The 127592-nt window shown below is 39.3% G+C and overlaps 1 long non-coding RNA gene across 1 annotated transcript; it reads right to left on the reverse strand.

Moving 5' to 3' along the window:
* Window positions 1–20555: 20555 nt before the first annotated feature.
* LOC309856816 lies at window positions 20556–96698 on the reverse strand. The gene is made up of 4 exons (XR_014307364.1): window positions 96672–96698; window positions 25064–25150; window positions 22899–22956; window positions 20556–20913 (listed from the first exon to the last, which is right to left on the reverse strand). It is a non-coding gene; the product is annotated as an uncharacterized lncRNA (long non-coding RNA).
* Between the last annotated feature and the right edge of the window lie 30894 nt (window positions 96699–127592).

Consider the following 127592-nt stretch of genomic DNA (forward strand, 5'->3'; position numbering starts at 1 on the left):
CAATAGGATTGCTGATGGATTGGTTACCTTAGTTAACCTTGCTAACAACCCTTGGTAAAATAAGGGTAAAACAATTTAGCAGATATTAAGAAACTGACCCTCAAGGAGACCTTACCTTGGTCCCTGAGCTAATGAGTGACAAATCAAAATTTGAAGACCCTCCCATTCCCAACCTGTTAGTTACAAGGGGATCTTCACTTCATTCCATGGAAGAAGAAACCAAAGAAGTTAAGAGACATTCTCTAGGTTCTACAATTTGCTTGGGGTGAAACTGAGACCAAAGACACAGTCCACTAACACCTGAGTGGGTTACTCTCTGCTGTGTCATGCTGCCCTTTCATGTAATAAATGGGAATAAACAGCCAAGGGTGGCAAATAATTGTCAATTAAAGCTACGTTCATAATCAGATAGCTCTATTACAAGAGCCACTGCATACAGATAATCTCTGAGAAGACATCACAAGACAGGAGTGATATTTATCACCCTGTACCCCGAACACTGCCTGTATCTTTCATAATTAACAAAATGATGCAATGACTACGGGAAGCCTTTTTAAAAAAACAAAGGAAAAAAAAAGGAAATGAACAAAATCCATGGAATCAGCCAGTCCTAGTTGCCAAAGAAATGTGCCAGGGCTGGCAAAATGATTGATGTCCATGTGTTTTCATAGGATCCTTCGGGGACTTTTCCTAGTGTAAGGAGCGGCATCCTTCGGTCTGTCTTACTTGGTTGTTTTCCCCTAGAAAAGATATTCTTGGGGGAGAAAAGGCAATCCCTGGCCACATATTGGGGACTTTTGCATTTGTAAACTACTTTTTTCCCAGGATTTGGTGGTGCAATCTGTTATGTGTCTGATTCTTGGTTTCGGCTCAGGTCGTGATCTCAGGATCATGAGATTGAGCCTCATGTCAGGCTCCATACTCAATGTGGAGTCTGCTTAAGACTCTCTCTTCCTTTCCCACTGCCCCTCCCACCCCACTCTCTCTCTCTCTAAAATAAATAAATAAATCTTTTTAAAAATGCTTTTTTTTCATCCAGTAGTGACTATTAGTCCTTCAAATTCTCCTCGGTCTGCTATTTATTAAGCCCTTACTACATGCCAGAAATTGGGATAAGGGATTTATACTTTTTAAAATTTCAATCTTCAAAACAACTTTAAAAGAGAAGCATTATTATTTCCATTTTGCAGAAGTGATGAAGGATACTAAGTTGTATGCCTTCTTTTGTCTAACAGAGAACCCAAAGTTTACCTCTACACCTTCACTTCCACAGGTCAGTCAAGGATTACAGTGCAATGTGATGCCTCTGGTCCATCAGGCATTGAATGCCTTGAGGGCAGAAACCCTTCTTTCTCTCTTCTTCAGTACTTCAACATACCCTGAGAAGCAACAGAGACCCTTTCCTTCATTATTTAACTTAATTCCATTTATTTGTCCTAATTGCCCAATGAGATACTGTTTTAATAGCTTCCTACCCACCGGTTGGTGAGGGAAGGATTCCCACACTGGGGTAATAGGGATGGTTAAGCACATGACACCTAACACTGGACAGGGGAGATTAACAACAATATACTAATCACATCTACTCACACTCCAGAGGAAGAAGGCACCATGCCACACGGGGCCACATGGGGATTGCATTTGAGAACACAGTGAGCCATGAGATGTTGTAGGAGGCAGGTTCTGTGGTCTCAAGAGGATTGGATACCACCTGGTTCCCACCGAAGAATGTGATTGGTTTGTTTGTATAATATCATGGGCTGGCAGGGAATATTTTGAAATCTAGTCCTCAGGGATAAGTAATAACTGTGCCTGGTCCCTACTATATGCTCACCTAAGGGACCTTAACCATCAGAGCAGAGTTGGAGGGAATTTGTAGCTAGGCGATCCAAAGCTTTCCCAACTTTACCAAATATCAAGGCAGCACAAAATATTAAGCCTTAATGGTAGGCCTTATACCATATATATATACATCACTATCTCCATTTTATAAATTTATAATTTAAAGGAAATTTATAAATGGGGAAATGGAGTTCAGGATGCCTATAGCATGGACAAAGTCCCACAGCCACCAAGAGGCTGAGGTTAAACTCTGATCCCTCTGATCTCAAAGTCATATTTTACTTCACATGGTTAATAGAACATTTTCAGTTTCTAAACAACATCTCAATGTGACTTCTGGGAAGGATGAGAGTGGAAAGGAAAGAATATACCAGTTTCTGGCTTAGATCAATGTACAACAGAACATTTCTCCCCCACATGCCTGAATCACCAGTATTTGTTTGAAAGGAATCACAAATGCTTTGCATCAGGAGGTGGAGAAATCTCATGCCAAGGCACCTGTCTGCTTGCTTATTGAGCCCATTTAGCTGTGATTTGGCCCAGGCTAGCTCCATCTCAGAAAAAATATAGGAACAGCTTAGATAAATTAACAGGAAGATCTTAATATGCATATTGGTGTTCTTGAATGTTTGGACTATCACTTATCCATAATAATTTGTTCTTTTTTGCTTTGAATATTTTAATAGTTGTCATTCTTCTTATATTTTTATTTTCCTACATGTCAAGTTCTCCCAGCCTGTTTTAAACTTGAACATGTTTCACTGTCAGTAATGAGTCTAATTTCTAAAATATACAGTAGAGAGGCACCTGGGTGCTGCCGTTGGTTAAGAATTTGACTTCTGGTTTCAGCTCAGGTCGTGATCTTAGGGACATGAGATTAAGCTCCATATTGGGCTCCATGCTCAGTGCAAAGTCTGTTTGAGATTTTCTTTCTCCCTCTCCCTCTGCAACCCCCCCACACATGTACACTCTCAAATAAATAAATAAAACTTTTTAAAAATTAAAAAATAAAATATACAGTAGAATACCTTCTTTTTCTCCTAAATTTGCTAAATCAACCAGTCTCAATCAGGAAATCTGAGGCAGAAAAACTGTTGTTCTTGCAAAATTATTTTAATTATGATAACATTAGAATGAGTGTGGCCATGTATAGGGGTCCCACAGGGCCATCATTTGTGGATTTTGAAGTATTAAACACCAATTTTTAGGCATAAAATATTAAGAAAATTTCTAACCAGGTGGATAGCATATATAATTTAACAAGGCTGACAAACTGCATCGTGAGTCAGCTGGCTTTTTGACTGTGTATAGTCTTTAGAATCTGGTAACCATGAAGAACAAAGACCTCAAGACTTTGAAACTAGTCATCTATCCCAGTGAAAGAAGTCGTAGGGGGCAGAGAGAAAGGTGCTGACAAGCAAAACGGAAAGTTACCAATTGACATCATGCCCCATAAAACTGCATGAAAGTTGAGACAAAGGCAAAATATATCATCAAAACACCAGTCTCCTGATGATAAAGCAAAATTAAAAATGCAATATCGACCCAGCAATACCACCTCTGAGAACCTCTACCAAAAATATACTGACAAAAATATGTTATTGGTAATAGCCAAGGACCAGAAACAACACAAATATTCATCACCAGAAGAAAGACTGAATAAAATATGGTACCTCCACCCAATGGACTCCTATGCAGAAATAAAAAGCAATAGGAATTTTTCTTTACACCGCCAGGTGGATGCATGTGTGCATGTAGCGTGTGCTAAGAAATAGAGAAGCATGTGCTAAGAAATAGAGATTTCAGAAACATAGTCCAAATACAATGTGTGACCCTTGTTTGAATTCTGATTTTTTATAACATAAAAGACACTTTTTGAGATTACTAGGGGAAATTAAATATCAGATAATTAAGAATTATTATTAACTTTATGGGTGTGATGATAAGATTTTGGTCATGTTTTCTTAAAAGAGGAGATAAATACTGACATATATTTTTTGAAACAAACTATCTGAAGTTTGATTTTTGCATCAAAAACACTCCAAGAAAGAAAAGAGTAGGGGGTAGAGAAGAGTTGAAACTAATACAACAGAGTGCTGAGAAATGTTGAAGTTGGATGGAAGATACTACATTTTCTACTTTTGGGTATGCTTGAAAAACTCCTTAATAAGGGGTTGAAATGAATATACCATACGCATATATACTTAAATATGCCATATAGAGATATGTAGAAATAGGCAGAGATGGAAGAAAGATGGATGACAGACAGATGGATGATAGGCCTGAGTCTCACCCAAGATAGCCTGACTCAGTGAGTGTGGGACAGAAGTTGGGTATCTGCATTTTATTAAAGGTCCAAAGTTCTTTGGTCCTCTCATTAATCAAGCAATAGGATATGGCATTTAGGGGTTAAAAATTGTCAAAGATTTTTGACTATTACAAATCCAGGCTGACTATTAAAGCCACAATGAATACAACACAAATTTTCTCGTCTAATTCTAAAAATCCTTCTGGGTTCTAAAGTGACTTAAGGCTACATGAACACCATGATTTTTATCTCACCCTACTTCAATGTTCAGATCAGCCAATTAATAGAGTCCTGGTTGACAGAATGCCAGATACAGGCCTAATAAGCTTACGTCAACTGAGGATAGGGCAGGCATCATCTTTGTCTCTTATAAATGTTTATAGTCTCTTATTATAAAGATGATAACAGGCCAATCAGTGTAAGTGCTTCAGAGTCCTCAAAGGAAGATCCTGGATGAAATCCAAGGTGTTACTGATGGTACTAAGGAATAACACTCACCCAGTGGGCTCTCTTTTGCCATCCACCAAGGAAGAAGATCCCAGATTGGTGAGTGGCATAGTCAGTCCCTACCCAGCATCAGGGAGAGTGAAAGTTGCCAAGGAAGACCAGGGAAGGAAGGAGAGACTTGTGAGGCCAAAAGAGCTCAGTTACCTCCTTCACATTTGAAAGCAGAAGGACCTAGAGGCCAGCAATATCCCACCCTGAAGCTTGCTTTCATAGACTAAAGACAGGGCTTGACCCCAGGAGTTTAATCCTACCAATAAACATAAAGATATAATTCATGCTAACCCCTGAAGAAAAGAAAAAGTGCATACATGTATTTTCATTTTTATTTTGTTATGACTTTTCAAATTCACTTAAAATTCGTTTTTGAGTGATGTCAAGCCCGCAGCAAAGTTTCTCTAGAGAATGTTATAAGATTGCTTATTTTCAAGACAAACCTAGGGAAGGTAGACTTTTCAGTTTAGGAGATCTTTTCTTGAGGAAAGCTATCTTGAGTAAAATTGAGAATGCTGTTGGTGCTCACAAGGCACTTTCGTGATCTCTTCGCAGCCCAGCATGTTTCTCAGCAAACCCAGACTTCCTAGGTCCTTCTAGATGATTCTATGCAGGATGCTGCCTCCAACTGACAAAGCTCATTAGGGACTGATGTGTAAATTCAGAGTGCAAATTTAATTTGCAATGAGAAATGAAATTTCCAGGTGGATTGATGACTCATACTGATAAAACTAATATTGGTTCAACAAATCTTAAGTGCCGTAGTCACCTGAATAAGGGCACCAACCCCTGCAACCTGTAAATGTTACCTTATTTGGTAAACGGGTCTTTACAGATGTAGTTAAAGAACTTGAGATGGGGACACCACCCAGGTGGGCGGTAAATGCAATCACCAGTCCCCACATGAGAGAGTCTGAGGAAGATTTGAATATATACACACAGAAGGCCATGGGAGGATGGAGCAGAGGGCGATTTAAAGATGATGGATTCTCCCCAGAAGGAATGCAGTCCTGATTTCATACATACCTTGACTTTGGCCTCAGATACCAACTGCAGACTTCTGGCCTCCAGGACTCTGAATAAATCACTTTCTGTTCTTCTAAGACACCAAGGTTGTAAAAATTTGTTATAGCAGTTATAGGAATCTAATACAAGCCACAAAGTGTATACCAGCTGTGCCCATGTGAGGAATATAGTGGCAGCCAAAACTACACAGTTTCTATCTTCATGAAGCATCAGAGCAGCTGGTGGGAAGGTATATGGTTGGATGGCATCAGGCCTCAAGATCCTTCTGTATCCTTGCCACAGTGGAAGTGTAGAACCTCTGGGCAGACTGATGTCCTTGTCAGCTGGAAGGACATTTGGGCATTTTTTCCCCTTCCTCTTTGATCTTCACTATCTCACACACACACACACACACACACACACACACATATACACACACACACACACACATATAAAAAATACATATTTTATATGTATATGTGTATATTATACATACACACTGTATATACATACATTGTATACGTATATATGTGTGTGTATGTAATATGTGTATTATATATATACCACACATATATAATATATAACATATATGTTAATATAATGTAAGAGATACTATATTTTAAAAAATTTAGCTACGTCTTTCACATGGTATTTAAGATTATAATGTTGGGGAAAAATAGATTATAATGTTGGCAAGGAACAAAATCACAGATGCTGAGCATTGGAAGAGGAATACTTTTGACAGTTTCTGACACTACATGCTGAGACCTTCCATTTGGCAAAGAGACTGTGACCTGGACAAATGGCCTGGACATTCTGCAAGTAATTGCCTACGACATCCCTTTGCCCATACCACAAACTATTAGGTATGGCATGCTCCCTTGTGAATTACCATGAACTTCTGTACTCTGATTTTCAAGGTGCCTTGTGAGTTATCATATCTAAGATGAACTGACTATATTACAGTTAGACAAGTAGAATGTTTTGTTTGTGATATAGATCAATTGATAAAGTCTGGGTGCTCAGGTCTAAGAAATGCCACCCTCCTTTGCCTCCGACTGGCTTCAAGAATATGGTTCAGATCAGACCATCTCCCCCAACGTGGGCCCAAGGTAATTTGTCATTCAGCCTCACAAACAGAAAATATCACCCAATGTTTGTCCTCCACTGTCACTCTCCAGCTTTGGAGCTTCAAAGACAGAAGAGAACAAGCAGGTGTTCCAACAGTGTTTCTTCCAAGTCCAATGAGAGCCCAAATCACTGTGAAACTGGGAAAGGAACAAATACCATATTCCTCTCAACTGGCTTCCTGCCTCCAGCAGTTCCTGTCTTCCACCATGGGTCCACGATTGCTACTCAGAAATGAAGTTAATTCATTCACTTTTTAAACTCCCTGTAGGACTTGTGAGGTTTTCCATGGGCTTCAAATCCTTCTGTTGGAGTTAGTAGGCCTGGAGAGAGAAAATTGGCTTGAATGCCAAGGCAATAAGAAAGGAATTTGCCTGTTGGCTTTTCTGATTTTATAGGTTTTGAAGAAACATGGACTGAAGATGGCAGAATCCTCTCTGGATCACGAATTTATAAAACTTTTAAGTACGGGGCACCTGGGTGGCTCATTCAATTAAGCAAGCATCTGCCTTTGGCTCAGGTCATGATCCCTGGTTCCTGGGATGGAGCCTCCCAATGGCTTCCTGCTCAGTAAGGAGTCTGCTTCTCTCTCTCCCTCCCTCTGCACCTCCCTAACTCTTTCTCTCTCTCTCTCTCTCTTTCTGTCTCTCAAATAAATAAAAATCTAAAAAAAATTTTAAATGCATTTTCTGATTACAAAACAATAACTAATTCATGGCATACAACTTAGAATCTAAATTAAAGAAAGTATAATGAAGAAAAGAAGATCACCTGAAAAACCTATCACTCCAAAATAACTTGTGTTGCCATTGAATATGGATAGGTTTCTTAATGAGATTATGATCATTCTCTGCACACAGTTGAGCATCCTGCTTTTTTATCACTTTACATGAAATCACATTTTTCCATGTCATTATATATTCATCATAAACATGACTTTTCAGGGCTGCAAATATCCTTCCATAATATATTTGACCATTTTACTATCATTTGACATTTCCATAATTTCCAATTTCTCACTGTTAAAAGTAACACTTTGAAGGAAAAGCCTTGCATATAAATTCTTTGCGAACAGCTATAATTATTTCAGCAGGATAAAACACTAGTTGTGAAATGGCGAGGTGAAAGCGTATGCAGACTTTAGTTTTATTAAAGTATAACCAGCGTCCAGAAAAGTTCACAAATCCTATGTGGGTTGCTTGATGAATTTTTATCAAGTGACACACCAATAGAACAAAGAGATCAAAAAAATATTACCAGTACCCTAGAAGCCAACCATTCAGTTTCTAAACACCCTAAAGGTGACCACTATCCTGACTTTTAACACAATGAATAAGTGTTGCCAGGTTTTTTTAATATCATGTAAATAGAACCATTCATATGATATGTATTCTTTTTTATCTGGCCCCTGTCCCTCAACAGGATGTTGTTGGTACAATTCATCTGTGTCGTTGGGCATAGTCCTCATTTCTTCATTCTCATTGCTGGTATTGCACTGTGGGACTACGCCACCGCTCACCACCCAAGCTACTGGGAATGGGCATTTGAGTGCTTTTCGATTTAGGGATATTAAAAACAGCGCTGTTATGAACATTCTAGTACATGTCTTTTGGTGAACATATGTACACATTTCCGTTGGATATGTACCTAGGAATGGAATTGCTAGATCATAAAAGATGGCATATGTTCAGTTTCAGTAGATACTGTCAAACAGTTTTTCCAAAGAAGTTGTAGAATATGCACATTTTAAGTCTCTTGATGAAAACTGCCATTCACAAAGTTTCTCTGCCCTTACGGTCTCCCAGTGGCATATGAGACTCTCTGTGGACCCTTTCCCAACAGTAGGGGGTATTACACAGTTTTAAAAAAACCTTTACCACTTAGGTCAGAAAGTGGTTTCTGGCTACTGTTTTAATTTGTATGTCTCTGTTTACTCTAGATAGTTGACAGACATACTACAAAAGAAGAAAAAAGAATAATCAGTAAACACATGAAAAAAAATATTCAAATCTTTCCCAAATTATCCATTGGAGTGTTTGTCTGTTTCTTGTTGTTTTGAAAGTCTTTGCTTTATAGTGACAAAATCACAGGAGATTTTTAAATGGTAACTTCGCATACACACACGTACTCAAATGAATGCAAGAGTACATTTTATGTCTCTCACACCTTCTATTTTTTAATTTTTTCATTCACTAGGCAAATTTATTCTGTATACATTATGCTCAAGGATATACGCAGCACACCTTGGTGGGCACAAAATTGTTCAAGATGTACAGACTCTGCCCTCAGGTGGCTTATAGTCCGTAGGACCCCCGAGTAGGTATTGACATTATAGAGCAGCAAGCTATGCAAATCAGATGAATAACAAGAAAGTAATGGGCTTATGACCTTCTTGGCTAGTTGAAGCTGAAGGAGAAGCACAGGCTGATCTGGGAGGTCTAGGGGCACATATCAGACCACAAGTGTCTATAAAACAAGAGGAGAAACCAAGAAGCCTCATTTGATTCTTATCTGGAGAATGGTGAGCTCAGAAGAAGATAGGATGGCTGCTTGAAGAAATCCCTCCATTGGGCTCTGAATGCCAGAGGAGGCTGGGGGGACAGGGACTAGTATTGTGAGCCATGGTAAAACACACGTAAACCTCCTACACACAAAGCTAGGAAACCATTGCTGTTGAGAGAGGTAAACAAACAAACTGGAAAGGCACATTTATAATGCTGGAGGCAGAGTGAGTCAGTCTCAAATGTTCTCGTACTTGAAAGGTGAAGAAAAATAAAACAAGGGCAAAACAAATGGAATTGTGGCTCTGGTTAGAGATTCCAAGGAAAGTTTATTTTGAGTTGCTTTTGGTAACTGAGAGGAAAAAAAAATGGGAATGAGTGTGGGAAGCAGAGAGACAGCCCCTGAGGATGGCCATGGGAAGTTGCCTTATTCTCTGTTTCAGCTACCTTTTAAGGCAGTTCCCATCTCCAACCCCAATGGTATTGCACAGTCCCACAATTAAACAAGAAACTCAAAATAAACAATGAGAATCAAATGACTGTAAAGATTTTTTTTAATTAGTAAGTAATCTCTACACCCAGCGTGGGTCTCAAACCCACAACTGTGAGATCAAGAGTCACATGGTCCACAGACTGAGCCGGCCAGGTGCCCCAAGAACCACAGGATTATAACGACAAAAAAAAAAAAAAAGGAAAGAAAATCGAGTTACTTTATTTCTGTCATTCCATGGATGAAATATCTGAATCTGGTGGTAGTCATTCTTTAGAAGTATTTCTTCACTGTGTTTTCCTTTTTTTGTTGTTTTTTGTTTGTTGTTTTTGAAACATGATAGTAACGTCATTTAAAAGTATTAATCTGGTACCTTTGGCTTTTTTTTTTTTTTGTACTGTAAATTTATTTCTCTATGTATTTTTTTGGTTGGTATAAAATAGCCAATATGTAATCAAAGGAAATGTTCTCTGTCTACATTTCTTTTCTAGCTAGTGTTATTATTCATTTTATTTCGTTGTTATTCCTGAAGATAGTTTTGTCAAAAAATAGTCTGCTCAAGGCCCCTGGGTGGCTCAGTCGGTTAAGGGTCTGCCTTCAGCTTGGGTCGTGATCCCAGGATCCTGGGATCGAGTCATACACTGGGCTCCCTGTTCTGCAGGGAGCCTCCTTCTTCTTCTGCCTCTGCCTCCCTCTCTCTTTCTGTCCCTCATGAATAAATAAAGAAAATCTTAAAAAAAAAAAAGAAAGAAAGAAATGGTCTGCTCTGGTTTCAGTACCCCAAGGCATAGTGTTGATGGAGACCAATGGTTTCCCACCAGGAGTCCCACTGGAGCTGGGGGTCTAAAAATCCAAGAAGAATTTGAGCCATGACAGGTCTCAATAACCCATCTGGGAAGACACATCTCAGAGAAGGGAGCAGAGTCTGGAGCTTCAATAGACACACTGAAGCTATGGTCCCAGGTCCTTAAACCACAAAAAGTTAAGGAGGGCAACTTCCAGACTAGAAATTAGTCCAAAAGAAGATGAGTTCAGCAGGAAAGATAGAAGCTTTCAGGATTTTTCAATAGCAACTAGTAATAAAATAAGTAAAATCTACATATCACATGTAACTAGAATACACATGCAAATATCGAAACACACATATTATTTAAATAATGCTTAATTTTTGCTATGGGTGATGAAGTCTGCCTAGTCTATTCTACTTCACTTTTTTTTTAAATTTTTTATTTTTTATAAACATATATTTTTATCCCCAGGGGTACAGGTCTGTGAATCACCAGGTTTACACACTTCACAGCACTCACCAAAGCACATACCCTCCCCAATGTCCATAATCCCACCCCCTTCTCTACTTCACTTTTTAAAAACTGTTAGTTGTGACCCAGAAAATAGATTTCATGACCCACTATTGAGTAATAACCTGCACTTTGAACAAAGTACAGCATCGGGAATATAGTCAATAATATTGTAATAACTTTGTATGGTGACAGATGGTAACTAGGTTTATCATGAGCATTACTTTATCATGTACAAAAATATCAAATCACTATGATGTACACCTGAAACTAATAAGATGTTGTATGTCAATTATGCTTCAACAAAAACATTACTGATGTAAAGGAAGGGAAACTTGACCTCTCAGCCTTTGAGTAACAATCTAAGTTTTGTTGGTCTTCTTCTTTAGAGCAAGTTTGAAGAACCAGATGTTCCTTCTTATTCTGTTTCCTGGAGCAACCTGAGCTCAGCCTTCATTAAGAATCAGAGACAAGGATGAGTCAGGGCCTGAACAAAATTAAAACGGGCCCCAAAAACATGTTAAGGTAAGAAAAAGAGAGCTGGGGATTTTCTGACATTTTTAACTGGCAAAGTAAACACTCTTCAACTAAGAATATCTCCATAAGTTGAGGGCCTAATCTGTTAGGGCAATATAAAAGCAATTAGAAGTTTCAAGAAATAGCTTTAGAGAAAGGAGATGTCATGGTATTCTTCTTTGCCAACAGTGAATAATATGTAGGTAGCAACAATAACATAAACGTTTCTGATTTTCCAATTGTAGAACCAACCCATAGAAAAAACAAGCCTTTATTTATTTGAATTGTGTATTTACAGTTGTTGTCAACCTTCAAAGGCGAGAGTAAATGTAAATTATTATATGATGCCAAAAGTCAGGAGGTGGGCACTGGAGAAGGAGTTGCAGAGGGTGGCATCACTAAGATCCTCATCTTAAAAAGTGAAGAGTCAAGGATATTTTCTTCTTCTCTACTTGATAAAAGAGAAATTAAAATCCATAACTTGAAACCACAGAGGTAACTAGTAGTGGAACCAAAAGAGAGAGATAAATTTATTGGTTGGCTGAGGAGAGAAGAAACAATCAAGTGAGTACAATTCTCATTTCCCATATCAGGGAGTCAATATATAAGGAATACAATTGATAAATCAAGAAATAGTACAATATACATTGTCTTTAGTGATGTAGAGGTAACCACAATAAAAGGGGGGCAAGGTCATTTAAAAGTAGATGCAGTTGGGAAGGGGTGATATCATTACTGATTGCTTTTTATAACACACACTTTATGGCACAAACTGAGTTCCTCAATTATTTTCATGGATTACTCTGATTTAAAATAATAATAATAATAATAAAATTAGCAATAACAATGAATAGAGGTCCCTGGGTTGCTCAGTCAGTTAAGCATCAGAATTTTGATTTTGGGTCAGGTCAGATCTCATGGGTCAAGGGATTGAGCCCCTCATCAGGTTCCAGGCTTAGCAGGGAGTCTGCTTGAGATTCTCGCCCCTCTACCCCTCCCCCCACTTGTGCTTGTGCTCTCTCACTCTCAAAAAAAAAAAAAATCTTTAAAACAAAACAAAACAAAAAAAAAAACAGTTATAATTAGTATAACCTGGAAATCCATAGGTTTTACTCTCTTGAACTTCTAGAGTTGTGACTCCAAGGCAGAGATAAAAATGGTTGTGGTGCATTCTCTTCCTCCTGGCCCAGTCTGCCAGATTCTAAAAATGACTCATGTATCATTCATTCACAAATAACGCTTAAATATAAGTCAAATAGAAACATTCCCCCAAAATTAATCAACTTCCATGGGGCAGAGAAGATTCTATAGTATTTTAATCATATTTTACATCTCCTATTTGGTCCATAGTATTCTTAATGCTATATTGCTTAATATGTATGCTTAATGTCAGGTGAGATGTAGCTGGGATCCCTATCAGTTTGGTCTGGGGTAAGATGAAGAGGCAGAGATCAAATTAACCTCAGAGAAGGTCTATCTCCTTGATCCTCAAAGTGGGGTCCCAGGACTGGCTCTGGAACACCATCCAGAGCTTATTGGGCCCATACACTCAGAGCTGCTGAATCAGCATCTGCATTTTAACAGGAGTCCCAGCTGATTCTGTTGATTTGTGTGCACATTAAATTTTGAGGAGCCCTCATCATTCGAATCCAGTCTCCTACTGGTGGGCAAACCCTTCCCCCCAAGCATTTCTGGCAGGTGGCCTCCCAGACTCAACCATGGTGAGGATAGTGGAAGTTATTTTGTAAAAGGGATTTATTTTCCTGGGTTTGAGGGAGGCTAATTTCATGATGTGTTGGAAATTGTCTGGTAGACTGAGGCAGGATGAAGTAAGTGGTATTGGGACTGGTGGAAATAAGGGTGAAGACTGAGGAGCCAGCCTGATACCATAGTCCAAATGGGGGGAAAGCCTGGGTCTGAGATAGGTGAGAAAATACCAGGGCAGAGCTGCTGTGAGCAGCCTAGAAAAGTGGCCGATAGAAGCTCAGAGAAGAACGGAAGATGGTCTGTGTACGGTAGATCACCCTTTGTAAATATTGCACTGGGCTGGCAAGATTAGTGATATATTTTTCCCTTGAGGAGCTTCCAGTTAGTCTTCATGGGCCTTTTTTTCTTAACAGTTTTATTGAGATATAACCTATACACGTGTCACTCATCAAAAGCATACAATCCAATGGCTTTTAGTGAATTTGCATAGTTCTGAGTCCATTACCATAGTTCTAGAACATTTTTTTCACTCCCAAAACCAACCATGCACCCCTGAGCCATCACTCCCATTTCCCCACACACACATCATCTTCTAATTCTTTTTTTTTTTAAGATTTTTATTTATTTATTTGACAGGGAGAAAGAGAGATCACAAGTTGGCAGAGAGGCAGGCAGAGAGAGAGGGGGAAGCAGGCTCCCCGCTGAGCAGAGAGCCTGATGTGAGGCTTGATCCCAGGACCTTGAGATCATGACCTGAGCAGAAGGCAGAGGCTTAACCCACTGAGCCACCCAGGTGCCCCCATCTTCTAATTCTTTTCCACATATTTTATTTTAGCAAGAATATATTCCATCTCTATGTATACTTTCTTGTTCTCAGACATTCCCCTCTTCATAGTATCCTATACTTGTTTCATCAATACGATATTTACTTTATGCCTTCTAGATTTTAAACCTTCTTTTCTTCCTCCAATCATCTCTTGTCTCTGAAATTGCTTTTTTTTTCTATTTGTTTATCTAAATCTCTTTTTCATATTGGAGTTTTTCCTTAAATGCTCGCCAGAGGTGGGAGGAGGGGATAAAGGATGGGAGTCCTGCATATTTGGATATGGTTGACCTGTAACCTCTGCCATTATACTGTGTGGCTCTTAAGTGCCAGAATGGAGAAAATGTTCATCTGGGGAACTTCAATTTATTTTGAGGAGTCTACTATTTTTTGCTGAAGTGATAGACATGGTACACTATGATCGAGATGGATGGGTACGTTTTTGGATTTGTATTTAGACTGCCAATGAACTCTCAATGTCTCCCCCTGATCACCCTCCATTATGTCTGTAGTTCTGCAGCACAGGCTGTGGCCTCCTTATTTGTAGTCCCTCCACACATGCTATGGGCTAGATGACACCTTTCACCTGGTTCATTAATGTGAAACTTGGATATATTTTCTGCCTTCCAGGAATGTTTTAAACTATCTCACCTGCTCCCAGCCCTTGCTATCATTATCTCCATTGCCATGAGTTTACATGTTTTTATTTCATTTCTATCATTTTGGTTTTGGGGGGAAGAAGAAGTACAGACATGCGGCCAAGTCATCAAATTTAACGGAGAATTTGACTCTTATTTATTAAAGTTTTTTTTAAGATTTTATTTATTTATTTGACATAGAGAGAGAGCACACACAGGGGGAGCAACAGGGGGAGAGGGAGAAGCAGGCTCCTACTGAGTAGAGCCTGATATGGGGCTCAATCCCAGGACCTGGGATCATGTGCTGACCTGAAGGCAGACGTTTAACCCACTGAGCCACCCAGGTGCCCCTGACCCTAGTTTTTTATATATGTATTTGAGTATTAAATATTAGCTGAAGGTAGTGAGAGTGATAGCGACTGAAAACACAAATCCTGTAAAGCAAGATAAAGATACCTACATTTGTAAAATGCCATTTCATGTACTCTCTTTAAAAGCCCTGGATGGTTCTTTCACTGATCATCAGATCAAAGCCAGACAGAGCCCTTAAGGTCCCTTCTTAATAGGTCCCACCTTATCTTTAGTCCCTTCTCTTTCCTTGGTCACCATCTCAGAACATGTCCTCCTACAAACCTTTCTCCTTTTCTACCCTGAAAGTCCAGACTCTCTACATTTACCCCTACAGCTTTTTCCACCTAGGCTACTGTTCGGTACCCTGCTAAATACTTAACTTCCTCCTATGCCCATCTCAAAACCCATGAAGCCTGCCTAAATCCACCTCAACTATATGTCCTTTTCCTCCCCTGCAGCCCTTATATGCTCACATTCACCTATCACTGCAGCGCCTCTACTTTTTCAGCAGCATGTTCTCATTTCCTGTCACACGTGCTCAACCCGTCTGCCCAGAACCCCTCAGGTATTTTCTGATACTGGTTTTGAAGCTGTTACTAACATAGTAGGTGCCCACCGCATTATTGCAGTAGACTTCTCCTACATCTGTCCTCCTGCCCTTTAGTATTTTTAGAAGCAGTTCTTGCCGTTCTATTCTTTCCTCCATTCCATTTAGGAGCCCTTCATCTTCTCAAATAAGCCAGAGGTTTGATGGGCATTTCCCAATGCCATCTGCCAAAGACATCAGAATGCATGTGCAGTGTTCTAAACTGACAAAAACACCAACCAGAAAGGCTCATGCAGCATCCACTTAGCCATTGGGCTTTTGGCATCTCTCTGCTTGCATACAGCTAGAGACAATACTCCAGCAAAGTCCTATATTCATGCCCGTCCCTACCTCCAACTCTATTAGCCAGCTGTCACTCCTCTGTGGAGAGGAAACATTAACAATGTACACACACACCCTCACACCCACTCATGCGCTTAACACAGATGTTCACCAAGAGTGCACAGGAACAAAGAACACTTTGCTCACCGATCTCTGTGCCTATTTTGCTTTACAAGGTCCTCTGGCCTTTTCTATGTAATAGGCACATGACAACGATAGTATTTTCTCATGTTGCATTCCTAGCCACTTCTGGGTTCAGCCTATGTTCTGGAGGCTTAATGTCATAGTCTGCATTTCTAGAAAGCAGACTTTGAGATGGAGATTAGCATGCCAAGACACTTATTAGGAGTGGAGGAGCCGGGTTCCTCCCTGTGGAAGGGAGAAGAAAGAAGTTAGAGTAAGCAGAAGTTGAGCTTTGTTGTGGGTCCACCAGAGGTTCCGTCAACCTCCCCTCCAAGGGATCAATGGCAACAGGATGGCCTTCAGTATTGTCTCAAATTAGGACAAGAGGCTTGCGCCTTCCTCTCTGTGCATTAGTTCATCAGTCATTGGGGATAGCCCACCCTGGAAGGAGGCAAGATCTTGGGCCAGGCAGTTTCCTTCAGGGGAGTCGATCTCCCAAAACCTACCAGCTGCTGGGAGAGCAAGGGTTTGTTCCTGAAGGCATTCACTGCCGTTGACTTTTCCAAAAACCTGCGCTCTGGAGAATGGCCTGTTCCTGAAGGAGGTGTGGGCACACCAGAATAAATTCAAATGCTTCCTGCGCTGAAGTGGTATCTTCACTTTCAGCTACCACGCCCCGTTCGCCAGGCCTTAGAGGAATGATACTGGCGAGGAGGCACCCACCACTCTCCACTCAGCATAAGTTCTAAGAACTTCTTTGCGACAGAAATAACAAGGGGATTAGGAGGAACATCACAAGCTGTCAAGTTACTAGTATATCCTTTCAGATCAATGAAGGAAAAGAACAAACACAAGACAAAGGAAGAGAGAAGAGAATGTGCATTCTCACCCCTTCCTTTGTAATGCCATCTGTCCCTTTTTCTTCTTGGCCTTGAGCTGCTGTCCTATGCCCCAGGCCCAAGGTAATCTTTTGTGCACAGTAGGTGCTCAATGAACACTTATTTAAAGAGTGAACAAAGCAGCCTCCTAAAAACCACTCTCCTACTCAATCACGGTGAGGACAAAAGTAGTGCTGGAGAGTTCGTGTGGAAAGTATATTTCATTATACTCTTGTTTCTCAAGGCTTATTATCTTAAATGTTCTCGGTAGGTGACTTTTTTTTTCTTTTTGCTTGACCACTAAGATGTATGTGGTTCAACTCACTAAGCAGTAATCACACCTACTCATATCTTTTATGGCGTCCGTTTTAGTCTGTGTTCCAGAAAGGATAAATTAAAATCCTACCTTGGATTGAGCCGCTGTGCACTGTACTGTTTGCTTTCCCCGTGGGTTGCCAGGAACCAGTGGTGAAGGTCAAGGCATATGTCTCTGACATCGATGATATTTTCAAAGCTTGTTATTTCAACAATGAAAACAAATAAGGGAAGGCCAGAACTAAAATGTCCATTGAATGCACAGTACGTAAATGCTGGCAGTGTTATGGGCTAGACAGCAGACGAGGCCTGTGCGCGAGAAACTTCTCAACTGAAAGGCTCCCCGTGGAGAGCTCACAGCAGTTTTCTTCGTCTCTGTCCAAAATGTTGAATCGGCCTGCCCCTGATATCCAGCTGACTGCTCTAAGGCAATGGAGACCCCTGGTCCTCAGCAAGGTTTCCAAAGCCTCATGATTCAGTCCCAATCTCCTCTCCTAGTTTCAGCTTCACCCACTCTTACCCACAGTCACGGCAACTACTTCTTGCTTCCCAGACCCTGTCCATTACCAGCCTTGTCCACGCCTTAATTATTTCAGGGATCTCTCCTACACATACACGTGTGCACACACACACACACACACACACACAGTGCCTCTGAAGGCCAAGCAGGGGATGTAAGCATGCGAGTCAGAGGCAGTGTAGGACAATAGCAGCAGTCTTTGCCAGATGGGGCTGAGCTGACTGGATGAGATTCGAGAGGCAAGAAGAGTAGCCTGGGGGTTGGGGTCGGAGATAGGATGGAGCAGAGATGAAGGAGGCAGAATAATGAGGTGTTACGACCACTGTTGGTTCCCCGTCCATATTCCTGTGACCCACCCGCGAAGTCACCTGCTGCTTCAGTGGACAGTTTCCTGGGTGTCACTGCACACCCCCAGGACTTTTTCTACAGCAAGCATCTGTGACTCTGCCTGTGGGCTTTCTCTGGTTACAAGACAACACTCAGCCCAACTGCAGCACAGGCCGGAAGTGTCAAAGAATTAACTCCCCTGGGAGCAGCCATTGACCAAAGAGAGATGGAAGTCTGTGGATAAAGACCCCTATTTCTTGCTGCTTGATTCTGAGGTGACTTCCACTGTCTCTTAGAAGCTCCTCAGTGGGAATTTGTTCCAGTTGCCCACAGAGGTAATCTGCTCATTTACACCTCATTTATGTGCTTCCCCACCAAGTCTTTGTCTCACTTCCTCGCTCTCCCTCACAGTATTTCCTGGAGTTTCCTTCCAAAGAAGCTGCCCCCAAATTCCCATCTCAAGGTCAGCTTGGGGGAATGTAGAAGATGATCCAAACCAAGACAGTAGGCTAGACACACATGAGTATCTGGCAAGAAGGAGGCAAAGTCTGAAACAGGAAATATCGCATAATATAAAGACATTGCAGGGTCCACACAGCCTCACTTACCAGAGTCTGAGGACCAGGGGAGAGAGCCTACCCACATTCCCCAGGGTATGTTCAGCCCAGCTGACCCCAAAACCTCGCAAGAGGACATACAGAGATGATCCGACCGAAATTTTCCCCTGCCCAACCTTCATTTCATTTATACTTCTGCATTAGCAAATTTCAATGCCATTGAGATTTAGCTCAGAAATTTATATTAAACATACTCAAAACCTAGCTTGATAAAGCTGAGCCATAAAAATATTGTTCTTGCAAATAAACAGCAACTTTTCCTTTCCCATCGGAAGTCAGATGGAAAGAAAATAAATTAGGAGGTGGTGAGGGCCCTGCGTCCCAACCATTGTTTATGGCTCTCTTTACTTAGCCATTCTAAATCATGCATTTCCTCTAAGGGTCATAAAGATATCACTTTATCCACTCAGCAAGAGAAATGAGAGGTGAGGAAGAAGAATGTTATTTCGCAGGAAGGGAAACAGAGCTCTGGAGATTTATCTGGGCCTGTGTCAGAGCAGCTGGCTGACCAAGGGATTTGCACCCGGAGCATCAGAACTTGAGACCTTTGCTTCTTCTACAAGGCCCAGAAATGGGTGAGATGCCTGGCCTTCTGCAAATGCAGCCAGATCGCTTGTATCTTCTGATTAACTGATATTACCCAGCTCTCCCCTACCGAGGGATTTTTAGATATGTAATTGCTAACAATTTCCAACCAATGGTTTTCTGAGATACTGGTACTAATAAGAATTCAGATAAGGGCATAGACATGTTGAAACAGCATGTACTACATGTGGGCGTTGTGATAGCAAAGAGTGTGGGACATCCATAGAGGGCCATGTAGTTAATGAAAGCAACAAGCTTCGGGGTTGGGGCAGGGCAGAGAGGGGTTTTCTTACCTCTACTGCTCACTCAGGGCACTGAGATCTTAGCAGAAATTGCCATTCTGGAGCTTTCTGTCTGAATTAGCTATATATAGTGCAACTGAGAGGAATTTGTTAACAGAGGACTGACTATATGAAGAAAATCCAAAGGCTCATTGAAAATAACTGAATCCAACTTTAATACCAATTAAAATATATGTTCCTTTATATACACATATATATGTGTGTGTGCATATATATGCACACACACATATATATCCTTACATATGTGTGTATATGTTTGTGTGTGTGTGTGTATACATATATATTCATGTGGTGATGTCATTAAAATCCTAGTAAGGCACATGCTGTTGACAGAGCCAAGGGTGTTCTACTCATGAACTCATTTAATACTAATGAAACCCTATGCAGTGGCTATTAGTATCTTCATTTTGAAAATAAGGACAAGAAGGATCAGAGACATAAATCAGCTTACCCCATAACACACAGCTAAGAAGTGGTGGAGATGGGAGGGAACCCAGGACCAGAGATTCTAAAGTCAAGGATCTTAACTGCTACATACGAAAAGGAAAAGTTTTCTAAGCTTTCCTCACTCTATTTAACTGGATGCACAGACTTAGGATTAGAGATTTACTTAATCTTTGAGATGAAATTTTGAGGGCCTCAAGGGAAGAGATCTATTCTTTCTTTTCTAATTAATTAATTTTAATTAATTAATTGATTGATTGATTAACAGACATTATCCAATTTTTGTTACATATGCAGAAGGCCATACCATTTACATGTACACCTGTCCTTACACCTATGTTTTTAACTGGAGGAACTCGTGTAACTCACATAAAGTAGGCATGAAATGGTCAAGTAACAAAACCCAGGTTCTCAGGGCCAAGGAGAATGTTTAATGCTTTCTCAGAACAACATTAACGGGACAATTTCTGGGTAGTATGGAAGTGCTTTGATGTTGTATCATAGAGAAAAAAGAGAGCATATGTTTTAAATCTTGTGGTTTGGGAATCAGACAGACTTTGTTTCAAGTCATGGCCTCAACAGTGTGATCCTTACTAACAGTATAATCATAGGCAAGTGATTTAGCACCTCTCTATTCATTTCCTAGGGCTGCCGTAAGAAATTCCCAGAGATTGGGTGACTTAAAATGGCAGAAGTGTCTTATCTCACGGTTCAGAAGACCAGAAGTCCTCAAGCGAGGCATCTGCGAGGTGGGTTTCTTCTGGAGGCTCTGAGGAAGAAATCAGTCCATGTCTGTTTCCTGGCTTCTGGTGGTGGTTGCTGAATGGCTCTAATCCTTGTCACTGTTTTCGTATGAGTTCTTTCTATATCACCACGTGCCCTTTCCTCTTCTTACAGTGACAGCCATCATTGGATTAGGGGCCCACCCTACTCTTCTAAGAACCTCATCTTAACGAATTACATCTACAAAGACCTCATTCCCAAATGAAGTCCCATACTGAAGTCCTGAGTAGATGTGGATTTTGGGGTGCAGAGATACTATTCAACCCACTATACCCTCTAAGCATCAGTTTCCATATCTATAAAATGTGGATAACAGGGGTGCCTGGGTGGCTTAGTCAGTTAAGTGTCAGCCTCCAGCTCAGGTCATGATCTCAGGGTCCTGGGACCAAGCCCTGTGTCGGGTTCCCTGCTCAACAGGGAGTCTGCTTCTTCCTCTCCCTCTGCCCCTCTCCCCACCCACTCATGCTCTCTCACTCACTCTCTCTCTATCTCAAAGAAATACATTTTTAGAAATCTTTTTTAAATGTGGATAATAGTATTTCCCTTCTGAAATTACTATAAAAAGTAAATGAAAGAATACACAAGGGCAACTGGTTGGCTCAGTCAGTTGAGTGTCTGACTCTTGGTTTTAGCTCTGGTCACAATCTCAGGGTCCTGGGATCGAGCCCGTATCAAACTCCATGCTCCACAGGGAGTCTGCTTGAGATCCTCTGTTTCCTCTGGTCTTCCCCCTACATGTACTCACACACACATTCTCTCTTAAATAAATAAATAAATCTTAGAAAAGAAAGAATACACGTATAGTTCCAGTATATAGTAAGAAGTCGATAAATGTTAGCAGTAAATTATACCTGTAACCACAATCACCAGCCTGAGCTCTCTCCCTACCACAAGGCAGAACAAGCTCCATGGCCTCTCAGAGCAGAGCAGAAGCGTAAGACAGACAGACAGAAGAATTCGGGATGACAGGTACCTGGAGCATGCTCTGAGATGTACTTTACTTCAGCATGCTCTAAGAGTTTCTGCATCACATGAGCTGAGGGAAAAGATCAGCTATTTAAGAACAGGAATAACAGAGCAATGTGAGTAAGGCACTGGTTCACTGCAAACCAAATGTGGAGAATGAACTGCAAACAGACCAGCCAAAGTCTTACAATCAATACAAAAGCATTTCTACGCAAGAGGTCAGTTTGGTTTTTGAAAATGTCCGTTCTTCTGCCACTTTGTATCAGAACCATCACACTTCAAGAATCCTCACACTCACACTAATTTCTGAAGAAAACCACTTTGGCTTGAATATGGATTATCCTAAAGCTCCAGGTTCCTAACTGGCTACTGCATTGGTTTGTGCAATGCTGGAACTTCCCACTTATAAACTACAAGGCCACCAGCTTACTGACCCATCAAGCTTTTCTTTTTTGTTGTTTTAAGACTTCATTTATTTATTTGACAAAGATAGAGAGCACAAGCAGGAAGAGCTGCAGGTCGAGGGAGAAACAGACTCCCCGCTGAGCAGGGGACCCCCCTTCCCCCCCGCCATGCAGGACTCAATCCCAGGACCATGGGATCATGACCTGAGCTGAAGGCAGATGCCTAACCAACTGAGCCACCCAGGAGCCCCGCCCTCAGACTTTCTGAAGTTAGCCAAGCCACAGCAACATGTACCAACTTAAAAACAAGCTTCAAACAACTGTGACTATTCCAAGCAATCGCCCCCAATTTCTCTTCTTTTTCCTCCTTATATTCGTTTTCCCATTTTCCTAGTTTCTGCATTCCTGGCTCTATTCTTCTTATCTGGGTTTGCCTTAAGCTTAGTTTACCTCTCTCACCTCCACAGCCTTGGGCAAGAAAATCCCTGTTTCACCCCCAGTCTAGAGGGACTCCTGGTGATGTGTGGTAAATGGAGTCCCACTGCTGTCTTGCTTGCTGGAGTTCTCATTCATTATTTCTCTCTCTCTCTCATCCACTCACCTTCTGCGACCTATATTCATGCATGCTGCCGGAAGAGGTGGTGGTTCGCTGTGTCTCTCTGGTTTGGAGCAAGAAGAGAACAGCTTTCAGACTGCATAAATCCTGGACCCGTCCCCTGACTCACACACACACACACACACACACACACACACACACACACACACACGCATGCACACATGCACACACCTTTCCCGAAGGACAAACAGCACGTTCATTCACACTACAGAGAGAACAAGAGATCCAGGGGCACCTGGGTGGCTCAGTGGGTTAAAGCCTCTGCCTTCGGCCCAGGTCATGATCCCAGGGTCCTGGGATCGAGCCCCACATCTGGCTCTCTGATCAGCGGGGAGTCTGCTTCCCTTCCTCTCTCTCTCTGCCTGCCTCTCTGCCTACTTGTGACCTCTGTCTGTCAAATAAATAAAGAAAATCTTTAAAAAAAAAAAAAAGAGAGAGATCCAAACAGCCTCCTTCCTTCTTCCTCCTCCTCCCCCACCTTCTGCATCCAAGTGAGAACAGTCCAGAGCTTTGTGTTTTAGTCTTTTGAGTTTCAAGCCTGCTCTGTGGGGGCTACATTTGCACTGAATGTAAATATTCATTAATGTATTTAATTCCCATCGTGAATATCTTTCTGTTTCATTATTGTCTGTCTAGTGGGCTGAGACCGAGGCTGACTTTTTCTGTATATCTTCCTGGTCCAGCATCACATGTAAATGGGCACTTAATAAGTGATTTTGGTCATGATGGTATAATTAAATCTTTCTGTATTGGAAATTACACATGACTTGACTCGGGGGCTGGTCTAATCTAATTGTGTTTGTGTTCATTTTCTTGCTTTTTCCTTTATCCTGCCTAATCCTGTCTTAGCAAAGTGGGCTTTAAATTCCAAGGAGGCTCACATGGGATTTCAGTCCCAATTCCCTTATGTTGGTTGACCAAGGCCAAGGAATTAAAATATGTATATATATGATCCGCCTGGAGTGGGCATAGAGTGATCCGGCCTTTAATGTATTCAAACCACTAATGCTGTCATTCCTAGGCAGATGTCTTGTCTTCAAGGAAAGCTTTTATTCTTTGGAAAGACTCCAGCTTCTCACTCTTACTGAAAGAACGGATCCAGCTTTAGGAGGGCAATGACTGTAGTCTGATCAGAGGCTGAAGAAGATGACAAGGGAACTCTAAACACCAAATTTACATGTTCCCCAAAGGCACATGGAGTAACACTGCACCCACTCAAACTCACGGACAGACATGGCCACCCAGAAAACCAGCTGTTTAAAAGGGTGACTCCACGGTACCAGGCTTCTCTTTGATGTTAAAGATAAATATTGCTAATTATTGCATGTTATTGTTTTCCAGGGTTCGCTTCTGTACCGCATCTAACACAGTAGCCACTGGCCACATGTGGCTGTTGAAACGTAAATGAATTAAAATTAGATAAAATTTAAAGTCCATTTCCCCAATCAAACTAGCCACATTTCAAGTGCTCAACAACATGTGGCTAGTGCTATGTATTGGACAGCCCAGACATAGAACATTTCTACTGTCACAGAAAGTTTGATCTAATGGTGCTCGTCTACCTTCAAGCACGTTGAAATAAATCTGCTCGTTATAGACTGGAATTTGGTGGGGTTTCTACCTCACTGAGTACTTCAGAGGGTAAATTATGAGTTGGGTGGTTACCTGTCAAGGTGCCACAGGCACAGAGAAACTCTAGGAGAAGCCACTGTAGCCTGGAAAATTCTGGCAAGTGGCCAGCTCTGACTGAATCCCTTTGAGGTGGAACCTTCTGCTGCTGTTCAAGTCATACCACACACAATAGTAAAATCAGCAGCTTCTGAGGACGCCTTCAGCCAAGCGTGGGGGCTGTTTGGGGTGAGGGCGTTGGTAAACTCACATATCTCTGCCATTTGGTCTTGTAACCTGCTTTTGTCATTTCTTCACATTTTTCTATAATGATATTTTACACTTTGTATTCCACACATTCAGAGAATGTGATGAATAGTTCAACAGAAATTCGGAGAGGTAATGTTTTTTGAGCTCACAGCAAAAGCATCTGTGACAAGAATGGGGTAACGAAACTTAGCTTTGACATAATTGAGTTTACCATGCCCCATGATAAATTCTTTCTTTACGTTTAGACCCCCTTTTAAATACAAACATTCTACCTGTGCAGAAAAACACTGGTGTCCAATCCTGAATAACACATCAGCATAGCTTAATGCATGCATCAGTTCTCCGTAGAGGAGCAAGACCTGGGGAGAACAGGGTAGGGATCAAATAAAGCTTAATGACAAGGGAACAGAGAAAGGTCTGTGTTCTTTATGGGTAACTCTTCTAGAAGAAAACTTGTGGTTCTATCCTTTCTTTCCCCGTTGGTTCCCTTAACAGCTGCCGCGTGAAGGCACAAATTATTCCCCAAGACTCTGAATTAATAGTCTCCTTTCTATTTGCTTGTATCCTCCTCAACTGTCGTTTTTTGCAGCTTCCCCTCCGCTAGCTCTGTGCACTAGAGTTGGCGAAGAGGACAGGCAGCTCCTTTTGCTCAGTCTGGCCCCTTTCCAACGCCAGCCTTTGTGCCCAGCGTTAGCTGCTCCTCCTTAAGAATACTTAGCCATCTCGAATTTCCCTCAACAGGCTTTCAATTCCTGGCACCTTTCCTTCACTCCTCCCTGTACAGCAGGTGGAATCCTCATTAAAAAAAAAAAAAAAAAAGTGGGTTCTTTCAGTAACGATTTCAGAAATTCAATTATTTGCTGTGAATCTGGTAGACTCGGTTTGCCAGGGTTCCCCATTATGTAAAATCTGTCCCTTCAAGATATCTATTATTCTCCCTGCAGGCAAATAATAATAACTTCCTACTGTTACTCAGAAGAAGGGACTGTGGGTGTGGGCTCCGAAATGTGCATCTTTGCACCTGCCAGACATTTGGATAAGAGGGGAGGTGACTGCCGAGGAGAGCCCTCCAGTGGGGAGGACACGATCCCCGCCCCACCGTCTTTTTCCTTTAGGGCCCTCCCGGCCTGGTAGAGCCCTGGGATAAGGGCTCTCCTGCAGCCAGGAGAGAGGGAAATTAAACACCAACCCACGGTGGCCAAATTGACTGGCGGCCATGCCCCTGGAGCAAGATTTGGAATGCAATTTACCCCCAGATGCTATGAGCACCTCTCTCCCATTTCCCGAGGCAAGGAACCCCTCTGAGCCAAAGAGGGTGGCGGATGGTGAGGGAGAATAGGGATGGAAAGCGGGGGTTCACATCCCGCATCTCATCTCGGCTCTGCAGTGCCTTCTTGGCACACTAGGTAAATAGCAGCTTAACCAAAAGGCGGGGATTTGAGCCAGCGTGCCCCAGACAAAATGGCTTTCCTTTGCATTGCTTAAGTAAAATTTTCTGAGCCCTGGCTAAAGATAAACAGTGTAGATCACTCTATGCCGAACGGCTCAACAGAGACAATCACAGATGCTAATAAAATCAGTATTTGAAAGAAGGCTTAAGGGGTTTTACAGAATACATCCGTACTCACAGACTTGCAGCTGTTACATTGTAATAAATAACTTGGAGGCTGATGACTTGTCACTATTAACACAAGGAAGCCACTTTGTAACGGACACTAGCTGCCCAGAAAATGACTTTTTTTTCCTTAGCCCCAATCCTATTCCTTTTGATCCCTTTGCTTTTAGTATTAAAGGCTAACAAAGAACAAGACATATCAACTTATAAAATGTGTGCCTAAGGGTACCAAATCTACTGCAAAGGTCTTGACGATATGACTGCATTTCACCACTCCTTGCTGCCCAGCAGAGCCCTGTAGCCCCACACCCAGCCAGACCATCATGTGCACACTGGAAGCATTCCCAGCCTTCTCAACATGGAAGGCAGAGGCATCATGCTCTGCCATGGCTGAATCCATGGCTGGATTCATATTCATCCACCTTTTTCGTTAAACAGCGAAGCCTCTTCCCTGTACCATGAAGAGCAAAATAAGTGCTCCTTTACCAGTGTCTCCTCATCATGACGAGGACTCCGAATGTCACACCGAAAATTCATCAGAGGGATTGTAACTTGAAGCCAGTTGTACCTCTTGTGGTGCTCTTCACGCTTGTCAACATGTCCACCTTCCCCGACAGACTGGGTGTTTGTGTGGGTTTCCCAGAAGGCTTTGCGAGAAGGGCCAGAGTGCAAGTGGTTGCTTTAGGAGATGATCTCTGGAAACACCCAGAGAGGAGTGGGGAAGTGAGGCAGAGAAAAACGAGGCAGCCAATACAAGGGCCGTTATCAAGCAAGCTACAGTAAGCTTAATCCGAGGGCGGCGGCAGGGGGAACCTATAGGAGCTAAGGTAGAGAGGGATGGAGGTGGACTTTTTTTTTTCCATGTCTTTTTTTTTAAATTAATTTATTTATTTTCAGAAAAACAGTATTCATTATTTTTTCACCACACCCCGTGCTCCATGCAATCCATGCCCTCTATAATACCCACCACCTGGTACCCCAACCTCCCACCCCCCCGCCACTTCAAACCCCTCAGATTGTTTTACAGAGTCCATAGTCTTTTTTATAATTTTTTATTTTTTATTAACATATTATTAGCCCCAGGGTACAGGTCTGTGAATCGCCAGGTTTACACACTTCACAGCACTCACCATAGCACATACCCTCCCCAATGTGCATAACCCAGCCACCCTCTCCCTACTACCCCCCCACAACCCTCAGTTTGTTTTGTGAGATTAAGAGTCTCTTATGGTTTGTCTCCCTCCCGAGCCCATCTTCTTTCATTTATTCTTTTCCTATTCCCCAAATTCCCCACGTTGCCTCTGAACTTCCTCAAATCAGGGGAGGTGGACTCTGAACACACCTGCTCCTGTCAGTCATGACTGAGGGCCGCTCGTGAGGAGCATCCATTCCCCCAGGACATCTGGGATGCCTGGTACACAGGCTAGTAAGCTGTGACAGCCAGAGAAAGATCTCGGGCGACAAAACACATAGGCCAGCAATGGTCAGTGGGACCCGCGAACCCTGGAGTAGCGAAGTCAAGGTACAGGTGCTCAGCATGTAAACAGCAAGCTCCCTTGCTCTCTTGTGTATCCTCAGTACACTGTGAGCCACTGTCATCACTCAACAAATAGTTGTTGTCTAGCCCACTTGGCACCCTGCATCACCCCTCCTACCCTCCACCGTAACTAGTATTTCCCCCCGCCTCTGTGAAAAGAGAATGCATTTTACCAGTCAGTTCTCCATTCTCCATACCTGTGTACCAAAGAAGAAAGTAAGAAATCCCTACTGGGTTTGGGGTGGGGGTAAGAGGTGGGGGGTGGGAGGGGGGAGGGGAGCAAGGCCAGAACGCTTCATTTGACCACCACTATTTACGGCCACCGTTTTCTATTCATTACAGAGAAGGTCTCTGAGATTTTCTCTGTTCTACTTTACTGTAAATGTTTTCCAGGAGTAATTACCTCCTACACTACCGTCAGGACTGAAAGAGTGGTAGAAGCAATAACTGTGTATTTCCTTCCTCCTCCAGCCCTTTACTAACAAGCAGCTTGGCAAGAGAAATGTTTTTCAGTAGCCTGGAAAAATTTAAGTCCTGGGACACATTAATATGAAGGTGAAGGGAGGTGTATGTTCAGGCCAGCTCCACAGTGAATCCACAGCCCCAGTAGTGGGCACAGCAAAATACTATAGTTTCAGTACAAAGATGGCCCCTCCTCCATTATTCCCAAGCAGAGGCCCAATGGCCAGTGTTCACCCCACTGTCCCCAGAACACCGTTGCCATATGATGCCAGCTGCTGTGACTATCATCTCTGTCAGAACACTGACCTCCTTCCTCTGGGACATACGGAGTCCTTCAGGTAATCCCTCCCCTCAAGAGTGCCTGTTTCTGCTAATCCTCGGCATCTGTATAAAACAACCCAAGAAGGTCAAATCCCCTGTGGCTCTGGTTGACATTCCCTTCTGTTACAAGGAAGTATAGTATTAAAGTACACCAAACAGAGGAGACAGACGAAGCAAGACTGGGAGAGATGGTTTACAGGAAGAGAGAGAAAGAAAACAGTTCTCCGAACTCCTCCATGGTAGAAGGATGACATCGCTTGGTAGGCAATACATAGACCCCTTGAATTCTCTTTCCCTCCAAAGTCAAAGCACCGTGGGATTTCTTTCACCTGATGTTTCACTGACCGAAGTCAATTTTAAGGGAATTGTACATCTACCAATTGATATAGCAGACATATTCAAATAACGGTGCCCAGGTGGTGGAGTCTCGATGTGGCACCCAGATCCCCCTTCAGAGGGAAGGAAAAATTATTCCCCTAGCTATTGGTAGTGCCATCGGAAGGTAGCCCTCCACCGTCATCCTTCTCCAAGGACTGCTTGTGCTGAACAAATGACCTTGCCCATGGTCATGCTTCCTTTCAGGGGTAACCTGCATTAGCTATTTGGTAAATACCCAGATTCGAAGGCTGGATCCCCTCACTTAAGTTCAGGACAATGCTGAGAAGCCATCCAAGGCTCAGAGCTCCCCAGGAGATGAGCTGTTTCACTGGAGGCTGCATTATAGGTCAACACCCTCCCCTGTTCATTCCTGCTTCCTTCCCCTACTTGACCCCCCGCCCGTTTTAATCCCAAGACCTCTCCCACATCAACTTCCTGCATGTTAATTTCCATCTCATAATCTGCTTCCTGGGGAAGCCAGTCTATAACAGGTACTTAGACCCTCCTAATGCATCAAAGAGCAGAATATATACAATGAAAAAAAATTAATGGTTTGCATATTTTATTGTGCAGTGCTGCTTTGGAAATTGCTAATCAATATATGTCCATGATCTCTTAATCAGAATATTTGATTAATTAAAGGGCTTTAATTCTCAACCATGTCAGTATAACAAGCAGGCCTGAGGTCAGGGCTAGTGGGCAAACGGAACTATGTAATATATTAAACCATACTTCTTTTTTCCTCCACACCCTTTTCCCCATATTAACAGATAATCATAATAGCAATGGCAAACAAAATGTATTACAGGCTTACTATATGACAGACATTGTTCTTAACACTTTGTATTATTTCATATATTTTTTTTTTTTTTTTTTTTTTTTTCTTTTTTTATTTTTTTTTTTTTTTTTTATTTATTTTTTTTTTTATAATTTATTTTTTATTTTCAGCATAACAGTATTCATTATTTTTCACCACACCAAGTGCTCCATGCAATTCGTGCCCTTTATAATACCCACCACCTAGTACCCCAACCTCCCACCCCCCACCCCTTCAAAACCCTCAGATTGTTTTTCAGAGTCCATAGTCTCTCATGGTTCACCTCCCCTTCCAATTTCCCCCAACTCCCTTCTCCTCTCTAACTCCCCATGTCCTCCATGCTATTTGTTATGCTCCACAAATAAGTGAAACCATATGATAATTGACTCTCTCTGCTTGACTTATTTCACTCAGCATAATAATCTCTTCCAGTCCCGTCCATGTTGCTACAAAAGTTGGGTATTTGTCCTTTCTTTTTTTTTTTTTTTTTTTTTTATAAACATATATTTTTATCCCCAGGGGTACAGGTCTGTGAATCACCAGGTTTACACACTTCACAGCACTCACCAAAGCACATACCCTCCCCAATGTCCATAATCCCACCCCCTTCTCCCAAAACCCCTCCCCCCAGCAACCCTCAGTTTGTTTTGTGAGATTAAGAGTCACTTATGGTTTGTCTCCCTCCCAATCCCATCTTGTTTCATTTATTCTTCTCCTGCCCACTTAAGCCTCCATGTTGCATCACCACTTCCTCATATCAGGGAGATCATATGATAGTTGTCTTTCTCTGCTTGACTTATTTCGCTAAGCATGATACGCTCTAGTTCCATCCATGTTGTCGCAAATGGCAAGATTTCATTTCTTTTGATGGCTGCATAGTATTCCATTGTGTATATATACCACATCTTCTTGATCCATTCATCTGTGGATGGACATCTAGGTTCTTTCCATAGTTTGGCTATTGTGGACATTGCTGCTATAAACATTCGGGTGCATGTGCCCCTTTGGATCACTACATTTGTATCTTTAGGGTAAATACCCAATAGTGCAATTGCTGGGTCATAGGGCAGTTCTATTTTCAACATTCTGAGGAACCTCCATGCTGTTTTCCAGAGTGGCTGCACCAGCTTGCATTCCCACCAACAGTGTAGGAGGGTTCCCCTTTCTCCACATCCTCGCCAGCATCTGTCATTTCCTGACTTGTTGATTTTAGCCATTCTGACTGGTGTGAGGTGATATCTCATTGTGGTTTTGATTTGTATTTCCCTGATGCCGAGTGATATGGAGCACTTTTTCATGTGTCTGTTGGCCATCTGGATGTCTTCTTTGCAGAAATGTCTGTTCATGTCCTCTGCCCATTTCTTGATTGGATTATTTGTTCTTTGGTTGTTGAGTTTGCTAAGTTCTTTATAGATTCTGGACACTAGTCCTTTATCTGATATGTCGTTTGCAAATATCTTCTCCCATTCTGTCAGTTGTCTTTTGATTTTGTTAACTGTTTCCTTTGCTGTGCAAAAGCTTTTGATCTTGATGAAATCCCAATAGTTCATTTTTTCCCTTGCTTCCCTTGCCTTTTGCGTTGTTCCTAGGAAGATGTTGCTGCGGCAGAGGTCGAACAGGTTGCTGCCTGTGTTCTCCTCAAGGATTTTGATGGATTCCTTTCGCACATTGAGGTCCTTCATCCATTTTGAGTCTATTTTTGTGTGTGGTGTAAGGAAATGGTCCAATTTCATTTTTCTGCATGTGGCTGTCCAATTTTCCCAGCACCATTTATTGAAGAGGCTGTCTTTTTTCCATTGGACATTCTTTCCTGCTTTGTCGAAGATGAGTTGACCATAGATTTGAGGGTCTATTTCTGGGCTCTCTATTCTGTTCCATTGATCTATGTGTCTGTTTTTGTGCCAGTACCATGCTGTCTTGATGATGACAGCTTTGTAATAGAGCTTGAAGTCCGGAATTGTGATGCCACCAACGTTGGCTTTCTTTTTCAATATCCCTTTGGCTATTCGAGGTCTTTTCTGGTTCCATATAAATTTTAGCATTATTTGTTCCATTTCTTTGAAAAAGATGGATGGTACTTTGATAGGAATTGCATTAAATGTGTAGATTGCTTTAGGTAGCATAGACATTTTCACAATATTTATTCTTCCAATCCAGGAGCATGGAACATTTTTCCATTTCTTTGTGTCTTCCTCAATTTCTTTCATGAGTATAAATTTCACAGCAACTCTGTGAAGTCCACACAGTTATTGCCCTCCACTACAGAGATGAGGCAGCTAAGGCATAGAGAAAGCATACAACTCTCATAAGTGACGCAGCCCGGATATGTAATCTAGGCGGTTGTATTTGAGAACTCAAATTCTTACTGCTTACAATATATCTGCCTCCCTAATTGAAAAAAAAAGAAAAAAGAAAAACTCTATTGATTCCTAATCATGTCTGATATAGTCAAAGTCAATGATTATTGATAGGAAGCTTTACCTTACTCAAGAAATGCCGGGTAGGCTGAAGACTGTGACAGCCCTAACCACAATCAGCCTCTGGGGCTGTTGAGTCCTGCCAGGGAAATGAACTCAGCAGCATAGACTTGTTACTTACGTCAGCTGGGCCCTCATCACCCACCAGAAACAACTGTGTCTGAGTCCAGGCAGCTGTCTCTGTCATTCCGCATATCTGTATCCTGGAACTTTCACCATTAATTCCACAACTCCAAACTCACAGCTTCTCCCTTTGTTAGGAGTTCGTTGGACAGTTAGGTAGTCAGGGCCAGGCTCCCCAGCAAGAAAATATGGAGTCAGGACAACTCCACATTGACATCCTGCTTTGCAGCTTGGACGGGACTGCCCTAACATTCTGCTTTGCAGCAGCCTTTGCACAAATAACTTTTGCAGAATGTCCTAAAATAAGGCAATTAACCACAAAGCATTTGTCAATATCATGGACAAGGGGTTGGTTAAGACATAAGCCTCCAGATGTCAGCCAAAAATAAAGACCATCAGCACGTGGACATTAACCTAATAGGTAGACAGATATGTGATTAAGCCCTGACTGGCATGACTCAGCACATGCTGATTGCTTAAGATAGTTCGGCAAAAGAGCTCATCAAAGCCCTTAAACTTAGAAACTCCAGTGGCAACCCTTTCAGGCCCCCTTCCCTCTCCAGGAGCATTATACTTTTGCTGTATAAACTTTGCTTTGCTGCCCACCACTCTTTGTCTGGTCTACCTCTTCATTCTTTGAAGTGGTGTGACCAATAACCACGGACACTCAGGGAACGCAAATCCCATGACACCCTCACTCTCACTGATGGCCTTGTTTCCACTTCACAGCAGAAATGAGCCAACAATTAAGAACCACCTCACTGTTTCCTTCCCCATCTACCACTTGTCTTTGTACACTTGGCCTTATCTTCTCTCCAGCCGCTTAGGAGAAGATGGCCCACTGTCCCCAGCCTGATCTCGTCACATGTTTGAACCCCATCTCCACCTCCATCCTACTCAAGAACTGACTCCATCAACATATTCCTACCACTGCTCAGAAATACCATTAACTTTGGTATGTATTCTTTCAGTTTATATATACACAGACACAATATCGATTGTAAAACAAAAATAGTGTATTATCTTACAGCCCTCCAAACTTTTACACTTGTAAATATTCTTTCAGACATTATATGCAGTGGCTACCTCATTGTGGTGGATATGATGGATATGTCATTCTTTCCACCCTCCCTCTTTTGCATCTTGCAGAAATCAGCCACTGGAAAGCTAAAAACTACATTTCCCAGAAACCCCTGGGAACTCGCATGAGTTTTGAAAGATGGGAGTAAGGGAGAGACCTTGTCCCTGAGCCCCCTGCTGTTTGGCCTGGCAAATTCAGGCATGGAGACATTTGAGGGTTTTTTTTTCCTCCTGTATCTGTAGCAAAAAGCCCAGTGTCTGGTCACAACTGGAAGACCTAGGGCAGCCTTCAAGGTGCAGGGAGGAGGAGGAGAGCTATTGCAGTTGGGGTGGTCAACAAAGCTTTCCCTGAGGAAGCAGCAGTTGCAGAAAGACCTGAATGAGATGAGTAAATAAGACATGCAAAGATCTTGAGGAAAACATTTCAGACAGAAAGAACTGCAAATGCAAGTCCCTGAGGTAAGATTCAGTGTGGATAGAGCAGAACTAAGGATGGGGAGAGTAGTGGGAGCTCAGATCAGTGAAACAGAAGGGGCTAAATCACTTCTAGCCTTGTAAACTGTCATAAGGCATATGGATTTTATTCAGAGTGGGGTGGGAAGCGGTTGGAAGGTTCTTCCATATGTAGGGGCATGGAAACTGAGTAACACGACTGCTATGTCCAGCTAGGTATGTAGGATTAAGGAAGTAAGTATCTGGGCATGAGAATTTATGTAATCAAAGATACAGAAACAGGAGGCTGGGGAAGTTGCAAGGTCAGGAGCAGTTCGTTATTCACATGGAGGGCACCAAATGTTATTGAAAGGGCAATCCAGAAATCCATCATCCAAAAGCTGAGACCAGCTCCTTTCTTTCCCATTCAATAAACTGTGGAGCACCTATTATATGCCAGCTATTCCTTTGTTCAAACATTCAACAAGTACTTGCTGTTGTTTACTAGTTCGCTGGATGCTGATGAAACAAAAAACTACAAAGATGTGTAAGACTTGAACTTGCCTTTGAGAGGTTTCATTGTCTGCAAGCAAGAGATTAGCTCCAAAGAGCTGTAACAGTATTTTGCACTAGAATGGTAACTAGGGTGACCAAAGAAAATAGGGGACTTCCACTTCAATTTAAATTTAGATCAACAATAAATACTTTGTAGTGTATGTATGGCCCAAATATTGCAATGTCACAGTTTGTTCCTGGGACATACTTCTACTACTTAAATATTTGTTCTTTATATAGAAGCAAATGCAACGCTCCTTCGTTTGCTAAATCTGGCAACTGTGGGTAGCAGGTACAAGGGTCTTCAAACTGGTACATACCTTGGGAGCACATGGAAACTTTCCATGATGTAGACACGGTGGGATTTTAATGGGGCCCGTGTCAGATCTCAATTTTTTTCCAAGGGTCATCTACCTGAGAACCGGCTTGTGATTGAAGTTACATCCCTTCTTGACCTCCTTTATTCACAGTGGCCAATCTCTTGCTTTATAGAAGAAAAGGATGCCTCTCCCTTCCTGAGTATGACTTTGGTATATTCTACTTGGGTATGAAAAATCTCCAAAATGCCAAAGGTACAATTCAATATAAGAGGGGTTGGCATTAAAAAAAAGAAGAAAAAGAAGAAGGATTCTTAAGATTAGGTCATAAAACTTTGGCAGTCAAGTGGTTCCAGCTTTTATCAGATTATTGAGTTGTCAGCTGATAGATCACTGAAGATTATTTTTGAAAATAGATTACCATGTGGGTTTTTGCTATATAACTTGGAAGGAGTTCAAACAACTGAGTAAAATTGCTGTAACAAACCCTTTCCTTTCATCTTATTTATGGCTGACATTATTTTTAAAAAAATTAAAATAAACTCAGGCTAAGCCTTATTTCATTCTGGCAATAAAAAATATTCATCCATAAATACATGAAATATTGTTTTGAAGATCTCCATTTGCTGTATTAGGAAATGTATTTTTGATAAAATTTTACATTTTATGTTTAATAATTATCAAAATTTGTAGTATGTTTATATTATTTTAATCAGTTGAGAGCAACTAATTTTTATAGCAATGACTCAATCCTGAAGACGTTTTTAAACACTGAGAGCCTTGTAATCATTGGAAATAAAAATAATAATAATGTTAATTTATATATATTTTATTGTAGAGAGCATAATACGGTGGTTAATAAATTTTTTTCAAACACAAAAATATATTACATTAGAATAAAATCCTGCAAGGGAACCAGGAGCTCATTTGAGATAAAGGAAAGAGGTCAAATTTCTGCTGGTTAAAGAAGAGCTTGTTTGTGTATTTTTTTTTTTATTTTAAGGGGGACGGTGGATATCAAATCACTGTGATATTTAGATTCCTTTGGATAATTCTGCTATAGACTGAATGTTCTCCCACACTCACCCATCCCCACCCCCTATTGAAACCCAGTCCACAACGTGTTGGTGTTTGGAGGTGGCAACCTTGGGAGATGATTAGCACACAAGTGATGAGGGAGCAGGAGGCTGGCTGAGGACAAAGCAAAAGCTGGCACCTTGCACCCCCTCTCCACCTGCTCCCCTGGGTAATATGTGTGACATTCCTCAAGCACCACTGACTGCCCTAAAAGAAAAACAAATAGTTAACTTGCAGAGATCACAGTCCTGCAAGACAGGAGTCTCCCTTGGTTTACCAATGTCCTAGAGATTTACAACAAAGTTATCTTAACAATAGCACAATTTCCAGAGGCAAATAACTCAGTCCCTCAAGCCCTAAATAAAGTTAAATTTCTTAAACCCAAATCTCACTAACAAGGACACTTGATAGGAGAAATGTGAAACTTTATCTCTAGATCTCCAAGATAGTGTCTAGAATCATTCCCAAGCATATGGCCCACTGATATACATCTAAAGGGTCTCACAAGAAGATTTTTACTACTAGTAATAAATAACCTTTCTCCCAACAATAGGTAGCCCCTCAAGGTCCTAGAGACCTTGCTTCCAAGATTCCTTAGAGACTAACATCACCCCCTTTGTTCTCATCTACCCAACTCCTGTGTATATAACCAGCCACTCCTCACATCCCTGGGGCAGCAGCTCTTCCTGCCCATGGGTCCTGTCCTCGTGCTTTAATAAACCACCATTTTGCACCAAAGATGTCTCAAGAATTCTTTCTTGATCATCAGCTCCAGACCTCAGCCAACTGAACCTCACCTAGGTTCTAGAATTTCATCACAAGGGCAGAGTGCTCGTGAAGAAGCTCAGTAGCTTAACAAAAGAGACCCCAGAGAGGTCCCTCCTGGCTTCTGTCATGTGAGGACATAGTAAAAAGGTGGTCATCTGTGAACCAGGAAGTGGGCTCTTACCAGATATCTAATCTGCCAGCGCCTTGATCTTGGACTTATCAGCCTCCAAAACCATTAGAAATAAATTTCTGTTGTTTATAAGCCACTCAGCCTCTGTTAGAGCATCCCAGACAGACTAAGATGCATTCAAAAGAGGAATGTCAGAGTTTTATTTTTAAATGTCGATGACTTATAATATACCACAAATGACACCCTTTGCAGTATTCAGGTTTATGATACAAAATTTTCCATATCAACTTCAAAATGCATAATGTCCTAGGGGCTACATTGCTTTTATTGAAATTGTTTTTATTTTAGGAGGTATGTGAAAATTCTTAGAAAGATTGAAGACCACTTGCCAGGTATAGAGGTCTGAGCTGGGATCAGGGAGTGGGCATCCCTGCTACCTGGGGCTAATGCTCAGCCTGCTTCATGTCTCAGGTCCCTGCGTTGGGACACCTGGGTGGCTCCATCAGTTGAGAGTTTGCCTTTGGCTCAGGTCATGATCCTGGGGTCCTGGAATTGAATCCCACACGCTTTGCTCAGCGGGCAGCATGCTTCTCCTTCTGCCTGCCACTCCCCCTGCTCATGTTCTCTCTCTCTCTAACAGAGAAATAAATAAAATCTTTAAAAAGAATAAAAATAAATTGTGACCTGTCTTTATAGCATTCATTTCAGATAGGGATCTAAAAAAGGGTTCTGTTTTGAAGGGACACTTGTAGAGGCTCAAGGTCTGGTTCAAGGGCAGTGAACTAGGATAGATGTGCAGCATTGGTCTGAGTAGGAAAGTGAATGCAGTCAGGCACCCTAGGAATGAATGCTGAAATTCAGCTGACGTTCTGCTCAACACCTTGGACTTCAGCATGGAGCTACTTCTACTTAGAGGAAGGAGCACCGTTATTTTGGACAAAGGCCCAGAATCGGCTAGCAGGAGCCACAGTTATATCCCTGTCCACGTGAGGGGTTTAATACATGGGAATATCTCAAAACCTACAGATACCTGGTTGAATTCCTGAAGACACCAATCTGGCATGTCTCCACAAACAAGAGAAACCAGCAAACTGCTGGAGCACCTCTGGAGGAGTATATCAACTAAATGAGAAATTAGTCCTATCTTTGTACCAAGAGCAGTGTGTCCCCAGCTGGGACATTGCATGCAGCTCTTATCAGAGGACTCAACAAGTACACAAAGGTTCAGGAGGAGGTCCAAGAAAATGAAATGCTCCAAGTGAGGTGGTATAACAGGACCCTGAATGAACTATTCCTCAAGGGAGATGAGATTGACAGGTGCCCCTTGGGCTGGTCAGGTTCAGCCACAACAATGGAACAAAACTCTATTGGTGATTCTGTCTTTCAGAACGGACAAGAGCTTGAATATGAGATATAATAACAGGGCATAAATGTTGGAGCAGGTTACTTCAACTTAAGACAGAACACTGAGTACATTTATATTTGGTTTAGGACGCGTTTAAATACCTACAGCTTAGAGAAGTTTCAAACAACTTCCAACTCTTTGCCAATCTCAGGGCAGTGATCCTGAGGCTGAGTGTTTCCCAGGGGTTGAGTAAAACAGCTCTAAGCAGTTTTGGTTTTTTGCTTGTAGCTTTCCATTCTCAAGACCAGCAGTGAACCCAGTGCCGGCCAGGTTGGGCAAAGCAGGCCATTGGATGGCTCTGCATCTCACAGAGACTGCCTCTTCCCTCCAATGACTGAGGCTTTCCTGCTGGGTCATCCAGAGAAACATGGAAAGCTGTAAGGAAAAAGGCCAAGAGTTGGGGTACCTGGGGGGCTCAGTCAGTTAAGCATCTGCCTTTGGTTCAGGTCATGATCCTGGGGTCCTGAGATCGAGCCCTGCTCAGTGGGAAACCTACTTCTCCCTCTCCCACTACCCCCGGCTTGTGTTCCCTCTCTCTCTGTCGTTCTCTCTCTCTCTCTGACAAATAAATAAATAAAATCTTAAAAATAAAAGGGTGGGGGGAGAGTTCCTTTCCAAAAACTCTGGGAATGGCTGCAGGAACACAGCTGTGAAATTCTTGAGTGGTTTTATATCCTAATGCTGAGCGGCTCCCCTCCTGCCTCTGGAGCTGGATTGTGCAGGCTTAGCTGCCTGACATCACATTGGCAGTTTGAAGTTGGCCATGGGGGCTGTATTTATACCATGAAAACTGCCAAATGTTACAACTCAGGGCTTTCTTTTTTTATTTTTCTGAGAGCCAGTTGTTAAACATTTATCAGCACAGTGCAGATTCTCCCTAGCAGAAACCGCCCCGCCCTCAACAATGGGGCAGAAGGTTCCACGGTTAACTGTGAGAGGCCACAGTTGCCCCATCATTAACTGCAGCAACAATCGATGCTGTGATGGCCTGGGAGGAAGAAGAGGCCAAGGAGCTCAACAGAGTAGGTCTATTGTTTGTCAAAAAGATGATCTCTTCTCCTCCCAGTGAGTCTCTGAAATTCCTATTGGCAGAGGAAAGTGGTCCTTTTTTGCTTGACCAGAAGTCCTTACCTCATACTGGGGCAGCGGTGGGAAGGGAGGCAGGAGAAAGTGAAATCTAGATTCATCTTATCGATGTAACACAAGGCATTAAGAAAAAAAATAAAAAATATCTAAACCTTGGTAATAAAATTCTTTCAATGCCATATTGGAACAAACTTCCCAAGGATTGTTTACGTCTCTAGAGGAATGTGCCTTTGTTTAACTTTGCTGTTCACTCTTAATTACTGTCTCATATCTTGTGAAGTTCCATGTTAACTTATAGATCTTTTCCAGGAACCATGCAAATAAAGTCTATCCAGTTGAAAAGGAAATCCTGAAAGTTATGGTTTTTCTTTTTCTTTTTTTTTTAAGGTTTTTATTTTTATTTTTTATTTAACAGACAGAGATCACAAGTAGACAGAGAGGCAGGCAGAGAGAGTGGGGGAAACAGGCTCCCTGCTAAGCAGAGAGCCCCATGTGGGGTTCGATCACAGGACCCTGTGATCATGACCTGAGCTGAAGGCAGAGGCTTAACCCACTGAGCCACCCAGGTGCCCCAGAGTTATGGTTTTTCATTGTCCTGGAGGATATAAGCCAGTGTTGTATCTGATAGCAATTTATTTCCATATCCTTTTTAAGGGCCTCTAAATAATAACTCCCTCAAAAACAGTCTTTCAGTCAGCCTTTATCATGTTACCAGTTCTCTCATTAGTGGGCTAATAAATCTTCATATCATATGAACACATGTATGTGTTCTTACTCTATTCATATGAATCATGTTTTAAATTTTTTTGAAAATTAGACTCTGACAGCCTAAGTCGGCTTTGATAAGGTAAAAGGAGTTCATCTCAGCTGATCTGAGGGATAAATGTAATTTGAAGTCATGTCATGGAGAGCTGCAGAGGGCACAGTCCAACAAACTGATATAATTTCTATTCTCTGTAATCCTATGTGGGAGGGGGCAGCTCCCCAAGGAACACAGAAGACAGTGGCCAGACTTGGGGGGATTACAGAGTTGCCAAAAATCATTAGTACCATAGACAGAATATCTCTGGCCAAACACACGTATTGATGTCTTCACTATCAGAGAGCTGAAATCTGTAGGCGAGAAAAGATTCATGTGTGTTTGAATTGTTAAGCTATCATTTAGTTTGTGTCTGGAAATATCTGGAATGACAGTGTCTCACATAACCTCTAAAACCAATCACTCTTCATCAACAGATTTGCTTGACTGCAGAAACCCTGAGAACAACCTCCATTCTGCTTGGCTTTTTTTTTTTTTTTAAACCAACACTTCACCGGGTAGGCTGCTCTTAGCGCATGAAGTGTGTCTGTAACTCTTGCTTTAATGTTTGTGAGCCTCAGAAATGGCAGACAGCAGAGAAGCAAAGCTGGTGACAATTGAATGGTTCCGTCTCCATTTCGCCATTCTTTCTACAAGCTGTTGACAAGGACGGATGGCTTTCTCTGTAATCTGCGAAAGCCTCCTCCGTGTACAAGAGTGTCTAACTCCGCTGTGCAGTGTTTCCCTTCTTGATGAACATCCTGAGGAGTGACAAATAGTGACAGAAACCCTGAAAACATCCCATTCAGACCTGGGTGATGAGGAGTCCCAGCTCACCTGCTTTCGATACTCTACCTAACACAAACCGTGGTATTTCGTGTGGAGTGCTGACAAGAAGCTTGCTTCACATGTGGCTTCAGCAACAACCCAGTATGGTGGAAAAGGGTGATCTGTTCATTCTGTTCCCTGGGGCATCCATCCCCTACAAAGGAAGGTGATCCCATCTCCTTCAGTGCAAGGAGCTCAGACTTTCTCTCTTTGTAAATTTCTTTGTGAAAGTGTTGAAATCCAACTACCATGGGCCAGTATACATGGCTAGCCGGGATTTGTCACTGATCCCCCTTGTGCTGGTGACCCTGGGATGGTGCCCAAGAGCCCTGATTTTACATTTTGGCTAGGGGATAGGCCAGATGAGCCCATAGCTCCTGGTGAGTTGACCCAGCATAAAGAGTAGTATTTACTCCTGATGCATATCCCGACTGCGGCACTTGATGGCTAGATCAGACCTTTATATCCTAAAACTTATAGTTGAGGCCTAAGAATCTTTGAGCTTTCTGAACTGGCTTTTACTCACCACCCTGCCACAGCAGACATTGCCGTACACACACACACACACACACACACCAGCAGCGCCCAGTGCCCACTCAGGAAATACCAACAGTGCTCAGGATCCCACTGAGCGAGCATAAGCAACTCAGTGAGGCAGATCTGTGTAAGGACACCATCTCATGCAAATCTACAAAGTACGAGATTATCAGTGATGCTAAGTCCTCACTTTTGCAAAGGATAACTGGGAAGAAACGTTATATCCCTACACCCGAAATGGTATCGCAAATGTAAAAAGAAGCCATCCAAAACTGAAGAAGAAATCACAGCCAAGTCCTTGGGAGAAGCACACCGATGGTAGATTAGCCCGAAATGAAAAAAGCAAATCACGTGAAGTAGTTGCTTAAGCAGAAACTCTGAGACGTCCGTTTTAACTTGTGGGATGTCTGGACAGAGTGCCATGTAAGGTAATGACATATTTAAAAGTTGTTAATAAAGTATTTTGCACTGCTTAAAATTCAATTCACCACTTCACCTGAAAACTTATTTGCACCAGCATTTATGATAAAAATCTAGATGATGAGATTTTTTTTTTTTTACTCTCTGTCAAAGACTGTCACAATGGTGGAATCTCAACTTAGGTTTTTATCCTTGGACCCGTCCGTTTCCTAATCCCTGGATTTTGCGCTTCGATATAAAAAAGCTCAGTTTAATTTCTATCTTATAGGATATTTGTCCCCAGACTTTGCACTTTCCAACTGTGTTGAAAATCGCACGCAAATCCCCATGTCAGCACATGGCCTCTTTTTGATAAAGATGACTTTGTTTCTTACGATGGAAAACAAGGATAAAAGCATCTGGTTCACTGTGACAACAGACAATAAGTAGAGGTTATTGAAACATTATCACATTTCTGTCCCACTTTGTAAATTTTTATTAAAGATTAAAGTTAATACACTGTCTGGGTATATTAATATAAAATGTCCTCATATTTTACCAGCGAATGGTGTTTTGATAATAAATTAATAAATGGAAGCAAGAAGAATTATCTGCTTCATTCTGAAGATCTACGAAACCTCCAATAAAGATTTCTTGATTGAATGCAAGGACTCACAAAGTGTTTTGTTAAGAAATGAGTAATAAGAATTTATAGGGAGGCTGCTGATTTTTGGAAGGAGCAAGAAAATAGTCATTTCTTGGTTGTATGACTTCAGCAGACTTTTCCTCTGTGGGTTGTCACTTTTTTTTTTTCTTCCAGCAAACTGGAAGCCCATCATTATTTTCTGTATTTTCATAGAAGAAAAAATGTCACCAGTGTAGACAGTACTTTTTCAAAAGGTCAAATATAACACTTTTTTAAATAGTGAGTGTACTGTGCAGTTATTTCCAGATAATTTTGAAATTAAAACACTTTGGCTGCACCAGGTTCAAACTAAACTAAAAAGTTTTTTTTAAAATCCTTATATGTAATTGATGAATCACCAAATTCTGCTCCTGAAACCAATATTACACTGTATGTTGACTAACTAAAATTTCAATAAAAATTTGAAAATAAAATAAAGTAAAATCCTGTAGCACCTATGACCTTTTTGTTTATAAACTTGTTTACTTTACCTGCAGTCTGTCTCCTCAGTGTTTTGAACAGAGATAAAATCAAGATCAATGAAGTCAGCATCTTCAAAAACTTTTTACAAAATATTTGGAGAAGACTCACATAATCATTTCAGACAAACATCAAACAAGCAAGCGTTTTTAAATACGAAGACCGGCTTTGCACTCAGCGAAAATTATTATGAGAAAATAGTCACCTTTTTCTCCATTTGGGAACTTTTGGTTCATTTAAGTGAAAGTAAAGGAAGAGTCTTTGGGAAACAAGAAGGGAAGAACATGCCAAATTTTAAAAAATGTGAAAGTCATAATAGAGTACCTGGAAAATTAATTATGGTATTTTCCTTATTATGGTCATAATTTTTTTTCAATTTTCACAAAAGACAGTGTATGAAAGGAGTAACTAATTTAGATTCAGAAATTTGAGGATAAGGAATTTTGTAAATTCTGAAAAAGAGTAGCTGATTGTTAACAGAGGGAAAAGCAGGTTTGCATAAAATAAAAATGGCCACTTGCATTCACTAACACTGACCCCAACCTTGAGGGCAGGGACATTATTAATCATTTATCCACATAAAACACAGGCTGATGAACAGTTGCAAGGTAAAATATGATAAACTACTTATGGCTTTTAACTGGATTAAAGTAAATTTTACATTAAACAGTGGTCTAGAAGAGAGTTATTAATCAGAGATTTTCACTTGAAAGGAAAAACAAATGTTTTTGAAATATTCTCTAAAATATTTCTTATAATATGTATGGTAGGCTTCCTGAGTTATTATACCCAAATATGTATATCTTCGGTAAATCATTCATTCAGCAAATATTTATTGATCCCCAATTGTGTGCCAGGGAGCCATATTTTTTGTAGTGGAGAGAATAAAGGAATATGACATGATATATTAAATATCACAATTCAAATGTTACCTCAAATCCTTCTTAAAAGGAAATTGTTGATAGCCATATATCTTGAGAGATCCTTTTTAATAAGAGCAGGTTTCTGTTGGTACAAATAAATTTAGAATCAGACAACTTTCATACAACAGCCCAGGAAAATGTCCAAGGCATCACATCACTGAGATGGTACCTTCTCTAAGCTACCAGGACAATGTGTTATTTCCTTTACCTTCTTGTTTTACTTTGGGCTCTTCTCCCCGCTGCAGAAGCAGACCCAAGACAAACATTTCAGTTGAAGTAGTTTATTTAGGAGATGATATCAGTGAAAACTGGTATTGGAGTGGACAGTTGAAATTGGGGAAGGGAAGGAAGTCAATACGGATCTTGTCACACTCATCACCACTGTGGGGAGCTGGAGCTGAATTCTAGGAGTCAGGAGATGTTACATGCCTCATGGTTGCCCCAGCCAAATTGACATCATACACCAACTCTCATTAGAACTTATAGGAGGGCTGCTGAGTCAGGGGCATTCATTCCCCAGCACAACCTGCCTAGCCTGATCAACAAGTGGGCAGACTAGGTTTTGGCAGCAGATGAAGGCTTTGAGTAAAGAAATACAGGTTCTGGCAGGTGGAAGTCTTGCCAGCCAACAGGAACTAAGGTGGTGTATCAGTCTTCTAGATTCACCATAACAAATGACCACAAACTGGTGTCCTACCACAACAAAAATGGGTTATTTCACGGTTCTGGAGACCAGAAGTCTGAAATCAAGGTGTCAGTGGGGACCATACTTCTGCTGAAGGCTTTGGGGAGGATCCTTCCTTGCCTCTTTAGCTTCTGGAAGCTCCAGGTATTCCCTGGCTTGTGGCTACATCACCCCAGTTTATTCTTCTGTCTTCCCATCACCACCTTTTCTGTGTCTCTGTGTCTTTTCCTCTTCTTTTCCAAGGATACTTTGTAGGTAGGCCCTCCCTCAGTCCCAGATGTTCTCATCTTAAGATCTTTCACTTAATTACATCTGCAGAGAATCTCTCTCTCTCTTTTTTTTTTCCCCCAAACAAGATCACACTTACACATTCTGGAGATTGGGACATGGACATATCTTTTGGGAGGCCATGATTCAACCCACTACAGGTGGTATGAGTGAGGGGATATGAGCACAACCTCAAAGGTGCCTGCTACAATCTAGAAATTTTTAACAATTCCCTTCAGCCTGTTCTGTGCCTGGCCCACCAACCCAGATTATTCACCAAAGATCTGCTATCAGTTTGTAGTGGGCTGTGTTAACTGCCAATGTTGTTGTCCCTTCCTCTACATACTTTTCATAGTGTGAATACTTGCCTCCTTTGGAAGGGTGAGTTTATTGGTTATTTCTCAAGCATAAATTGATCTTTAAAAAGCAGAATCCACAATAAACAGGGATGGGATATCTCTTCCACTTACAACAGATTTTTTTTAAACAAAGCATGGCTTACTATTTATATAGGTATATACAGATAGTCACTGCATAAAGGCAGTGCCCTCGCAATCTTGCAATAGAAGGTAAGATTGTGGAATGAGAAAATTAGGCAGCGTGTCACAAAATAATTTAACTGAAACCCCCAGAGTTTCACACTTATGACTGCAACAAGTCGGGAGGACTGTCAGGCTACACACAATGGGTGAAACATTAATTGGGCCCCGTGCCTTGCATATTAGAGCATGTTTCTCCAGGTCTGTCACAGCCTGCAAAATTAGAACAATTCCCTCAGCGAGCGTAACAGCTAGTAAGCAAATCCACATCACCCCCACTGCTGTTCAGGAGCAAGTGTCTGTCGATTTTTGCCCAGTGTCGGATTTACTCTCCCCAGATCAAAGGGGTTTGTTTCCTTGTATAGATGCTGCGCATCACTTATCTGGTAAGATTTTCAGAAAGGATCTTTTGGAGGGCAGTAGGGAAGATATCCGGAGTTGAGTAGCACTGTGGGAGGTAATACAGATGAGTAAGCTGAAAAAAAAAATCATGGAAAATTCCGAGAAGGGGGTTGTGTGGTAAGGGATGGGATAGGGAGAAGCATGCCCATGGAGGGAGCCACAGGCAGGGGGTACACTGAGGGATCATCCCCAACTCTGTCCCAGCCTGGTAGCCATTCAGCGACTTCTGCAATTGGCACTTGTCTTTCCATCCCAGCACATTTAGTTGAAAGTGGAGAGACTGTGAAGAAGGAGGCTCATAAGACAGGATGTACCCATTCACCCACTCAAAAGTGGGATTCCATCAATTTCAAATATAAGCACTTCACTTGTATTCACTCAATCTCTAGGGAGTAGCTGTTGAGTGTTAGACAACGTACTAGGTACCTATGACTCATCCTTGTGAGTCCTTATCCTCATCTCTCTTCCCTCTGACTTTGGTGACATTCAATATCCTTTGCTTACAAAAGTAGGAACTTCTGTTTCTTTTCAAAAGAAAAAAACCCTCAGACTTTAAAAACCATGATTGCACTGTATCCAAGATCTTTATAATTACCCTACATGGTGTTAAGTCCAGATGCAATATTAAGTAGATTACAAAACCCCACCACAATTCCACAATAAAAAGGAAATGAAAATTGCAATCAAACATTTAATTGTTTTTTAACATGTTTGTTCAAAGCAAGAGAAATGAAAGATTTAAAACAGTATCTATTCTTTTAGGAAGCTGGGATTTCCACTTAGCAAAAGATGATTTAAGAGCTGTGGAATACTTCACAGGTGAGAAGCTATATAGCAGAATGCCTTTAACCATGAATTTGAAGATGAATTATAACCTCTTTTAGCTTAATCATTCTGCAGTCGCCCTCCAGCCAGACACTTAAGGATGACTAAAACTTTTCAGTCTCCATCTAAAATAATAATCTTATAGACATCAATGCCAAAACGGCAATAAAATCTAGACTTCTAGAAGGTGAGGCAGGAGTTCAAAGTCTTACAGACTCTACATTCCCCCAGAAGAAACATCTCTTTGTCTCTGAATTATCTGGTAGCTTATAACTTTGTGAGCATAGGGATTACTTGGGGAGCTGATTAGAAATCCATATTCTCAGACCCCACCCATGCCAGTTTTGGCTTAGTAGTTCTGAGATGGGAGCCAGGAAATCTGCTTTATTAACCATCAACCTCAGATAATTCTGGTGCAGGGAGTTTGCTGAGCACATTCAGAGAAACAGTAAGCCAGGGAAAATTCAACCTGAATTTGTTAATTCCATCATCTCTAACACTGTAGTGATAGAAAAGATGATTTCTTGACTTTTCAAATTTTTAGTGATGACTTAATGAACACTTAGTTTAGGCTGGACACTATGTGTGTGCATATGAATCATATATATCAGTTTATATCAATATTATGTTCTATTAATTATATTAATATATATTCATTATATATTATAATATATATATATATATAGTTACATACATCTATATCTATACTTACATCTAACAGTTTCTCTAATTCTCACAATGACCCTGTGAGAGAATATCTCTATTTTACCACAAGAGAATGGGTACTCACCAAAGTTAAGCAGAGTTGAGGGAAATCAACCTTAGGATATCTGACACCAAAGCATTTGCTCCAAATTGTTACACCGGCCTCCCAAAGAGCTCCATGAGCACATTGTATATTTCTGATACTCACCCAGTTAACCTCATAGTGGTTGGTCAGTTACTATAATAATTCACATCACTTTAAAAACATCACTCCCACAAGCTCCTGCTGTGCCGAAATAGCTTCTATAGGTGGGCAGATGAGACTGGCAGGGAATAGCTGGTCACTGGAGACCAGTGGCCACAGTCAAGCAATCAAAGAGAACCCCAGCGGCTGTCCTAGAAAACATACTCATAGGCAATAAGAGTTTTGAGCATTAACCACTGTAGGGGTAGTTCACAATGTCAAAGAGGGAGCTTTGGACTTCTTCTAATGGTGGAGAAGCTGATATGACTAATCCTTCTGCTGATGGCAACTATAAACTCTGAGCAACATATAAAATGGCCACTTGGAGGCACTGGCCAGTGACCAAAAGCAGGAAGAAACTGGAGGAATTTTGGCCTCTGAAGCAGCAATCACACTAGCTGAGAGTCACATCTATATGTCTTTTTCTCTGTCGTTTTTAAGGGTATTTCTCAAGCCTCACAAATCTGCTGGATGTGGCCACATCGGAAATCTTAAGTTTTATTGACCTGAAGATTTAGAGGACAGAATTTAGACCTGACAGAGCAATGGGGTGTTGAGGAGGGGGAAAATCCCAGAAAAGAGAGGGCTTAGAGAGGGAAATCACAAAATGTGCAGGCAAACCTTCCTCGAATCTGTGACTGACTTCTGAATTCTAACACAGGGGTAAGACTCCAAGGAGCCCGGGAGAGAAACAGTAGCTGGAAAGCTGAAAACTGAATAGCAGTTTTAACAACTGTCTGCTGGAGAGGAGAAAGAGTTTGGAGTTTGGGTAGTCTCAGATTAGAAGGGCTTGGTAAATACCTCAGAATTCCTGCTGGAATTCCGTCCACGTCCCATCTTTGTAATACATACCAAATGCCAAGAATAAGGGCTTTATCCAAGCACCAAAGACAAAACTAAAATAGAGCTGCCTTAATGAAGCATAAAACCAAGCCTCCAAAAAATCAATCAAATCAAAATCTAACATAACAAAACTCAACACTCTTTAGAGGAACATAAGAGAATCCAGAATCTTTATAATGTGTTGTGCAGTGTACAATCAAAAACTACTAGAGGGGTGCCTGAGTGGCTCAGTGGGTTAAGCTGCTGCATTCAGCTCAGGTTGTGGTCTCGGGGTCTTGGGATAGAGCCCCACATTGGGCTCTCTGCTCAGCCGGGAGCCTCCTTCCCCCTCTCTCTCTGTCTTCCTCTCTGCCTACTTGTGATCTCTCTCTGTCAAAGAAATAAATAAAATCTTTTAAAAAAATTACTAGATATGTCAGGGAAAAAAACCCAATATTTGGAAAAATATAAGTCAATATAAACAGACCCACAGATAATCCAGATGTTGTAATTAAGAGACAAGGATTTTTTTTATTTGAATTCAATTAGCTAACATATAGTACATCATTAGTTTCAGATGTAGTGTTCAACAGTTCTTCAGTTGTGAATAACACCCAGTGCTCCTTAATCAGGTGCCCTCCTTAATGCCCATCACCCAGTTACGCTAGCCCTCCACCCACCTCCCCTCCAGCAACTCTCAGGTTGTTTCTCATAGTTAAGAGTCTCATGGTTTTTCTCCCTCTGATGACTTCCCACTCAGTTTTCCCTCTCTTCCCCTATGGTCCTCTGTGCTGTTTCTCATAGTCCACATATGAGTGAAACCATATGATAATTGCTCTTCTCTGATTGACTTATTTCACTTAGCATAATACTCTCTAGCTCCATGCAGGTCTGTGTAAACCGTAAGTATTCATCTTTTCTGATGGTTGAGTAATATTCCATTGTATACAATAGCACGTCTTCTTTATTCATTCCTCTGAACAAAGATCTTTAAATTATTATAATAAATTTGTTCAAGAATTTATAGGAAAAAAAATGAATAAATAGTAGAGGAATAGGAGGCTTTAGGAGATTCTTAAACAGTGAAAAAAAAAATCCAAAAACCATTCTAGAACTCTGGCCCCTGCTCAGTGGGAGGCCTGCTTCTCCATCTCCTGCTCCCTCCCCCAAGCTTGTGTGCTCTCTCTCTCTCTCTCTCCCGAATTAAAAAAATAAAATTAAAAAAGAACAATTCTAGAATGAAAACAATACAACATCAACAATAAAAATTTTAGCTAATGAGTGTGATAGTAGATTGGATCAAACAGAAGAAAGTTTCAGAAAACTGAGGGCAGGACCAAAAAAATTACCCAAATTGAAGCACAGACTGAACAAAATTTGAAAAAAGAATGAAATAAATCATGGTGACATGTGGGATGGTATCAAGCACTCTATCATAAGTGTAATTGGACTCTCAAATGGAGGCAAGAGAAATAATGGTGTGTAAAAATTATTTGAAGAAATAGCGACCAAATTTTTCCACATTTAATAAAAATCAACAACCCACATATTCAGGAAGCCATGATCCCCCCATTCAGTGTAAATACAAAAGAAATAAGAACATAGGCACACCATAGTCTAAATGCTAATAAAAAAAAATAAAGAGAACATTTTTAAAGTAGCCACAGGAGAAAAGCACATTTATATCCAAAGAAACAAAAAAAATTAGGAATGATCTCTGTCTTCTCATTTAAAAAAAAAAAATGGATTTGAGAAACCAATAGAAACAAGTTTCCAAAATTCTGGGCCTTAAACTAAAAGGAATGAAGCTCTGGTGATCACATTTTTTTTAAAGATTTTATTTAATTTTATTTATTTTTATTTACTTGCTTGTTTAGGTAGGTAGGTAGTTGAGAGAGAGCAAGGGAGCACACATAAACAGGGGGAGGATTAGAGAGGGAGGGAAAAGGAGGAAGAAAGAATCTCAGGCAGACTCCGTGCAGGGCTCAACTTCAGGATCCTGAGATCACGGCCTGAGCCAAAACCCACAGTCAAGCACTTAACTGACTGAGCCACCTGGGCACCCCTCTGGTGGTCACATTTCTGGTAGGCTGGCATTTAGGATGGGGCAAAGCATTCTTTGGTGGGAATCTGTTAGATGACTCTTTAAACTCTTTCAGAAAGCAATAGGTAGCCATTGCACTTTCCTGAGGTGGTGATATGATAAAACACAATCTGGTGGGGAGAAGTCTTTGCAGTCGGGTGTAGGATGGATTAGAAGGGATCGAACCAAGATGCAGGAAAATAAGAAATTAAGAAAGTGACGTGTCAATCCAGGCAAGGGGTTATTTTTTGGTCAAAGGTAATAAGTGCTGGACAATAGTGTCATCGAACAAGACCTGGGCCTCAGATAGCAGACTCAAGAACCTGATTTGTGTGGAGATTGCTCCCAGCCCCCAGTCTGAGATGCATCCTCATACTCATCAAGCTCATGGAACCAAGATGGTAGACCCAACAAAACGCTGCTTCATCCATTTACCATGAGAAATACAAATGTCAAGAGTCACAGAAACTCACAGTTACAGATCAGCACATTCCCTCTTGGTGTGGGAGGCCAGAGGTCTTGAGGACAATGAATTGAGACACAGAGAACTTAAGTAAGCCTGAGAAATAGTCTTCAGCTGAAGCAGCCTGAGCCTTCTCACCCAGCACAGGGAGAGTCTTGCCGAGGATCCTCTACCTGCCCTTCTCCTTGGCCCAGATCCCCTATATAGTGGACTATGCTCAGATGAATCCTGATGGTGTGGGACTCCCTTTCCCACCACTACCAAGACTGTTTTGTTCTTCACAAATATTAACAAAGTAGATCTGGTTGTGATCCAGTCTTGTTGGTCCAAAAGCCATGCTATTTTTTTTTTAAGATTTTATTTATTCATTTGACAGAACTCACAAGTAGGCAGAGAGGCAGGCAGAGAGAGAGGAAGGAAGCAGGCTCCCTGCTGAGCAGAGAGCCAGATGCGATGCACGGCTCGCTCCCAGGACCCTGAGATCATGACCTGAGCAGAAGGCAGAGGCTTTAACCCACTGAACCACCCAGGTGCCCCCATGCTATCTATTTAAGCCACAAATTCTCCCTTCTGATCTATTGCAGAGGTCCTGTAGACTTTGACTCTCCAACAGAAATCTCATTTCGACTTTTTAAGTTTCTAATTGGCACCTCCTTATGGCCTCCAGGAATGACAACAATGGGGATCTAGGAACAATGGAGAAAAAGTAGCAAAAGAAGCTTCAATCACAGAATTAAAAGCAAAATACAGGATCAGATAAGGGTTGATCAAGAGAAATGGAGCAGGAAACGGATTTTAAAATAAAAAAAATTGCTTTTGCCAGCACCAAAATCCTACTGGGCACCAAAATGCCTTGCTTCCAGAAACTGTGGAATGGAAATGGAGCAGGAATTGAAGCTCCATCAGCTCAGGTCTTACAAATCCTCTGCAAATTCCAGAAAGGACCAAGTTGCTCTCCATCTGCATGGCAGGAAATGCAGGCTAAAAGTGAGGGAAGCCCATAGATTCTGTTGGAGTAAAGAGAGTTGTGGTAAAGTCAGGATCTATATAGATTAAAATCCCTCGGAAGCTCAGAGCTGTCTCCCAAGGGGACTTTTATTAAAAGGTTAGTCAGTACCTAGGTTTCACTAGGTCAGTAGAAATTATTTTGCTATTCATTCTAAACAGTTCTAAGAGCAAGCATTTCCAGATGGCATATGGTGCTTTTTATACGTCTTATCTATTTACACCCAATTCTGAAATAATTATCTCAATGTTACAGATAAGGTAGTCGAGGCTCAGAGAGGTTAAGGAACTTTCCCAAGTTACGCAATTAGTGGTCAAGCCAAGCACCTGAATCATGGCAGTCTGGCTCTAGGGCTTGTGTTCCTGTCTCCTTCTCTCTCTCTCTCACACACACACGTTGTGCCAGGCCCAAGACCTTGGATCCATAGATATCAAGCCCACCAGAAACAGCAGGATAAGTTCTAAGGAAATGCTAAGGCAGAGCCGGTGTCCAGTTTGGCCTGAGGCCTTTTTGCTACGTGGACCAAATGGCATCTGCCTCCAGAATTGACCCTACGATGAGTGAATGTCATCTCACTATGTGTTCCATGCCTGGAATGGCCAGACCCAGACTACGGGAAGGAGCAACAGAGGAAAGATGCAGTTTTTGTGTCTTTGATACTGTGTTAGCTTGTGGATCTGAGGTCCCTGAACCACCAAAAAGAGAAAGTTCTTTTTTCTTAGCCCACCTAACTTGGCAGATGCTAGCATTATAGCTGAACAGATGTTTTCCCTGGAGAATCTGTTTCCAATACCTTATGATGAAGAATCACCTCCGGAGAATAAACAAATGTACATATGTGTAAGCTCCAGCAAGACAAAACCATCTTTTTCAATGAGAGACAACAAATGCTCTGTACTTGGGGAAATAGGTATTAGACAGCCTGGAAGCCACTCAAGGATTTATTTTTAAGTGTCATTCGTATTTGAGGTTTTTCACTGTCCTTCCCTGCTTCCAGCAATTTGCAACTTGGAACATTAATTCTGGGCTTTATTGTTTATTTCTCCCAATGAAGTTTGCAGCAAACTGACAAAAGACAGTTTTTTAATCCAGGTATACTAAATGTGCTTATTTAACATATTTCTGGAGTGCTTGAATTGAAACGGGAGAGAAAGTAGGTAACCTGTATAAACAATGTATCTTTTTCTAAACACCTGTTAAGTTTTTCTATTGGTTCATTGTTTTGCTGTCTTTTTAAAGGCCAAATTATTCCCGGAGGTACCCAGATGCTCATGCAATTCCTTCCAATATTTACAAATGGTTATAACGGATCAAGCTGATCTGTTTCAGAAGGATGTTGTGGAATTATTAATATCATTTTCGTGAATAATGACATTTCATTCTTCACTGACAATGTCCACTCAGTTGATATTTACATGGTAAATATCTTAGTGTCGTGAGCTCTATGAATGAGGAAAAGGCAAGTGGGATGTATATATTATAGTCAATCTTAAATTAAAATCAGCTATGTGTGGTAGGCTAAATAATGGTCCCAAAAGCTAGGGTCATATCCGAATCCCCAGAACCTGTGAATGTCACCCTATATGGCAAAGACTCTGCAGTGATTATGTTATAGAGCTTCAGATGGGGAGATTATTCCAAATTGCCCTCAAGTATCCTTATAAGAGAGAGCCAGAGGGAAATTTAACACAACAGAAAAGGAGAAACACTGTAACGGCAAAGGAGAGAGAATGGAGTGAGGAAGTCACAAGCCAAGGAAGGCTGGCAGCCACCAACAGCTGGAAGAGGCAAAGAATGAATTCTTCCCCAGAGCCTCCAGAAAGTGTGATCCTGCCAGCACCTTGATTTCAGACAAGTAAAACTGATTTTGAACTTCTGGCCTCCAGCAACGTGAAATAATACCTTTCTGTTGTTTTAGGCCACCAAGTTGGTGGTCATTTGTTACAGCAACCCCAGGAAACAAATACACTGTGTTTCTACGTGTTAAGTATAAGCCAATTATTTGACCCTTAGTGCATTTATTGACAAATACAATATGACACGCACCAGTTATCACCATGTTAGGCCAAAAAAGCCCCCCCCTTCTTAACTCACATATACTGTGGGGATCTGAAAGGTTTTTTCCCCCCCTTTTCTTTAGCAAGAGAAAACTCACACAAAAAAAATACCTGAATGTTAGAAAGGAACATGGGACTTAACTTAAGCAATAAGAGCTCTCAGCCAGAAGAAAGGGCACACATCGATATTAGTCATGCTAAATCACCACCATCACTATCATTATGCCTTTCATAGTACTATGTTTTAAAGCACTCTTCTTAGTACTTTACACATATCGATTCATTTAATTCTTACAAGATGCCTATGAAGTAAGCCCTAGTATTATTCCCATTCTACAGATAAGAAACTGACCCAATAAGTGGTTAAATAATTCACATAGCTGGCAAATGTTTGCACATATATTTTATCCAGTGCTCAACAAATGGCTGTTGAAGTACCACTCGTGGATGGGAGTGGGAGTGTAGGCTGTACAGTTTAATTGAGAACATCCTCTTATAAGGTCAAAGGGAAATCAAGTTGACTGACTATACGGAAACCTATGGCAGCCATAGTGTTTGCGCGTTCCTCTTGTCGAGTAACTATTCAGTCAACAAGTGCTTGATTGTATGCTCTTAGGCTGACACTGTGAGGTGAACCTGAAGACACTGAACCCTGATCCAAGCTAATGATCATAATTGTCTAACTCTCTCAGTGATTACCGTAATAGTCATGACTAGTTGCAAATCGTAGATATTAAATGGTCTGGCTAACATTAAGAGCAAGAATTACATCCCCACCCCCAAACTCCTCATGGAATCTTTGACAATGTCCTCTGAGTCCTACAAGCATTCATTTATTTGGTTCTTAAAATCAATTTTATAAAAGTTTGTAACTAATAAAAACTGAAGGCTAATATGTATACAAACCTAGCATGGGTGAAGGTTATAAACTTAAGAGCATCAATTACTTCAGGATTTATGAATTAATGATATTCTTTTTTCTTGAATTCATATAGAAAAATCAAGATTTTAAGTAAAGCAACAAAAAAAATCATGCAGACAACAGAAATCGGGTCAGACTCCAAGACCTTCTGAAGTTTTTTTTAAATTTTGTATTATGGAAAATGTCCAGTAAATAGACTAATATAATAAATCTCATCCGGCCATTCTTGTTTTATTGTTTATGTCTCTCAATTCCCCACTCAATTATTATTTATATACAGTTCTTTATAGGGATAAAATCTGTGTTCATTGAGAAGCAAGAATCTTAACTGTAATTTGGACAAATGTATATGCCTAGGTAAGTCACATTCCATATTTAGATATATTAACATATTCATCATTTCAGGAAGTTCCCCTATGTCCATTTCCAGTCAATTTATACCCCCAACCCAAAGACAATGATTATTTTACTTTTTTTTCCACACCAAGGATTGTTTTGGCCTATTCTAGAACTTCATAAACAGAATCATGCAGTATATACTGTTATTACTTCTTTGTGTCTCAGATCTTTGTCTCACAAACATTATGGGCAGCCTAATGTCTGTCATGATACATATGCCAGTAGTTCGTTCCTTTTTTTTTTTTTTTTTGCTGACTAGTATTTCGTTGTATGAATATTCCACAATTTATTTCTCTACTCTGTTAAAGTTGGACACTTGAGTTTTTTTCAAGTTTTGAGGGTAGTAGTCTTCTATGAACATTTTCACAAACTTTTTGTGTATGAACATGCATTTTCATTTCTCTTGGGTAGATTATCTAAGAGTGGAATTTCTGGGTCAAAGGGTAAGAAGCAGGCTATCTTATAATTAAAAATTAACTTTCTGGGCTTCCCCAAGTGACTTGCAAACATTTCTTTTGACAAAGTCAAAACATCCTTCAAGATTCTTTTTTAGGACACAGACAGTCCCTCAGGAATATACCCTTGTAGTATTAGGTAACTACATAACATATAAAGATACTACCTGCTAAGAATTTTTTTTTTTTTTTTGCAAAATCCCAAGGTGCCCCTAATACTTACCTAGAATTGCATTTTGAGAAACATGCCTTATGTAAGATTTCTCATCCTACTCCACAGCAGCCCCAATTTCCAATACACCTTCCATCTTTCTTGCTTTGAGTCTGCTTTTCATAAGAATGGGCAACTACCATGGTAAAACTTGAAAGGTTTAGGCTTTAGCACAGAAGGATAAGGAAAAAAATGGTTTTAGGGATTTAGACTTGGGCCGGGGATGGAGGGGAGATCTCCCGTGTCAGTCAATTTGACTCACCAGGAGTTATGTTGGAATGACAGTAACAAAGAGGGTATGTTTGGTGGCCCTTGTCCTTAGTCCAAATGTCTCCCTTGAGAACCTGTTCTGGGAGGTGATGGAGAAGATACTGAAGGAAGGAAGTTGGTTATAGTAGTAGAGAATTTAATGATTCCAGCTTATGAGTCCTCACCATTTCTGGATCCCAATACATCTTTTTATTTTAAAGATTTTATTTATTTATTTTAGAGAGACAGAGAGCCAGCAAGAGGAGAAGCATAGAGAGAGGGACAAGCAGGCTCCACACTGAGCACAGAGCCTACCTCGGGGCTCCATCCCACAACCCCGAGATCACAACCCAAACCAGAATCAAGAGTCAGACACAATGGACTGAGCCACCTGGTGCCCCTGGTTCCTGGTACATTTTAAAATGAATTTACACTAAGGCCTTTTCAGTTTATTTTCCACTACTAGCCTCCCTTCCCCTAAACTGACTTTCAAGCATAGTATGCATTCAGTCATCCAGAAGAGGTTACCATTTTCCTGCCTAGCAAAAAAAATCTTTGGAATTTAAGAAAGGCTACCACGCACAATTGCACATAAATCCAGAGAGGATGTATATGTGAGTAGGTGCTTTGTGGAATTGTGTGGTATACAATCCACACAGCCATCTAAGGTGTACAAGATGATATATACATGGGAAAAAACCAAGTATGGAGTCACATTAAATTAAACTAGATCGATAGAACTTAACAATCATGATCTTCCTTTATTTTGTAAGTAATTTCACAAATAGTTCAGCCAATTATGTTCTAGCCTCAATTCTTGGGTTACATTAAGGCTTTGGTTTACCAGTCTTTCTTCCTTTACTTTCTCTTCCAGTCTCAGCCCAAACCTGAAAATTTCTCTTCTAGCTCCTTGACTATCTAGGACCCAGATCCACTCCTTCAATTTGGGTTCTCTTAGCCAAATAGCTCAGCTGGGCAATCTTCCCCAAATTTTCAATTCTGTGAATTTCTATAAACTTTTTTTTTTTTTGCTTATTTTTCACTGCTCGTGGTTTATGAAGCTTTTCCTGGCGGAAAATGTTTATAAGAAATTAGATCCAACTGTCACAAGTAGTCATTTTTACTCATTTTTCCTGTTCTATTACCCTGTGGTTTAAACATGCAATGTTGCACAAATGAGCTTGGTCCCTAATACAGTAGTAAAATATTCCTTATTAGCACAAAATATGACACACAGGGTGAAAAACATGCCTACTAAGGGATGAATTGGGTTATAGACAAAGTACAATCTGGTCCTCAATTTTCATGCCTACAAATCATATGAGAAACAGTAGGTTCATAACTTGACTGTTTCATCAGAATCTCCTGAGGATATTCCATAAACCTATATTCTCAGTCCACTCCCTGATGTATTATGTCTTGGGGTAGGGCTTGAGAATCTTCATGTTTAAAAAACAGCCCCCCACACACACACTGTTGGTGGGAATGTAACTGGTGCAGCCACTCTAGAGGTTACTCAAAAAGTGAAAAATAAAACTACCCTATGACCCAGCAATTACACTACTATTTACCCAAAGGATACAAAAATACAGATTTGAAGGGTACATGCATCCCAATGCTTATAGCAGCATTATCAACAACAGTCTAACTATGGAAAGAGCCCAAGTATCCATCAACTGATGAATGGACAAAGAAGATGTGATACACACACACACACACACACACACAGTGGAACATTACTCAGCCATCAAAAAGGATGAGATCTTGCTATTTGCAGTGACATGGATGGAGCTACAGTGTAGTATGCTAAGCAAAATAAGTCAGAGAAAGACATATACCATATGATTTCACTCATGTGTGGAACTGAAGAAAGAAAAAACATATGGGAAAGGGGGGAAAGTTATAGGGAAGCAAACCATAAGAGACTCTTAATGATAGAGAACAAACTGAAGATTGATGGAAGGAGGTGGGTGGGGGTTGGGCTAAATGGGCAATGGGTATTAAGGAGGTATTAAGGTATCACTTGTTGTGATAAGCACTGGATGTTGTATGTAAGTGATGAATCACTGAATTCTACTCCTGAAACCAATATTATACTCTATGTTAACTAATTCGAATTTAAATTAAAAAAAAAAACCACTCCTCCAACCAAACATTTTTCTTTTCATACTATAAATATCACTGTTTATAAAAAGCAAAGCGGATGAGTCTGGGTCTCATAGAAATGGAGTAAATACATTCTCTCCTATCTCCTCAACAGTTTATAACTAAGAACACTACACAAAATACATAAAGAAGCTATCAGAAGACTATAAAAGAAGAAGTGCAGGTGGATAGGTATAGAAGTCAATACTCACAGGACAACCCAGCAGTGAGTTGCCTGAGTGTTTTTTTTTCCCCTGTCTTCTACATCCTGGCTTAAGCTCTGTGGCAACCCCAAACCAAAACAACTAATAGGTAGAGATAAAGTCAGGTTCAGTTACTTTCTCTAACCAGAGAAGCAGGAGTGGGGGACAAACCTCTCCTGACTTGACAGCATAAGCAACAAAATAAAAGTTCCCTGTTCCCAGCAAGATGGATAAGGTCCCAAGTTCTTCTCAGTGCCAGCAAAGAAAATGCAGTACCTTTCTCCATTAGTAAAGCAGAAGCAGCTCCTGTGGTGTGGAAGGCCCTCCCCCCCCCTTTTTTATTTTAATTTTCCCTTTACTACACTGAGCAAAAGTAGTGGCAATGGGAGAAGCCACGGCAGCCCCACAGGATTTCTTCTTTCACTGTTTTGCCCTAAATTAGGCCCAGGCACAAGGAGTGCATGAAAATGTAGGGACATTAAAGCTCTGGCTTTCTAGCCAAACTACTAGTAAAAAAAAAAAAGAAAGAAAGAAAGAAAAAGAAAAACACCCTGGGAATCAGAAAGAACTATTGAGATGATGAAGCTATCAGTAGGGATTTTTAAATCTCTATATGAAGTACTACCTCAGTCCCAAATTGCTCGTGTGTGTGAAACCAGCTGTAATGAACACAGCAAAGATGGGGAAAAAAAAAAAACAACCTGAGCACTGCAATGGCTCTGAAAACTGAAGTGACGTCAGAACTGTAGCCCACAGGAGCTGGTTTAGGACTTGCAGTCTGGATGGAACTGCATTGCATGTCTGCTGAAACAAAATTTTAAAAATAACATTCCCTAGAAGATTATTATAGGAATCAGAGTCTTACAAAATATAGTATTCAAAGTGCCCAAATACAATCCAAAATTCCTCAACATACAAAGATTCAGACAAATTTGAATAATTGTCAAGGGAAGAGGCAATCAACAGATGCCAACCTTGAGATAACCAAATGTTGTAATTACCAGACGAGATTTTAGAGCAGCTATTATGATCATACTATAAGAAGTAAGGGTGAACAATTTTGAAAGAAATGCAAAGATATAAGTGCTCATCTGAGAAACAGAATCTATAAAAGTGAACCAAATGGCATCCTAAGACTGAAAGCTACAATAACAGAAATTTTAAAAATGAAAGGGCTTAACACAATTGTGATGACAGAGGAAAGAATTAATAAATTTGATGATACAGTATGAGAAATAATGTGATCTGAAAAATTGAGATAAAAAAACAGAGCCTCTGAGGCCTATGAAACAATATTAAAAGGTCTAATGTTCATATCATGAAATTTTCAAAAGGAGAGGAGAAAAAGAGTTTGAATAAATAGTGACCAAAACTCTCCAAGTTTTTTGGAAAACAAACTTTATACATCTAAGAGGCTCTGAACCCCAAAGAGAATAAACTGAAAGAAAACCATGCTTATACACATCATAAACAAACTGCCGGAAATCAAAGATTAAGATAAAATCTGCAAGGCACCCACAGAAAAACAACATATTACATGTAGAGAACAAAGATCTAAATGAGTACAGATTTTTTACATCAGAAACCATGGAGACCAAAAGAGTGGAACAATATTTTTAAAGTGCTAAAAGAAAAGACCTGCCTGTCAACCCAGAATACTATATCCTGTGAAAATATCCTTCAGGAATAAAGGGAAAATAAAAATGTTCTCAAAAAAATCTAAGAGAACTCATCACTAATAGACTTGCTTTAAAGAAATTCTTCAAGTAGAAAGGAAATACTGACTAAAGGAAACCTGGAACATCAATAATGACTGAAAAGCAACAAAAATAGTAAATATCTGATTAAATAAAATGGATCATTTTTTGTCTTTAACTTAGTGTAACAATAAGCAAAAAATCATAATGCTGTCTGATGAAGTTTTCAAGATATACAGATATATATGAAAACTTTGTAAAAGGGAAAGACTAAAATTACTATATACTCACAAATTTTCTTTATTTTTGGTGACATGGTAAGTTTTTAATGCTAATTAGATTGTGTAAAATTGGGTGTATATATGGTATTCCCTACAGCAATCACTGAAAAAATAATTCAAAGACATATAATCAAAAAGATTTAAATGGGAGATTTGAATGGAATTCTAAAAAGTATTTGAATAACTCAAAGAAGAGAAAAAAGGGAAAACAGAGGAATAAAACACATTGGGGGCGGGAAGAAACACATAAGAGAAAAGCAGATACTAATAAAATGCTACAGCAAAATGCAGTATCAGTAATTATATTAAATGTAAATGGTTTAAACAAACCAATTAAAAGACATTGATATTTAGATTGGATTTAAAAACAACACACACACACACACACTCACAAAGACACAACTGTATGTTGTCTATAAGAAACTTACTTGAAACATGATGATAAAAGTAGGTTAAAAATGAAAGGGCAGAAAAGGATATAACATGCAAATACTAATCAAAAGGAAAACGGGAGTGTGCATGATAATATTAGAAAAACTACACTTCAGAGCAAGGAAAATAACCAGGTACAAAGAGAGACACTATATAATGATTCATCAAGAAGACATAAAAACTCTGTGTATGCAACTGCCAACAGACCTTCAAAATAAATGAAGCAAAAACTGACAACTGAAAAAAGAAACAAATTCACAATGGAATCTGTGCATTTCAACATTCCTCTCTAAGAAATTGATAGAATGAGTAACCATAAAATCAGCCAAGATATTAAAGGATAAATAACATCATCAACTAACTGGATCTAATTGACAATTATACAATCTTCCTCCCAACAACAAGAGAATATATACTCTTTTCAAGTGTTCATGGAAACACTTACCAAATTAAACCATAGGCTAAGCCACACAACAAACTTGTTAAATTTAGAACAACTAAGGTTACTCAAAATATGTTCTCTGGACATAACATGGTTAAGCTAGAAATTGATAACAGAAGGATATCTAGGAAATCTCTAAATATCTGGAAATTAAGCAATACACTAGTATATAATCCATAGTTCAAAGAGGAAGTCTCAAAAAAAATCAGAAAATATTTTGAATTGAATAAAATAGAAATAAATTATATTATAATATGTGAGATGTACCCAAAGTAGTGCTTACAGAAAATTTTATAGCATTAAGTGCTCACATTAGAAAAGTCTTACACCAGGTATAGAGAGTTGAGTTACTATGCTGTATACCTGAAACTAATGTAACACCATCTGTCAACTATACTTAAAAAAAGTTTAAAAAGAGAAAGAAAAGGAAGGTCTCAAGTGAATAACTTAAACTTCCAAATTAAGAGATGAAAAAAAAGACAAGAATCATAAAGCAAGCAAATGGAAGGATATAGCAAAGAGAAGAGAAAAAAATTGATAAAATTGAGAACAGAGAAAAGAGTAACAGTAAAACAGAAAAGTAAAACAATAGATAATATCAATTAAGCAAAAAGCTGATATTATGAAAATATCAATAAAACTAATAAACCTCTAGCTTGGTGATCAAGTAAAAGAGAGAAGACACATATGATAAATATCAGGAATTAAAGAGGAGATGTCATTACTGACTCATAGACATTAAAGGACAATGAAAGAATGCTGAAAAGAATTCTATGCACATAAATATGAGAGTTTGGATAAACTAGACTATTTCCTTGAAAGGCAAAGCCCACCAAAACTCACCATAAGAAAAAATAAATAACTTGAATAACCTTGTGTCTATTAAAAATTTATTTCATAGCTAAAATTCTTCCAAAAAAAGAAAATGCCAGACCCAGTTAATTTCACTGTAGAATTCTACTATGCCTTTAAGAAGATCAGGGGACACTTTTAAATTCATTTGATGAGTCACCATCACTCTGATATAAGAACCAAATAAAGAGAATACCAGAAAAGAGAACTGTAAACCACATCCCTCTTAAAATAGATAAAAAATCTTCAACAGAATTTTAGCTATTTAGCCCGACAATATGGTAAAATACATCACACCAAGTAGGATTTATTTCCAGGAATGCAAGGAAGGTTCAACAATGGAAAATTAGTCAATGCAATCCACTGTATTAACAGATTTTTAAAAAATGATTATACTTAAGGGGCACCTGGGTGGCTCAGTGGGTTAAAGTCTCTGCCTTCGGCTCAGGTCATGATCCCAGGGTCCTGGGATTGGGCCCCACATCAGGCTCTCTGCTCAGTGGGGAGCCTGCTTCCTCCTCTCTCTGCCTGCCTCTCTGCCTACCTAAGATCTCTCTCTCTGTCAAAAAAAAAAAAAAGATTATACTTAAAAATGCAGAAAAATCATTTGACAAAATTCAACATCCATTCATGATTAAAAACTCTCAGTGGGCAAGAAATATAAGGGATCTTCTCAACCTGATAAAAGACAGTTATAAAAACCCTATAGCTAACATCATACTTAATGGTGGAAGACTGAATGATTTCTCCCTGTGACTAGGATCAAGGCAAGGATGCCCACTCTCATCAGTCTTACTCAGTATCATACTGGAAGCATTAGCAAGTGCAAAGAACCAAGAAAAAAAATAAAAGCTTTACATATTGAAGAGGAATAGATAAAACTATCCATATTCCCAGATGACACGATTGCCTACATAGAGAATCTCAAGTGATCTTCAAAAAAACCACTTAAAGTTACTGAGTTTGGCAAGTTCACAGATACCAGATCAACATTGAAACCCCTATATTTCTACATATTAACAATGAACAATTAGAAACCAAAAAATTTTTTAAAAGATTTTTTATTTATTTATTTGAGAGAGAGACAGTGAGAGAGATCATGAGCGAGGAGAAGGTCAGAGAGAGAAGCAGACTCCCGGCAGAGCTGGGAGCCCGATGTGGGACTCGATCCTGGGACTCCAGGATCATGACCCAAGCCGAAGGCAGTCGTCCAACCAACTGAGCCACCCAGGCGTGCCGAGAAACCAAAATTTTAATAATACTACTTACAATAGCCCCCCCCAAAAAGTTTTAGGTATAAATCTAAGAAAATATATTCCAGATCTACACATGGAACTAAATAAAAATAAAAATACAACTTACCAAATTTGTGATAGGTGGGCAAAAGTAGTGTATAGAGGGAAATTTGTTGCATTAAATATATATTAAGAAAAGAAGGATCTAAAATCAATAACCTAAGAATCCACATTAGGAAAATAAAGAAAGAACAATTTAGGTCTAAAGCAAGGAGAAGGAAAGAAGTAGTAATAAAAATTAGAGCAGAAACCAGTGAAATTGAAAACAGAAAATTAATAGGGAAAAGCAACAAAACACCAAAAGTTGGTTCTTTGGAAAGACAAAATTTAAAAATCTCTAGCCAGGTAACCAAGGGAAAAAGAGAAAATGTAAATTGCTAATATCAGAATGAATGATGGGCCATCATTGTCAATCCCATGGGCAATAAAGAAATACTATGAACAACTCTATGCCCACGTATTTGATAACTTAGACCAAGTCCTTGAAATATGCAAACTACCAAAACTCACAAAAGGAGAAGTGGGTATGCTAAATAATCTCATTTAAAAACTGAATCAACATTAGTAACCTTCTAAAAGAATGCATCAGGCCAGATAATTCCATGGGTGAATTCTAAATCTTTAAGGAAGAAATAATAGCAATTCTCCACAAATCTCTCAGAAAATGGAACCAGAGGGAATACTTCCTTATTTATCTATGAAGCCAGATTTAACTTAATACCACAATCAGATAAAGACCTTACAAGAAAGGAAAGCTGTAGACAAGTAACTCTCATGAACATAAATGCAATAATCCTCAACAAAATATTAACATTAAATCCAACAATGTATTAAAAAAAATACACCATTACCAAATGGTATTTATTCCAGGTATGCAAGGCTGGTTCAACATTCAAAAACCAATCAGTATAATCTATCACATCAGCAGGCTAAAGAATAAAAAATTATGATTATATCAATATGTACAGAAAAGGCTTTTGATAAGTCCCCAGCACTCATTTTTTAAGATCTATTTCTTTATTTGAGAGAGATAGAGAGAACAGGGAGAGGGGGAAAATCTCAAGCAGAGTTCCCACTGACTGGGGAGCCCAACATGGAGCTGAGATCATTGGACACTTAACCAACTGAAGCTACCCAGGCAACCCCCCAGCACCCATTTCTAATAAAAGCTCTCAGCAAACTAGGAAATAGAGAGGAACACTGCAGCGTGGTAAAGAACATCTACAAAATAGCTGCAGCTACAATCATACTAGAGACTGGACCTCAGTATGGACAATTTCCCCCAAGATCAGAAATAAGACAAGGTTGTCCTCTCTCACCACTCCTATTCAATATCCTACTAGAAGTCCTAGGTAAAGAATAAGGTAAGAATAAGAAATAAGAGTACATAGATTGGAAAGGAGGAGACTTTTTTGCATATAACCTGATTATCTATGTATAAAATTTAAAATATCTACAAAAATTTTCCTAGAAGTAGTAAGCAAGCATAACAAAGTCACAGGATGAAAAAAAAAATTAGAAAAGTAGACACCTCCCAAATTTAAAATTTTTAAAATTTTTACTCTGAGAAGGTGAGAGTAAATGAAAAGACAAAGCCACAGTCTGAGAGAAATTTTTGAAAGTCACATATCTGACAAAAGAGATATCTCAAAAATCTGAGATAAACCAATTTTATTTTTATTTTATGTATTTATTTGAGAGATAGAGCAAGAGAATGAGCATTGGGGAGGGCCAGAGGTAGGGAGCAAAAGAGAGAGAGAGAGAGGCAAACTCCTACGGAGCAGGTTGCTCAACGTGGGGCTCAATCCCAGGACCTGGAGAGCATGACCTGAGCCAAAGGCAGATGCTTAAACTACTGAGCCCCCCAGGTACCCCTGAGATAAACCAATTTTAAAAACTGGACAAAAGATTTTAGTAGATATTTTATCAAAGAAGATGTATGGATACCAAATAAACACATGAAAAATGCTCAACATTCTTAATCATTAAGGATATGCAAATTAAAACTATAATGGGATACAATTATACTCCTATTAGAATGGCTAAAAAAACATATTGATATTATTTAGGGCCAATGGGCCTGCAAAGCAACTGTGATTCTCAGGTGTTGCTGGTTAGAATGCCAAATGGCACAGCCACTATGGAAAGCAGTTTGGCTCTTTCCTGTAAATTTAAACACACACTTATCTATGACCCTGAAGTCCCACTCCTAGGCATTCACCCTACAGAACTGAAACTTACATGCACACAAAATCCTGGACATGAACATTTATGGCAGAATAATTTGTAGTGGTGAAAATCTGGAAACAACCCAAACATGCCTGATTCTGTGAATAAACATAGTGTAGTGAGCAATAAAAAGGAACAAACTAATGCTAGCTGCAACAGCGTGAATGAATCTCAACTACAATGTGCTAATTAGAAGACACCAGTCTCAAAAGGTTATATATTATATGATTTCATTAATACAGCATCCTTAAAAGGCAAAATTAGAGGGAGAGAGAACCCATCACTGTGGTTGCCAGGGGTCATAGGTAGGACAAGTGTTTGACTGCAAAGAGGTAGCAGGAGGGAATTTGGGGAAGTGCTGGGATTGTTCTATATCCCATTAGTGGTGATTACAAAAATCTATGCACATATTAAAATTCTACTATATGTAGCTTAAAATAGTAATGCAAAATAATAAACAAGTCAGATATTTTAATAAATCCAATAAAGATAATTTAAAAAGAAACTCAAGCAAAGCAAGAAAAAGCATCATGGAAGTATATATCAACATGTAGTTGGTCCCAGCTTCCTCTTAGAGAGACAGGGTCTGTTTCCTTCTGTTTGACACCTCTTTCTTTTTTTAAAGTAATAATTATAAAGTTCTAATACTGCTGTTACTGATTGGAAGTATTCATAAAAATGAAGGCTACAGGCTGTTAAAATAATCTCTAAAACCTGAATCAACTCAGGTGAACTAAATCTAGTGCATAGTCAGTATAAGAAATTGTGTAGAAACCCATCATTAAGACAACCCTAAAACCCTTGAATCAAAAAATGATGTTAAGAGGCCACATAGAGACACGACCTAGGATTAAAGAAAAATTGTTCTGCCAGACAGCATCTCAAATTTTTTCATATTTGTAAAGGGTAATGATATTTTTTGTTCCTGTAATCTTGACTACAACTTCTTTTTTTTTTTTAAGATTTTATTTATTTATTTGACAAACAGAGACCACAAGTAGGCAGAGAGGCAGGCAGGTGGGTGGGGGAAGAAGGCTCTCCGCTGAGCAGAAAGCCCGATGTGGGGCTCGATCCCAGGACCCTGGGATCATGACCTGAGCTGAAGGCAGAGGCTTTTACCCACTGAGCCACCCAGGTGCCCCTTGACTACAACTTCTGAAAGTAACCAAACATTGCCATTTTAAAAAAGTGTTTCCAAACAACTAGGTGAATTCTTCCCAATCCAGAGGAGGAAAATATTTGTAGTGAATACAGTATGAATAACATGGTGGTCTTGTTTTTGCACTTAGCGAAATTGGTTTCATCAATCACAGGAAATGACACTTCCGACACAAAGAAAATAAGATGTAAATTAGCTAGAGGAAAGAACAGAGCAGGGACTATTCCATTTGGAATAAGAAAGACTCAGAAAAGCAAATTGTTATGCAGAAGTTATGATCCTATTGCATTTTCATCACCTAATTTCCAAATGACTTGCAGCCTTCCTTCTAATTATGAAATCTGCATTATTAGACTTGCTAGAACTGGCCTAGAGGGAAGAGAATCATCTGGCAAAGGTTGAAAGACAGCAACTCTTCAGGAATCTGGTGCTTCTCCCTATAGAAGCACTGGCCAGTGGAAACACAATGTTAGCCAAATATGTAATTGCAAATGTTCCTGTAGTCACACTAGAAAAAGAAAAGGAAAGAGGTGAGATTCATTTTAATAATATTTGTATTTAATCAATTATATCCAAAATAATATTTCAACATGTAATAAAATGAAAATTATTAATGAAATTTTACATTTTTTTCATACTATGCCTTCAAAACCCAGTATCTATTTTATACTCATGGTATATCTTAGTTAAGAGTAGCCACGTTTCAAGTACACAGTAGCCCCATATAGCTAATGGCTGCCATGAAGAGTGCAGCTCTAAAGTGTTTATACCCATGGAAAATGTGAGACAGGATCATTTGCTTCAATCGGTCTTTGGAACTAAGAATGGATACTTAGAAGAAAAGACAGACTGGAAGAAAGTTGAGCAAACTGACTTGCCTGAAAAAGATAAAATATAAAATTGGGCTTTAGTAAACCAATATTATTGTTTATCCTTCTTAAGGGTCACAACAGATAACAGGCCCTATGTTGTGTTTCCTTTGAGAATAAGCTAGAAACTCGCTTACACCTTGAAGCCTTTCCTGACGAGGCCCATCTTTTTATTCACCAGTTGGTCACCTGACTTTTATCTCTTTACCTCTTCATTTTCTGCCCTGTCCCATTCATGACAGGTAATGAGGTACAGTGGAGAGTACAGAACCTCTGAGAGAAAAGGATTAAGAAGTACCCCCCAGGCTCTGCCTCTGCTTAATATCTCTTACCCTCATTATCCCTATCCTTGCCACTAAAAGTGCCCACCAAGAAAATCAGTCAATGGAAAGGTGGCAGGGTATATAACAGGAGAGTCTCAGTATCCCCATGGGTGAAACCCAGAATTAACAGCACTGATAGGCATTTTCTTGCCCTCCTTTTTGGCCTGTTCATGGCACTAAGTTTCTACATGGAATTCTTTCTGAACATTCCAGAATAACTCAGTGCCTATGTCCACTGCTGTGATTTACCGGCTAGAGTAGTCTCTGCCTGATACTAATGATTGCCTAAAGCATGCCCCAACTTGCTCTTCCTGTCAGTTTCTGAGATCAGCCTGCCCAGGTGTTCCTGCTGGTCCTAGTCTCTGCAACTATTTCAATTTGCCAAACTTCCATTCTTACTGTTGGAGGTCCCAACAATCAATCCTACAATTCCACGCCAGTCTTGAGCCCGCTAAGAATATGAAAACTTGCCAGGTATATTACACTGCGCAAATAAATCAACCTCAGTTTCCTCACATGTGAAGTAAGAATAAATAGTATTTATCTTACAGGGTTATTGTGAGGATCAATGAGACAATGCATGAGAAAATGCTTTGTAAATTAAGGAAGCATTAGTTATTAAGTTTGTTTAGTACTTACTATCCTCACAGTGTTGTCCTCATAGGTAACACTTTAATAACTACCAATATTGTAGATACAGTGCTTACATTCCTAAAATTTTTATATAACACTCCTTGAATGGGAGTGCAGGGTTTAATTTAACTAGCTATCATATAAGAAATTCAAAAGAGAGGCAAGAGAAAGATGGGAAATAAAATTATTGAAGTCAAGAGCACCATATATGATTTTCATACCTTGGGATTTTTTGTTCTGAAATGTTAGCCCTTCCATAACCTCCCTTGATCAAATTTGTGTTCTGTGGTTAATACTTCAGATGGCAGGCCTAAGTGAAAATGTGAAAATTATATTTTTATTCTTGGGTAAACTTTGGAGCAAGCTGGGTTATAGTCAACATTGAAAAGAAAAAGTTTCTTCAATAATTTCCGGAAAAAGAAATACTAGCAAGCACAGCTTACTTGTGTAGTGAGACAGGAAATTTGTAAGTCCCCTCATCAAATTAAAAACTATAAAAAGCCAGATTTAGAGTTGACATCATAGCATCCCCACCCCAACCAAAACCCTACAAATCTAGGCAGAGACTCAGTTGTACTTCTGATGGTATTTGAACTTTAAAGAAGAAACTATTTCAATTCCCTTTCAGAAGAAATTGATCTGGACACCAGCAGAGAAATTAAAACCAGCTTAACTCATGGAGATTTCCTAAACTCATCACATTTTCCTAGAAAAGGGGAGAAGGAGATTTACTGCCTTCTTGTATAATTTGTATAAACTCAGTCGGCAAGCATGCTGGGACGTTAAGGATGGTTTACCAGTGGAAAGTGATAAGATATTCCCTCCCTATAAGCAAAGCCTGGGCTCGGGACACTAATTCAACAGTGAAGACTATTGGGCTTCATCAGCCAGCAGGTAAACCACCTCATCCATGGCCATGCAGCAGATACTGACTCAGTGTAAACTGGTGTCCCTTATCAGTGGGGTCTGTTCAAATGTGTGGCCAAGGGGAGGCATGTAGTCATTTTACACTAGTTAGATCCAGGCAGGAAAAATTCACCCCATGTGGTTCAAATGAAAAGACTTTTTTGAAAGTCTACTTACAAAATTGTGAGAATTGAGAAAACAAATAAGGGACATTGAGTCACCCAGAGACTAGCACTAGCTGGAACCGATTATCATCCTCAGACCTCCAGCACAAGAGAGCTAGAATCTTGGAGGAGCCTCCTGGTGGGAGCAATGGCCCAGAAGAGATGCTGCTGAGCATTGATGGAATTCCAGAGCCTCCACTCACCTAACCCACGGGTCAGCAAACATTTTCTACAAAGGGCCAGGTAGTGAATATTTTAGGCTTTGTGAGCCATGCAGTCTGCATGACAACTGGTCAAGCCTACAGCTGTAGCATGGAAACAGCCATAGACAATAAGTAAATGAGTGATCAACAAAACTTTGTTTCAATAAAACTTGATCTACAAAAACAGAGTGGATGGAATTTGACCAATCCTCCAAAAATCTAACCTAAAGGGAGCTATTTAAAATTCTTCCCACATACTTCAAACTCTTTACTCAATATTGCTGATATAAGAAATAAAACAATCAATAGAAATATTAAATTTTTAATATTTATAAAGAACTGCAGCCAATAGGAGATACTCAAACTGAGAAATACCAGCTAATACTATTGGGTAGTGTTCAAATAACATTTGTATCTCTCAGCCGTGTTAACAATACCACATTAAATCATGTGTAAAAATTGCCATGTTAAGGACTTATTTTGCTCCCAAAACTTATTTCTTGAACCACAACTCAAAGGATTTGCTTCAAGTATACTGTGCATATAAAATGACCAATGGTCATTTTATTTGCAAGCATGACTCACCATTGGCAGGCAATAGGGCCCAAAACACAGACTTGTTAAGTGACAATGACTACAAGGAGGACCAAATGATCACTTTTCTACATAGTTCTGCCCTGAAAATGTCGACCTAAACCTCCCACCCAGTGTGTCAGGCTTTCCTGCTCTTGCCTTCCATTTGATGACAGTGGATTCCTTCAGAACAGTGACATCTCTTCATTGGTTGCTGAACTCAAATTCTTGCAGGGGGATTATATTATAATACATGTTCACACTTTCCTGATTTCTCAGCTGATTTTTCAGGATTCCAGATTCAGACACTATATGTTTCTTGGGTGATGTCAGAAAAGAAATCTCACATGAAAATTCTACCACACCCAACATAGATTGGGCTGATGGTAACTCTACTTGTTTCTACCCAGACTACTCATGCAACAGGGCTTAATGAACTGCCATACTGGGCCTCATAGGTGTAGGGTCTTGGTAACAGGTCTAAGATCCTTCTGTCCCTGTGGGGTAGAGCAACTATGTAACCACCTAAATCTGGTTCACTTCAGAGCTAGTCAGACTATGGGCATTAGACCTCATTATCTATAGAAGCACCTGAAAGAAGAATTGAGTTTCCTGATAGTCACGATGTCATAAATTGGGACAAAACTTCCCATGAGGTGTAATGCTAGAGAAGAAGAATTCCAATCAGGATGTTCCATCATAAGAATGGCTTACCAGCTCCCGAATATGTGTTTGGTTCAGTGACATTAGGAAAATGGTCATTTTTTTAAAGAGTAGAATGACTTGCATTTTTTATTCCTGAATGGAAAACACATGCTTTATTTTTTAAAAAAGATTTTATTTATTTTTGTCAGAGAGAGAGAGAGAGAGTGAGCACAAGAAGGGGGAACAGCATGTAGGAAAAGTAGGCTCCCTGCTGAGCAAGGAGCCTGATGCAGGACTCAATCCCAAGACCCTGGGATCATGACCTGAGCTGAAGGCAGACGCTCAATTGACCGAGCCACCCAGGCATCCCAAAACATGTGCTTTTTTGTTGAAAAGCCAGCTCTATGTACTAGTTGGCCGTGATTCATCTTTTCACCAGTACCCTTCTCCCACCTCCTGAAACTTTTCTCAGTAGGAATTCAGGATCTCCAGGTTGCCTTTTCAATGGTACATTCATTTATTCATTCAACAAATGGTTATGGAGTATTTATTATATGCTAGGCACTCCACTGGTCTCTGAAGATAAACTATACACAATCCTGCTGTCATGGAGCTTATAGTATATATAATAAAGGAGATAAGAAATGCATAAATAATTATGCAGCATAATTAGTCAAATAATCTAGTCCCCTAAATAATACAAATTACAAACAAGGAGACATGCTATGAGAAGTGCCTTGACTAGGTATATAATGGGGAGGGGGGAGTGTATGTAGAACAGGGACAGCAGACACAAAGGCAAGAGGCAGGAAACACTACGTGAGTTCTTTTTTTTTTTTTTTTTTTTTTAGAATTTCTTACTTTTTTATAAACATATAATGTATTATTATCCCCAGGGGTACAGGTCTGTGAATTGCCAGGTTTACACCCTTCACAGCACTCACCATAGCACATACCCTCCCCAATGTCCATAACCCCACTCTCCTCTCCCAAACCCCCTCGCCCCAGCAACTCGCCCCAGCAACCCTCAGTTTGTTTTGTGAGGTTAAGAGTCACTTATGGTTTGCTCCCTCCTAATCCCATCTTGTTTCATTCATTCTTCTCCTACCGCCTTAACCACCCATGTTGCATCTCCACTTCCTCATATCAGGGAGATCGTATGATAGTTGTTCTCCGATTGACTTATTTCACTAAGGATGATACTCTCTAGTTCCATCCACATCATTACAAAAAGAAATTTCATTTCTTTTGATGGCTGCATAGTATTCCATTATATATGTACATACATGCCACATCTTCTATATCCATTCATCTGTTGATGGACATCTAGGTTCTTTCCACAGTTTGACTATTGTGGACATTGCTGCTATGAACATTCAGGTGCACATGCCCCTTTGGATCACTATATTTGTATCATTAGGGTAAATACCCAGTAGTGCAATTGCTGGGTCGTAAGGTAGCTCTATTTTCAACATTTTGAGGAACCTCCATGCTGTTTCCCAGAGTGGTTGCACCAGCTTGCATTCCCACTAACAATGTAGGAGGGTTGCCTTTCTCTGCATCCTCACCAGCATCTGTCATTTCCTGACTTGTTAATTTTAGCGATTTTGACTGGTGTGAGGTGGTATCTCATTGTGGTTTTTATTTGTATTTCCCTGATGCCGAGTGATATGAAGCACTTTTTTATGTGGCCATCTGGATGTCTTCTTTGCAGAAGTGTCTGTTCATGTCCTCTGCCCATTTCTTGATTGGATTATTTGTTCATTCTTTGAGTTTGATAAGTTCTTTATAGATTTTGGATACTAGCTCTTTATCTGATATATTGTTTGCAAATATCTTCTCTCATTCTGTCAGTTGTGTTTTGGTTTTGTTAACTGTTTCCTTTGCTGTGCAAAAGCTTTTGATCTTGATGAAATCCCAATAGTTCATTTTTGCACTTGCTTCCCTTGCCTTTGGCAATGTTTATAGGAAGACGTTGCCACGACTGAGGTCGAAGAGGTTGCTGCCTGTGTTCTCCTCAAGGAGTTTGATGGTTTACTTTCTCACATTGAGGTCCTTCATCCATTTTGAGTCTATTTTCATGTGTGGTGTAAGGAAATGGTCCAATTTCATTTTTCTGCATGTGGCTGTCCAATTTTCCCAACACAATTTGTTGAAGAGGCTGTCTTTTTTCCATTGGAAATTCTTTCCTGCTTTGTTGAAGATTAGTTGACCATAGAGTTGAAAGTCTATTTCTGGGCTCTCTATTCTGTTCCATTGATCTATCTGTCTGTTTTTGTGCCAGTACCATCATACTGTCTTGATGATGACAGCTTTGTAATACAGCTTGAAGTCCAGAATTGTGATGCCACCAACTTTGGCTTTCTTTTTCAAAATTCCTTTGGCTATTCAAGGTCTTTTCTGATTCCATATAAATTTTAGGATTATTTGTTCCATTTCTTTGAAATAAATAGATGGGATTTTGATAGGAATTGCATTAAATGTGTAGATTGCTTTAGGTAGCATAGACATTTTCACAATATTTGTTCTTCCAATCCATGAGCATGGAATATTTTTCCATTTCTTTGTGTCTTCCTCAATTTCTTTCATGAGTACTTTATAATTTTCTGAGTATAGATTCTTTGTCTCTTTGATTAGGTTTATTCCTAGGTATCTTATGGTTTTTGGTGCAATTGTAAATGGGATTGACTCCTTGATTTCTCTTTCTTCTGTCTTGTTGTTGGTGTAAAGAAATGCAACTGATTTCTGTGCATTGATTTTATATCCTGACACTTTACTGAATTCCTGTAGAAGTTCTAGCAGTTTTGGAGTGGAGTCTTTTGGGTTTTCCACGTATAGTATCATATCATCTGCAAAAAGTGATAGTTTGACTTCTTCTTTGCCAATTTGGATGTCTTTAATTTCTTTTTGTTGTCTGATTGCTGAGGCTAGGACTTCTAGTACTATGTTGAATAGCAGTGGTGATAATGGTGATCCCTGCCGTGTTCCTGACCTTAGCAGAAAAGCTCTCGGGTTTTCTCCATTGAGAATGATATTTGTGGTGGGTTCTTCATAGATGGCTTTGATGATATTGAGGTATGTGCCCTCTATCCCTACACTTTGAAGAGTTTTGATCAGGAAGGGATGCTGCACTTTGTCAAATGCTTTTTCAGCATCTATTGAGAGTATCATATGGTTCTTGTTCTTTTATTAATGTATGTATCACATTGATTGATCTGTGGATGCTGAACCAACCTTGAAGCCATGGAATAAATCCCACGTGGTCGTGGTGAATAATCCTTGTGATGTACTGTTGAATCCTATTGGCTTGTATTCTGGTGAGAATTTTCGCATCTGTGTTCATCAAGGATATTGGTCTGTAATTCTCTTTTTTGATGGGATCCTTGTCTGGTTTGGGGAACAAGGTGATGCTGGTCTCATAAAATGAGTTTGGAAGTTTTCCTTCCATTTCTATTTTTTGGAACACTTTCAGGAGAATAGGAATTAATTCTTCTTTAAATGTTTGGTAAAATTCCCCTGGGAAGCTGCCTGGCCCTGGGCCTTTGTTTGTTTGGAGATTTTTGATGACTATTTCAATCTCCTTACTGGTTATGGGTCTGTTCAGGTTTTCTATTTCTTCCTGGTTCAGTTGTCGTAATTTATATGTCTCTAGGAATGCATCCATTTCTTCCAGATTGTCAAATTTGTTGGCATAGAGTTGCTCATAGTATGTTCTTATAATTCTTTGAATTTCTTGGGTGTTGATTGTGATCTCTCCTGTTTCATTCACGATTTTATTTATTTGGGTCCTTTCTCTTTTCTTTTTGGTAAGTTTGGCCAGAGGTTTATCAATCTTATTAATTCTTTCAAAGAACGAGCTCCTAGTTTAGTTGATCTGTTCTACTGTTCTTTTGGTTTCTGTTTCATTGATTTCTGCTCTGATCTTTATTATTTCTCTTCTCCTGCGAGGTTTAGGCTTTCTTTGTTGTTCTTTCTCCAGCTTATTTAGGTGTAGGGTTAGGTTGTGTATTTGAGACCTTTCTTGTTTCTTGAGAAAGGCTTGCATCACTATATATTTTCCTCTCAGAATTGCCTTTGCTGTGTCCCACAGAGTTCGAACCATTGTGTTTTCCTTATCATTTGTTTCCATGAATTTTTTCAATTCTTCTTTAATTTCCTGGTTGACCCATTCATTCTTTAGAAGGAGGCTGTTTAGTCTCCATGTATTTGGGTTCTTTCCCAATTTCCTCTTGTGATTGAGTTCTAGCTTCAGAGCATTGTGGTCTGAAAATATGCAGGGAATGATCTCAATCTTTTGGTACCAGTTGAGACCTGATTTGTGACCCAGGATGTGATCTATTCTGAAGAATGTTCCAGGTACACCAGAGAAGAATGTGTATTCTGCTGCTTTGGGATGGAATGTTCGGAATATATCTTTGATGTCCATCTGGTCCAATATGTCATTTAAGGCCTTTATTTCCTTGTTGATCTTTTGCTTGGATGATCTGTCCATTTCAGTGAGGGGAATGTTAAAGTCCCCTACTATTATGGTATTATTGTCAATGTGTTTCTTTGATTTTGTTATTAATTGGTTTAGATAGTTGGCTGCTCCCATGTTAGGGACATAGATATTTAAGACTGTTAGATCTTCTTTTGGACAGACCCTTTGAGTATGATATAGTGTCCTTCCTCATCTCTTATTATAGTCTTTGGCTTAAAATCTAATTGATCTGATATAAGGATTGCCACCCCAGCTTTCTTCTGATGTCCATTACTATGGTAAATTCTTTTCCACCCCCTCACTTTAAATCTGGAGGTGTCGTCGGGTCTAAAATGAGTTTCTTGTAGGCGGCATATTTATTTTTTTTATCCATTCTGATACCCTGTGTCTTTTGATTGGAGCATTTAGTCCATTTACATTCAGGGTAACTATTGAGAGATATGAATTTAGTGCCACTGTATTGCCTATAAGGTGACTGTCACTGTATATTGTCTCTGTTCCTTTCTGATCTACTACTTTTAGGGTCTATCTTTGCTTAGAGGACCCCTTTCAATATTTTCTATAGCGCTGGTTTGGTGTTTGCAAATTCTTTCAGTTTTTGTTTGTCCTGGAAGCTTTTTATCTCTCCTTCTATTTTCAATGATAGCCTAGCTGGATATAGTATTCTTGGCTGCATGTTTTTCTTGTTTAGTGCTCTGAATATATCATGCCAGCTCTTTCTGGCCTGCCAGGTCTCTGTGGATAAGTTTGCTGCCAATCTAATATTTTTACCATTGTATGTTACAGACTTCTTTTCCCAGGCTGCTTTCAGGATTTTCTCTTTGTCACTAAGACTTGTAAATTTTACTATTAAGTGACGGGGTGTGGACCTATTCTTGTTGATTTTGAGGGCGGTTCCCTACACCTCCTGGATTTTGATCCTTGTTCCCGTTGCCATATTAGGGAAATTCTCTACAATAATTTACTCCAATATACCTTCTGCTCCCCTCTCTCTTTCTTCTTCTTCTGGAATCCCAAGTATTCTAATGTTGTTTCATCTTATGGTGTCACTTATCTCTCGAATTCTCCCCTCATGGTACAGTATTTGTTTGCCCCTCTTTTGCTCAGCTTCTTTATTCTCTGTCATTTGGTCTTCTATATCATTAATTCTTTCTTTTGCCTCATTTATCCTAGCAGTAAGAACCTCCATTTTTGATTGCACCTCATTAATAGCTTTTTTTATTTCAACTTGGTTAGATTTTCGTTCTTCTATTTCTGCAGAAAGGGCTTTTATATCTCTGGAGAGAGTTTCTCTAATATCTTCCATGCCTTTTTCAAGCCTGGCTAGGACCTTGAGAATCGTCTTTCTGAACTCTAGAGCTGACATATTACCAATGTCCATATTGATTAGGTCACTAGCCTTCAGTACTGCCTCTCTTCTTTTTTGTTTTTTGTGGTGAGTTTTTCTGCCTTGTCATTTTGTCCAGATAAGAATATTTGAAGGAGCAAATAAAATACAAAAGGGATGGCAAAGACCCCAGGAAAATGTGCTTTAACCAAACCAGAAGAGACCCCAAATTGTGGGGGGTGGGGGGTGGGAAGAAAGGGGTTAAAAAGAAGTTCAAAAAAATTTTAAAAAAGAAAACAAATAAAAAAATATATAAAAAAGAAAATACATATATATATATATATTAGACAGGTGACTAGAACAGGGTCACCCACTTAATTTTAGGAGTATTTTGGTCTCTTAGAAGAAACTACCTCTCAAAATTTTAAAGAATGAAAAACATATATAAGGGTAAACACAATGAAGGGATGGAATATGTCTATAAAGATGAAAAAAAAAGATCTTTTTTTTAATTTCTAAAAAAGGAATTGATAAATTAAGTTGATTGGGAGAATAAAGAAAAAGAAAGTGGAGAGAATTTGCTCGGGCTGGAGACTAGAACAAGCCTGGAGCTAGATTTAGGGTATATTTTGATGTATTAATAAAAGTTGTACCCCAAATATTTTGGAAGAATAAACCCTATCAGTATACAAAAAATAAAGTTAGATACAATGAAGGATAAAATACGACTATAAGAATGAAGGTTCAAAAAAGATTATTATTTTAATGAAAGGTATTGTTAAGATAAACTAGTTTAAAAATGTTAAAAGAGGAAAGGGTAAAAGTTAAAAAAAAATTTAGCAGAAGAAAAAAATTTAAAAAAATTAATTAACTGCAAGACTAAAGAATCATGGGGAGAAAACCATGAATTCCATGCTTTGCTCTCTCCTCCTCTGGAATTCCACTATTCTTGGTAAGTGAACTTGGTCTTGGTTGGATTTCTTGTTGATCTTCTGGGGGAGGGGCCTGTTGTAGTGATTTTCAAGTGTCTTTGCCCGAGGTGGAATTACACCATCCTTACCAGGGGCCAGGCTAAGTAATCCTCTTGGATTGGCTTTCGGGAACTTTTGTTCCCTAAGCACTTTCTGTAGAGTTCCGGAGGACGGGAATGAAAATGGCAGTCTCCCAATCTCCAGCCTGGTGGAGCCGAGAGCTCGGGGCCCCACTCCTCAGTGCACCATCAGAGAAAAGCACTCAATCACTCCTGTTTCCCTGGCCTCCAGCTGCGCTCCAAGCTCACCCAGCCTGTGACCAAGTGTCTCTGTCTCTGGCACACAGCTCCGCCTGGAGTGTCCAAACCCCACAGATCCCTGAGCTCTTCCAGGGGTGTCTCCCCGGATCTGGTGGGGATCCTGTGCCACAGATTATGGTTCAAGGTAACCCCGAGTTGAGAGCTCACTCCTCGGCTCTGTCTCTGTAGTCGGCTTCCCCGTTCTAATACCTGTGAGCTCTGGGACACTCAGACACCCCCGATCCTTCTGTAACCCTGAGGGACCTGGGGCCATGCTGACCCCACGTGGGCTTCACCCCAGTTTAGCCTCTGGATCTATGTCCCTCATTGGAGCAGACTTTTAAAAGTCCAGATTTTGTGCTCCGTTGTTCTGCTACTTGTAGGGAGCTGGCCCCTCCTCCTGCGGTCTATCTCCCCCCACCTTTTTTTTTTTTTAAGATTTTATTTATTTGACAGAGAGAGAGTAGGCAGAGAGGCAGGTAGAGAGAGAGGAGGAAGCAGGCTCCCTGCTGAACAGAGAGTCTGATGCAGGGCTCAATCCCAAAACCCTGGGATCATGACCCAAGCTGAAGGCAGAGGCTTTAACCCACTGAGCCACCCAGGCACCCCACTACGTGAGTACTTAAAGAATTGGCAAATTCAAGTATGGCTGGAGTATGGGTGTAGTAGACATGGAGAAGGGCATGCCAGAACCCCTTCCAGGGAAGGAGTTGCCCCAATTGTCAGCTCCTTCAGGATCTGCCAGGGCTGCAGAGATCCACTTTGCCAGTGTTCATGCCAGGGGTCACACCCAAGGTCATGCTAGGTAGGAAAGAAAGGCCAGAGGTTTGACAACTCTGATGAGCAAAATTCACTCTGGAGATCCCACCGGGTTGACTGAGACTTTGGCCTGCATTGAAGTCTGACTTCTTCCTCTGCCTTATTCTACTTCCTCCTCCTTTCCTTTGCCAGATATTATTGTATACTTGCAAACATGGGGTAACTCAAGCCTTGCCTCTGTGTCTGCCCCTGAAAAACCCAGAAGGAGGAAGAAGCTGCAGAGGACAGCCTGACAGCCTTGAACATGCAGTAGAGGGCTAACCCTCCACAGTCAGCCTTTTGGGTGGCCTTCATTAACATGTGATTCCATCTGGAAATGGATCAATGTAAGGTTATATTAAGGCAGCACCTAATCTCCTTAATTTATGATGTCTTCATAATAAGACAAGATTTTTTACCACCCATTGGTAATTTTTCTCCGAGTCTCACATTATGGGAAGCTTCTTACTTCTGAAATTTTTTTAAGATATATTTATTTATTTGTTTGTTTGTTCATTTCTTTCAGAGAGAAGAGAGAGAGAGTGAGCACATGAGGGGGAAGATGGGTAGAGGGAGAGGGAGAATCTCCAGCAGACTCTGCACTGAGTGCAGAACCTGACACTGGGCTCCTTCTCACAACCTTGGGAAAAGGACCTGAGCTTAAACCAAGAATCAGACACTTAAATGATTGCACCATCTAAGTGCCCCTTACTTCTGAAATTCTTAATAGGTGTGTCAAACCTCATAGTCATGACTCCCAATGTAACTTTTTGCTAACAGGAAGCAGCAAGCCAGGGTTAAGAAAGCTATAGGCCTTCCCACCATCGAGCATAGGGCATCTTTCACTCTCTGAGACAAAAGGACGCACAGAACACAAGTCTCCCAGTAGTTTACATCAGGTCTTTTGTCTTCAATGACGCATCCTGATTCTATCAGACCTCCTAGGGATGTTTCCCTGCACCATCATAGCAGTCCAGTTGTGATTTTTGAGTTCTCTCTTTTTTGTTTTTGTTTTTAAATCAGAGCAATATTGGCTCTCTATTCTCAAACAAAAAAGAATTAAGAAAAATACCCATAAATTTTCACATTTGTTTCTGAAATAACTTTGGGATGACTCATTTTTCTTGGCCAATATATTTCTTTACAATTGGGGTAATCGGTTTTATGGTCTTTTTTATTTGGTCTATGAGGTGATGAAAAAAGCCAAAAGAATCACTTTTTCAGTTTGGTGTTTTCCATCTTATTGAAATTGCTTTTCTCTGAGATTTTAGGAAAGGAAATACAGTGGTGTGTTACTTAAAATGAATTACCTGTACCCTTAACCACAACCAGGATAATTACCACATCTTTCAACTACTAAGAACTAGCTTTCTAATTTCATTTTTTTGTTGTTGTTTATAAGCTTCAGGGACACTCTAACTATAATATAGTGTTTGAACACAATATTCCTTTGAATCTCATTTCCCAATCTACCTTATAAATTACCATTATTTCTGTTTTAGACTGTTCATAAATATTTTCCTTAGGGCTTTAAAGTTTTCATTTAGACTTAAAGTTGTACCTTGGTCATGTTATCTATGTTTGTTGTGGTACAGTTGTACTTAGGAGTGTAAGAGTCTTGTGGCCCTTAAAATAATTAGGTTTATTTTTCCTCTTAGAAGGCCAAAGTTAGTTTACAAATTGACAACTTCCCAACTTATTGGTTCTTAATAACTAATGGGATTGTAGTGTTTGGGATTATTTTGGCAATAAACCCAATCCTTTAAAAAGTGGAAAATAGTAAATATAGCAAGGCAAAGAGTTATTGCACCTATTTGCATATTGCCTTCCTTTTGTTTCGATTTGCTTTAAAATTTTTATTACAGTGAAAGTCTCAGTGTTGTGTTTTATTTCTAGATGGTTCCCAGAATAATCACAAAAGACTCAGAAAACACAAGGAATTCTTCAGTGACTCTATGGGGCTGTGTTCCTCTCATTAAGACCATTCTTAATATGTATCATGGTGGAAAAATAATATAAATCCTCATGTCCGTGGGATCACAAAATCACTTTCAAAGAGGAATCTTTAAAAAAGAATCTTCCATCTATTTATATTTCAGCTTCATCATCTTGGTGTATCAGAGGTAACACCATTAATAAAAGTTTGTTGAGATTAATGTTATCTAGAATTTTTTTGTAACTTAAAATGAGAAAGAGGAAAATAAATGCTAAATGAAAATGGAAATTTCAGTACAAATGGAATGACTGTGTAAAATTTCAGTTATGAAAAAAAAATTGCCTATCTGTACATTTTCATCCTCTTCGAGATCGAGGAGAATTGAAGAAGTTGTCAGGAAGAGGTCTGATAGGAAACATATTCAATTTTCTCCTCCCCCCTTGATTTACGGTCACCCTATCAAGGTCAAGTGCAAAACAAGAGAAGCCTCTGAAGTAACATGTGCTCCATTAGGATTCACCAGGATAAGTAAGTGGGCAGAGGAAAATGATAATGAAGTATGACCATTAAAATGTTGATAGGAAAAAGTGGTTTTTTTCTACTTAATTTTATAATAATAATAATTACCAGACTTTTTAAATAGTTACTCTGTGTCAGGCACAGTTCTTAATACTTTTTACCTTACCAGCTCATCTAATCTTTGATCACACTGTGACATATGTGCCATTATTATCCCCGTACATCACAGTAAGGAAACTGAAGTGCAGACAGATTAGATAATTTGCCCAAGGTCACAGATGTGGTCAATAACACAGGCAGAATTGGAACTCAGGGAATCTGGATTCAGAGTCCTTGCATTTCCTCAATAATGTTCCATCTAAAGAATTAGGAACAAAAAGAGGACAGTTATGTGTCAAGTAGCCAAGCATCATCCTTTAGCCACTTTTCCATTGAGTTTGGTAATCCTTCTAGCTTAGATCTAAAAAGAAAGAGATGGGACCTCTGGATGATTCAATCAGTTGAGTGTTTGACTCTTGATTTTTGGCTCAGGTTGTGATCTCAGGGTTGTAAGATTGGGCCCCTCATCAGGCTGCATACTCAGCAAGGAGTTTGCTTTTCCCTCTCTCTCTGCTCTTCCTCCCACTCACATGCTCTCTCTCTATCTCTCAAATACATACATACATACATAAAAAGAAAGAGATTATAAACTATTGTAGACAATTACCGAAGCCTGTTCATCTACTTTGCATGACTATTGGTACATCATCTGGGATATATTTTTCTTTTTCTTACTTCTGTTGGGACCCTTCACACACAGTTACACCATTCAGATGCAAACTATGAATAACAAAAAATGAAAACTGCCTTTCACAGAAACCAATTACAACTAATCCCAGAGCATAAAGTTGTCTTTAGAATCAGATCAGCCAAAACCTTTGAATACATCTGCCTGCTTATCTTAACATATTGTTTTCATTTAGTGGCTAAAAGCCCAAGGTTAGGGGCACGTGGGTGGCTCAGTCAATTCAGCATCTGACTCGGTTTCAGCTCAGGTCATCATCTCAGATTCACTGAGATGGAGCCCCACATTGGGCTCCCTGCTCAGTGTGGACTCTGCTAGAGATTCTCTCCCTCTGCCCCTTCCCCTGAGCACTTTTAAAAGAACTAAAAGATCTTTTAAAAAAGATCTTTTAAAAAAAGATCTTTTAAAAAAGATCTTTTAAAAAAAGATCTTTTAAGATCTTAAAAGATCTTTTAAAAAAAGATTGTATTTATTTATTTGACAGAGAGAAACAGAGAGAGAGAGAGAGATCACATGGGCTTGCAAGCAACAGGAGCACCAGAGGGAAGAGAAGTATGCTCCCCATGGAGCAGGGAGCCAGAGGTGGGGCTCGATCCTAGGACCCTGGACTCATGACCTGAGCCAAAGGCAGATGTTTAATCGACTGAGCCACCCAGGCACCCCCCACAAAAAAAGATTTCCTTCAACAGACGAATGGATAAAGAAGATGTGGTCCATATATACAATGGAATACTATGCATCCATCAGAAAGGATGAATACCTAACTTTTGCACCAGCATGGATGGGACTGGAGGAGATTATGCTGAGTGAAATAAGTCAAGCAGAGAAAGTCAATTACCATATGGTTTCACTTACTTGTGGAGCATGAGGAATAACATGGAGGATATTAGTAGAAGGAAAGGAAAAGTGAATTGGGGAAAATCAGAGGGGGAGAAAAACAAGGAGAGACTGTGGACTCTGAGAAACAAACTGAGGGTTTTAGAAGGGAGGGGGGTGGGGATATGAATGAGCCTGGTGGTGGGTATTAAGGAGGGCATGTATTGCATGGAACATTGGGTGTGGTGGGTAAACAATGAATCTTGGAACACTGAAAAAATTAAAATCATTTAAAAAATAAATTAAACAGGGGCACCTGGATGGCTCAGTGGGTTAAGCCTCTGCCTTCGCCTCGGGTTGTGATCTCAGAGTCCTGGGATTGAGCCCTGCATCAGGCTCTCTGCTCAGCGGGGAGCCTGCTTCCCCCTCTCTCTCTGCCTTCCTCTGCCTACTTGTGATCTCTGTCTGTCGAGTGAATAGATAAAATCTTTAAAAAAATAAAAATAAACAAGTAAACATATAAATAAGTGCAATTTAATATATCTTTTTTTTAAATAGCTGAATCAAAACCAAATTATGAAGGGGTAATGTCAGCAATAGTGGAAGAGCAGATAGCTCCAGGGCCTGCCCCTCCAAAGAAACACCTAACAGATGAGCAAAAACTGTCAGAATTAACACTGTAGGAACCTTGGGAAACAGGCAAAGGTTTATGACAACCAAGAAAATGCTGAATCAGGAAAAAGCAATTTTAAAATGATTAGGAGAGCTTTGCAGTGTTTTCACTTGCCCTTGCTCCACACACTACCTGGCTTGGTGAATCTTGAAGACACCAGCCCACATTCCCAGTATAGAACCTTGGGCCCTATTACAGGGGAAGACACCAGACTTTGTCTTTGAAGAATTGTTGTTTTGACTTGTAGGGTGACCAACTCAAGGACTGATGCAAGATGCTTGCTTGTGTTTAGCCTAACTCAATACCTTCTTAGGCTACAAAGAGGCTACACAGAGGGTATTCCTTAAAAACATCAAAAGGCAAATGGAGAACCCACTTCTGCCTGTGGCAAAAAATTACATTTGAAGGAAACATGAGACACACTGAAGGGAAAGCTAGACAATGACATTCTTTTATTCTCTCTCTTTTTTAATTCCATGTATTCAAGGAAATCTCTGTCAAAATATCAATAATTAAAGGAGACTTAAGGGACAGTGCCCATTAACCATCTTGCACTCCAAGAGAATGGTCATCCACATAGCCCTGCTCTCAACGAAGGGGTCTTTTAATTTAATCTGTTAATGGCTCTTCCATTCAGTCCCAGATGCAGTGGAGACATTGGGAAGTTGAGAATGGAGACCATGCAAGTTTCTTCTAACACTACTCTGTTACTGGTATCTCCCAGCCTCTTGCAAACTCCACTGAGTTAGAACACCCAATCCCTACCAATGAAATAATTAACAATGGATCCCAGGATCCAAGGATGAGCAACAATGCAGGGGAGCTAGTTTCTTCCTCCAGAATAACACAGGTTCCCCAGTCATTGGAAGAGACCGAAAAATAATACTGCAAATTCTGGTCGATATTTCCTCAACCTCTTCTGCACAGCCACTGCCGGTGCCAGACTTACTACACTTGCCACATTAAACGATGCATACCCCCTTGTATTCTTCTTACAAATGCCCTTTCCCTAACTGCATCTGGTGACATAATTTGTACCCTTCCAAACTATTTTCCAGCATTTCCTAGGAAGAGGGCATAAGTAGCCCTACAGTCTCATTTTGTTGAAAGAGGATGGGATGCTGACAAAGGGGGAGAAGGAGGCATAGAGGCTGCCACTGAGATCAGGGTGCAGTGGTTTTCCAATGTATCCACAAATTGTTTTACAGTCCCCCTTCAAATGGTGGAGCTGAATTATCTTCCTCTTGAGTGTGGGCTCTTCTTAGTAACTCTAGCAAACACCATGTTGTGGAAATGAGAGTGTGCAACTTCTTAGACTGGATTATAAAAGGCATTTTCACTTGGTTCTTGCTCTCTCTCTTGAATTACCTGCTCCAGGAGAAAGCAACCGTCACATCATGAGGACTACTGAGGCAGCTCTATGAGAGGCCCACATGGCAAGGAACTGAGGCCTATTGCCAACATCCAGCAAGGAACCAAGGCTTCCTGCCAATAACCATGTGAGAGTGTCCATCTTGGAAGATGATCATTTAGCCTAGTCAGAACTTCAAGAGACTACAGCCCTGACCAACACCTTGACTGAAGCATCAGGGGAAACCTTGGTCCAGGGCCTTGGAGCTACATAACTCCTGAATTCTCGACCCTCAGAAACTGCAGGAAATACTAGATATTTACTAAATTATTAAAATGTGGATTAATTTGTTATGGAGCAACAGAAAACTATTACCTATCTTTTCCACTTACAAATGCCAAATAACAAGCTACTTCAAAATCTAATGTTGAAAAAAAACAATATTTATTCTGCTCACAAATATGTAATTTGGGGAGGGTTTTATAAAGATAGCTCATCTCTGTTCCATTCTACACTATAACGTCTGAGACCTCAGCTGGAAGACTAAAAAGATGCAAGCTGGAAATTTCTAAAGCCTCACTCAGTCATGTGTCTGGCGGATAATGCTGGATATCAGTTGAGGACTTAAGCTCCTCTCCACATGGGTTGCTCCATATGGTCTCCCTGCATGGGCTAGTCTAGACTTCCTTATAGAATGGTGGCTGGGTTCCATAAGCAACTGTCCTGAGAGTGTGAGAGAGAGAACCAGATGGAAATCATATTGCCTTTTATAATCTAGCCTTGGAAGTCACACAGTATCACTTCTGCTGCATTCTGTTAGGGAAGGAAATTACAAACCTTTTCCCAGGTTCAAGGAGAGGGAACACAGGTCCCATCTCCAGACGGAGGAGTAGAAATATTGCATGGTTAGATGAGTATGTGGAATGTGATACATAATAGTACAGCCATCTTTGGAAAATATAATTTGCCACACTTGTCTAAGAATAATTCCCTGAAAATTGGCTTCTAAGAAAAGAAGTTAGCATTTACCAAAGCTCTATGAAAACCAGCTATGACTCAGTAATGAGCAAAATCAACCCTGCTCAATTGCAGGTAAAGGACAAACTCTTCGCTAACCAATAATACTAAACAGGTGAATCTTAGCACTACTTTGCCATGTCAAAAGGTGAGGAGGGTGCAGTTTCAATTTAATCCATCAGAATTCAACCAAAAAGCAAAACAAGTAAGAGATAGATAGATGAGGAGATAGAGATAGAAATAGAGATATGAATTTGTTATAGAAGATTTGCTTACATGATTCTGAGAACTGATTAAACAATCTTTGTAAGACTATCTCCACCTCTGATGCTGGATCTTGAAATCCACAGTGCAGGCAGTCAGAAAGGAAAGAATGTAATCAGGCTGGAACCTCATAAACACAAGATAGAAACTGACAAGAATGGACTAAACTTCATATCTATTCTTGTTACTTCTGACACCAGATCATCCTGGGGAAAGCAGGGCCCTTTGTCAAAAAACTAAAAACACACTTAGCCCAGCTGATGTTTGGCTCTGTTACACCACCATGCACTTCCTAAGAATGAATAAGCAAGAGAGGGCTAGCACACTTGCTATGGATCCCGGCTCCTTAAATTTTCCCAACGATGCTTGATGGAGCAAGGTTTAACACGTGTAGTCTGGGCATCTATTCTTATTTACATGATAACTACTTTATTTTTTAAGGTTTTATTTATTTATTTGAGAGAGAGAGTGCACAAGCAGGAGGTGAAGGGCAGAATGAGAAGCAGACTCCCCACTGAGCAGGGAGTCCAATGAGGGACTGGATCTCAGGACCCCAGGATCATGACCACAGCTGAAGGCAGATGCTTAATTGACTGAGCCATTAATAAAGTTAATGTGAAGATTAACTGAGAATAGATGTAAAGGGTGAACTATGAGCTTGGCACATAACATGTGCTAAACAAAAGTTAGATATATTATTGTTTTTATAATTACTATGTCTACTTGGATCTACCAACACAGATTCTTAACCAAGTTATATGGATTTCAACTATCTAATTCCTGTAACAGATTGTGCTCATTTTCAAATAATAATTATGATTCTAGTAAGTTGGACACAAAGCATCTCATAGGTTAGGCATAAGGACTTCAAGTATCCTAATTCCTAATACAGTTACAATCCATGGTAAATTGTCATTTGGGAATTTAAGATCTCTTGAACTTGGGTTTTGTGGCATCTGAAGCTTACATAATTTGTGGGATCACCTTTCAGGAAGAGAACATGGAATTAAGAATAAAAATTTACACAAAAAGACAATTATTTTTAAGAATGAGAAAAGTCACAATAAAGTACATGTTTTAAAAAGCTGAAAAATGGAATAAGTAAAACAAAATCCAAATCCAAAAAAATTAATACATTTTTACCAGTTCAAAGCCTCACCCACCTCTGAAATACTTTTTGTCACATTTTTTGACACATACGCTTTGATTACCTTTTCATGTGATAATTATTTTGTAATATCATTTTTACAGAGACAATATAAAGATAATTCAGTCCTTCCAGAGACTGTTTAAACTTTTTTTTATTATTAAGAGTTTTAAAAAGTTTTAGCTCAAACTTTAATAATGTCATGTTTTCATTTACTTATTTTGAGAACTGTCTGCTAGATTCAGAGAAAATATCTTTCAAAGAAAACTTCCATTTATGATTAGACATTGATAAGAATCCTCAGCTTCAATTTTACACATTTAATGATTAGAAGAATTTTCCACGGACCAAGAAGCAGCCTCTGGCCTGCTATGATGAATGTCACTCTTTGAAGATCCTTAGGAATCAGTCTGCCACCCAGCCAACCTCCCAGCCCTATTCTTCAAAGGGGTTTGCAGTTAATTTTTATTCTACAGCATCTTGTTTTACACAGTTTGCAAAGTGTCGTGCAAATGTTATTTGAGACGTAACATGATTGGCAAGATGAGAAACATCACGCACCAAATCCTTCTCAATTTCTCTTGTCCTGCCTTTGATCATTTAATGTCCCTACTAGAAGAGTATCTTTGCCACATTCCTATTTCTTTTGTTTCTTTCAAGGCTGCAGTAAACATTTTCGTTCATGTCTCCAGAGAAATTGCTGGATTCTTGAGTATGTGCGTTTTCACTAGAGAGCTCCAGAGTTACCCAGCTTCTGGACTTCGTCCCTGCCCCAGTCTTAACTTCAAAGAATTGTAGTCTTTTGGAACTTTAATTGACAAAAGTCTAGCTTTTGCCTACCTACTCAAGTACAGCCATCTAATTTAGAAGTTCACATGACCAGGTTTTTGTAAATTTTACAAACATAAGGCATTTTACCTATATTCAATCAAAACCATCATCTAATCCAATCCAAAGTTTTGGAGGAGTTAAAAGTTTTGTCCATGGTACCAGAGCTAATTGATGACAGAATCAAAATGGAGCCCCAGGCCTAAGACTCCCCATGCTCCTTATTCACTCATTCTTCCTTATTTCTAAGTCCCATCTTGCCATAATTTTAGTTACATCTTCCTCATATTTTAAACCTGAGAAGACTCAAATCATTAGAACAATACCCTTCTTATAACAACTCAGTCATCCTTTACCTTGCTTTTTTGAAGTTATGAAAGATTTGGAAAGATTTCACAAATACAAAAAGTCCAGAAAACAATATAATGAATACTCATATACTCATGAGCTAGCCTAATTAAAACATAGCAAATAAAATTTATACCCTATATGTCACCGTTCCTTATTAAGTTTCCTTCTCTCTGCCACCCCCATCAGAAGAACCACTCTTCAGAGTTTGATTCCCAGTCTTATGAGACCTTCATATTTTTGCTACAAATGTTGGTATCACTACAAAATATATACCAGTTGATTTTCTAAAACTTCATATAAATAGTATCACCTTGTATCTGTGTTCTGAAATTTGCTTTTTTTTTCTTAACATATTTAAAGAATTCATCCAGGTTGACCTAGATACCACTAACTCACTTATTTCAACTGTTGTGGAGTATTCCATTTCATGAATATACTACAGATTATTCATCCTCTGCTAATAACCCAAAGCTACAATGTACATGTCTCCGGGAAATTTCTGGGCTCTAAGTATATGCACTTTCAAGTTTGTGCACTGAAAGTATTTAATATACTTTCAATGCACATAATTGATAATATGTAAAAACTAAATGGAAACAAAAGAAAACAAAATTTAGAAAAACAAAAAATGAGCAAAGGTATGAACAAGGCAGTTCAGAGAATAGGAAACCCAAATGGCCAATAAACCTACAAAAGATGTTCTCATTCACTACTAATTTGAGAAATGAAATTCCAAGGAGAGATGAGATTCCATTTTATAAATATTTTTCCTAATTGTAAATTTTTATTTCAATTTAGTATTTAATTTTTTGATTAGTTTTTTTATTTTTTCTTTGACTCACTAAGTACTTGGAAAATGTTCTTCTAATTTCTAATTATTTAATGTTTTATTAGTTGTTTAATATTATCTTATATATTATACCTTAATTGTATAGTGGACCTCCTCATCTGAAGCCCCACAATAAGCCCATTACCTGTTTGATAGGGGCTTATCATATTTTGTTACCACTGTACAGCTATCTACCTGTCTCTGAAGTAGATGGTATGCTCCTTGAGGGTAGGGCCTGTGTCTTCTATCTCTCTAATCCCAGGCCTATCACAATGCCAATGCAAATAGTAGGTGCTTAATACATTCAGGTTGACTTATAAAATAAAGTAGTAAGTGATAGTGTAAATTGTTCCCTAAAAAATTTTCACACAATTTTAGTTTCTCGAACTTCTATTTTCTGCCAAAAAGAACACTGTAGGGGCACCTGGGTGGCTCAGTGGGTTAAGCCTCTGCCTTTGGCTCAGGTCATGATCCCAGGGTCCTGGGATTAAGTCCCGCATCAGGCTCTCTGCTCGGCAGGGAGCCTGCTTCCCCCCCCCCTCTGCCTGCCTCTCTGCCTACTTACGATCTCTGTTAAATAAATAAAATCTTTTTTAAAAAAATAAAAAATAAACACTATACATCCCATTAAATTTCTTTATAGTAGCCTTAAAAATTGTTTATCTTAAAAAATAGACAGATCTAACATATTAAATTAATTAAGCTACAGTAAGTAAACACAAATTCAGTACCTGGAGACAGATCATGGTGTTTCTTACAGATGCCCCATTTAAATTTTTGTCTATACAGGTAATATAGTTAGAGGTATCATATACTTCTGAAAATGACTAACGTGCTTGTATAAGAAATCTCAGATTATTAGATGACACCATTAAGAGAAATGATCCAATAGTGTTTAAACACAAAAAGAGAAGCTACTGCATCCTTAGGATATTAAAAATAATTTTTTCCAATTAGTAGTTTGTTTTCCTATTCATATATATTAATTTATTAGTAAATTCATACATATTATATAATACTTTTTACATATTATATAAATAAGATATTCTAGTGTCTAATAAGAGTATTCTAAATTGATAATAATTAAAGAACTATGGAATTATCTATTTAAATTTTATTACCATAAGTCTTTATCTAATGAATCATTTATCTCAGGTATTCAGTAGAAGTAAAGTAGAAAGGAAGCACTATTTTATTCATCAGATAAAGAAAAAAGCATGATTTATCCAACAGAGAGATCAAACACTTTTCTACCTATAAACTTCAATCTAACATATACATGAAATTTCAAAATTTTTTATTACATGCAATCATTTCCTTCTGTATTAAAAAATTCTTCTAGGCAACAGTTTCCCCTTTTACGAAGTGTCAAAGTCTTGTAAAGTTATTATGACACAAAACCATTCCTTTCTCCTGCTGCAAACAATAAACAACTATGAGAACTGAATAAGCAATGTGAGTCCCTCTGGTAACTGGCCTCAGTGCTAAGGCAAGAACAATACTATGGCAGAGACATCTGATCTTGTTTCTATTTTAAATTATTTTTAGTAAAATGTTCATTTTTGAAAAGGGCTTAAGCGAAACACTCATTATTAAAATGGGCTTGGGTGTTTGTCAGGAAGGGTAAGGTTTGTGTGTGTGTGTGTGTGGTCATGCACATGTGTACGTGTTCTAACTCCCTTACCACTAGCAGCAGAAATTCATGGGCAAATATTTTACTTTGGTATTTCATCAGATTCACAAGGATTATTTCCCATTACAAACCACATTTGAGCACAAATTATACAACCTATCAACAAATACTTTGATGAATAAATGTAATTTAGATGACTGTGATGTGAATTCATAATATACTCAGTTCACTGGACTATTCATTACCCTCTCATCTTCCTGGCCCATAGGGCCAGGCTTGGTAATGCCGGGAAACATAAAAAATAAGTATAGAAGTCATTAATACATTTATGAGTGTTATAACAATATGAGTAAACTGGATAAATATTTTCAACAAGAATTTATTGAGCACTTTTGGTGTTCTCACCATGATAAAAAGATAGAGTCTCATCTCTTAAAAAATTTATGATGCAGGTGCAGAAAAACTCTGCAATTGATGCCCCATGCTTCCTTGCATGTCATTCCCTTTGCCAGGAACACTTTGTCTGGAGCATCCCTATTCATTCTCTGAAACTGAGATCAGATAGTAAATAATTCAGTCTTTGTGGGTCATGCAATCTCTGTCACAAATACTCAACTCTGCCCTTATCACTTGAAAGCTGTCATAGATGATATTTAACACATGGACAGGGCTGTGTTCCAATAAAACTTTATTTACATAAACATGCAGTAAATCATAAATGGCCTGAGGATCGTGATTTACTGACTCGTGGTTTAAAACCCTTTGTATATACACAGAAGCAAGAGAACTTAATGGCTAAAACATAAACTCTGGAGTCGGATAGCTTGGTTTCTAATTCTGGCTCTGACACTTACAAGCTGTGTGACTTGATCAAATCATTTAACACTCTTGGCCTGTTACCTCATCTGTAAAATAGAGATTCTAATACCCATGTATGTCTATGGAGCTTTTATGGCCTGTGAATGAGTTAAGAGATCCTAATGAGGTCAGAAAAGTACATACATAATAAGTGGTATATAATAAGTGCTATATAAGGATTATCTGTTATGATTATGTAGCATTCTCTCTCTCTCTCTCTCTCTCTCTCTCTCTCTCTATATATATATATATATATATATATATATATATTCTTATTCCGGGAGATTTAATATATTGCTTCATTAGGCCTGGGATGTGGGAATTAGACAAGGGCCACAGCCCACAGAACTAACTTTAATAAAAGTTGAAGGGTCCTGAAATGAACACCAAGAGTAATCTAAATAAGGAAAAGGGTAAGCCACCAACTGAAAGAAGGGCATCAGAATATAACAATAAGTAACCATATGTCTTCAATGTGGGAAGTTATAAAAGGGAGATAAAGAAGAAAAGTGTATCTTTGGGGTAAATACCCAGTAGCGCAATTGCAGGGTCATAGGGAAGTTCTGTTTTTAATTTCTTGAGGAATCTCCACATTGTTCTCCAAAGAGGCTGCACCAACTTGCATTCCCACCAACAGAGGAAGAGGGTTCCCCTTTCTCCACATCCCCTCCAACACATGTTGTTTCCTGTCTTGCTAATTTTGGCCATTCTAACTGGTGTAAGGTGATAGAAAAAAATGTAAAGAAAGAGCTAAAGTAAAGGAAGGGAAAAAAAGTAAACAATGTTAGTGTAGAATGGAAGAGAGTGGGGAGTGTAAATTATAGCCCATCTCTTGAATTCCAGATCTCAATGGCAGGCTGCCACTTGTTCTGGCTGCCTGAAGATCCACTTGGTCTCATGGGTATAAATGTCAAGACTGGCAGTCAAGTCCTGGAAACCAAGATTGAAACTCCAGTGAGACAGAGACAGCTTCAGGTTCTAAGAAGAATGTCTGGATAGACAGAGAGCTCACAATTAGCTAGGACCAAGTCAAGATGACAAGTTTCTGCCATGAGACCCTTATTTGCAGTGGGTGAGAATGAATGCTTTTTAGTATGATTTTAGGTAGTCCCTCTCATACAGTTTCTATATCAGTTAGGTTAGGTTAGGCAAAAGTTCACTAACAAATAAGCCCCAAATCGCAGTGTCTTAAAACAACAAAAATCTGTTCCTCACTCATGTTCACTCACGTTACATGGCCATTGTAGGTGTTCAGGTGACTCTGTCCCATTTCGTTCTCACTCTGAGATCTAGACTGATAGAGGAGATGCAACCTGGATTGTTATCAATCACTTTGACAGAGGAAAACAGAACTCTAGGAGGTCTCACATTGGAAATTGAATGTTCCAGCCTGGAACGTGATATTTATCACTTCCAACTGAGTTATAAGCTAAGATGAATCACATGACCTGACCCAACTACAAGAGGGACAAGAAAGTGATTCTACTAAGTGCTGAGAAGTTGAAGAGCCAGAAATAATTTGGTGAGCAGAAACTAATGATTCCCATAGTTTCCAACCTGATATGTAGAGAAACAGCTTTGAAAATATTGAGAATCAGCTTTGGGAGTCTAATGAACAAACTGTAAACACTATCAGGGAGAGAAGATTTCTTCCACCCAAGCAACCATAGCCAGTTGAGCAAGCACTGGGAATGGTAACTGCTACGGATATTACTATGTGGGGACAAGGCAACAGCATTGGTGGCAGACCTAGAATGAGTTAACTTGCAACCAGTAAACACCCCAGCCACCCAGAAACCACAAGGAAAAAGTAAGAACGGAGTAGAGCGCAGAGGAGGAGTTTGAGGCCCTAGTGTTTCTCTTTGTAGAAATCTGAAGCCACAGGCTGCCAAGATTACATCTAATTTCTTGAGGTTGCAGAGGCCCTGGGCAAGCAGGGTTTGTTAGTGCTGCCTCCTAGTGGATACATGGCTATTATGACTTGTTTAAAAAGGGCTTATGTTTGGCCTAGAATCTGACAAGATACTATAGAGCCAACTCTGCTCAGTGAGGAGCTTGCTTCCTCCTCTCTCTGCCTGCCTCTCTGCCTACTTGTGATCTCTGCCTGTCAAATAAATAAAATCTTCTAAAAAAAGGTACTATAGAGCCAATATGAAGCCTGATTTTTTTCCTAAAAGTGAAGTGGGAGAGACTTCCAGTTCTGGCCAAAATAGAATAAGTGTATTGACTGTAATTGTAACTAAAAACTCTGAGTATAATACAAAAAGTAACCATCTGAGGATTCTTAAAAGTAAACTAAAGCAGCCAGACTGGGGAAAGGAATCAATAAAGTGACCCATAGAGAGGGTTGAGTTTCTCAAGGTTGTTTCCCTCTTTTCTCTCTTGGCTTTGACACAAACATGGGCACTGGTTAGGAGTTATGGCAATGGCTGCATAGGCAATAAAACCTCCAAGAGAAACACCATCTTTCTAGCTGTAGGGTCAAGAAAAGCAATCTCTGCAAGTTGATGAGGGAAGTGGGGTGAGGTAGAAGAATCCCAGAGAAAAGGGAGCTGGAGAAGATGATTTCTTAACTCTGTGCATTAATTCACACAAAATACACATGCACACATGCGCGTGCGTGCGCACACACACACACACACACACACACACACACACATATCAATGTTTTCCAAATGAGTCTCAAAAGATTCAGAGTTTCACCACATAATATCAAAACGTCCAGGATATTTTCTAAAATTACTCAGTATACAAATAGGTAAGAAGATATGGCCCATTTCTAAGGAAAATGGCAACCAATGAAAGCTAACCCCAAGATGACTTAGATGTTGAAATTATCAAAGACTTTAAGGGAGCTATTTATAACTGTGCTTCCTGATGAAAAGGTAAAACATATTTAACATGAATGGAAAAATAGAAGTTGACAAGAGGGATATAGAAACTTTAGAACATAAAATACAATGTCTTAAAAAATTCACTAATGGAGTGCAATAACAGAATAGAGACAAATGAAGAAAAAGACAGAGAACTTGAAGATGAGTCAATAGAAATTATCCAATCTAAAGAATAGGAAGAAAGAGTCTTTAAAAAGTAGAGAGAGACTCAGGAACCTATGGGACAATATCAAAAAATTTCACATCTATATCAATGAGTCTCAGAAGAAGATAATAAAGAAATTGGTGCAGAAAAAACTGCAGAAATAATTTCCTAAAATGTTAAAAATTTGATAAAATACATAAATTTACAGAATCGAGAAGTTAATCAACCCTAAAAAGGATTAAAAAAAAATTCAGTGGCACCTAGGTGGCTCAGTAGGTTAAAGCCTCTACCTTCAGCTCAGGTTATGATCCCAGGGTCCTGGGATCGAGCCCTGCATTGGGCTCTCTGCTCAGTGGGGAGCCTGCTTCCTCCTCTCTCTCTACCCGCCTCTCTGCCTACTTGTGATCTCTGTCTGTCAAATAAATAAATAAAATATTTTAAAAAGATAAAAATACAAAAGATACAAAGAACATCACACCAGAGACACAATAATGAAACTTTTGAAAACCAAAAACAAAGAAAACAATCTTGAAAGAAGCCAGGAAAAAAATGATGCACTGCATATAGGACAATGATGATTTGAATTACCACAGATTTCTCATCAGAAACATTAAGGCTTTAAGACAGTGGAACATTTTAAAGTGCTGAAAGAAAACATGTCAACCCAATATTTTATACAAAGCAAATATAATCCTTCAAAATGAAGGCAAAATAAAGAGGCTCAGATGAAGGAAGACATAGAGAATTCATTGCCAGCAGATCTGCTCTAAAATAATGTCAAGGGAAGTTTATTAGAAGCAAACTGATACATGGGTAAAGCTTAGAACTTCAAAAATAAGGAGGAGCAACAGCAATCATAGATACCAAGGTAATTATAAGATACTATTTTTCTTTTTGTACATTATATAAAGTGTATATGAGTATAAAAGTGAAAATTATAACAATGTTGGTAGAGTTTTCAACGTGTGCAGATGTAATCAATATGATAACTACAACATAGAAAAGAAGGCTAAGGGGGCATATATGGATGTAAGGTTTTCACATTCTATTTGAAGAAGTGAGATATTAGCTCTAAGTTGCATGGTTCTATATCCTAGAACAACCATAAAAATTAATGCAAACATATGTAGTCATAAAACACATAAATTAAAATAGAATACTAAGGGAATTCAAATCATGCAAAAGAAAGTAGGCAGGGATGGGGAAACAGAGGATTAAAAACAGAAGGAACTAACAAAGTACCAGATATACCATGAAAACCAATAAAAAATGTTGAATTAATTATGTTAATTAAAAAAAACCCTTCAGAACAAGGTCAATTACCAAGGTCAACAGGGACATTACCTTATTATAAGAAAGTCAGTTCACCAATGAGACATAACAGTCCTAAAAATGAAAACACTATTAAGACAGTTTCAAATACATGAAGCAAAAACAGATCAGAAAGGGGCAATAAACAAATTCACAGTTATAGTCATAGTTTTCAACATCTGTCTCTGGGTAATGGATAGAATCATTAGAATATTAGCAAGGACGTTGCTAGGGCCTGATTTGTATACCCCTGAAATCTATATGTTGAAGCCCTAATTCTCAACATGACTACATTTGGAGATAGAGCTTTCAGGAGGTAATTAAGGTTAAATGAGTTCATAAAAATGGAGTTCTACCATCATCTAAGGCCCTATGGAAGGGAACGAGAGAAACTTCTCTCTCTGTCTCTCTCCACATACACTAAGGGAAGACCATGTGAACACACAATGAGAAGGGGGACATCTACAAGACAGGAAGAGAGCCCTTTCTCACCAGGAACTGAATCAGCTGGCATCTTGATGTTTAGACTTCCCAGCCTCCAGAACTGTGAGAAATAAATTTCTGTTCTTTAAGGCACCTGGTCCATGATATTTTGTTACAGCAGACCGAGCTGGCTAATAGAAATATAGAAGACCTGAACAGGTCATTCAACATGACCTAATTGACATTTCTAGGGCACTTCAGCCAACAACAGCAAAATACACATTATTTTCAAGTACACCTGGAACATTCATCAACATAAACCACATCTTGGTGAAAAAACAAAGCTTAACAAAATATAATCAAGTGAAACTGTACAAAGTATATTACCTGACCAAAATGGAATTGAAACAGAAGTGAATAACCTCATAAATGACACACTTCGAAATAACTCATGGGTAGAAACATTTTGAGTTGAAGGAAAATGCAAGATGACATATCAGAATGTGTGGTATGCAGCTGAGGCAGTGTTTACAAGGAAATTTACAACATTAAAATGCCTATAAGAAGATGGGTCTCAAATTAATGATCCAAGCTTCAAGCTTAAGAAACAAGAAAAAGAATTAAATCCAAAGCAACAGAAGGAAGGAAACAATAAATTTAAGATCAGAAATCAGTGAAACTAAAAACAAAAGAACAATAGAGGAAAACCAATGAAATCCTCCCAAGAAATATTAAAGAATTCTTTAGAAAGAAGGAAAATTATATAGGTCAGAAACACTGCATAAAGAAAAGAAGAGCATTAGAAAAGGGACTGGGGCACCTGGGTGGCTCAGTGACTTATGCTTCTGCCTTCATCTCAGGTCATGATCCCAGGGTCCAGGGATCGAGCCCCACATCAGGCTCTCTGCTCAGCGGGGAGCCTGCTTCCTCCTCTCTCTCTGCCTGCCTCTCTGCCTACTTGTGATTTCTGTCTTTCAAATAAATAAATAAAATCTTTTTTTAAAAAAGGAAAAGGGATTAATGAAGATAAAGATAAAAAACAGTTGTCTATACATGTGCAGGTTCATCTCCTGAATCACTATTCTATTCCGTTGATCCATTTGTCTAACTTGATGTCAATGTCGCACTGTCTTGATAACTGTAGTCTTGAAATTCAGTAATGTTGGTACTCAGACTTTGATCTTTTTCAAAGCTGTTTTGGCTACTCTAGGACCTCTGCATTTCTATTTGAATTTTAGCTTATCAACAACTACAAAAATCCTGGTAGGATTTTAATTTGGATCACACTGAATCTATAAATCAATTTGGAAAGAATTGTTATCTTACCAATATTGAGCCTTCCAACCCATGAATATAGGCTATCTCTCCATTTATTTAGTTATTTCTAAGTATCTCACAGCAATGTTTTTGAAGTGTTTGGTGTACAGATTGTGGTTGGCAAAGTTCCAAGATGGCCCCAAGTTTAGCCTCATATATCTCATCCATATGCCCTACATACCTTCCTGCCTTTGGGTGTGGGATTTCACTCCTGTCATTAAATTACTAGTCAGTTGATTTTATATTAGTAAAAAGGGAGATTATTTGGGGTGGGCCTTATGTAACTGAGGGAGTTCATAGAAGATGGAGGAGAAGTAGAGGCACCACTATTAGAGAGAAGGTTTCTTACTGGGATCAAAGAAGAAAGTTTCTATTAATTCTACAGCTGCGAAGAATGGTCTATTAGCTGAATGAGCTTGTAACAGGTTCCCAAGCATCAGATGAGGCCACAACCCCATTTGACACCTACTGTGCCTGAGCAGAGAATTCAACTAAGCTGTGTCCAAACTCTGCAAGAACAGTGGGATAACAAATGGGTATATTCCCAAACTTAAAAAAAATAAAATAAAATAAAACCAAAAGCTGATTATTTAAGAAGTAGAGCTCAAGCCTACATACTCCTTTTTTTTTTTGTAGGGGTAGAAGTGGGGAGGGAGATGCAGAAAGAGCATTCCTTGACTCTGGGTTCTGTTTCTAGCTTTGGTAAGTCTTCTGACATCTTTGGATCAAATTTCTTAATTTCTCAAATATTTGCGTTGCCCACCTTCTAAAATGAGATAACATCAACATAGATGGTTTGAATATGGCAATGCTTTACAAATCCAAGGCATTAAGAATGTCTATTATTAATGTGCTTGCACATAACAAAGAAGTCTGAAGAATAAGGATATCAAAATTAATTCAATTAGTCTCTGTTTGGAGGATGGCACAGATTTATCTATTAATTGCACAAGTTATCACATTAAATTCAAAACTATCTAACTCCCAAGTAAGCTTTGGTGATTTTTACTCATACATTTAATAAAATTCTAAAAATAAGTCAGACATGACTTACCATAAAATTATACTTCAGTTGGACACAATTTAAATCAATCCAGCAGCTGCCCTGAAATAAGAACGAAAAGTAGAAACCACTATGACAATGAAGGTAAAATGTTTCAGTGAGGCCCTCCTTTCCTGTCTTCCAGAGTTTAAAATATCTGTATCTCCACAGAGTTCAAAAGAAAGAGAGTTCTATTTTTCTTCTTTTTCAGTAGTGGCTGGTGGTGTCTGAAACTGTAAACAGTTTGCCCAGATGACCTGTAGTCATAGGCAAAGAAAGGGAAACAGAAAGAATACTTCCTGGGACTGAGGTCATCAAGTGCTAGGCTTTGTCAAGAGAGAAGCACTTCAGAAGAAATAAGGGGATTGGTAGATTCTCTTTGAGATGACAGTAAGGTAAGGTAGTCAAGGAAAATATTGCTGTTGGGGACAAAGGTACCAGGAAGGTCAGGGATAAAAGTGTAGACTTGTGTGCCATCTGTACAGAAAAGTTTTGCTTAGTAAAGATGACAAATGAGCAGTGTTTGTGCTAACACCCAGCAAGACTTACTGAGAAATGAAGCACAGAGTCCACAGCAGATAGACTTACCTAAAACCTAGCCTACTATCACCTTGCACTCTGATATTAGAGATGATGTGTGCCTAAGTATTACAAGCAGAAATGTCACTATTTCTAGAAAGCCCAAACATTTAGGACTGTCTAATTCATCACAAATACTAAGGTAATATTCAAATTCTTTATGGAAGTTCTCAGCTCTAATTGATTATTCTAATAGAGCCAAAGAAATGAAATTAATGGTATTTTTTACATCAGGAGAGAGTCTTAGAATCTTTAACGATTACTCATAAACTTTGAAGAGCAGATTTAAACTCCTTAGAAATGCAGACGTTGCTTTTCTCCTCTGTGTTCTAGTCTTTATATTTGTTTGGAGAATTAAGTCTGCTTATCATGATTTCTTGATGCCTGTAGACATCACATCACCAAACTTCAACTATTAAGCCTTGGTCTATCTTATTGCATCCCCTGCCTCACTCACTGTCCTCTCCATTCCATGATATTCTCTTACACTGAAATAAATCCAAGATTTAAAAAAAAATACTCATTTATTTATTTTTGAGAGAGAGAGAACATGTGAGTAGGGGTAGGGGCATAAGGAGAGGGAGAGAGAATATCTAGCAGGCTCCCCACTGAGAGCAAAGCCTGGTACAGGGCTCGATCTCATGACCCTGAGATCCTGACATGAGTTGAAACCAAGAGTCGGACACTTAATTGACTGCTGCCAAGATTTTTCTTATCATGCCATTTACAAGTATCTCAGCGTTTACCTGAAAAAAGATAATGCCAATAGCATGTGTAAAAATTAACAACAATTTCTTGATATCCTCAGACAGTCAATATTCAGATTTCTCTGGTTGTCTCATATTTGTGTTTTTGCAGTGCATTCGTGGAACCAGAATCCAAATGAGTTCTATACGAAGCAATTTGTTTCCTTCTTTTAAATCTCTTTCAGTTCTCCAATCTTTCTTGCAATTTTTTTGTTGAATTACTAAGTAGTGGGTACCATGTTATTCTCCGCAGTCTAGATTTTGTTCATTGTATATCACGCTATTGTTTACCTGTCCCCAATATTTCCTGCAAATGTTCTTCTGTTTCCTGTATTTATGGTAAATTGGTAATTAAAGCTGGTCTTGATGATCTTCAGTTTCAATTCTTTGACAATAATCTGTAGTAGGTGGTGTTGCAATCATCCATTAGAAGGCCAAAAAAGACTGGTGTTCTCTCTTTTTGTATTGTTAGTGGTCATTAATGATCACTGTCAATATTTCATTAGAGGTTGCAGAATAGTCGTCTTATAATTCTATCATTCCTCCTTCAGTTACTAGCTAAGACACTTCTCTAAGGAGGAACTTGCCCTTATCAATTATTTGATTATCATGATGTGCCTTTCATGTAAAGAAGACAAGAGAAAAGCAGGATTTTTTCCCCATTATGTTTTGGTTTTCAAGATATCTGTTGCTTCTCTAACATATCCAAAAGAGATCCAAGAGTGACCAATGACCTGTATTTTTTTTTAATCAGAATGAGCACATGGATATATAAATGTTTCAATCTATTGCAATTGTAATTCTTAATGATGATCAAATTGTCCCTCTTCAAGTGGCTTTTGTGTCCTTTTAAGAGACACACAATGATTATAGAAAATTTCCTTGATTCCTACTAGAACAGGACATACTGGGCTTATCTTGTACATTTTCTGCCCCAGTTCTGGTATCAGCTATTTTTTCAAGGACTCCTGGTGTCTTCTGATGGAAAATGGTACTTCAAGACCATAACCTGGCTACCAAGGATGTTCATCGCTACTAGGCTGATCATTGTTTTTAGATCTTTTCAGTGTTCAAAACTAGAAAATAGATTTTTTTAAGATGAAAAACAGCATGCGTTTATACTAATATTTCCATTTCAAATTCAAAAATATAATGTTTTTGCTTAATCTCACCTATATTATATCTGTAGCTCCTTTTTTCCATTCCAAAAACACTGATTCTAAATACCACCACCAACACAAATATTCATTGGCTCTATCCCACACTTACACACAACAATATCAAAATTAGAACACCAACATGGCTAAGATATTTTTATAGTTCCTTTGGTCTTTAGCATATATCCATCTGGGAAGATCAAGTCAAATTACTATGTTTAATCGAAATCACACAGAACAGTTCCTCTTTGTATGGTTATCCAAAAACTTGTTACATAGTTTGTTTCTGATACTTCACATTGTTTCTTTTTATTGTTAAAGATTGCTTTGTAAATTTAATCTTATATTATAATTGCATAAGATAATTACCTGTTTCCAAATTCAAATCGACAGAACAAGGTATATTCAGAGAAGTCCCACTTCTATCTCCTCCCTTTCATCTTGTTTCCTTGTTTCCTGACTCCTTTCCCATTGGTAACCTCTTTCTTAAAATTTTTAGCTTTAGGCTTATTCTTCCTTTTTAATAAAAGTAAATATATGTATTATATATGAATACATATAAATTCATAACCTCCTTTCTTTAATAAACATACACTTTTTTCCACTCTGCATTTTTAACATAATAATATGTGCTGGACACCACTCCTAGCAATATATAGAGATATAACTCATTCCTTTTTATAGCCACCTAGTACTCCTTTGCGTAGATGTACGACAACTTTTCAATCTCCCATCGATGGGATGTAGGTTGTTTCTAATCTTTTGCTGTGATGTATTGTGATGAATAACCTGGCATATATCTTCCTATAGTTTTTGCCATTATATCTTTGGGACAGATTTGTAGAAGTAGAATTAATAATTCAAAAAGTAAATGCATATGTAAGCTTGTTAGACCTGACCAAATTCTTCATGGGTCCATTTTGCATCCCACCAGCAATACATGGGAGCTGGAGCATGCATCATGTATGGTAAAAACTTGTGGTAGCTTTAGAGAGTAAAGTAAGACAAGTGCTCCTTCTCAAATTGGATTTGTAGTTGTAAAATAATTACCCCTTTTCCTCTCCTACAATCTGGTTAGTTTAATACATTCTGTTGGCAGTCTGAGAATTACCGATAATGCCAATAAATCGCTCTTTTTGGTGCTGTATGTGGACAGCAGTGGGAACAAATTATTCCAAGGGGCCGGCATTGGCCCACTTTGGACCTTCCCAGTGGGACAGGATGCGATACTGGCTGCACAAGCTGCACACACTTCAATGTCCAGACTCCGACAGGGCCAAGCCTCACGAGCATGCTCTTAGGATGCTCTCCACATGGGAACTGCAGAAGCACCCAGGCAAAAAAATAACCCACTTTGCCTGTCCCTGTCTTTATGTCACTCTCCTGCTGGGAAACCTACTGGGGACCCTTCCCGTCTGTGTTGTTGAGTTCAGGGTTGTTTGCCCTTTGTCCAGGCCTTCCAAACCGATCAGCCTCCAGTCTGTTCTCCCCTGCATGGCTCCTTTGCTGTTGCCAAGCAAAGCTGCTTGCCATTCCTTACATTTGTAAAGGCTTTTCCAGCCTCTGTGCCTGTGAGTGTCACGTTTCTTGCTCTGAAGCCGAAACCCTAGGGCTTGGCCATTCTCTTCTGTTTATCTCCCTGCAAAAGCAACCAGTGCCAGATGCCCCCAATAACCCATTCTGTCCTTAGCAACTGTTACATGAACTGCTGGTCTCTTGATGGCTGTGTCTTTCTATCCGCACGGAAACCTCTAGAACAATTAGTATCATGTTCTGCGTGTGGTGTAGAATTAATACATGTTGGAAGCCTGGCTACCTAGCATTTAATTTTATGGCCAAAGACATATCAGTCTTGGAGGTAAACCTAAAACCATAGCTGTCCTTCTCTCTGGCAAGAGAAGCAAATGCAAGATTTTTGTTCATACACACCAGAGAGCCCATCTCCACACAATATGAAACCAGAGTAAAAATCCTGGCCACAGAAAGCTCTTTGAACAAAGCACCCATGGCAAAAATAATAGATCTTACCATGTATACAACAGACACACTGAACTGAGCACCATCTAGTTCACAAGATGATAGCTTATTCAGAAAAGGAAAACTCAAAACTGTACAGCAAATATAATGAATAATTTATATAAAAAATATATATACATATATGAGATTTACATATACTCATATTTATAATCTATCTAGGTGCTAGCAGTATTGCTGAGTGGTATGTTTACAGGCTTTTACTTCTTCCTTATTTACTCTTTTTCTGTGTACAGTACACTTTTATGAGAAGCATGCCTTACCTTCATGATAGGAAAAAAACCTTAAAACACAAACTATTTATCCAGCATCAGTGTGTCGAATACACTTCAGATATATAGATAAAATGTGGAAATTTGAACTTGGTCAGCAGCTTACACACCCAAAGGCAGAAAGGGGGCTTTGGAAATAGAAGATTCTAAAAACAACTCAAAAGCAATCACTGTTTTAATCTTGAGCCAATATTTGAATAGGCACTATTTACAGTCATAATTTTTGAAGATCAAAGCAGCCTTCCCTTCCCCATCGTCAAAGCAGAAAGAAGAGAGGAACTTGCTGACTCCACATTTTAAATGCACACAGAGGATGAGCACATGGTGTCTTACCTCATCTGTAATGGTATGTTGTTGACTAGAAGAAAGATAAAGGCCAAGAAGTGTCAGGAAGAGAAGTGCAATGTCAATCTTGACTCTCCTGCCTCAATGCTAAAGACAGGTATTGTTATGCACCCCATCCAAAAGCAACTGAGTGACCTCGGTGTGTTTTTACAAAGCAAGAAAAGGGAACCACACACTTCAGGAGTGGGCCTTTCTGAAGAATAAACTGACTTTCGCTCTGAAGCTGATAAGTGGTAATGGTGGGATGCAGTGGAAATTATAGTGATTTCAGTACGATAGTCCGGTGCTTTTAATGAGTTGCCCCAAGCAAACATACCTAATCAGCCTCCACTATCCATTCTGCTACTGCCCACATCTTTGCAAATTGGTTCTTGTTTTCATGCCTTAGTAAGCTGGAAACACTAGAAATCCTTTCCGATTTTTAATTTTTCAAAACCTTCCTAGCCATATGTCATTTCTAAAGACAACCCCTCCTTGTTCTGGTTGTTGGTACTGTTAGCAAAGACAGAGACAGCTCAGGGCCCTCCCTCCCATTTTTTATCCTTTCTTCCTTCCACTGCATTATATTTCATTATTTGGTCATCCAAATGGATATCTAGAGAACTTGACAGGTGACTCCAAGGTCATCATATCTCCTGCTTCTCATAGAAAGGGGAAATGTTCCCTAAAATGAAACCTTACTTCCTCCCACTATGGCCCCAATATGTTTGGGCTGCTTCTATTCTTAAAAGTAATGTGGGGTAATCTGTAACTTTTTCAGGTTCTAAGAGACTACTTCCTCTCCTCTCTCTCTCATTCCCACTACATAAGTCAGCTATTGCTACAATAGTTCCGTGTAACACACAAGCCTCAAATGCAATAAACCTACATGCATTTATTTCTTGCTCACAATCTGTGGGTTGTCTATGACTCTGGTGGGATGAGCTGGCATTTCTTGGAGGTTGCTCCAACTGCGGATTGGGTCCTTATTCTGGTAGCGAAGGGAGTTCCAGAGTCAACCAATCTAGCATCCCACAGTGCTTCTTTCTAAAAGAGACTCCATTTTCTTCCAGTGACAACATCCAAGATGAGCATTGAGTCTTATTTTATTCTTCTAAGGTCTTACTAGAAGGTGCAAGAAGTCATCAATCCCTGGAAATTTTTCTATGAAATTCTTTCATGCTACAGCTCTGGAAGATACATTACTTATTGGAAAATGACAAATATCTTACTCGGTCAATAATTGAAAAACACAAGCTTCTTTCTTACCTCCTCCAATCAGCCAGTTCCATAGCTTACAATTTGTTACCTGATGGAGCCCATTTCTGGCAACAAACCTTGTAACTGTTAGGATTTTTAAGCTGCATGAAATTGAAAACTCAACCCAAACTATCTGTAACAATAATAAAGTATATGGGCAACCAAAACTCAATTCCAGCTGTAGAAGAGGCTTTAGGGTTAACTGGCCAAGGAGCTCATCAAGGACACAGATTACTTCCATCATTCAATTTTGACACCAACACTGTCAGCTTCATCCTAGAGGCCAGCTCCCTTCATGGCTCTAGGATGACCCCTATAGCAACTAGGGCTAAATGTCTACTCATTTAAATCCAGTAAAAGGCTGCCTTCCTGTAACCATGCTTCATAACAAGACAGTTGCTCTTCCAAAAGCTCTCAGAAAATTTCTTTTTGTTTCTCACTGGACCAAATTGATTTGGGCCAGACTCTTTTCAAACTAGGGCAGAAATAATAAGATTAGACTAATCAGAATCCCAAGATCTGGTTTCAACCAGCTCCCCCTAAGACTTAGGAGCTATGTGTGGGAGTGTATGACACCTGGATTAAAGATCTGTTTAGGAATGGAAAAGGAGTGAGTGTATGTCAAGATGATATTTGGTTCAGGCTCTAGGTAGTGAGTACCTTGGATGGAGGAGAGGATCATTCTGCTCACCAGAGAATATTTCCCACCAGAATGTAATGCATTGACATTCCATTTACACATCAGTCTCTTGTGACCTGTGTATTTTTAATCAACTCCTTTGTGTTGGAACCATGTCTGACAAGGCTAAGGGCCAAACCCAATCATTAGATCAAGTTGCATTCACTCAGGTTAAGTTTTTACTCACCATTATACCTTCTTCGGTCCACATCACCATGAATTGACATAATCTGAAGAAAAAGAAAAAGAAGATGCAAAAACTATGATTATGTAATATGCATTAACAAACTGCATCAACAAAAATGCAACCATGAAAGGAGAGAGAAGGAGAGATTAGCAAGTCGACACTCATAGCCATTTCTCATGCCTTTTGCTTGTTCTATCAGGAACTTCTTTGTATCCAACTTCAATTTCTTATCCTCCACGTTAAACTTATTTCTTTTTGCCATTTCTCCAAAAGTGTCATCAAACAGGATCCATATTGTCATTTGTATCACATACGTACAAAATGTCCCACTGCAGAGAAAAGGATTCAGTCCCACATCATCAATAAATGGGATCTCAAAATCCCTTCTATGCCTAAAAGCCTAGAAACAGTATTACGCTGATTATTAGGAGAAGTAAACCTGAAATAGTCTAGAGTATAAATGTCAAACATTGAGCCTGTGGGCCAGCTTTAGCCTGTAGAAGGTCATCATTCAATGACACAAGCTCATTGTCAACAGCTTTACTTTAGTTGGTGTATTTTTTGTGTGTGAAATACTAGTTTAGCCCACCAGGATTTTCATGAGGGAAAACTGGTCCATGAGTAAATTTGATTTGACAGTCTTGTCCCTAGGAAACAAAATGGCATTTTTTTGAAAATGTAAGATTAATGCACTAAATGATTATTATTTACCCCAAACTAAGCCCTCGGAATTACCAGCAAAACTGAAGCATCAACTATCCGAAGCTGCAAAAATACAAAAGGCAACATACACTTGGCAGCTCAGTGATGTGTGTGTATGTGCATATGCATGTGTGTGTGTGTGTCCTAAACAACAGAGTCATCTAAACAAACCACATTTGCACATTGACTAATCCCATATTCTGGTCCTGAATTTCTCAACTTGCTTTTTATACAATGTTACTCATAGTTTTTTTTTTCCCTAAGATTCTTCTAAGTGAAGGCAGGCTTTTTCAAGAACCAATTCAAAATGAAAGTTGATTTTTGCATGATGTCACCAAAAGGTGATGTCACTTTCTTTTCTCTCCCTTGTCTCAAGAAAAATGGATACTAATGTTGAACTTATTTCACCCTTAAAACAACCCAGACAGGCAATCTCTAAAAACACGATGTCAGCTAACCTCAAGTTATCAGATAATGTTGTCAGAACCAAAGGTAAAGCAAAACTTCCAGGGATGGGCTTCCTAACTCCTATAGAAAATGATACATATTTTCAACTCTTTTTTAGACAATATTATGGTGATTATTTTTAGCACAAGTGTTAAAATAGTCTTTTACTTTATTTAAAGGGAGCCAATCAAAATTTTTAGGCAAAAAGACTAACCATAAGTGACTCTTAATCTCACAAAACAAACTGAGGGTTGCTGGGGGGAGGGGGTTTGGGAGAAGGGGGTGGGATTATGGACATTGGGGAGGGTATGTGCTTTGGTGAGTGCTGTGAAGTGTGTAATCCTGGTGATTCACAGACCTGTACCCCTGGGGATAAAAATATATGTTTATAAAAAATAAAAAGTTGAAAAAGAAAAAAATAAAAATAAAAAATAAAATTATGGAAATGTTAAAAAAAAAAAAAATCCAAAGGCAGTTTTGTTTATGATGAAGCTCAAACCTTACCCCTGAACTCTTTAGTTTTAAGCAGTGTCTATTTTTATCAATATACAGGACTATGTTTTCAAGACCATACTATCAACTGCTCAAATCAATTCATAATTCATGTCTCCAGTGGCCAATATTTCAGGAACAATACATTTGCATGCCAGTGGGACTAGAAAAGTGGGCAGAGATGGCAAGAAGAGGAAGGAAAATATTCTAGGGTGGGAATGAGTAAAGTGTGTGACAATTTTTTAAGTAATAGTTTAGCAATTCATTTTTTCCCACCGTAATAATAACAAATAAACTCTAGCCTACAGAGTTCATATTTTGAATTAGATATGTTTATTTCATCTGAAATGTTTTCCAAGCAGTGAGTTTGTTTCACCCATGTTCAATCCATAATATGGAATCATGACACAGCCCTATGTAAGTAGCAGTCAGGGAGCAATAGAAGGAAATTTTATCCCCTGCCAGACATCACCTCAGCATGCCCCCTGGTTGATACTTTGGATGACTTTGGTCCACCAACATCTATCTGAAAAGACCTCTTAACAGTGGCCTTAAAGGCAATGCCACCTTAAAGAAAAGACAAGCTTGAAGGCCATGAGCTGAAGGATGGATAATCTGGAAGAAAACTGAAAAAAGCTTCACGTATGATGAATATTCAGCTCAGGGTAAGTGGAAGAGTAGAGCCTTTGGAGGAACAGAAGCCAATGGAAAGGTCTGCCTTGAGATATAAATAGGCTGATTACCATCCCCACAAGAGCCTCAGTAATTGAGGAAACAGCTAGGAAAGAACATGGCCTTCCAGCTCCCATCTCATCCCAAAGTGTCACATTTGCCTCTGAGGGCAGGGAAGAGTCAGGTTGTCCTGAGCTGGGTCAAGATCAGGAAGAAATTTTCCCGGAGAGAATTCTACCCACCCACAACCTACAGTGATCCCTGGAGTTATGGGAAAGAAGCTTCATCCTTCTCTCACCAAGGCTTGAATTAGTCACCTATTGCTGAAACAAATCTATGTAAGAATCCCAAACTCAGTGGCTTAAAAGAATAATCATATATTTCTGACTCACAGGTCTGTGCATTATCTGTGATTGTGCTGGAATTTGCTGGGATTGCCTGGCCTTACCTCCAGGCTATGAGTTGGTTCAGGTCTGTTCCATGTGTCTCCTACTTAAGGGACCAGTGGTTTTATAGGTCACGTTTTATATTTTTTTTTTCTAAGCCCAAAATGACCAACAGAAACACGCACTATCTCTTGAGGCCTTGGTTCAAAAAGGGACACTAAAACTTCTGCATAGATTATTTGGCCAAAGCAAGTCAAATGGTAAAGTCCAAAATCACTGGGGTGGTGAAATATACTCTACTCATAGTGGACCATGATAATAGTGGGGAGGGAATACAGCAAATACAATCTACCAAGCATGAGGGCTTTACTCCAGAGGATCCAATGTAAGTTTTCTAGTCATCCATATGCAACCTTTTAAGAATGTAACCCAAATGTCCATGAACAGATGAATGGATAAACAAAATACAATATACCCATACAATGGAATATTATTCAGCCTTGAAAAGGAAAGAAAGTCTAATACAAGTTACAACATAGATGAACCTTGAAAATATTATACTTAGTTAAAGAAACTAGACACAAAAGGCCAAATATGGTATGCTTCTATTTATGAGTTTCCAAAAAAGGCAAATGTATAGAGACTGAAAGTTAAAGGGTGGTTGCCTGGGGCTAGGGAGAGGGTACAAATTTCTGTTTAGGAGGATGAAAAAGTTATTGAGATGGGTAGTGGTGATGATTGGTCAACAATACCAGTGTAGTTGGGGCACCTGGGTGGCTCAGTCAGTTAAGCATCTGATTCTTGGTTTCAGCTCTTGGTCATAATCTCACGGTCATGAGATTGAGCCCCAAGTTGGGCTCCAAGCTCAGCATGGAGTCTCCTTGAGATTCTCTTCCTCTACCTCTCCCTCTGCCCCTCCCCTTCCCTTGTGTGTACACTCTTTCACTCTCTCTCATTCTCTTTCCATAAAATAAAATAAAGAAATAAAATCTTTTAAGGAAAAAAATGTAAATGTAATCAACACCACTGGATTACACACATAAAAATGGTTAAAATGGTAAAATTTTATGGCATGTATATTGTATCACAATAAAAGAAGAATATGAACAGGACAAGTTAACACACGGGGCAGCAAACAATAGGCTCATGCATGGACTGGTCCATTTTACCCTCATAACTGTCTTGGGGTAGGATTCATTATCCATTCAGGAAAAGGCCACATTCTGATGGGGTCACTTGCAGAAATAGCCAAAACACAGAAGTTCCCAACTTAACCCTTACATCTGATTTTAAAAGGTCATATTGCCTTTGAATGAAGATGAACCTACCACTCAACCCATGACTGGGCCCTGGAACATTCAGTGCTGCCCTTGCCAGTAGGGCTACATTGCCTCAAGAGGCATGTGCTAATAGACACCAGACTGGTCTACACAAATCTAGGATGTTACAATTTTAAATCTGGATCTAAGTGTACTGTGTAACAGTCTTAAAAAGAATTTTACCTGAAGCATAAAGAGTTAAGCAAAAAAAAATGTTTTACTTTATTAAATTGAAGGATTATTCTTCAAGCCGCCAAGAACTTGGCATTTTCCCTAAGAAAGGAAGACCGCTGTTTATTTTTTCCCTCTTACTTCAATACTGAGGTTACTATCAAGTTCTCTGCATTACCTTTTAGATTTCAACTTCACTGTGTTACCAAAAAAACATCTTCAAAACAGGAACAGTGTCAGTGCTCAACGTTCTTGGGGCTGGTTCTGTAGCTACTTCTCTAGTTAAAGGGCTTCTTCTTAGTTCTGAGAGACCATCATTGACACCAGACCTTATAATTCCAGGCTTAATAATAATTTCCTGCCCCTCTCTGCCACACCTAGCTCAAAGGAAGTGGAAGAGATTCTCATGGAAAGGGGAAGTAAGAAAGGCAAAGAAAATTATCTGGATTTCCAGATGAGCTTGTACCTCGACCAGCTATCACTGAAGAGTTTTCTGCTATGAGACAGCAGGGCAATCTTTCCATTATCTGTCCTTTTCATAACAAACACTGATGAAACATTAAGCTAATCCCTCAATACACTGTCTTGCAAGTCTGCAAATTAAATGAGTGCTTCATTATTCAGTTATACAAAGAAATATGCCAACAGATACCTGCATAATGCAATAGCCCATGGATATCATAAATGGATTTTAATGCTATATTGTGAATGCCTGAAATAGATTGTATTTAGTATACTAAATAAAAGAGTGCCTTTCTTCATTGGGGGGGGGGGTACTAGCACTGATATCTTAACACACAGCAGATGCTCTCCACTTTCCTTCCCTTCCATCTGCATCCTTCTTCTCTACTCATATTGGAGCCTGGAACCTTAAGAGATTCTGGGGTTTCCTCTCCCTAAAGACTATCAACAAATCCAAAGTATTTCTATAGCTGTATTCAACATTATACATCAAAAGTAATTGTCACAGGGCAAGATAGAGGTTGTACAGAGGAGGGCAGGAGCAAAAGAATAATATTTACCAAATGCTGACTATGTCAGGTACTGTTCTAAGTGCTTTAAAGCTCTTAAGTCGTGGCATCTTCACAATACCCTTAGGGGTCTAGGAACTCCTCTTGCCTTGATCATACAAACAAAGAAACCAAGGTACAGAGAAGTTGGGCAACTTGCCTACAGTCAAAGAGCTACCAAGCAACACAGCTGGAATGCACAGGCAGACAGTGGGGAGCCCTGCTCTAACCTCCACACCACACTTCCTGTCTAAGGAGCAATGGATTCTGAGAGACTCCCACCCTGTCTGTGTTGCCATGAAGCCCAGCTTCTTCCAGCAGAAGGATTCGTTATACAGTCAGCATTCTCAGAACAATGATTTCTGTTACCATCGCATCACAATCACTTTAGAATTAAATATATGTAGAAAATTCTTTGTCATCCATGACAAGATAAATAATTCGGTTTGTGGTTATTTACCTTAAGAACATGGCCATCCCTCTGAATATTAACTGAAATGGAAGGTAAACACTTAAAGGAGCACTATAGATTCTTCATGTTTTCATGAAATCTTTAAAATTAATCTTTTTTTAAAAGATTTTGTTTTTAAGTAATCTCTACACCCAAAGTGGGGCTTGAACTCATGACCCCAACATCAAGAGTCATGTGCTCTACCTACTGAGCAAACCTGGCTCCCCTTTAGGATTATCTTTTAATTAACACTTTCAGACCAAATATGAATATAAAAAATATCTATTGGGGCGCCTGGGTGGCTCAGTGGGTTAAGCCACTGCCTTCGGCTCAGGTCATGATCTCAGGGTCCTGGGATCGAGTCCCGCATCAGGCTCTCTGCTCAGCAGGGAGCCTGCTTCCTCCTCTCTCTCTCTCTCTCTGCCTGCCTCTCTGCCTACTTGTGATCTCTCTCTGTCAAATAAATAAATAAAATCTTTAAAAAAAAATATCTATTTGATTTCTTCCATAGTCAACAACTCATTTGATTCACTGAAAATAGAGAAAGTTGGGATGGCTGCATAAAGGATAAATAACTTCACAAAATAACTTTCAACCATTAAATAGAACCTATACTTAAAATAAATACATTCCCAGTAGATTATATTTCTATAATATAATATCCCCCAACATATTCCTTGAATTTGTATTACTCAAATTCCAATTTTCATTTATGTGAACTGTTTCAGTGTTCTCATTATGTTTTAAATAAATCTTTTTATTCTTATATTTAAAGACAAGAAAATCCATGCGTATATTTTAGTAAAATGTTACTGGAAAGACTCTTTGTAATCATAATCATAATATTAATTATTATAACAATAATTAAAATTTATTGCACATCAATGTGTCAGTCACTGGACTAAACTCTTTGTACATGATTTTCATATACTTTGCATAACAGTCTTTTGAGGAAGATATTATCTCCATTTTACAGATAGAGAAACAAGGTGTCTGAAAAGTTAAGTCCTTTGGAGCGTGCCTGGGTAGCTCAGTCAGTTAGGTGTCTGCCTCTTGATTTCAGCTAAGGTCTTGATCTCAGGGTCGTGAGATTCAGCCCCACACTGGGCTTCATGCTGGGTGTGGAGCCTACTTTACATAAAGAAAGTTGGGTCATTATCTCAAGGGCCTTTGCAGTCAGATCATGGATAGAACTGGGATTCAAGTCGAAGTCTGTCTGACACCAAAACCCAGATATCAAAATCTATGTTATACTGCCTCAGAAGCCATAAGAAAAAGTCATGATGAATTTATCTAAAAATTAAATATTTCTACATATGCTCCTAAATCATCAAAAAACTTAAAAAAGGGGCACCTGGGTGGCTCAGTGGGTTAAAGCCTCTATCTTTGGCTCAGGTCATGATCCCAGGGTCCTGGGATCGAGCCCCACATCAAGCTCTCTGCTCACCAGGGAGTCTGCTTCCCTTCCTCTCTCTATGCCTGCCTCTCTGCCTACTTATGATCTCTGTCTGTCAAATAAGTAAATAAATTTTTTTTTAAAAAAAAGGGCGCCTGGGTGGCTCAGTGGGTTAAAGCCTCTGCCTTCGGCTCAGGTCATGATCCTAGGGTCCTGGGATCAAGCCCTGAATCGGGCTCTCTGCTCAGCAGGGAGCCTGCTTCCTCCTCCCTCTCTCTCTGCCTGCCTCTCTGCCTACTTGTGATCTCTATCTGTCAAATGAAAATAAATTAAAAAAAATTAAAAAGAAAACTAAAAAAAAAAAAAACCTGAAACATATATATCAAAGAATCAATGTCCTTAAGTATATACAGGAATTCACACAAATTAATCAGAAAAAATAAGCAAAAGAAAAGAAAAAAATTCAAATGGCAAATGTATTCATGGAATGTTTTTTCACCTAAAATAAAAAAGTATAAGTTATATTGATCTATCACTTTTATCTCATGATACTACTGGATTTCAAGGATTGATATACCAAACGTTTCAAGGATATGTAGAAATGAGCATGCTCATATACTGCTAGAATATGGAAAAACCAAAAACATAAAAGAAATGAACAATTTAGAAAGATCTAGTTTACAGTTTTTAACATCTCATTTCAAAAAATATGCTTCATGTGGAAAAAAAGCAGACTATGTCATACACAGACTATGATCCCAATTTTGAGAGAGGAAAAAACCTTTTTTTAAGTATAAAAAAATTCTTGAAGTTTCTGTGCTAAAATGTTAATTGTAGTTGCTTATTTGGGGGTTAATGGGATTGTACATTATTTTATTTTAACTTTATTACATCTTTCAATATTATGTAAATTTTTAATCTTATGAACTAATTTTTTAATTACACACACACACACAAATATGAACCAATTCATATAGCCATCGAGGCATACATTCTTGATGGTAACCACTCTTGGAGACATCAGTTCAGACTTAGTGCACATCCTTTCTTGCCTTGATGCTTTTGGGTGACTATGTGCCCAATCTCAGGGATGAGAAAGGAAGGATCTAGGCCAATTGTGGAAATCTCATATCCCTTTGCTAGCAACTGGTCTAGAGGTAGTCATGTGACCCAGTACTTGCCAATAAGATATAGAGGCAGTCTGTTGATGGCTACAGGTTAAATTTCTTCCTAATAAAAAGAGTGGCAGATACAGAAAGCATTTTAGTTACTCACATCTCTGCCACTTGCTTTCTGCTTGGGATGCTACCGTATGAGGATGAGATATTCAGAGCTATGGCTGCCACATGGAGACCATGAAAAGACATATCACTGACACACTGAAAGGTCGAATAGAAAAGATAGAATGAACATAGCTGAGGTATTTGGTGATAGAGGTGAGCCCTTGAAACATCTCTGGACCTGCCAACTTACAAGCTTTGATTATGCACATCAATTAAATGTCTTTATCATTTAATACTCTGTTGGTGGGACATTTTATTCCTTACAAGCAAATATATATTATTTCAATATTTAAAATATATCTGAACATACAGGTTTTAACTACATGAATACATAAAGATACATATGTAGATGGGATACCTAGATCCTATTCATGTTTTCTGAAGAGTCTTAACCTTTCTTATACCATCTCTGTCTTGGATATAAAACCTCTCAACTGCTACTTCCCATCAGCTTTGTGTTGTCTTAGTCACTTCTGTGACCAAGTTCCCTTAGTTACACTTCCCACTTCTATATTCTTTCTCCTTCAAATCCAAACTCTTGAGAAAGATTTCTTCTAGCCAACATCTCCATTTTCTCAACCCTTACACCCCAGCCCACTCCAATCCATCCACAGTCATGCTTCACCAAAACAGTGGTTGATAATTTACTTATGAGCAATGACCTCAGTGTTTCCAAATCCAATTTAACTTGTTCAGTTCTCTTCACCCCTCCCTCTTTATTGAAATACTTTGTTCTCTTGGCTTTTAGTCTTCTTTATACATTCGGGGTTTTCTTTGACCTCTCTGATTGGTCCTTCTCAGGTTCCTTTGCGATCTCATAGCTCATTAAATGCTGGATTCCTCAAAGCTTATTCCTAGACCCATTATCCCTCCCACTTTCTATTCTCCCATATTAATGTCTCTGGCATCGATTATCACTTATGTGCAGATAACTCATAATATCTCAGACCCATAAATCCAACATTTTTTTTTTCAATATCTCAAAATGTCACCATCTGTACTTGTGGTTTTCCTACTCAAACCTGGATCTCTTCTTGTAATCCCTGTCTCAGTGAATGGTACCAACATCGATCTAGCTATATAATCCTGAAATCTAAGAGTAGTCTTTGAAACCTTCATTTATCACTGCCCCCAGATCTAATGCATCATTTAGTTTTCTGAACTCTGCCTCCTAAATATTTCTCAAATTTAGTCACATCTTTTTATCTCTACTACTATCATCCTAGCCAAGCTGTTATCTTTTCAGCTGAACTATGTAATAAATTTCCAACTGATCTCCTTACCTCCACTCTCTTCTGTTTGTCTCCACACTGTAGCTAGTATGACCTTCTTTTAAACTCAATTCTGATTATATCACTTCCTTGTTTAAAACTTTTCAGTGGTTTTTGGAGGAGTCAAGATGGCGGAGAAGTAGCAGGCTGAGACTACATCAGGTAGCAGGAGATCAGCTAGATAGCTTATCTAAACATTGCAAACACCTACAAGTCCAACAAGAGATTGAAGAGAAGAACAGCAATTCTAGAAACAGAAAATCAACCACTTTCTGAAAGGTAGGACTCCCGGAGAAGAGAATCCAAAGTGACAGGAAGATAGACTGCGGTGGGAGGGACCGGCTCCCCGCAAGCGGCGGAGCAACGGAACACAAAATCAGGCCTTTTAAAAGTCTGTTCTGCTGAGGGACATCGCTCCAGAGGTTAAACCAGTGTGAGGCCCACGCAGGATCAGTGTGGCCCCAGGTCCCACAGGGTCACAGAAGGATCGGGGGTGTCTGAGTGTCGCAGAGTTTGCAGGTATTAAAACGGGAAAGCTGGCTACAGAGACAGAGCTGAGGAGTGAGCTCTCAGATCGGGGTTACCTTGAACCGGTCGTGGGCTGGGTGAGCTCAGAGCGCGGCCAGAGGCCAGAGAGACGGGAGTGATTGGGCACTATTCTCTGAGGGCACGCTGAGGAGTGGGGCCCCCAGCTCTCGGCTCCTCTGGGCTGGAGACTGGGAGGCCGCCATTTTCATTCCTGTCCTCCAAAACTCTATGGAAAGCATTCAGGGAACAAAAGCTCCCAAAACCAAACCGGAGCGGATTACTCAGCCCAGCCCCTGGTGAGGGCGGTGCAATTCCGGCTGGGGCAAAGACACTTGAGAATCACTACAACAGGCCCCTCCCCCAGAAGATCAACAAGAAATCCAGCCAGGACCAAGTTCACCTACAAGGGAGTGCAGGTTCGATACCAAGGAGAGCAGTGGAATTCCAGAGGAGGAGAAAACAAAGAACAGAACTCATGGCTATCTCCCCATGATTCCTTAGTCTTGTAGTTAACTTAATTTTTTTTTCAATTTTTTTTCTTCTTCTGCTAAATTTTTTTAACTTTTACCCTTTTCTTTTTTAACATTTTTTAACTAGTTTATCTAATATATATTTCTTCTTTTTTATATTTTTTCATTTGTTTTCTTTTTTTAATTGTTTCTTTCTTTTTCTGAACCTCTTTTTATCCCCTTCCACTCCCCCCCCCCATGGTTTTGAGTCTCTTCTGATTTGGTTAAAGCACATTTTCCTGGGGTCTTTGCCACCCTTTTAGTATTTTACTTGTTCCTTCATATACTCTTATCTGGACAAAATGACAAGGCAGAAAAACTCACCACAAAAAAAAGAACAAGAGGCAGTACCGAAGGCTAGCGACCTAATCAATATAGACATTGGTAATATGTCAGATCTAGAGTTCAGAAAGACGATTCTCAAGGTTCTAGCCGGGCTCAAAAAAGGCATGGAAGATATTAGGGAAACCCTCTCGGGAGATATAAAAGCCCTTTCTGGAGAAATTAAATGACTAAAATCTAACCAAGTTGAAAACAAAAAAAAGCTATTAATGAGGTGCAATAAAAAATGGAGGCTCTCACTGCTAGGATAAATGAGGCAGAAGAAAGAATTAGCGATATAGAAGATCAAATGACAGAGAATAAAGAAGCTGAGCAAAATAGGGACAAACAGCCACGGGACCACGAGGGGAGAATTCGAGAGATAAGTGACACCATAAGACGAAACAACATTAGAATAATTGGGATTCCAGAAGAAGAAGAGAGAGAGAGGTGAGCCAAAGGTATATTGGATTGAATTATTGTAAACAATTTCCCTAATATGGCAAAGGGAACAAGGATCAAAATCCAGGAGGTGTATGGAACCGCTCTCAAAATCAACAAGAATAGGTCCACACCCCGTCACCTAATATTAAAATTTACAAGTCTTAGTGACAAAGAGAAAATCCTGAAAGCAGCCTGGGAAAAGAAGTCTGTAACATACAATGGTAAAAATATTAGATCGGCAGCAAACTTATCCACAGAGACCTGGCAGGCCAGAAAGAGCTGGCATGATATATTCAGAGCACTAAACAAGAAAAACATGCAGCCAAGAATACTATATCCAGCTAGGCTATCATTGAAAATAGAAGGAGAGATAAAAAGCTTCCAGGACAAACAAAAACTGAAAGAATTTGCAAACACCAAACCAGCTCTACAGGAAATATTGAAAGGGGTCCGCTAAGCAAAGAGAGACCCTAAAAGTAGTAGATCAGAAAGGAACAGAGACAATAAACAGTAACAGTCACCTTACAGGCAATACAAAAACACTAAATTTATATCTCTCATAGTTACAATGAATGTTAATGGGCTAAATGCCCCAATCAAAAGACACAGGGTATCAGAATGGATAAAAAAACAAAACCCATCTATATGTTGCTTACAAGAAACTCATTTTAGACCCAACAACACCTCCAAATTTAAAGGGGGTGGAAAAAAAATTTACCATGGTTATGGACATCAGAAGAAAGCTGGGGTGGCAATCCTTATATCAGATCAATTAGATTTTAAGCCAAAGACTATAAGAGATGAGGAAGGACACTATATCATACTCAAAGGATCTGTCCAACAAGAATATATAACAATTTTAAATATCTATGCCCCTAACATGGGAGCAGCCAACTATCTAAACCAATTAATAACAAAATCAAAGAAACACATTGACAATAATACAATAATAGTAGGGGACTTTAACATTCCCCTCACTGAAATGGACAGATCATCCAAGCAAAAGGTCAACAAGGAAATAAAGGCCTTAAATGACACACTGGACCAGATGGACATCAAAGATATATTCAGAACATTTCATCCCAAAGCAACAGAATACACATTCTTCTCTGGTGCACCTGGAACATTCTCCAGAATAGATCACATCCTGGGTCCCAAATCAGGTCTCAACTGGTATCAAAAGATTGGGATCATTCCCTTTATATTTTTAGACCACAATGCTCTGAAGCTAGAACTCAATCACAAGAGGAAATTTGGAAAGAACCCAAATACATGGAGACTAAACAGCATCTTTCTAAAGAAAGAATGGGTCAACCAGGAAATTAAAGAATTGAAAAAATTCATGGAAACAAATGATAATGAAAACACAACAGTTCAAAATCCGTGGGACACAGCAAAGGCAGTACTGAGAGGAAAATATATAGCAGTACAAGCCTTTTTCAAGAAATAAGAAAGGTCTCAAGTATTCAAACTAACCCTACACCTAAAGGAACTGGAGAAAGAACAAGAAAGAAACCCTAAACCCAGCAGGAGAAGAGAAATCATAAAGATCAGAGCAGACATCAATGAAATAGAAACTAAAACAACAGTAGAACAGATCAAGGAAACTAGAAGCTGGTTCTTTGAAAGAATTAATAAGATTGATAAACCCCTGGCCAGACTTATCAAAAAGAAAAGAGAAAGAACCCAAATAAATAAAATCATGAATGAAAGAGGAGAGATCACAACTAACACCAAAGAAATAGAGCCAATTATAAGAACATACTATGAGCAACTCTACGCCAACAAATTTGACAATCTGGAAGAAATGGATGCATTCCTAGAGACATATAAACTACCAAAACTGAACCAGGAAGAAATAGAAAACCTGAACAGACCCATAACCAGTAAGGAGATTGAAACAGTCATCAAAAATCTCCAAACAAACAAAAGCCCAGGGCCAGATGGTTTCCCAGGGGAATTCTACCAAACATTTAAAGAAGAACTAATTCCTATTCTCGTGAAACTGTTCCAAAAAATAGAAATGGAAGGAAAACTTCCAAACTCATTATATGAGGCCAGCATGACCTTGATCCCAACACCAGACAAAGATCCTATCAAAAAAGAGAACTACAGACAAATATCCTTGATGAACACAGATGCGAAAATTCTCACCAAAATACTAGCCAATAGGATTCAAGAGTACATTAAAAGGATTATTCACCATGACCAAGTGGGATTTATTCCAGGGCTGCAAGGTTGGTTCAACATCTGCAAATCAGTTAATGTGATACAACACATCAATAAAAGAAAGAACAAGAACCATATGATACTCTCCATAGATGCTGAAAAAGCATTTAACAAAGTACAGCATCCCTTCCTGATCAAAACTCTTCAAAGTGTAGGGATAGAGGGCACATACCTCAATATCATCAAAGCCATCTACGAAGAACCCACCGTAAATATCATTCTCAATGGAGAAAACCTGAGAGCTTTTCTGCTAAGGTCAGGAACACGGCAGGGATTGCCATTATCACCACTGCTATTCAACATAGTAGTAGAAGTCCTAGCCTCAGCAATTGGACAACAAAAAGAAATTAAAGACATCCAAAATGTCAAAGAAGAAGTCAAATTTTCACTCTTCGTAGATTATATGATACTATGTCTGGAAAACCCAAAAGACTCCACTCCAAAACTGCTAGAACTTGTACAGGAATTCAGTAAAGTGTCAGGATATAAAATCAATGCACAGAAATCAGTTGCATTTCTCTACACCAACAACAAGACAGAAGAAAGAGAAATCAAGGAGTCAATCCCATTTATAATTGCACCCAAAATATAAGATACCTAGGAATAAACCTAACCAAAGAGGCTAAGATTCTATACTCAGAAAACTGTAAGGTACTCATGAAAGAAATTGAGGAAGACACAAAGAAATGGAAAAATGTTCCATGCTCATGGATTGGAAGAACAAATATTGTGAAAATATCTATTCTACCTAAAGCAATCTACACATTTAATGCCATTCCTATCAAAATACCATCCAATTTTTTCAAGGAAATGGAACAAATAATCCTAAAATTTATATGGAACCAGAAAAGACCTTGAATAGCCAAAAGAATATTGGAAAAGAATGGCAAAGTTGGTGGCATCACAATTCCGGACTTCAAGCTTGATTACAAAGCTGTCATCATCAAGATAGTATGGTGGTAATGGCTCAAAAACAGACACATAGATCAATGGAACAGAATAGAGAGCCCAGAAATAGACCCTCAAATCTATGGTCAACTAATCTTTGACAAAGCAGGAAAGAATGCCCAGTGGAAAAAAGACAGCTTCTTCAGTAAATGGCATAGGGAAAATTGGACAGCCACATGCAGAAAAATGAAATTGGACCATTTCCTTATACCACACATGAAAATAGACTCAGAATGGATGAAGGACCTCAATGTTAGAAAGAAATCCATCAAAATCCTTGAGGAGAACACAGGCAGCAACCTCTTCAACCTCAGCCGCGGCAACTTCTTCCTAGGAACATTGCCAAAGGCAAGGGAAACAAGAGCAAAAATGAATTATTGGGATTTCATCAAGATCAAAAGCTTTTGCACAGCAAAGGAAACAGTTAACAAAACCAAAAGACAACTGACAGAATGGCAGAAGATATTTGCAAACGACATATCAGATAAAGGGCTAGTGTCCAAAATCTATAAAGAACTTAGCAAACTCAACACCCAAAGAACAAATAATCCAATCAAGAAATGGGCAGAAGACATGAACAGACATTTTTGCAAAGAAGACATCCAGATGGCCAATAGACACATGAAAAAGTGCTCCACATCACTCGGCATCAGGGAAATACAAATCAAAACCACAATGAGATACCACCTCACAGCAGTCAGAATGGCTAAAATTAACAAGTCAGGAAATGACAGATGCTGGCAAGGACGCGGAGAAAGGGGAACTCTCCTACATTGTTCGTGGGAATGCAAGCTGGTGCAACCACTATGGAAAACACCTGGGAGGTTCCTCAAAATGTTGAAAATAGAGCTACCCTACAACCCAGCAATTGCACTACTAGGTATTTACCCTAAAGATACAAATGTAGTGATCCGAAGGGGCACGTGCACCCAAATGTTTATGATGGCAATGTCTACAATAACCAAACTATGGAAAGAACTTAGATGTCCATCAACAGATGAATGGATAAAGAAGAAGTGGTATATATACACAATGGAATAATATGCAGCCATCAAAATAAATGAAATCTTGCCATTTGTGATGACGTGGGTGGAACTAGAGGGTATCATGCTTAGCAAAATAAGTCAGTCGGAGAAAGACAACTATCATATGATCTCCCTGATATGAGGAAGTGGAGATGCAACATGGGAGGGTAAAGGGGGTAGAAGAAGAAGAAATGAAACAAGATGGGATTGGGAGGGAGACAAGCCATAAGTGACTCTTCATCTCACAAAACAAACTGAGGGTTGCTGGGGGGAAGGAGGTTGGGAGAGGGGGTGAGATTATGAAAAAAAAAAACTTTTCAGTGGTCTTCCATTGTTCTTATCATGAAGAATAAAAGCTTTAAGTTGATCTGAAAAGACCTGAATGGTATGGCTCTTATTCCCTAGAGCCTTGTTTCCCATCATGCCTTCTACCACACTCTACATTTCTTAAGACTGCCATACCCCCAAACTCACTCTACTACAAAACTTTTATGTATGTTTTCTACCTGGAATATTCTTACCTGTCCTCCTTGCACAGATAACTCTTTTTTATCCTTCAAATTTCAGCTTAATATTCATGTCCCTGACTTTTCTCTCCAAACCAAAGCTCTCCTATTGTAATCTCTCATTTTCTGGAACCCTTATGACAATCTTCAGTAAGAAACTGAAGCAGATGATGTTGGCCTAACTACCATTTAACTTCAACATTCATGATAATGTAACCGTTCTTTTGTTCAGATACTGAGCATCTGTTTTTCAGAAGTCATTCCTTAGCCCACGGGTGTGAATGTTTTCCAGTTTGGGTCAGTCACAGCAATTCTATTCCTCCCACCAATGATTGAATCAAGAATGGACATGGGAAACAACCCTTGCCAATGAGAAGTAAAAGGACACAGAGGTCGGAAGTGGGACTTCTGAGAAAGAACAAGATAAGACTCATATTTTCCTGCCTTTGAATGACATCATAACAGGATAAGAAGCTTAAGAACATTTTAGCAGTTCTAACCATGAGAATAAAATCTAATTAACACTTCTGATTGTGTGTCACATGGTAGGTTGCTCTACTGACCCCAATTCTTCATTTCTCTGTCATAGACATCTAATCCTTTGCCATGTCCTCATAGTAGGAAGAGTGATCTTTCCTGCCCCTTGATTTTGTGTTTGTTCATGTAACTTGTTTTGGCCAATGGAATGTTAGCAGACCTGATGAAAGCAAAAGCTCCATAGGTGCCTCCATGGTTTGGTTGGTTCTCTTGTTCTTTCCAGTGATCCACCACAAGAAAAACATCCCCCAGGTAGCTGCCTTCCCTTTCAGCCTGGTACTAGAATCAGTATATATATATATATATAAAGTAGATCTAGGCTTAATCCATCCCCAAGAGCAGAGTTGCTTCTGCAAGTTCATGGACTCACCATCTAAAGCACCACTGCTCTAGCTGACCTGCATAACTGTGATCATAAGAATAAGTACTTCTTGCTGCATGCCATTGAGTTTTGGGATGACTTAATACGGAGCATTACTGGGGCAAGAGCTGGCTGATGCATCTGCAAAAACTTCCCAAATGTAGCAGACATTAGTTAAATAATCATATAATTAAATGTAATTCTCTCTCACTAGATTACAAGGTCCAGAGGGCTGCAACAACTCCATTGTCTCCCAGTACCTAGCACAGTAGATTGCATAATAAATATTTACTGAATGGCTATTATTAATGAGAAAGAAAGGCTGCAATAATACATACAGAAAATGTTAAAATCACATGATAGCATAATAAGTAACATTTATGTTTTCATTCTTTTCTACATTATAATCATACTTTTCTATATTGTAATAAGGCTCTTGTATAATAGCCATGAATTGCTTTTATAATCAGGAATAAATGCAAAAAAAAAACTATCTATCTCCACTAAGAAGAAAATATAATTATTTAGAAAGAAATACTATCATGGGTCAAACAAAGAAGTCATTTGCATGAGTTAAATCTACATATAGTTCCAAATTGAAGAGGCCATAAATTTACACAAAGGAGATGAATATGAAGGTGTCAGGACAGTAAATAAGGTCGTGGTTAGCACCAAAATTTAAGACCTGGCTGAGACATACTGTGCTTTTCTTTGCTTTACTTCCTGGAATCAGAGAAAAAATGTCTGAGGTAAGCTGATAAAACACATAGAAATTTAGGGAGACTGGACCAAATGGAAATGCCAGTAAGCTAGTTGTTATTGATGAATTGTCTCTCTCACACTCGCTTTACAAATTTATAGTAAAAGATTCCTGAGAACATCTCTCCAGCCACATCTCCTCACCTTCCACCTCTTTCTACCTCCTTCCACTTCCAATTTCCCTGATTTCTGCTCTCACCCCACCCTCTAAGATGGGGGACCTTGCTCTCTTCCTAGAGTTCTCCAGGCCCCTCCTGATTTCACTTGATTCCTTTGATGATGGCATCTCATCTTTCAAGGATGCAGCAATCAAAACAAAGAAACTAGATGACAGACAACCACATGGATCATTCTGAAAAATAAAGCTTTGGAGGAAAAGCAAAAACTAAGAAAAAATGTAATGTATAGTAGAAAATAGTTTATATCAATTTAAAATGTATACCTTCACATGTATCTCTTAGGTTAGCTCCATATATAAGGATTTGTGAAACATTTAAGATAATGAGAAAGGAGAGTGAGCCTTTCTAACTCTCTGAAATCACTCACACTCTGAAACGCAGAAGGAAGGAAGGAAAGAGGAGAAAGACAAGGGTCCACATTTGTAAGGGCAGAACACAGATTTCACTCCAAATGTTTTAACTGAAGGGGTGTTAATAAAGGGACTACTTAAAGTGGTGTGGGGAGGGTGAAGGTAAAAAACAAAGAATGAAGTCTTGCCATTTGCAACAACCTAGATGGACCTAGAGGGCGTTGTGCTAAGTGAAATAAGTCAGACAGAGGAAGACAAATGCAATATGATTTCATTTTTATGTGGAATCTAAAAAAACAAAGCAAATGAACAAACAAAAAATAGAAACAGATTCATAAATACAGAAAACAAACCAGTGGTTGCCATAGGGGAGGGGAAGGGAGGTGGGCAAAATAAATGAAGGGGTTAGGTGGCACAAACTTCCAGTTATAAAATAAATAAGTCATGGGGATGAATAGTACAGCATAGGAAAGGTAGTCAGTAATATTGTAATAACGTTGTATGGTGACAGATGGTAACTAGACTTATTGTGGTGAGCATTTTGTAATGTATATAATTGTGAAATCACAATGTTGCATGCCTGAACCTAATATAATATTGCATGTCAATTATTCTTCAATAAAAAAAAGGTGGGAAGGTGTATTGGTTTTCTATTGCTGCTTTAACAAATTACAACAGATTTAGTGGCTTAAAAAAACATAAATTTGTTACCTTACAATTCTGTAGGTCAGAATACTGGCATGGAATCTCAATGGGCTAAAACCAAGATGTCAGCAGGGCAGCATTCCTTCTGGAGGCATTGAAGAAAAATTTGTTTCCTTGCCTTTTCCAGCTTCTAGAAGCTGTCCACATTCCCGGGCTCATGGCCCCCTTTCTCCATTTTTAAAACCAGCAGCAGCTAACCTCTCTCTGACCCTGCTTCCATTATCTCCTCTCTTTCTGACCACAGCTGCCTTCAAGGACCCATGTAATTAGATTGGGTTCATCCAGATAATCTAGGATAATCTCTCATCTCGGGGTTCATAACTTCAATGGCTTCCGTAAAATTCTGCTTACCCTGTAGGGTAACACATTCCCAGGTTCCAGGAATTAGAATGTGGACATATTTGGGAGACCATTATTCTACCTACCCCAGAAAGCAATAGCAGGAAGCCATTAGGATCCCCAGGGCAGAAGAAACAATTAAAGGACTTAGTGTTAAGGGAACTCTGGGGGAGCTAGAACCTAGGAACTATCAAAAAGGTGCTGTGGTGAGGTGGGGGGTGGGGCAACCATTGCCAGACACTGCTCTAAGGAGTAAGTATATGGGGGAAAATTACCCCAACCTCTCCCACCCCACCCCCATTCTCCTGCCAATGCTTCTCATTGGGCAAACCTCACCAGAAACCATGCAACAAAGGAGCTTGGGTAATGGAGTCTGCAGTGGTTGACATCCCAAGGCAGAGAAGGGTGGGCATTTTCCATTAGTGGGGGCTGGGAGGATTTCTGGAAAAAGATTTCAGGATAACAAATGAAGAATAACCTGAACATATGACCTGAACTGGGAGGAGTAATAGATTCAGCTCTCTGTACTTGGGGTCATAAAAGGAAAATGCTCTTCCAACAAGAGGCACTGCTACTATAAAGTAGAATCAAAAGTGTTGGGGGGTGGATTATGGAAGAAGCGTTTTTCTTAAAATGAGCACAGAAAGATTTGGATAGAGGAAAATCAATGTGCAGTCTATATCACATTCACTTGCTTCTCTCCTCTTTATTTTGTCACACGGGAGAGCCAGGTAGAAATCACCAAAGCCAATGGTGGAGAGGTGAGGAGAGGCACACAGGAAAGACAATGAAGGTAGTGGCAAAGAACAGAGTAAGCAGCTTAACCCTTTGAAGCAAGGCTTTTTCAAAGAGGTGCAAATAGCAGAAATTCTCCTTCACAATGTCAATGTGTGCTTTTGACCTGGAGTCGGGTTCACATTAATTTATGAAGTGCTAAGAGTCTGGGTCGCTAGAATGGGATCTTTTACTCTACAAACTGCTTACTTAACAACGAGCTGGATTCTGTTGTCAAGGTCTCTCAGAGGTACCGCTTCTAAGACCATTCCTCTGATTTTGTTATTTTTAGAGGACAATTGTCCCCCTTTGATATCCACTTCATTTTATATCCAAGCTATAAATTTCTCCTTAGGCACAGTTCTTGTCTGATTTTGAAGCTTTGAAGACTTCCATCATGGTGAACTAGAAAGTACAATTTGACAGACACTTCCAAAAGAAGGTAAAAGCTCTTCCTGTTACATATACACCATAGGTCTGAGACCATCCTCAAAGCCATTCTGGCTTTACCCAGAATTTCTGAGGGTTTGGAACACATATGAAGTCACTTTGAGGGGGCACTTAGCCTAAAGATGGGTGAGATGGTTCTACAAACCAGCAGTCCAGGAAACTCAAAATTGAGACCAGGTTGGGCGCATGGGGCCCAAACAGATAGGGCAGCCACTCTAAATGCTGAAATCTGAACTAAAATGGAACAAAGAGCCAGATCTTAGTTCCCGCTCAGCCTTAGACAAACTTAAGCAAGCCTTGTAATTAGGAAGTGGCTTATTGGTTTCTATCAGCGTGTCTAGCCCTCAGCTCATAGAGTAGATTGCATTTA

The sequence above is a fragment of the Mustela nivalis genome, assembly GCF_964662115.1.
Source record: "Mustela nivalis genome assembly, chromosome: X".
Lineage (NCBI taxonomy): Eukaryota > Metazoa > Chordata > Mammalia > Carnivora > Mustelidae > Mustela > Mustela nivalis.